Genomic DNA, 144,179 nt, shown 5'->3' with positions numbered 1-144,179 from the left:
CGTGCACAGTATACTTGTTGCCAATGTTATTTTAGTATTTTTTTTTTATATAATATTATAGTATTTAATATTTTGAATGAGTTTTTATTTTTATATTTTTGGTATTCATTTTAATTACATTTTAAGTTTTAGTAATTTCATTTTTATTAGTTTTTGTATTTTTTTAAACTTCTATTTAGCTTTAATTTATTTTTATTTTAGTTCAGTTGCCAAGGCATCCTTTCTAATTCGAACTAGTTTGTCATCTAAAATTTTATTAACGGTTAACGATAATTTTAGTGTTAGTTTAACAACACTTCTTGGTGCATACCAAAAACACAAATACTGTGAGTAGTATGGTAGTATGCCATTTTCAAACATGCCCTATATTATAGTCATATCAGCCTTTAAACTCCAGAAAAACCTTATGAATTCAGGTAATGCATTTTAAACGATGTTAAATCGGTGGTTTGTGATGAACAACATGTGGGCTGGAAGTGTGAAACTTGGGCCGCATTTACACCGCAGGTCTTTATGCCAATTCCGATTGGTTGACTTTGCGATTTTTTTGGCGACCAGCGTACATATTCTTTTAAAAGTTACCCATATCTGATATCTGCATTTACACTATACACTATTGGGCGAACATCCCAAGTGTATAGGTGTACTGAATTGAGAAATTGAGTCCCCCCAGGAATCGCTTCTCCTTTAACCCTTAAATGCATACCCCGGGTCTTTTGTGACCCGGGACGTCATTCCCTACCCTCCTCCTCGTTCATTTTTTAAAGTTGGACATCAACCTTCTTGGTATTCCTCAATCAATTCATTATAAAGAATATAACAAGAAAATCATAAAATTATAAAAGAATGCCTATTTTTGTATTCATTTTTTGTAAAAATTGTATAGGGTCGCAAACGACCCGAGGTGTGTATGAGTGTACGTATATTTTTCTGCACAACAATAATTGAATCTTAGATGACGGAATAAGTACGATTCACCTTTATTCCACAAGGTGGCAATGATACATAATGCTGAAGTGACGACTCATTCAGACAGAAAACGAAATAATAATAACAACATGAAATGGCTCAGTGATTTACTGCAGAGTAAGTACTGAATGCAATCAAATATGACTGTAACTGTTACTGGATTGATCTGGTGAAGCTGTTAGCGATCGAAATATTGATTTTGAAGATGCGGAAAATGAAATAGTTTTGAGAATACATTTGAGATCGCGAATGGGCTCATATTTGTGACCAGAAACATAAAACTAGCCCATTATTTGCTGAATTTACTGGGAAATGAGCTCTGACGAGGACTGTGATGATGGCATAAAACATTTGCTCAAACGGAGCCCTTTCAAGCTCCAAAAGGTAACAAAATACGATTTATTTTATTCTTCTGTAATTGTTACTCTAATATCAGAGGAGTTTTATATTATCGCAACAGGTAGAGATCCTTCCATGTTAGATAAAGTTCCGGGTCGATAAAGACCCGAATATGTAAGAATGATTGGCGAAACAGTCATGCATTTAAGGGTTAATGTAGTAAACATCATACAATAGTGAAATAGGTTATAAGTAGTCAAGAAAAAAAAACTTTGGATCAGGTATTACTGCCTGGGTCCTAAAAGGGGGGTTGGGTTAGGTGGTATGGACGCACTCGAAATGATAATACAAGATCTCTTGTCACCCCGAAGGCTCAAAAAACATAACATTTCAGCATGACTCCACCAGGCTGAGCCTTCATCCTCCATTGCGCCATTGAAAAGAGTCATATGATCACGGTTGGTGTTCATCTGAGTTGACGTCATGCATCGACGAGAATACCCAATCTGTCCACTTGCATGGCAGACGCAAATGCATATATCCACTTCAATTTAGATTTATTTCAACAAATGAATGAGGCCTGAAACGTCTTAGAATATCAGATCTGTGCCACGTGGGAGGAAAAGTCGTATTTGGATCACTTGAACCATGCAATGTAAATGCGGCCTTGGTGTATTTACTTTAAACTACTGAATTGCTCATTTATTTTGTTGCTGCTAGCGAGTGATTAAACCCGCTGCTAAGACAGCAATACTGTACAAGACTTTGTTTGTTCTCTAAAGGCAGCGTACACATTCGTTTCATTCTAATACCCTTCTGGATTGGCCTCTAATCTTCGCGTGACTGTGCGCGCGCAGGCAGCTGTCTTGATTAGCGCCGACAGCAGATCAGTCTCGTCTGTGTGCTCGGTGCAGTAAGCACTGCGGTCTCAGCCACAACAGGACACAGTTCGCAGTCATCAGTCAATGACGAACAACTCCGGCTTTGTTCCCAGGCAAAGATCTGGCTAATTTGGCACGCCACAAAGTGTGGCAGGCCATCCTTTCCCGGAAAGAGAGCCTTCGATCGGGCTTAATGGGAGGTCTGTGCCATGAAACGGACAACAGACTGTCTGGACGCTCGCTCGGTTGACCATTTTGGCTCACTGAGGGCCAACACAGAAGGCTGTGAAGATTCAGTGTTTGAAGGGAATATTTATTCTTGAAAGGTCAAATTGTTTGCTGACCCTGAACGCAAAGAAATGTTTGTGCTTGTGCCATTTTCTGGGCCTCTTTCAGTGATCTGTTTGTCTCGGGGGTTTTGAAGGACACGCTGTAGATGTTTAATAAGGTGGATGGAATCGTGCACACTTGCTTGTAGAGACGCTCTCAGCGCTGCTTTCGCTGAGTGCCCTTAAACAAACTGAGCGCTCTGGGGAGCAGTGATGTGGAAAAATGATTCAGACTGATTTTCTAAGCGGAGCTGGTGCTTCTGAGCTTAGCTTGCTCAATTGTTAGCAAATACTTTACTTAAATATATTTCAAAGCTGCTCTGGCAAATAATTATTTTATCAAAGAGAGGAAAAAACAAGGATTACATTTTTAAAAAATATATATATATGTAAATGCTTCTAGTCAGCAACAAAAAATTCCAGCAGATTTGTCAGTCCACAGTGAAAGCAAGAATGCTGATGTCACTCAATCACAGCCAATCAGAATGTAGTTGATATTGAGTGTACAGTTGGAATGGAATTTTGGGCCAATGAGATTTCACTATGGGTGTGGCTTTATTTTTTGTGGTAGTTGCAGCTAGTTTCAATGCTCGAATTGAAATCATTTCAACTTTTTATTTTCTCTAATCAACGTAGGTAGGTGGGTAAGTTTAGATACATAGTGTGAATTTGGTTGCTCTGTCATTGGTGGCATAGTTAAAAATGACTCTCTGCCCTTCACCATATTTCAAATATGAATTGATTTATATCTGAATATTAATGTGATTACAGAGGGTGTATCTACTTGTTTTTGAGCACGCTGATATATCTTGTACTTCAAATCACTATGTTATTTTAGTATTATTTTGTATACTATTATAGTATTTATTAATAATTTGATTTTGCAATATTTTTATATTTTCTTTTTTGCTCATTTTTTTTAGCCATTTTATGTCATTTGTTGTTTTTCTTTATACTTCTGTTTAGCTTTATTTTTATTTATGTTTTAGTAGTAACTTATTTTAATTAGTAAGTTAATTGCCAAGGCATTTCTTATTTTCTAAACTTTTTATAAGTTTGATTTCAGCTTTATTTCAACTAACACATTTTTAATAGTTTCAGTTTTAGTGTATTTTTTTAGTGTCAAAGTTCAATATGTTCAGCATAAGACCATTTTTTTTTTGGCTAAAAAACTATTTGGATAACCTTCAAATCATCTTTTAACATTGACTATCACAGTAACTATGAAGAAAGACTGCCTCCTAGTGATCATTGTATGTATGACAAAAAGGAGGAAGGCAAAATCTCTAATCTCTCTCTCAGTCTATGCATTGCTACATGTTTAGTGGACACATCAGAAAGATTGCACTGGAAATGACAATGTATTGATTATTTCTTTCTTTTCTCTTCTTTTATCCACTCACCTGTCCTAACTTGCTTGTATTTTATCCCCAGTCCATCCTTTCCTGACCTCTTGTGATTATGCTGAGGTTATAATAGCCCAGTGTCTTTGCATCATAAATATGGCCCTGCTTCTATTCCTTTATCCAAGAGAGTCATACAGTTCTTCCTTTATAAGTAAAGATAGTTATGACATTTTTTAGACTTGTTGAAATGAGAAGCAAGTAAGTAGGATTTTAATTCTATTTAGGATATATACAAATAAGAATTTAATTGACTTTATCCAACAGTCAGTTTTTGATTTTTGGTCAAACCTCCATTTCCTTTTCTGCCTCACGGCCTCAGATTGTCCTAGCATTGCCAATCATTTTTTTTGTACTGGCATGTTGACTATCAGCCTCCAAGTACTGCCCTGAGTGGTCCTACATTGCCCCCCTTTTACCCTGAGATCTGATCCTATCTAAGGTGAACGCTTCATGGCGACGATGACCCTAGAAACCAGGGGAAGCACAGGTGACCTCTGAGCCTAAATCACACTTGGAAGTAAAGCATCTCCGCAGCTAAAGCAAGCACAACACATCAGTACTGAAGAGCTTTGACAAAGGTACGAGTCTAACTGTAATTTTATAGTAAAGTCTTATAAAAAAAAAATCTGGTTGGATGGTTTCAAATAAGAGCCAGTATATGTACACTGAATAAACAAATGTATGTAAAATGTATGGAATACTAAACATGAAGCAGTTATAATCCACTAATTTAAACAAACTTATGGTAATATACAGTAATCGTGAAACATTTTAGGGTGAATCTCATGAAAACATACCCAGATCATATTTGACCCCAAAATTTTAAGTTTTTTTTTTTTTTTTTACAAAAATAAAGTATGAAAGACTATTTTAAGCCTTATTTTCAGGACTATTAAGATGTTTGCCATTTAAGCATTTTTCACCCCATTTAATTTACTTAGTAATTTAAAGGTACAGTAAGCAATTTCTGAGAAACGCTGTTGAAAGTGGATCGGACCGAGCACCAAAACACACTTGTAGCCAATCAGCAGTAAGGGGCGTGTACACTTGTGAGGTGGGAGGTGCCTGTGTTGCACAGTGTGTTTGTGAATTTGGGGGCGAAGCTATCAAGATAGGCGCATGATCCTTTAGGGTGGTGATTTCAAATATCAACGCTTCTCAGAAATCGCTTACTGCTCCTTTATTTTAGCTATATATTTTAGCCTCCATAACACAGAGCCTCCTTTACAAAACAATTTACAATCTTAAAGGGCATTTTAATGATATAGAATCCTGTCAAAAGATCAAGAAAAAACTGATTTCTGACCCCTTTAAGCAAAATATAATTATTTTAATTTGGTGTGAAATATGAAACATGACTATGAAGATTTCATGAGAGTCGCCCTTTAACTGACATGTAGTTGGGTCAGTATTAGATAATAGCTAACGTGCAAATCAGACTGTGTAGAATTAATCTCAGTAGACTTTACGTTCTATAAAGAAAATTCTCTATTCAACTAGAAAATGTGTAGCACATCTGCAAACAAAAATATTACCTTACAGTTAAATACTGTAGTTAAAATCTTCAAGCTATTGACAAGATAATTGGTGAATATTTATCACGAATAAGCTAGATATTTTATATAAGATTAGCTTTTGTATTTTTATACTAAAAAGGGAGAATGTGTTAACATTACTAAGATAACGAGAGGTACATGCCTTATCCAAATTCATATTGTATGAGTTCTTGAAAAGCAAATGATGAAGAATGAAACATGCGATCTAATACTATATGAATCAAATCAATTTTCTATATGTTTCCCCCGGTGGATTTAAAGTATGAGAGCAAAAAAAAAAATATTTTGTTATTTGACATTTGACAGCACATTACAATGTATATGCGTGAAGCACTTTGTGTCACTGGGACGTATTCGCAACGTTAACGTATGATGAATAACCAGTTGACGGTGAATAATAAATTGCTATAGACTGTTTAGATCAATATTCCGATAAATCGACATCTCATTCATATTTGATGAATGCGAAGGGTTTGTAAACAACAGCCCCACTGCCATTGTTTTTCCATTTTCTGCTAAGTAGTATATATTGCTACAGTGTGTGTGTGTATATATACATATATATATATGTACATATACATATATGTGTATGTATGTATATATATATATATAAGATGCTATAGTTTGGCTTGGTGGTCGTGTCCATCAGATGCCTGATACATACCTCATTACTTTGTTTTTCGTGTCTTAAAATGACTTCATTGAAGTAGAATAGACCCAAACTCTGATGCGACACACATCCGAGCACCATATGCTGTGTTAACACACTGATAAATGTGCAAAATACATGTACAAAACAACAGAACTGTGTAAATGTATATAAACTGTATGATCATGGATATGTTAATTTAGGGTATTTTTTGTAAACTTTTCTTTTCTACCAAAAGAGTTTGAGAGTTCTGAACTGCATGTAGATAGATATCTTCACAAAGTCAGCATGCAGAATCCTCTCTCTGTAAGTTCTGTTTACAAGTGTAAGATAGATGGACTTCTGAATTAATAAAGAGAAACTTTTTTTTTTTAAATAAATAAATATAGTTCTATGTGAGTAGACGGGTCAATCAGACCCTTTTCACTGTTGTCTAATCTGTAACAAACCATTCAAGCATTCCAAACCTCTTTGGTGATTTAACATGTGAGAAAAAATAACCCCCATTTTTCATTAATGCAACATATAGAATGTATATAAATCTATCGACAACTTCTTGTGATAAAACAATAACAAAGTGTGAATGCAATGTTGACCAATAGAAATATATCTACATGGAAATGTTATAATGCAAAAGTTGTTTTAATGTTGAAAAACCTCGTCTGGTTCTGTATGTACAAGAGACTGTTGGTTTTGAATGTTCTTGTGCTGTTTTTGTGACTATTAAAGTGGATATCTTCTACTACAGTCTTGTGCACTAATTTTTAATCCAGAAATGCTGTAACCGCCAGTTTTCTAGTATAAAATCTTTATTATGTAATACATACTGCACGTAGAAAGAAAAAGATTGATTCGTATGAAAAAAATAAATATATACATACTAGACAAAGCTAGTTTTCAGTAGTTGGTGTAAGCGTACAATCATGTAAATATCAACATAAAGTGTCTAAATGTAAAATTTAGCTGAAAATCCAGTTGTTAAAGGGTCAATCTTACAAAACCTGTCAAGAATATGCCATATTTCACCCCAAAATCATAATAAAACTAAAAAAGTCAAATTCTTTCAATGATATTATTCAAATAATTAAATAATTTTAGGCAAAATGTGAAATATAAAAGCACGTTCTTGACAGATTTCTTGAGCTAAATTGAAAATAAATAGTTTGAGAGCTTAATGTAGCTGTTTAAATATTTATGTAAACTGTTTTTGGCTTCATTAGTTGTGTCCGTTCATCTGGGAAACCTTCGAGTTGTGTGTGTTTCACAGAGAGATGTCTGACGACACGGGAAGCTGCTGAGCTGGTTTCCATTTGGCGCTTCGTCTGCCTCCGTCTGCTCTGATATACGGCTGGTTCCTCAAACCTGCGCACACACACACGCGAATGCAAATACACGCAGTCAGAAAACCTCCCTGATGAAGATGTCTTTTTGAGCTTTTCAAAAAGGGAAACATCAGATCTACAAGGAGGAACTGAGGGAGGCACTTGCAGGAAGTTCAGTGTTACCGAAGAGCAAAGCCGACACAGATAGCAGTGTCTAGATGAAGAGCAATACCTTCAGAGACAGAAGAGAGAAAAGCAGAGACGGTTATAAAGAACTCCCATCGCAGAAACCCGAATCACAGAGCAGACGAGACGAACGCTTCCCAGAACGGGCCGTAAACGGCACCGCCTGCAGAGCTGAGAAGCAGATGAGAGATGTTAGAGGAAGGCAGAAATAAGACAAATTGAACTATATACACAATATACTCTGAATATCAAAAGCAGAAAAATAGAGTGACAGAAATAACTGACAAAATGATGAGTGAAGAGAGAATTAATCTAGAAAAAGAATCCCAAGGCATACTATGAGGAACGAAGAACAAACACACTTGTGAAAATATCCATTTAAACAGATAGTTCTTGCCAAATCGAATATCAGTGTGCAGTTTGGCTAATGAACTACAAATAAATGTCAACATATTTATGGTTTATAAATATATACATATTTACATCTATAATATTACATTTTTTAATAGTATAAATGGGTCTTATACAAATGTATATATTAAAATAATTGATTATAAATATTATATTTACATATTTAACATTTATTTTTATAGTATGTGGATCTTAATCTTAATGCATGAAAATTAAATGTTTCAAAACAGTTTATAAATATATTTACATTTATAATTACATTTTAATAATATACATTATTGTTTACAAATGTATATATTAAATATATTTCAATACATTTATAGATTATAAATATTTACATTTAAATTTAAAATGTTTATTCTATGAGTATACTGATGTATTATATATATATATATATATATACTATATGAAATGTAGATTTATACACATTTAGAAACTATAAATATCTAATTTTTCTCATAATATTACATTTAAAAATGTATATATTAAAATAAACATTTCAATATATTTATACATTGTAAATATTATATTTACATGTATAAAATGTATTTCTATAGTACTGTATATAGGAGTCTATATACACATGTACATTATATAAATGTTTGAATATATTTATTGTTCATAAATATATTTACATTTTATAATACACCTTAGTCTTCACAAATGTATATATTGAATACATTTCAATATATTTATAGATTATAAATATTATTTTTACATTTATATTTAAATCATATAAAGTTTATACATTTATAGCTTATACTATAAAGGAGTCTATATAAACGTATATTATTTAAATATATTTATAGTTTATAAATAATATATTTATTATTATCTATAAATATATGTATAAATATTAAATGTACATTAATAATATTTAAAATTTTTATAGTATAAATGGGCTTTTATATAAATGTCCATAATATTTTCAGTAATTTTGTATAAATGTATGTATTGAAATATATACACTTGTATAAAGAACCATTTATACTATAAAACGTTTAATTATAATATATATATATACGGGCAATTCCACGCAAAGGTCATCTTTACCATGAAAAAAAAAAAGTTTTAACCAAAAGAACAAAACCCTTTTTAAATTGTCCATTTAGGTCTGTAATATACTGTATTAATGTGCTCTAACAGAAATTTTAAGAAAATTGCCTTGTTTATCCACAATATATGTGGTAAGCAACAATGCTTAAATTAAATTTTCAACCAACCATATTTCATGCTTTCAAAAAAGGGATCAAAGACCCCATTTTTTTAAACTTTATTTTAGCAGTAAGCATTGTGTAGAAAGATGGATACATGCCTGAGAAATAAATACACTCATTTAGTCATAACAGCACTGCCTGATGAATTTATAAGAGCTAGAATAAAGAGGTCAGGACGCTTCAGTGCTCTGTCACGTCCGTAACATTTTAAAAATTAAGTTTATGTCATATAACAATTATAAATGCAAATAACTTGAAACTTTATAAGCAGTTCTGTAAGAAGGAAAGTCATGGTCTCTAAATTGATTCTTGAACAACGCACATGCTTGTCAACATGATAAATAGGTCTAATCCATAACCTTTTGCACTACAGAGTATAATGTTACATTTGTATAAAGTTTAGTAAAAAGTTGATAAATTGTGGAGTCTTACCATACTGGTATCCCAGATTTCAGTATTTGGTGGTTTAAATGCTTGCTTGAGGTCTCTGTGAAAGTTTTAAAGCAGTTTTAAACCAGTCTTTTGTGCCGCTTTCAGACCGGTCACATCCGTAACGGAAAACTGTCACATCCGTAACGTTGTTTTTTCCTCATTAATGCGAACATGAAAAATTAAATAAAATTATTATTTTATGCTCTGTGAAGAGCCAACCCTTCTTCATTCAGTGGGCAGTATTACTTTTGGTTTGCTCAATGTAATTCACAGAATTCTTAAAAAATATGTTGTCACCCAAAACTTAGTGACTTTTTTTATCACGTCCGTAACGCTGTATATTTCCCTCATCTAAAATATAAAACAGTTGAATAGACTGACATTTTTCTAATGTCTGGACTCCTTTAGTAAGGGATTATGAATATATAAATAGACGGTTCAATATGTTACTATTAAATGCATTCTTTGAGCGTTTATATTTCAAGTTTTGACTCCAAATGTCACGTCCATAATGCTGGAATTGCCCATATATATATATATATATATATATATATATATATATATATATATATATATATTATAATTTATTCTTTTTCTGTTGAGTTGACAGTATCTTTTTCTAATCATCATTATAATACTGTACATAAATAATAAAAGTATGGCTGTCAATAGATAGAAACAAATAAATGTTCAAAGTTAATGTCATAACTTCTGACCATTCTGTAGAAAGCAGAATGAAACAGCAGAATTTCAAATTTAGTAAATTGTCATTTTATTTTTTTTTATTATTCATTTATTTATTTTTATTTTTTCCTGAACTTTACTGGGACCCCCTAATTAGAAAACACAAAGGTATGTGTCAGGTTTTATTTGCAGCACTTATAATAAAACCCCTAACCATGGTAAAATTGAAAGTTAGGGCACTGGTTTTACCCAACCACAGTAAGTTGACTGTTGACTGACCTGTGATGATGTCCTCAATGGCTCCATCTTTGCCCTCTCTCACGAGCGGCGACAACTGCCTGCGCTTCAGCTCTGCGATCAGATCCACCTGTGGTAAGTGTGGCAGTGCAGGCATCTGTTGACACGAACAGACCGGTAAGATGTCTTCATATTTCACTTCCTGTTCTGAGTTATTTCTGTCTCTGTCTATCACGCATTACCTTATTACTCACTGATGTGATGGGAGGGTCAGAGATGGATAAATATACGCTGTCCTCATTCTCAGAGCATTTCTTTCGCTGTTTGTTCTCCTCTTCGGCCAGCTACAGAGAAAAAAGTTTCATCAGTAAATCAACATGCTGGAGGAAGGAGGACAGGAAAAACATATTTGTACAAAGCAGCATGCCAAATTGCATATTATCTATACTAGATTAGGATTAGTGTGTCCTAGTATGTTGAAAATAGCATTCCAGAGGTGGATATCTACTAGGGGGATGAATGTATGGTACTAATGAATTTTAAGATAATTAATTTAACTGTCACTTCAAATGCAAACAGCTCTTGAAAAGGGAGTCAGATACTGTTTTATGACTACTTTATGTAGTCATAACCCCTATTTTTGTAAGAGTGAGGTGTCTAAGTTGCAACATCTAACTAGTGGGGTGCCTCAGGGCTCGATGCTTGGGCCAATTTTCTTCTCGTCATTCAGAAACATGGCTTTTCCTATCACTGGTATGCTGATGACACAAAACTGTATCTCTCATTCCAGCCGGATGATCCGGCGGTAGCTCCTCGCATCTCAGCCTGCCTGACAGACATTTCTTGCCTTAAGGACCATCAACTTCAACTCAACCTTGCCAAGACAGAACTGCTTGTGGTTTCAGGTCAACCCAACACTGCATCACAACTTTTAATCTCTCATAACTGGTATGATATATGCTGATGTGATATTAGCACTCAATAATAATTTCATCACCTTATATGCTTTAATGAACCTGGCGAAAACAGGGAAGAACACAGAAGGGGGTGTGGATTTGGGATTCTCTCCGAAATACTCCACCACTGAGTGATACACCTCCTGCAAGGAGACAAACAGAGCTGATTAAGCCATTATTCATTACGGTCTTCTGATTTCAAATGCACAAGACTGAATTAATCTCAACCTGTGCGGTTTTGCTGTCTTTCACCACAGTGTCCAGCAGACTGCCATTATTAGACATGAAGTTTTTGAGGACAGTGCTGTCTTTCTGTTGCTGGAACTCCTTACGGACCACTTCCATTCCCTTCTCCAGAGATTGCACGTCTGCAAGGATGCTGTCCAGAGAGACTGAGAGAAAGATACATGAAAATTCAGGTCAGCCTATATATATTTTGCACTGTTGTGTGCAAAAACAAAACAAAAATAAGGACTTTATTTAACAATATCTTCTCTTCTGTGTTATTTTCAACAGTATCATCTTTTCTGTCATTTTCATACGCTGTTTACGTCCAGCGCTTCCAGGTTCTACATCAGAATGCCGACTCAGTATTGGCAGATGCTGTTCACGTGAGCAGCATGACGCATGGTGTGATGATGATGATGCAGGAGCCGGCCAATAATATAGAAGTAAAAAAATGACACCGTAGAGAAGATATTGGCGTTATTTTTGTTTTGTTTTTGCACACAAAAAATATTCTTGTCGCTTCATAACAGTAAGGTTGAACCACTGCAGTCACGTCAACTGTTTTAACGATGTCTTTAGTAGCTTTCTGGACCTTGAAAGTGGTGATTCAATTACTGTCTATGGAGGATTCACCTCTTGGATTTCATCAAAAATATCTTAAATTGTGTTCTGAAGATGAATGAAGGTCTTACGGGTTTGGAACGACATGAGGGTGAGTAATTAATGACAGCATTTTTATTTTTGGGTGAACTAACACTTTAAAGTATATTGTGTCCTGCAAAACAGTCACACTTAGAGCTGGACTGGTGAGTTGATGTAAATGTGAGAACACTCACCCAGCGCAGCTTTGTCCAGAAAGTGTAGTTCAGTGTGAAAGTTGTGCAGTTGAGGGTATTTTTCTTGTATGATGCTGACGATGAAATGCAGGAGTGTCTGTCTTCGATCTGTGGATTTCATGTCCAGAAGCTGAAAGTGAAAATGTGAGATATGTGTGATAAATTAACAAATGTACCCGCTCGACATGAGCTGATCAAATATATACCTTGAATGCAATGTAAGTCAGTGTGTACGTGTATATAAATTTAGCTATTTATTTCAACTGAATGATCACATATATATCCAAAAAATACAATTAAACAATAGTAAATGAGATATGTATTTATTTTACACTATATAACATACAATTAACTAAAACTATATGACAGTACAATATGTGAATTATCAATTAAAAAGACTTTTGGTAGATGTCGGAAGTGACACTAATAAACTAAAACTGTTAATCTGCTTCAAAATGGCCAACTATCATCGTTTTCTCACCAAATCCAGACTTTGGAGTCGAAATCCATATGCTGATCCTCTCTTCCCACTGTTCATGTAATTCCCAAATGCAAGAATGATCTAGAAAACAGAAAAAGATCAGTTTTCGCTGAAGATATTATTTGAAATAATTTTACATGAAAGTTGATTCTCTTTACCTCTAGAATCTTCTTCAGTTTGCTGGATGATTTGATAGACATGGAAGAAGCGATGATGGCATTTAATTGCTACAAAATAAGTAAAGGTAAACATGTAAAGAAAGCAAATAGATTTTGATTTTATTTTATGATTTTATGTACACTGAAAAAAATTTGGTATAGAAACAATTTTTTTTCTCAGAAATTGCTAATCAATTTTACAACTAACTACAAAGAATCTGCAAGTAACATTGAATTAAATTACATTTTTAAGTAGAAAGACTGAAATAGTATGTTCTTGTAAAACATACTCCGATAATCTTAATTTACAACTTTGAAAAACCATTTTTACAGTGTATAGTATGCATACTCACAGGTTTTAATAGCTGGATACTATCACTGAAGTTTCCCATGAATGTTAGCGTGCTGATTCTCTGTGACAGACGTGGGATTTTGCTGAAGGCCACCATGAATCTGTCCTCCTCTGACAGCTCCAGCAGGGGGCGTCCTTCACGCTCGTAATTCTGAATCAACTTGAGCTCATAATCAGATGGGATAAAACGCTCCAGCAGCTCCAGAAAATCTGAGTTTAGCAAATCAAGATTATACCTGCATGGAGAGAGTACCAGGGTTAGTTTTATATATGCACATTTTATTTGCAACAAAACTGTGTGACAGAAAAGAAACATATCATTGTGTAAGTGATTGTGTGTGTTGACCGTACGTTTGTATTGCAGTGCAGATCTGAGCAGTGTTCATGCCTCCTTTGCGCAGTGTGATGGCGAGGTTTTTGGCCCTGTTGGGCTCCAGTAGTGAGATTTTACTAGATGCTTTATGAGCCACTTTCACCTTCAGAGTGCCAACGTCAACTGGAGCAGACTGAGCTTTAGTTTTAAACAACTCCTCAAAGATGTCCATATTCAACTCCTTTAGAGACAGCAGGACAGGAAGTGAGGTGAGTGACATTGTCTTTAGTACTTCAAATCAATTCTGATGAGAAATGTTGCGATAATTCTAACTGCTTATGAGTACTCCTAAAACGTTAATAACTTTAAAATAAAATATATAAATATTAAAAACAAGAATCATTTCACTTTTAAAAAAAATTTTATATTTCATAAAAAAGCAAAAAATAAAATGAAATATATAAACATTAAAAACAAAATTGTTTTATTTTAAAATAAATTTGATATTAAAATGTTTTTTAACACACACAAACGGGATTTTATATTAAAATAAAATTGATAAAGATTACATTTTGAAAAACATATTAAAATATTTTATAAATAATTCATTATTTTTCAAGAAGAAAAAAGGCAGCAAATATTTCTAAAAATTCTATTTTCAAGGTGGTCCTTTTTCATGCATTTCTATGAGCCGAGTTCGAAACATGCACACAAATCTGGAAGGACTACCCCTAAAAAAACATTTTTTATTAAAATATTTTTTGTATAAATAATAATAAAAAAAATTCTATTCAAATTTTAAAAAATCTGGAAGGACTACCCCTAAAAAAACTTTTTTTATTAAAATAAAAATTATAAATAATAAAAACAAAAATTATATTCAAATTTAAAAAAATCGGGAAGGACTAACCTTAAAAAAATATTTTTTATTAAAATAAAATTTATAAATAATAAAAACAAAAATTATATTCAAATTTTAAAAAATCGGGAAGGACTACCCCTAAAAAACATTTTTTATTAAAATAAAATTTATAAATAATAAAAACAAAAATTCTATTCAAATTTTAAAAAATCGGGAAGGACTACCCCTAAAAAAACATTTTTTATTAAAATAAAATTTATAAATAATAAAAACAAAACTTATATTCAAATTTAAAAAATATTTTATATTATAAATATTTAATGAGTAATTAAAAATATATATTTCAAGAAGAAAGTAGCATGTTTCTAAAGACTCTATTTTCAGGTGGCCCCATTTCATGCATTTCTATGAGGCGAGTTAGAAACACAGAACTGACCCCAAGCACACTTTCGTCATCCAGCTCTGTGAAGACGGTGCCAGCCACCTGTTCCTCCATTAGAGCCTGCCAGTTAAGCAGTGGCATACGATACTTTGTCTTGATTGGCTTCTTACCTTTTACACCTTAAACACATGCACACACACACACAGGGAAAAAAATACAAGTAAGTCTTTCAGTGCATGTGCACAGCTCCACTTTTCATTCAAAATCATTTTGAATCTCATAGTTGTTTTGTACTATACATGACTGTTATCATTTCACTCACCTGTCTTTACTGTTACTGCCCTTCCAGGTAAAGGTGAAGGGGGCGGAGCTGTGCTCATAGGGGGCGGAGGAGGAGGTGGAGGAGGGGCGGGAGCAGGAGGAGGGGGCGGAGACTGCATTGCAGGTGAGGCCTTAATTTCTGTTGTACTCTTATCTTGGGATTAAAAGAGAATTGTTTTATTTATTATTTACAAAAATATGTTACAGTACTTATCTTTACATTTATAACATGGCTGGGAGTTTTCAAAATAAATAAGATTTAATAATAATCTGTAAAACTGCCCAGAGCAGTGGCTGTTCGCCAGAATTTGCCTTACATATTATATTATATTATAGTTAATTAAGTTAACTTTTTCCTAACTACACATTATTATGTATATATCTGATCTTCACCTGTTGTGTTAGCGGCTGGTATAATGTGTAAATCCAGAGAGCCAGATTCAGATCTCTCCATGCGGATCAGACCTCGATCCACTAAAACCTGAAGCATCTTCTCCAGCTCAGAGTGCTGTCTGTCTCTTTCTCGCTCCTGCTCTTTCTCACTGTGTGTCTCTCTCTCTTTCTCCTTCTGTTGCAGCTGAGAGACCTGAGCGTGCGCCTCCTTCAGACTGCCCTGAAAACACACACATGCAACAGGAACCAAAGCTATACTGGCTGGAAACACAAGTAAAAGTGAGTGAGTGAGTGAGTGAGTGAGTGAGTGAGAAGTGTGTTACCTTCAGAACTTCCACCTCTTTCATACTCTGTATAAGTTGTTTCTCAAGTTCAGACGTCTTCTCCACAGCTTCACTCTCACACTGCTGCAGTCTAGTATTTAGCTGATATACACAACATCATGAGGGCTTAAATATGGTCTGGTGTGTATCTATTTACAATAAAATAGCACAATAATCTATCTATCTATACACACACACACACACACACACACATTATTGAGTCAAAAAACAGATATATGTGCATTTGAAAACATCTATACAGTATAAGATATATAGATCCGATTTATATCAGTAGAGGTTGAAGTAATTTTGGGTGTGTGTACCTGTGTGTTTTGTTCTTGTAGCTCCTCTAGATGTTCCATTATTGTATTTTTGGCCTCGGCGTCCTCTAGCATCGCTCCGACATCAAACACATTATCCAGGTACGCTTGAATCTGCAGCTGCAGCTTTTCACTCTCAGTGGCGTTTAACTTCTGCACATACAGACATTATAGGTAACGTTAGAAATGCCTTCACTGTCACTTTTGATCAGTTTAATGCATCCTTGCTGAATAAAAAGAAAAAAAGAAATGGAAAAAAAAGAAATGACTTTTAAATGGTAGCGTAGTTTAGTTGCTCACCTCTAGATAGCTGTCTAGTCCCAGTTGTGTAAACTCGTACTGTAAATACACTCTGAAGTTCATGTTCTCCACTGAGTGCACTACAATGTTGATAAACTGCATACAAGCCACCTAGAGGTAAAAAAGGAAACGTTAACGTATATATTGATGACATTTTGTATGTTCGTATATATATATATATATATATATATATATATATATATATATATATATATATATATATATGTTTCCTACAATATTAAACAGGAAAAACCTTAACCTATGTCTAGAAAACCAATGTATTATGTATGTAATGTATGTACTGTGAAGTTAGTATTGGGAATTTGAAATGCATATAGAAAATGGGTAACATTAAGAATTTTGTGTCCTCACCATGAAATCAATGTTGCTGTCTTCATTTCTGAAATATTCCATTAGTTTTTCGAATCTGTTTTTCTCTCCGGACACCTACACACACACACACACACACACACACACACACACACACACACACACACACACACACACACACACACACACGTTTTATGGGAAATTTCCATAGACATGATTTTTATGTTGTAAAAACTGTATATACTATCCCCTAACCTTACCAATCACAAAGAACTTTCTGCATTTTTACATTTTCAAAAAACATAATTTATTATGATTTATAAGCTGTTTTCCTCCTAGGGACTAAAAATGTCCCCACATGGACAAGGATTTCGGATACTGCCAGGATTTCTGAAACGTGGTTTGTTTGACAGCATTTCAAATTACAGGATAGTTTATCATCTGATGTTTATTGTTGGCTTATTTAGCTCTCGCTACAGAAAGGCTGTTACATTTTTATGTAAATATGTGCGTTCATTGTCACAATGAGGAAATATGGATGGGAAACCCCAAAGCAGGTATAAAATGTTCTGGTTTTTGCTCTAGTTTGCGTAATATTTTCTGGTGTCAGAGATAGGCATCTAAATCATCACCCACACAAATGTCTTTGTGACATAAAAAGTTCAAAATGATGTCCATGTGAATACGTGAGGTTGCAGGATGATCATATCTCCTATATACCTGTCTTATATTTTTCTGATGTCTCTCACTCTCAGACAGGGTGTAAGAGCTGATATCATAGTCTGAGGTTCAGCTTACTCGAGTTTTGGAGATCAGATACTTGTATCTAAATCTCATCATGTGTCTGTGTGAATAACTAAAGAGTTTGGGTCATGTTTTTGATCCTTGAAGACATTTATTGATGAAAAGTAAATGTTATTCACAATACTATAATGGTTTCACTTTATTTTAAGGTGTCTTTGTTACACTGTTATTATACATTTAAGTACTGAATAATATTAAGTCACTACATGTACTTACTGTAGGGTTAGGATTGGGGTTTGGTTTGGTTTAGGGTTAGTTGCATGTAATTATGCATAATTTATAGTTATTACTATAGTAACTACATGTAACATATGTAACAATGACACTGTAAAATAAAGTGTTACCATTATAATTTATAAAATTATTGATATATTAGATATGTACAGTGGCCCTAAAAAGTATTCAGACAGTCAAACCACACTTAAAAATGTGTGCATGTCTTTTTTTATGTTCTTTATTATATTTGATCATATTATGTTTTTGTATATTACATATGATTATATATTATTAATTCAAATGTTTTTCTTTTTATTATTTTATAATACATATTTATTATTATTTTATTATTATTATTATTTGATTATATTATGTTTTGGTATGTTTGATTATATTTTATTACAACCAACATTTTCCTTTTAAGTATTTTTATAATACATATTTAGTAATGTAATATTTATTTTTATTTATTTTTTATATATTTTCTTTTTATTATAAGATTTGATTTTGGTATATTCTATTTAATTATATTTTTTATTATTGTTATTATTTTATAATAAATATTTATTTTATATATACACATTATATATATATATATATATATATATATATATATATATATATATATATATATATATATATATATATATATATATATATATATATATATATATATATATATATTGTTATTTGATTATATATTTTTTTTTATATAGTGTTGCATTGTGCACATAAGATCAAGGAGAGACAAGATGATAAGACAAGTAAGCTGGATGAACAGAAAAAGAAGGGAAGTCTTTTCTTACCTCTTTGAAATTATTAAAGGCTGCAATAATAATTTCATGACCTCCTCGAACCAGACACACAGCAGCAAGGAGCTCCAGAACCAGTGCTTTTGTCCTAAACACACACACACACACACACACACACACACACACACACACACACACACACACACACACACACACACACACACACACACACATATGTAAGGACAGAAGTGTAGAAACAAAAACATTTAAAACCAAAACACACTGTCCTCTCACCTAGCACTCTTGTTGTTGAGACTGAGAGTGATTTCATTGACACAGCTGGGATGAACCATCACCTGATTAAACCCTAACTAACACACACACAAAGACACATTAGTCAAAAGAAGAGACGAGACGAGATGAGATGAGAGTGAGAAGTACCTGGTAGTTCATGATGGCACGAAGGCACAAGATGCAGAGATGCAGGTGGTTCTTCTGGCTGAGCAGACGCGAATATCTCAGAGCTTTCCTGAGGAGAAGATAGATCATGTGAAACCAGCTCACACATCATTACTGTCCAGACTTACAGAAACATAAATTAATTTGAAGCAGAACTATATTATTGTGTAATCTCAAAATCATTAAAAGAGATATGTGACACACAAACACTCTTTGTAACAGGAATGCAGCTGATCCTGATAGAAGCGATTGGACAGGTTTGTGTGTTTGTTTGTGTCTGATTGCATTTGCTTTGATCTCAAAATACATTGCACACATACTTTGACGTTCATGAAAATACAGTGATAGTGTTTAGCAGGTGTGCATGATGTTTTGTGTGATTGGGTTTCATTAAGTAGATCTGTGAAGCTGAAAATAGTCATATATAAGTTACTGCATGCTGAATTTTTGTTAAGAAAAACAGAACTGTGGTAAATATTGCTGAAAAGAGAAGATGACATGGAATTTTGTAGAAAATTAAGAAAAATGGATCTCATTAAATAAGCCTGCATACACACCACATTGTGTGAAATCTTCTTACAAATATTTTTATAAACAAATAATAATTCACCAATAACGTTCATACTAAAATGTATTCTAAATTAATGGGAAAAAAACTGTATGTGTGTGCGTGTGTGTGTATGTATATATATATATATATATATATATATATATATATAATATATAGTCAAACCAAAAATTATTCAGACACTAGATATTAGGGATGTCCCGATCACGTTTTTTTGCCCTCGAGTCTGAGTCCGAGTCATTTGATTTTGAGTATCTGCCGATACCGAGTCCCGATCCGATACTTAATAGCCTACATAAAAAAGAATAAAGAAGAGCGAAAAAACAGATCCAGGAACAGTGCTTTTCAGGTTTTTCAGGTATTCAGTTTTCAAATAGAAATCAAATATAAAATATCACTGCATATTATCTTTACTGTATAAAATAAATAAAGATTAATCATTATTGAAGTTACAAAAACTATTCAGTCAAGAGCAGTGAGTGATTTCTTTGTTATTTGTTGTTTGATTTAACATTAAATACAGGCAGCAAGAATAGTTGTTTTCCCTTTAAGACATGCACGATCCAGTACATATACTGTTCCACATGCGCTGTCTTTCTCGACTAATATACGTTCACTTAAGACATAACCGACTATGTTTGCTAGGATACTCGCTAGGACGGGCATGTTGACATAGTTTTTGTATGAATGTGGCCGCCGAAGCGCAAGACCTGAAAGAGAACTCAGTATTTGCGCGCTGACTGGAATAAGCGTGTGCGCGCTTCGGATGAGCGCACACAAATCTTCTCACAGCGCGTGCGAGTTCTCTTTCGCGTCTTGTTCTTTAAGGTTTAAATCAGCAAGGCTTAAACGAGTTAGTTTAAATACAGACAGCAACGTGTGCTGTTCAGGTCTCACCTGCGCTTGCACGCTATCAACACCCGGGTGATGACGACGTAAATGACTGGACATTAGAGCAGACGGCACTCGCAGTTAACAGTTTACAAAGAGTGACTGTTTTGTCCACGCTTTCTGATTATCGTTGTTGTAACGTTTTGTGCATCCATCGACTGAAACATACATTATCTGAACTCTGTCTGTTTTCCACGTTGCTATTTTAAACAAACCATATTAACCAATAGATGCGTCGTCATTCGAGATGGACCGCAGTGCAAGTGCGTAAGTGGAGAACCGTATGGTTCGATTTTTTTACCGAGAACCGTTGCACCCCTAATACATATATATCCGAGTCCTGATCGGGAGGTAATGTCCGATTCCGATCGAGTCTGAAACCACATGATCGGGCCCGATTTCCGATCATGTGATCGGATCTGGACATCCCTACTAGATATAATTTTTTATATTTTTGTACTAGTGGGTGCAGGACACTATAGCTCATTTATGTAAGTGAGGATAGCAAAATAAAGTAAACTGTGACACATTATACCCCAAAATTCTACAGTGGACTACCAGTAAAATTGATAAAAATTTGGGACCAAGAATTATTTAGACACTTTGACCTGACCATGTTATCTGACATAATTAAGATTATTTTTAGTCAGTTTAACTCTGAGATCTTGTCATATTTTATTACCATTTTTTTTTTGTTAGCTATAGTGAATAAACTGTATAAATTAATTAAATGTTCAAGGTGTCTGAATAAATTTTGGTTTGACTGTACACACATGTACATTTTCCATGAGAAGTTTCACAAAGGATTTATACATTTATTTGTGAACGTGACTATTTAGTGCTCAGAAACATAACAGCTACTTCACACACACAACATGTAAATCTGAAAAGTGCTTGAATAAGAAACAATACGTCATGTCAGAGCGGTTTATCATGCATGACTGACCTTGTGGTGAAGGACCGTCCTGAGCGTGGGGAATTGTGGGTGGGGGAGTTTGTCGCACTCGTAGTCAGATCTTCCATAGATTTCTCCTCAAAGCTTCCATTATCAGAGCTGTCCATGTCATATCTGTACAAACACAGTCTGTCTTATGAAAGCATGTTAATATCTGCTGTGCACTACAGTTATATTAGTTTGTGTTCGTTACTCAGACTAGTGAATATAACACCAGTGTTCTGCTGGCATCAGAGTTTGGTTTGAGACACTGGATGGTCTGACTCTGAGCACATTCTTTTCCCAGACACCTTGTCACATTAAGAATTTAGGTTCCTCTATTGTGTCTTTGTGTGACAGTGTGTTTGTGTGTGTGTGTACATACGTGACTGCCTGTTGAGCGAAAGAGAGGTAGTCCACTAGCACTTCTAAACCCTTGTTTTCTTCATTTAGAAACTCCTCAGCCCACCTGAACAAACAGAGAGAACTTCACAAACGAAGAACAAAAGACAATCCAGTGTTCCCAGATGAAACCTGCATTTAACAAACTTTAAGTAGTAAAAAGTTTCTATTCATTTATTGTGTAATCAGGCCAGAGACATGCATTGTCAGTAACATGCATTTTTCTGCGGTCACGTGATGGCTCTTACCCGATGTGATTGGTGCGCAACGAGATCTCCAACTCTCTCAGAACTTGTGTGGATTCTTGGACTCGCCTTTTAAACTAAAAATCAAACACAAAATCACTCGTGTATTTCAGTTTGATTATTATAGGATGAGTTCTACATCTCACACTCCGATTCAAACACACACATACACAAACTCACACACATATTAGTACCTTTCTGCCTCCTCCCTGCTCTAATACATTCTTAAGTTTCTGAATGTACACTGATGGAGGATTCTTCACCTGAAATCGCTCCTGAAGACAGAGAAACAAGAAGGAATAGTAAACTCACGTAATGTTTTTTGCATTAAAGGGTTAGTTCACCAAAAAATGAAATTTCTGTCATTAATTACTAACCCTCATGTACCGTAAATCGTTCATCTTTGGAAGTATTTTTGATGAAATCCGAGGGTTTCTGAACTAAACATTGGCAGCAACCTGCAACATTGCACCTTTTGAGGTCCGGAAAGGTATTAAAGGCATTGTAGTCAATTTGACTACAGTGGTTCAGCCCTAATGTTATGAAATGACGAGAATACTATTCGTGCCCTCAGTGCAGGCTTCAGTGTTTACTACTGTTTACTACTTTTCTGCACCTTGAATGTGGTAATTTCATTGCTTTCTATGGGAGATAAAAATCCTGGATTTCATCAAAAATATCTTAATTTGTGTCCCGAAGATGAACGAAGGTCTTACGGGTGTGGAACAACATGAGGGTGAGTAATAAATGACAGAAATTTCATTTTTGAGTGAACTAACCCTTCAATGTTTATGTCCTTTTGTTTTGAACTCACCTGGTCACAAACTAACTCCCATTTCTTCTCATTGTCATACTGACAGAGCAGCTTCACTTTATCAGGTGGAAGATTCATGGAATTCTACAATCATAGAGCAAGAGAAATCATAAACCATTGGGTAAGTCTCATGTACTTATGTTCAACAGAACCATTAGATCTGTTCCACTGAGGGAAAAAGTTTTTTCAGCACCTTTGGTTTAGTAAAGAACTTTACTGAGAACCATTATTCATTGCATAATGTTTTTCACAAATAAAAAAAGTTGTTGATGTTTTATTATACAATGGCATTTAAAATTTTCAGGTGCGATTCTTTTTTTTTTTTTTTTCTTTTTTTTTTAATGTTTTGAACGAAGTCTCTCCTGCTCACCAAGACTTCATTTATTTGATCATAAATGCAGTAAATATAGCAATATTGTGAAATATTATTACACTTTAAAAGAACTGTTTTCTATTTGAATATATTTTAAAGTGTAATTTATTCCTGTGATCAAAGCTGAATTTTCAGCATCATTACTCCAGTCTTCAGTGTCACATGATCCTTCAGAAATCATTCTAATATGCAAGAAACATTTATGATTATTATCAATGTTGAAAACATGCGGGATTCAGGATTCTTTAATGAAAGGAAATTTCAAAAGAACATAATTTATTTGAAATATAAATATTTTGCAATATGTCTTTACTGACACTTTTGATCAATTTAATGCATCCTTGCTAAATAAAAGTATTAAGTTCTTTTTTAAAAAACACTGAATTGCATTGTAATACGATTCTGAGGAAGCAACTACCTAGAATCACCTTGGCATCCACATAGCAACACCCTGCCAACCACCCACAACACCCTAGCATCTATCTTGGATGCCAAGTTTTGCACTGCTCACATTTTCTTCATATCTAATTGTATTTGCAATATGCAGTCAAAGACTAGATCTAGCTATAATATGTTCCCAGAGCACTGCAGTGTTTAAATGTTGAGTTACTATGGCACATGGTCACATATAAACTGATGAGTAAGCGATGGCGTCTTGTGAGACAGTTTACGAGCAGCGGACAGATCACATGTATAATAAGTTATGCTGACTCCAAGAATGCCCTTCTTGAACCGGCAGATTAGTGCTGCGTGAAAGTCCTGTTGCTATGACGATCTCCTAAATTATTTATGAACAGCATGAGTGTTTGCATTTGTGCTGCACACACACTGTTATGGCCCCTACAGAATTACCTCAATGACTCATCTGAGCATCGGATGATACCGAACACACATTTTGTATGCAGGCATCGTGTAAATCCCCTAAAACAGGTGGGTCGCGACCCAAAAGTGGACAGGTTTGAGTTTGTGCAGAGTGCAGTCAAAGAAACAACAACAAATGTAATTCTGTTTTACTAATGTGAGATTTTTATTTTGAAAGACGTGAGCGATAGCCGTTGGCACTTCGGTCAAATGCAGTTTAAGTAGAACTAAGGAATGCCTGATAAAGACACGTTGTCCTGATTCAGTATCTGCGGTCAGATTAGATGTTGTCAGGATATGTCAGTATCATTATTCTAACGTTATTTTCATAACTTGTTATGAAAAAAGTCTCTAACTTTCCTGTCCTGTCAGCTGTTATGTGCTCATAGCGCACACTCTTCAATTGCACTATTCAAAGTATGCGTTGTGTATTGATTATATATGTAAAGCATCAAATTTGTCAATTAGTAAATTAGTACCATACCAATAAATTATGTAACTGGTATGTCGTGTGTTAGTTGGGAAGGATTGCTATTCACTTGGGAGCATTTTGGGAAATGTCTTCTCCATAAGAATATCAAATCCCTTTGTAAATGTATTTCCACAACCCGTACTGTCAGAATGTCAAGTTTTACTTTCTGCATACAGCAGGTGAGATTGCATTATCAAGTGCAAGTGCTTGAAATTGCTTTAGGAACAGACCGTTTTGGTGTAAAGATGGTTGGAATTCACAGTATTTGTTTTGTGCCCAGTTCCTTGGCAGTATCTTTCAGCTGATATCTGAGGAATGTTATCATTTGTTTTGGGAACATTGTAAAAGATCTCAATGAACTCTATACTAACATTTAGCCTTTCTGTGGCCCGCTTATGAGCCCAAAACTGACTGAAGACTAAAGAACTGTATAGTAAATGTCAAAGCAAATATGCTAAACAGTCTAAACATCCGTCTATCCACGTCAGGCGTATGAAATCACGTTTTCTGTGAAAAGTGAAAGGAAAACTTTTGTACCTCTGAATGCTGGATGGCATCTCTTGTTTAAAAGTAATGAAGATAGTAGATGAAACAATGTGAATTGCAGTTATAAGATTATTAACTATTATTAACACTACCATTCAAAAGTTTGTGGTCAGTTTTTTTTTTTAAAGAAATTAATATTTTTATTTAGCGAGCATGCATTAAATTCATCAAAAGTGACAGTAAAGACATTTATAATTTTAAAAAAGATTTGTATTTTAAATAAATGCTGTTCTTTTAAACGTTCTATTTATCAAAGAATCCTGAAAAATATCTGTAATGGTTTCCAAATATATGAGCAGCACAACTGTTTTCAACATTAATAACAATAATAAATGTTTCTTGAGCAGCAAATCAGAATGATTTCTGAAGGATCATGTGACACTGAAGACTGGCGTAATGATGCTGAAAATTCAGCTTTGCATCACAGGAATAAATTTTACAATATTACATGTAATAACGTAAAAATTACATCCACAACATCATATTTTACTTTTGCTGTATTATTTCATTTTTGTGCATATTGAATTACACTTCTTCGCAATGCATGGCATATTAGCATGTCCTAATTTTTAAAACAGGTCAAGGGGAGGAACACCAGCAAACTGCAGAAATATGTCTTTAGGGCAAAAACACACCCACACGTGCGCACACACAGTCACAGTCTTCCTTTATGCAGTGCAGACATCTCTATTGATTATAATTGTCAATCTTAAATCTGTTGTATTGGGTCTGCTGTGTATACACCATGTTCTCTTTGCATGCTTAATTCAGACCTTATTGTTTCCTCACCTTTTCTTTCTATAAAATGAGGAAAGGCTGGAGAAATATAGAATTAATATTTCTCCATATATTTCTCCTTACATTTCTCTGCCATATGCAGCTTTCTAACAGAGTTTACTGTAAAGCATAATCTATTGTGAAAGGTCATATTTATCACGCATGCAGAGCCAAAGCACAACTAAAACAATGTTCTTCTTCAGAGTGCATGCATGCAGTTTTGTTTTTAAACTGCTATAGGGCCAAAAGTTACATTGCATATCATCGGCCTAGTTTTTATGACTCATTTCTGCAGTAATAAGTATTGAAATACATTCAGCACTGACTTTGATTCATTGTATGTCATATATTTTTGTCCTGAGTGTTTCTAAATCAGCTGAAGGGTAGACTACTGCTGAAGATGGATGGTTTGTCCTTTCAGTAAGTGGCCACATGCAAAATATCAATAACTGAACGGCCCATTTGTATAATTACAGGCCTGTAGTTTTTGCAGATGTCTTGAAACAGAAAGCATTAGCTAGTGTGTTTTAAATGCTAAAAACACATGCATGGACAAAACTATTGTGTTTATATACATATATTCTGCCTCACATAGAAAAGAATGCAGAATTCTCTATAAATTTGCATGAGTTTGCATATGTATATGGCCACTGTTATGCACGACTTATGTGATAACATGTTTCATAATTTAATACTTATTACTTTTACTAAACATGCTCACAGGTTATTGTACTGATGCTTTGTATTATGTTGTATTATTCACATTTGGCACCTGACTATGTGTCATTGCCATTTTATCATGAACACGCAGCTGGTTCTACTTGTATTATTTGCATCGTATTTCCATTATCCAAACAGTATTTCACAAACTCTCTTTCTCAGTAGGCACTGTAGATGGTGATTGGATGAAATGAAATAGTTTGAGTTTGAGCGAGCCTGCATGTGCACTTTAATACTTGTTTGTAGATTAGATGGCCTTTCACTGTTAAATGATGGGAGAGTGTAGAGTGTTTATCTGATTTAGGAACAGCATCAAGGATATTGGCAGAGTGGATTAATTAACTTGGAATAAATTACAGCTGACTTTACTAACGCACACCAGAGCCAGACCAGTTTACAGTGTATAGGTAAAGGAGTGAAAGATGGGCTAAATATCCCTTTTAAACACTTTTATTTACATGTGGACTGTTGGATTTGGTCTGTTTAGATAGGAAACTGCCATGTCTAATACTTTACTTAACAAGCATTAAGTTGATTAGTATGTTATTTCAGGTCTTAAAGGGATAGTTCGCCCAAAAATTAAAATTCTGTCATCATTTACTCACCCTCAAGTTGTTCTAAACCTGTATGAGTTTCTGTTGTACACAAAAGAAGATACTTTGATAAATGTGGGTGACCAAACAGTTGCTGGTTCCCATTGCCTTCCATAGTATGAATACAATGCAATGGAAGTCATCGGAGACAAAAACTGTTTGGTCACTGTTTGATTTGGAACAACTTGAGGGTGAGTAAATGATGACAGAATTTTTATTTTTGGGGTAACTATTCCTTTAACTACAAATCTTAACAAAGCACAAATATATAATATATATATATATATATATATATATATATATATATACAAATGTCTACTAACTTATGACCATTTTTCATTTTGACACAAAAGAAGATATTTATGACTTATAAGACATTTTAGAAAGATGCTCACAGGTTATTGTACTGATGCTTTGTATTATGTTGTATTATTCACATTTGGCACCTGACTATGTGTCATTTCCATTTTATCATGAACACGCAGCTGGTTCTACTTGCATTATTTGCATCGTATTTCCATTATATATATTCCAAATATATAATATATATATATATACACACACACAAATGTCTACTAACTTATGACCATTTTTCATTCTTCCGTTGGACACAAAAGAAGATATCTATGACTTATAAGACATTTTTAGAAACATGCTCACAGATTATTGTACTGATGCTTTGTATTAGATTTTTTATATATAAGAATGATCACAACTGTCAAAGCTATAAGCTGTAGATTTGAAATATAGTGCAGTTGGACTACTTTTATAATGCTTTAATGGTGGTTTTTGTCCTTTTTTGGAACTTGACAGACCCAAATCATGATTTACTTTCAGTTTACATAAAGAAAGAAAGAAAGAAAGAAAGTGATACAGGTTTGGAATGACGTAAAGGGTTGAGTAAATGGCAGAATTTTGGATTAACTACTACTTTAAAGAAGTAGATCAAAGTATTAAACAGCATTACATTTACATATTGTACACTCATCATATATAAGATGCAGCACGTGAATTGCACCTAATGACGCATTAAAGTCTTCCAGCTGCACAATCAGAGTCTCGCTGCTGCATAACACTCATACTCGGAGAGATCTTACAGATTTGACAAACATGCATATGAATGAAATCACCTCAGTATGTATGAGCAAAACATTCCAACAGTCGACACCCTAACCTTTGCTTTTGCATGCAAAGAGATACAAACCATTTTTACAATGCATATCAAACATATTTGTAGTTACTGCAGTGGCACATCTCAGCCCTCAACCACACACACTGAAGCCATACCTACATTTCTACTTTCAATCAGTAAAACACTTAAACAAGAAGAAAATGATGTATGATGTGAACCCCCGTTAATGGGGGTCATTTTAATTGGATATTTTGTTCGGTACGTACCAACACAATGTTGAACCTCTCCTCTAATTCCTCCTCAGGTGGTGGGGGCAGTTTAGGGGCTGGTGGCTGTTTGTGCCCGTAAGTGCTGAGGGGTCGTTTGACATCCCGCCCGGGTGTCATCTCCAGACTTCCAGCTGCATTTCCCATGGCTGTATGCGGAGTTACACACAAAGGTACACATATACAGTCCAGATAATCTGAGTCTTGCTCAGTGAACTTCTGCAACTACAACTTTTGTTCGGTCCCTGTGTAGAATTCGCTCCAATGGTGGGATACTTTGGGAACACAGTCAGATAAAATCCAGCAGTGGCTCGAATCCTATAAAATGTTGTTCTATGTCGGCTACCATGTAAAAAGTTGTGGGTTTTACATAGTTGAAGGCTTATTCAGGTATTTTGAAGTCTTCTGATGGTGTTGCATCCTACAATACTGTATGCACAGAAAGAAAATGACACTTAGTAGGCAAGACTATCTTCTGTCCGGATGTGTCTGACCTGGTTCCTCGTGTGCTGCGACATATCTTCTGCTCCATCCTGGAGTGAGTAGTTCAGGTAGGGAGGAGAGGAGCGAATGATCGAGGAGAGGAGGCAGGAACAGGGATGATTCTGGGTCCTAGTGCCAGATCTGTAGACACTCATCTGAGTGTGTGTGTGTGTCTCATATGAACACCTGATACTTACTCAGATGTCCATCTACAACCGGAGTCTCGTGTTTCCTGTTGGTGTTTGTTGCTAGGATACTAAAGACAACCTAACAACACCGGACACACAGGCTGATTCCTCTTCTATATGGCTTCTGCAAACTATTTTAACTGTGAATCTATAGTGCCATATAAAGTGTTCATGTTAAAGGTTTAGTTCATTTCAGAATTAAAATTTCCTGATAATTTACTCACCCCCATGTCATCCAAGATGTTTGTCTTTCTTTATTCAGTCAAAAATAAATTAAGGTTGAGGAAAACATTCCAGGATTTTTCTCCATATAGTGGACTTCAATAGCTACCAACGGTTTGAAGGTCCAAATTGCAGTTTCAGTGCAGCTTCAAATGGCTCTACACAATCCCAGACGAGGAATAAGGGTCTTATCTAATGAAACGATAGGTCATTTTCTAAAAAAAAAAAAAAAAAAAAAAAAATTATATACTTTTTAACCACAAATGCTCATCTTGCACTAGCTCTGTGATATGCCACGCATAACGTAATCATGTTGGAAAGGTCACGCGTGACATAGGTGAAAAATGTAATTTATTCCTGTTTTCAAAGCTGAATTTTCTGCGTCATTACTCCAGTCTTCAGTGTCACAAGATCCTTCAGAAATCATTCTAATATGCTGATTTGCTGCTCAAGAAACATTTATTATTAGTATCAATGATGAAAACAGTTGTGCTGCTTCATATGTTTGTGGAAACTGATACATTTTTTTCAAGATTCTATATATTCCAAATTAAAAATGATCTTTGACATACAAACCCGATTCCAAAAAAGTTGGGACACTGTACAAATTGTGAATAAAAACAGAATGCAATGATGTGGAAGTTTCAAATTTCAATATTTTATTTCAGAATACAACATAGATGACATATCAGATATTTAAACTGTGAAAATGTATCATTTTAAGGGGAAAATAAGTTGATTTTAAATTTCATGGCATCAACACAACTCAAAAAAGTTGGGACAAGGCCATGTTTACCACTGTGTGGCATCCCCTCTCCTTTTTATAACAGTCTGCAAACGTCTGGGGACTGAGGAGACAAGTTGCTCAAGTTTAGGAATAGGAATGTTGTCCCATTCTTGTCTAATACAGGCTTCTAGTTGCTCAACTGTCTTAGGTCTTCTTTGTCGCATCTTCCTCTTTATGATGCGCCAAATGTTTTCTATGGGTGAAAGATCTGGACTGCAGGCTGGCCATTTCAGTACCCGGATCCTTCTTCTACACAGCCATGATGTTGTAATTGATGCAGCATGTGGTCTGGCATTGTCATGTTGGAAAATGCAAGGTCTTCCCTGAAAGAGATGATGTCTGGATGGGAGCATATGTTGTTCTAGAACTTGGATATACCTTTCAGCATTGATGGTGCCTTTCCAGATGTGTAAGCTGCCCATGCCACACGCAATCATGCAACCCCATACCATCAGAGATGCAGGCTTCTGAACTGAGCGCTGATAACAACTTGGGTTGTCCTTGTCCTCTTTAGTCTGGATGACATGGCGTCCCAGTTTTCCAAAAAGAACTTCAATTTTTGATTCGTCTGACCACAGAACAGTTTTCCACTTTGCCACAGTACATTTTAAATGAGCCTTTGCCCAGAGAAAACGCCTGCGCTTCTGGATAGAGCTTAGATACTCTGCCCGAGCCCGGACTTATTATATTTCCCGCCACCGTCCTCGGGCCGGGTCGGGCCGGGCCCTTGATAAAGCACGTCACGTGTCATGCGCAGCGTCTCGTCCACTCGCACTCGCAGTCTCGCACGCGTGACGCGTCACACCTGCTGTGCGTGCTGTACTATTCAGTAGCTTAAAGCCTCGTGTGCGGCACGTTATGGCTGCGACGCGGCTACCGGAGCTGATTCGCTGCTACTCTAGTCAATGCTCGTGTTTACACCAGCCGCGTCGCGGTGAGTTTGAGAAGCGTCCCAGAAGGGGCTCACTGCGCCGCTTCGCTAAAGATAGGCGCCTCGCCTATTTTTGACGCGCAGCTCAAATACAAAATAAAGTCAAAATATTCCTGTAAACTCCTGCTGATATTTCACATCACTACAATGACAGAAACTGAAGACAAGAGATTCGAAGTTGAAAAACTTGAAATTTCTTTGTTTTTGTTGTCCATAACTGGAATTTTAAGTGTGTTAACTTCATCTGTATAGCTACAGCAAAATAAAGTATGGCATAGCAATAAACACAATCAAACCGGACAAAATAACCATTTAGCCATTAAAAACATGAAAAATTTAACGAAAACAATGTTGGCCAGGCAAATCTAGTGGTCTCGCGAATCCAGCCGCTTCGCTTCTGAAATGCTTCTGGTGTGAGTTGACAACGCTCAGAGGACAGAACAAAACCTTGTCGGAGCCATACGAACAGTGTAAATGAGGCTTAGGTACAACATGGAGCTTGAAGAAGCAAAGAAAAAAATTAAAACAGGAGAATTAACTTTGAGCATGTCTGGAGGAAAATCGGAGGTATGGAAACATTTTAAACTAGTTTTAATAAACAAACAACGCAGTTTACATGCTTCTTCCTTGTCGTATTATTCATTAAGATAATAATTAATAAATGCACGCACAATTATGAACTTGATAAATGTTACAGATATGTTTACTATGCACAAACAAATGCTTTTCAACTTACATGTGCAAAATTCAGAATTAAATGAATGTGCTGCAATTTGTACAAAAAGAGAGTCTATACGTGTTTTAGCCATTAAATAAGCACATTTAGTTTCAAGTTTAAGTTTTGTTTTGAAGAAAGATTTTCTTTAAAGTGAATTTCGTTTAGTATAAATTGTATCTTAATTTTAATACATTTTTCATCATCCAATTACCTGGATTTAATACATAAAAAGCAATATAGCAGACAATGTAATTATGACATGGAGGCGCCGGCGCGCCGCGGTCACACACCTTTTGAAACTGGTAACACACGCTGTCACTGAATTTACAAATGCACATCTTGCTTGTTGCTCACACACATATTATGTTGAAATAACAATATGTTGAAGTAACATTATTAATAATAATTAATCTTTAAGAATATTTGATTGAATGCTGAATGTTGAGCTTGTTCAATTTAATAAAATTAAAACTTTAATTATGATAACTAAAATAATTTAATATTGAGTGGCCAATTTTTGCTCATTTATTAATAGTATTTATATAATTTATATAACTGCGCAGCTCCCCCCTGTAGCCTAAATGATCTAGCACAGCAGCACCTGCGTTAAAAAAAAAAAAAATTGGCGCCGCCCCTGGTTATAACGGCCCACATATTAAAAATGGTCGGGTTTAAATCGGGCTCGGGCTCATAATTACAGTGGACGTGTTGGGCTGGGCCGGGCTCGGACACAACGGGCTCGGGCTCGGGTAGGGTCGGGCTTGATTTGTTGGGCCCGATCTAAGCTCTACTTCTGGATCATGTTTAGATATGGCTTCTTTTTTGAACTATAGAGTTTTAGCCGACAATGGCGAATGGCACGGTGGATTGTGTTCACCGACAATGTTTTCTGGAAGTATTTCTGAGCCCATGTTGTGATTTCCATTACAGTAGCATTCCTGTATGTGATGCAGTGCCGTCTAAGGGCACGAAGATCACGGGCATCCAGTATGGTTTTCCGGCCTTGACCCTTACGCACAGAGATTGTTCCAGATTCTCTGAATCTTTGGATGATATTATGCACTGTAGATGATGATAACTTCAAACTCTTTGCAATTTTTTTCTGAGAAACTCCTTTCTGATATTGCTCCACTATTTTTGGCCGCAGCATTGGGGGAATTGGTGATCCTCTGCCCATCTTGACTTCTGAGAGACACTGCCACTCTGAGAGGCTCTTTTTATACCCAATCATGTTGCCAATTGACCTAATAAGTTGCAAATTGGTCCTCCAGCTGTTCCTTATATGTACATTTACCTTTTCTGGCCTCTTATTGCTACCTGTCCCAACTTTTTTGGAATGTGTAGCTCTCATGAAATCCAAAATGAGCCAATATTTGGTATGACATTTCAAAATGTCTCGCTTTCAACATTTTATATATGTTATCTATATTCTTTTGTGAATAAAATATAAGTTTATGAGATTTGTAAATTATTGCACAAATTATACAAATTATTTGTACAATTTTTACACTGTCCCAACTTTTTTGGAATTGGGTTTGTACATTGTACTAGAGAATCCATTATTATTGTGTTCATTTGCAATGCAAATGGTAACGTAACCATAGTAGATACAATAGCCTCCGCAGACACAACAGCACAATGAAGTTCCTTAGAGGAATTCTTAGTAATATGTTCATTTAAATATATTTTTGGTGGTGTGACCTAGTGGTTAAAGATCAGGGGTGATAACTCATCACTAACATTCCCCTTAACAAAGCATCTATTCCCAGCCTCCTTCACAGCGACTGTCTCTTTATGGTACTGTAGGGTGCTCCAGATAAAAGTGTTTGCTACTTGATCTTACTAGTATGTTTTATTTTTCACCTTGTTGTTTAAAGACAAAGTAAGCATTTTATGAACTGCCAAAATGCATACAAATAGTTTTTACTTTATAAAAGTATATTGAAAGTTTAAGATTAAAAGTTTTCAAGATTGAATGAGTACTCAGTAGTCATTGCAATTAAGACATGAAAACAGAACTGAGCAATTACGCCACCTACTGGTTCTCGAGCATATTTGACTGATACTTTAACACCAGATTCAGTGACTGAAAATGCAGGATTAATGTTTTTTGTGTGTTGCAGGTATTGACATGCCCAAAGGTTTATAGTGAAGTTAACTGTGAAGGTGATATAATCTGGGGCAATTTTGCCTAAATCTCCTTTTTAAATGTACTTTGTCATTATTTTGGCACTTTGTCCTGAGGTGTTTTCTTTTCACCTTTTTGGATTTTAATCATTAAAAAAAGATTTTGGTCTACAAATGTTGATCATTTGGCATGTAAATAAATCATAAATGTGAAGGAAGTGACTTTATCGATACAGCATAAAAATGATACTAAAACATGCCAACTCTGACCAAATTAATATGTATTAAATGCCATATCAGAGCAGCCTTAAAATTCACTGAATTACAACTATAAAATTTGTTTTAAACCTCCTAAACTGTATTACCTTCTATGCTTCAGGCTAAAATGTCGATTAGTGGGCTGACAGGAAGTTCGAGAACAGCTGGCTTTCTTTCTGGCTATAGATTCTTCTGTGAATAGTGGCTTGTCTTCTGGGACCTTTGGAGGCTGGACTGCAAAGAAGTATAAAAGTGCAAAGATTGTTTGTGAGCTTAAAACTTGGAGTTGTGAAACACTGACACACAGTCAAAAATTATAATAGTGAAATTCTGTTCTTAAGAATATCTCTGTGTGAAAAGATATCAAACTGTCTTTGGACAAGGTAAGGTCAGTCTTTATACAATGGTTGATTTGTTTTCAACTTCTTTAAGTCATTATCATGCAAATGATAGATGATTGCATTGCAATTTATTTTTTAATGAATAAAACTACAAAAAAATCTAACATTTGTATTATTTTTAGACATTTCTGTATTTTTTCACTTGGATTAATAACTTCTTGTATATGGAAAAATGTGGTGATTTCTGTTTTAATTTTGAGTTATACTAACAAATTATCGAATCAGAATTTTAAAGAAGTTTCTTTGAAATGAACATTTGGATATTGTAAATTATTCAATGTAACTAAATATTGATATTTGTATTTGTGGTGCTAAATGAGCAAATGATAAAGTTGTATTTCCACTATTAAATACTGATGATATCGTAATGATAAACTTTTCATTTGTATCATAGAAAAACAGCTGCCAGACATCAGCTGAGCTCTTACACTATGATGAGTTCTGTGGGTGTTTTCTCACTGGGAGCTTCTGAGGGCAGTATTGAAAAAATAGTGATAAATGTCGGTGGGGTAAAACATGAGACCCACAAGAGCACCCTAATGACCCTTCCGGGCTCCCGCCTTTCCCAGCTTGTGGACACTAAGGAGCCTCCTTCAGAGCTGTTTTTTGATCGCCACCCTGAAGTCTTCACTCACGTGCTGCAGTATTATAGAAGCGGGAAGCTGCACTGCCCCACCAACTTGTGCGGTGTGTTGCTGGAAGAGGAGTTTGATTTCTGGGGTATCAGCAGCACAGATGTGGAGCCCTGCTGTTGGGCGGCATTTTGACAGAACAAAGATGCTGTAGAGGCTTCGGCTCAGATTGACCCTTCAGTGATGGAGAATGAACAATCCAGCCATAAAGCTTGGCAGCTGAAGATATGGGCTCTATTTGACAACCCGCTTTCATCCGTTAGAGCCAAGGTATCATAAGTGTCTTTATGTTTATGCAGTTTTCTTCTTAATGTTTCTGCTTCTCCAGGTCATTGCTGTTGTATCTCTGTTCTTCATCCTGCTCTCAATCACTGCATTCTCTCTGCAGACACATCTGGCTATAAATCCTCAGCAAATGTATGAGGTATCGGCAGACAACTCAAGTGAGAATTTTATAGAGAATGTTTCTGTACTACCTAGAGTTCTGGATGCGGTGGAGTTAGTCTGTTTGATATGGTTTGTGTTTGAGTTTGTGATACGTGCAGTCAGCTGCCCGAGCAAACCGCGCTTCTTCATGAACGTTATGAACATCATTGACTTGCTTGCCCTGTTCCCCTGGTTCCTCCGGTGGTGTACAGGGACATACTGCACCAAAGCATTGGGCTTTCTGCATGTGATGCGATGCATACGTGTCCTTCACATCTTCAGTCTGATGCAGCATGTGTTCGGTGTGAGAGTTCTCAAACACACGCTCCGCGCCAGTGCGACGGCTCTCTGCACGGTTCCTCTTATACTCTTCAGCTGCACGCTCATCTTCGGTACCATGGCTTATTACACAGAATTCAATATATCGACTCTTCGTTTACTGACATTCCCTCCAGTTGTTGGTGGGCAGTGGTCACACTGACCACTGTGTGTTATGGAGACATGTATCCCATAACAGGTCCAGGCAAGTGTGTAGCCATTCTCTGTGCAATGGTCGGGGTTCTGCTCCTCATCCTGCCTGTGCCCATAATCGTCAGCAACTTCATCAAGTTCAACTCCCTGCTCAAGACAAAGTATTCAATGGCCAGAAAGAAGGAGAAGATCAGTGTCCATACAGCCTCCTCATCTTAGAGCTGCAAAATAGAAACAGAGGTATCAAGGAAATATGCTGTGGTATATACAGTATATATCTTTAATTACATGTGTACAGTATGTGTGTGTGTCTTTTATGGTTTCTTTCTTTTACAGAATCTGTGTTGACCGGAGAAAGAGCCACCAAACTCTTAAACTGAAGGAAAAACATCAGTGTTACACATCATTCACACAGTTTTTTTGTTTAACATTTTACAGAGCATTAAGCTCATTTTGTTCAATGTGATATGAAAGCTTGTTTCTCCAACAGGATGAAAAAAAGTAAATTGTGACTTTTTATCTTACAATTCTGAGGGAGAGGGAAAAAAACAGAACTGCAAGATATAAACATAATTTGAATGAATCGAAATCAAATTGAATCACAAATTGCCTAAAGAACTCGATCCCTATTTAGTATAAGCCTACCATTATCACGAAGACGATCCGTAAAACAAGCGTAATGTTAGATAGTGAATGCAGAGACTAGGCCTACTTAGATTATATGTATATTTCACCGCTAACATAATATTTTCATTACTTTATTACTGCTAACGAGTTAACTGGGATAGCTAGGATTAATTTCCAATCGATCTCACTTTCCGGAGAACATTGAAACTGACTGAAGGGAATTATTATTACAACTTCATTTTAAAAATATATATAAAATTGAGTTTTAGGATATAGTCAACGTTTCAGTACACAATACTTAATGTTATGAGAGCTATACACATAAAAAAAGACGTAGACCTACCTTTAAAATCAGGCTGCAGCAGCTTCTTTCAGTTGACTGCCACTGGACCGTTAAAATTTGAATAGTCGTGGCGGGATTCAGCGGGCGGGAACCGTATTTAACCCAACAGCTGGTTATTACTACTAAAAATAACCAACCGAAAATGACCCAACATTTTTGGGAAATAAATAATCCAACACAGTGACCCAATATGTGTAACCCAACGGTTGGGTTAAAAAACAACCCAACGTTTTTGGCTGTGTACTACTTACTTGCTTACTTACTTACTTTACTTAGATTATCTATCTATCTATCTATCTATCTATCTATCTATCTATCTATCTATCTATCTATCTATCTATCTATCTATCTATCTATCTATCTATCTATCTATCTATCTATCTATCTATCCAATACTAAACCTAAACATAGTCAATGCCCATTACAGTGAAAATTAACGCAGATATATTATCACACTGTACAAGGAACCTTGCACAAGAGTTTCAACCCTTTGGGGTCCCAAACAAAAAAACAGTTCAACCATAACAGACAAAAATCTGTGAGCTGAGTTTTCACTTTTCCCTTAGGATTAACTGAAAGTTGTGAAAGGTTTTTCAAGATACAGATGTTTGAAGCATTCCCTATGAGGACTTTGTTCTTGTAACACTAGTCTATCTTTGTATGTGTGTTTTATTTTATTATTTTTTTTAATGGTACAACGGTCTAAAAGGCGCATTTGACTTTATCCTTTTAAAACCAGATGGCACAAAAATTCACTTTTCTTAAGATGCGCGTGGAAATTTGGCTGATCCTTGACCAAGCATGCCACACGAGTCCTGAAAGGGTTAGTTCACCCAAAAATAACATTTCTGTCATTTATTACTCACCCTCATGTCGTTCCAAACCCGTAAGACCTTTGTACATCTTTGGAACACAAATTAATATTTTTGATGAAATCCGAGTTTTTTTTTACCTCCCATAGAAAGCAACGAATTTACCACATTCAAAGTACAGAAAAGTAGTAAAGACATTGTTAAAATAGTCAACGTGACCAAAGTTGTTCAACCTTAATATTATGAAGCGACGAGAATACAACAAAACAAAAATAATGACATTATTCAACAATTTTTCCCCTTCCCTGTCAGTCTTTTACACAGTTGGCGCAGTGAACGCAGTGCAGAGCTTCCATGTTTATGTCTGAATGCTGGCTCATTATTGGCCGACACTGTTCATGTGAGCACCACGACGCATGCGTGTGATGCTTACGCAGAGTCGCCGTTCTGATGTAGAACACATGGGGCCTCCAAATGTCTAGAACCGGCCCTGCATTGTACTAAAAGAAAATAAAAATATTATGATGTACAAATATCATCAAGTGTCCACAAGTTATATAATTTAAAAAAATGTGAGATATCTGTCTATATTTTCCATATCTTTAGAATTCATTAAAACTGATCCTTCATTTCAAATAATTTTCCTTGTTGAACAATCTTTTTTCCAATAAGACGACAAATATCACATTAAAGGGTTAGTTCACCCAAAAATGAAAATAATGTCATAATTACATGTCGTTCTACACACCTTTGTTCATCTTCAGAACACAAATTAAGATATTTTTGATGAAATATCAGCAATGGTACTTCCTCTGTCAAGATCCATAAAAGTACTAAAAACATATTTAAATCAGTTCATGTGATAGTGGTTCTACCTTAATATTATAAAGCGATGAGAATATTATTTAAGCATTATTTGTGTTCCGAAGATGAACGAAGGTCTTACGGGTGTGGAACAACATTAGGGTGAGTAATTAATGACATTATTTTCATTTTTGGGTGAACTAAACATCAATTAATCAAAATGAATTAATAACGTTAAAGTTAAAACATAATATTTTTCCCAAAATTAATAATTATGGACTCTTTTGGATTATCAATGAAGGAATGTGACACCTAAATGTATAATGTAAATATAAAATGTAGTAATTGCCAACTATTAAAGTGAGACTAACTTCCTAATTGGCTTATTTAACTCACCATATGCAAATTTGACTAACTACAGACTATAACTACTATACAGTCACTATAATGACATTTGTTTAAAAGGGTTAGTTCACCCAAAAATGAAAATAATGTCATTTATTACTCACCCCCATGCAGTTCCACACCCGTAAGACCTTCATTCATCTTCGTAACGCAAATTAAGATATTTTTGTTGAAATCCGATGGCTCCGTGAGGCCTGCATAGGGAGCAATGACATTTCCTCTCTCAACATCCATTAATGTACTAAAAACATATTTAAATCAGTTCATGTGAGTACAGTGGTTCAATATTAATATTATAAATCGACGAGAATATTTTTGGTGCACCAAAAAAACAAACAAACGACTTATATAGTGATGGCCGATTTCAAAACACTGCTTCATGAAGCTTCGGAGCGTTATGAATCAGCGTGTCGAATCAGGGGTTCGGAGTACCAAAGTCACGTGATTTCAGAAGTTTGGCGGTTTGACACGCGATCCGAATCATGATTCGACACGCTGATTCATAACGCTCCGAAGCTTCCTGAAGCAGTATTTTGAAATCGGCCATCACTAAATAAGTCGTTATTTTGGGGTTTTTTTTGGTGCACCAAAAATATTCTCGTCTCTTTATAATATTAATATTGAACCACTGTACTCACATGACCTGATTTAAATATGTTTTTAGTACATTAATGGAATTGAGAGAAGAAATGTCATTGCTCTCTATGCAGGCCTCACGGAGACATCGGATTTCAACAAAAATATCTTAATTTGTTTTCCGAAGATTAACAAAGGTCTTACGGGTGTGGAATGACATGAGTGAGTAATAAATTACATTATTTTCATTTTTGAGTGAACTAACCCTTTAAATATTAGTTTAATGCTCCACATTATTCAGAAACCTTAGAATTAAACAAAGGCAGGCTCATCCTCTATATTTAGCCTTTTATCTACTATCCAAACATGTTTCCCGTCGTGAAATTAACGCATCACTCATTTCCATTGATATATAAAACATCAGGAAAACACTCTATTCAACGAGCAGCGCACTGCATTACTATTGGCAAAGAAGGACAACATCCGTTGCTTCCGTCAACCAATGATCCGAACGAAGGGAGGAGACAATTAGAAAAACAACGGCCTTTCTTTCTATCAACCAATCAGCGTAAAGTTGAAGGAACATTCGCCAATCAGCGGCGTTGGGTGGATATGTGTTTGTGCCGATGGTTCACTGAGGCGCTGGAGGGTGGGGTGCGAATCGAGAAGCGCAGCTGGTTTGGTCGGATTTACTGTTGAGTTCACGGGTGAGTCGAGCTTATATCAGGCGCTGTCTTTAAACTATTACTGTGATTTCGTTTTAGAGAGGTTTGGTTTTGCAAGGGCAGGACTAAACCTATGAGAAACCATCGATTCATGTTTAATTTTGTCATTAAGTTCAAAGATCATGCAGGCAGAGTAGCTTGTTAGCGTAGCACCAGCTGTTGAAGTGCATTGATGATGGTCCTACCTTTAACCCTAAACTGTCACTTTATATGTCGTGGTTAATAAATGCACAATATTACTTCTGACACAAATTTGTACTGTTTTATTTTGGTTTACTTTTTTTTTTCTTTTGTAATTAACATGTAGTTGTTAATTTGCTAAGCACACTTCCTGTTCTTAAAGAAATATATTTGGCGGGTTAGGTTGAAAGGTGTAACTTTTACATCGATGTTAGACGTTTAGTCCACATGTTGAACAAATTTGCACGAAAAAATAAGATTAAATTGGTTGCAAAGCCATTTTCTGCCTTGAGGGGGGAAAAGAGCCAACAAAAGACAATTGAACAGCCTGGTGCAATTGAAATGCATTAATCTGCAACACAAGCAGCTTAATGAGTGCATGTTTAACAGAAACGTATACCTGACCCACAGTCTGGTTTAAGTCTAAGATCATTAGTTTGCATTCTTTTCTATTCAAGACATTTTCCCCATCTTAAGTTATATGATCAGTATGTGAAATTCATTTAAAAATGCATAAATGCAAATATATAATGCATTTTTTTTTGGCATAAATGACAGCAGCGCTGGAGCTGACATATTCTTTATCTTCTAAAGTGCAACTTAATCTTCATTCGATAAAAAAAATCTGTGTACTTCGAGTCAGATGATTGATGTCACTAATTTACTTTTTTTTTTTTACTTTTAATTTGGTTAGTGGCCTACAGTAGTAGAGAATGTGAAATAGAGAATATTTCTTGTTCATTTTACATTAGAACATTTTATTTTGCCTTGCATCCTAAACGTCCTGCTTATTTTCAGTTTTAAATTAAGAGAAAAAGATTTAAAAAAAAAAAACAAGTTTTCAGTGTGGTCTCAGACTACAGATCTATATATGCACTTAAAGGGTTAGTTCACCCAAAAATGAAAATAATGTCATTAATTACTCACCTTCATGTCGTTCCACACCCGTAAGACCTTCGCTCATCTTCTGAACACAAATTAATATATTTTTGATGAAATCCGATGGCTCAGTGAGGCCTCTATAGACCTATATAACTCCTCAAGATCCATAAAGGTACTAAAAACATATTTAAAACAGTTCATGTGAGTACAGTGGTTCAATATTAATATTATAAAACGACAAGAATATTTTTGGTGCACCAAAAAATAAATAAAAAACGACTTTTCAAAGATATCTAGTGATGGCTGATTTCAAAGCACTGCTTCGAATCTTTTGTTTCAAATCAGTTATTCGGAGCACCAAAGTCATGTGATTTCAGCAGTTTTGCATTTTGACCTATGATTTTGACACGCGTTCCGAATCACTGATTTGAAACAAAAGATTTGAAGCAGTGTTTTGAAATCAGCCATCGCTAGATATCATTGCAAAGTCATTATTTATTTTTTTTGGCGCACAAAACGTTTTCTCGTCGCTTTATAATGTTAAGATTGAACCACTGAACTCACATGAACTGTTTTAAATATGTTTTTTTGTACCTTTATGGATCTTGAGAAGTTCAATGGCATTGCTGTCTATAGAGGCCTCACTGAGCCATCGGATTTCATCAAAAATATCTTTATTTGTTTCCCGAAGATGAATGAATGAAGGTGAGTAATTAATGGCATTTATTTATTTGCTCACAGATAGTCTTTAGTATTTTGCTATACAGTATTGACTAGTATTTTGTCTAGGCTGATTAATTGGAAAATATTTGGCCATTTTGAGATTACTGGCATCAGCCAATTATTATACCCCATTGATTATCATGTTATCAAGTTTAAAAATGATATATTTCTACACTTATATAAGTTAAACTCTTATTTTACACAATATTTCTTTAATTATTATTAGCTTATATCAGATCTATGTTCGTATTATATCAGCCGCCAGTCACTCTAAACTCCGTACAATCAGCCATTGAAAAGTCAACCACTAATGCAGTAATATAAAACTAATATTTTGTAATGTTCTTAAAGGGGTGGTTGATTTATTTCACTTTTTTTTTTTTTTTACTTTAGTTAGTGTGTAATGTTGCTGTTAGAGCATAAACGACATCTGCAAAGTTACGATTGCTCAAAGTTCAATGCAAAGGGAGATATTTTCTTTTAAAGAATTTGCTGTTTAAGGACTACAACAAACTGCTGGTAGGAACTACAACGAGCTTCTTCCCGGGTTGGTGACATCACTGACCCTAAAATTTACATAAACCCCGCCCCTGAGAACAAGTAACGAATTGTAGTAGTAGAGTGTTACCACTGCTTCACAAACGAGGGTCAATTCAACGCTGGATTTGCACAAAAGATGAACATGACGGCACATGCTAGTCGATGAGTTGAATCAACTCCACAGCAACTACATAAATTTATCCACTAACCATTCAGAAACGTCCAAATGTTGTAACTTCTTTCTGAGTCTCTTCATCAGTGTTGACTCCGGTTTGAACAATGTAAGGCTGAACACCGTTACTGACAATCCTAATTTTTGCTGCGTGAGATTCTCCAGCTTTGTTGTTGTTGTGCTGTTAAAGGGGCGGGGAGCAGCAGCTCATTTGCATTTAAAGGGACACACACAAAAAAAACAGCATGCTTTTTTTTTCCTCAAACCCAAATGGGGCAAATTTGACAAGCTATAATCAATGATCTGTGGGGTATTTTGAGCTGAAACTTCACAAACACATTCTGGAGAGACTTATATTACATCTTGAGAAAGGTGCATTATAGGTCCTCTTTGAATAGCTGTACAGCTTAAAATTCTCTGTTGGCAATTTATTTGTGATCAGATTTATGGTGGTCGAGATAGATATGTGGCCACAGCTTTGTTTTACTGTTAATATGAAGCAGCGAAGCATAAGAACTATAAATAACCTCACTAATATTTTTCCACTTGTGATGTCACTTTATTTTAAAACTATGAGAACTTCATTCATCAGATTGGCTAGACCTTTGCTCATGGCCTGGATGGATTTATCTATCCGTTTTGACTCTAAAAACCATAGATTTGATTGACTGCAGAGACTACATTGTAAAGATGCCATTCTATATACATTAACAAGAGCCTTATCTAAACATTGTGTAATGTGTGTGTATATACATGTCACACATAGTTATTTAGTATATAGTTTGGGGTCAGTCAGATTGTAATGCTTTGAAAGAAATCTCTTATATGCTCAACAAAGCTGCATTTACTTGATCAACAATACATTAAATTGTAATAATATTTCACAATATTATAGTTTTTTTAAAGTGCCTGTTTTCTATTTGAATATATTTTAAAATGTAATTTATTCCTGTGATGAAAGCTGCATTTTCAGCATCATTACTCCAGTCACATGATCCTTCAGAAATCATTCAAATATGCCGATTTGCTGCTCAAGAAACATTTCTCATTAATGTCGTCATATTATTATTTCCAGACTTTATTTGTGTGTAAAGAGCAGATTGCTAAATTTAGCAGAAAAAATAAACAGCTTTATATTAAAATATCTGTGCCAACCCATAACATGTTCACACACTTTTTACCCATTCATGAAATATGAACTAAAATGGGAAAAATGCACATCCAAATAAAACTTTGGACACATTTTGGGCAGAGATTCAGGTCTGTCTTTAGAAGGAAAAACATAGTGACCTCTAAGGTATATTCATAGATATAATACATCATATATATAATTTATAATTATGTATTTAGTTAGAGGCAAAGTTACTCCTGGCTCAAATCTGAAGCACCCCTCCCAAAGTCACATGACTGTTGTTCCCTGACTCACCTGTGAGGTCGCTGTTGAGCCGGAGAGACACTTCCATACAAATACACACAGGATTTAAACTGAGAACAAGCAGGCAGACGGCAGGGAACATCCCCGACGTCCCTTTCCTAGACCGTTCGAGTATTTCACAGAGCCAAATGCCCGGTCCGACCCAAGCTCTGTCCCCCAATGGAGAGAACAACAACGACATCATTCCGGACAACAACGGCACCAACATCATTCCCTACAGAAAGAACACAGTGCGTGGAGAGCGCGCCTACAGGTACACCACTGCCATTACCATCCGCCGGCCGCTTTACAAAGAAACCACCGCTTAAACCGAGCTACAATCAAGGAATTTAGTCGAAAATATAAATATCAGTCGTTTCAATACATATATTCCCAATGCACTCGCTATGGGAACCCCAAACTCCCATTATGGCTGCGTGATATCTGTTGGTGGGGCTTTTCCTGAGCCAGCTATGGCGTTTTCCTGATGGTGCAGTCATTAAGAAACCATGTTAAAAGCTTTTTAGTGAATGCGTTCGCGCTTTGAGGGTTTCCCCCAAACGTTATGCATATGATTTAGGATGGATGTGTGTTGGGATGGACGCTGACAGGGTGCTTTCCCAGGTTTTGACAGTGCATGGCCTGTATGTTCACTAAGCAGTCAGCCATTGCGTAATGTAATTCATTTCATCCTAGCCCCAAAATGTGTTCAGGTTGTCTGTGTCGTGCGTATCGTGCCTAATACTAGTTAATATTTCGTGCATGTGTAAAAAAAAAAAATAAGATTGTGTATGTGTTACGGGACTATAAACATGTTTTGGGTGGATTGCTTTTGTTGACACTGATTTTTCCCTCCCCCTTCATTCCAACATCTCACTAAACTGTTTATCTTTACTGCTAAATTTAGATGAATCTGCTCTTTAAGCACAAAAGCACTAATGTCTGGAAATGCAATGTGCTTTTAAGATTATTAAAGCCAGGAGAAATGAATAGATGGGTATATTTGTCATCCTGGTGGGCTATAAGAGAAATTTTAAATTGGAGATGTGGGTTTTCTTGAGGGATTCAGTTCATTATTCATATGATGGTGCACTAGGATTTCAAGGGGAATGGGATTTATGTGATGCATCTTTCTATTGGCAGTGATTGAAATTGGCTTCAGTCAGTAGATTGAATTAGGTTACTTTATTACATGCCAGTTGAGATGATCTTTGATATGTTCATATGCTTAATCGTGACCTATTAATAACTGGATGTGGACAGCATTTCTGTTTTACTTGTGCCAAAGTATTGATTTGTTATAGCTTTTATTATTATTATTATTATTATAATTAAAAATCAGTTTTGTACTAGGCATGCATTAAATGTCAGGACTATATCCATTATAATCTTATTGATTTTAAAAACCTTTTTTAAAAAAAATGATTTTATCAGTATCATCAATGCTTGTTTATGCCAATTTTTTTAGATTAGTTTTTGCTATCATCAATTTTAACAGATTTCCCACTCTACAACTTGCTAAAAATGAATAATAATCCATATTTCATACTGTGTATTATAATGTTGCCTAGTAATTTAAACATTGAAACATGGATTTTTACGTTGACAAGACTATTGACTTAAGTGTTTAGTTAGATTTTGTCTAAAAATAAATAAAAGCAATCCACTGTAACATGAAAATAATTGTCAACTTAAATCATGTTGGCAAGAATTTTAATATTGGTTCATCCCTAGTTTGTTCAGTACAGTTTATTCCCCCAATCAATCAAATTGTGCTGTGTGCCAAGCTGTGAAATGTTTCAAAATCTATCATCCCATCAGCAGCTTTTCAAGGACACTAGTTTCAGTAGAGGACACAAAAATCCTTTTAGTGTGAAGCAAATGTAATATAGGCTATCTGACACCAAAAGCTGTTCTGAGATGGACAATGACTATATTTATGCATAAAATAAAAAGCAGTTAATTTATATGCTTGAACTTTTTTCCTTAGATTTGTTTTATGTTTAGTTTTGAGTTGGAAATAAAGTGGAATATATAGAATTGGTGGGCTCACAATTGTGTATGAGAACAAATGAAGCTCAAAAGCTTCTATTTAACATCATGGAGTGCTCTGTTTATCTCTATTTACTTACCTAGTTGACATTAGGATCATGTTACAGTGTTTACAGGCAACACTTGCAATCCTAGATAGCAGGAAAAGGTCAGTAAAGAGAAAATTCAGTAACATTGGTTGTGACAGTTTCATTTCTAAGATTTTAGAAATATTAGAAACACTTAAAAATGCATTGCAATTGCACACTTTATATTTTGAGTCACAAAGCAGGCTAAAGGCCCTTTCACACAAAGGACGATATCTATAACGATAACAAAAAAGATATAGTTCTAAAATTCTCTAAATGTAAAATAATATTACGATAACGAGAATAGCACAGAGAAACAATATTGTTGGAATCACTTTCAGAATTTTTTTTTTGCTGAACGATAAAAACATTGACAGCCAATCAGAATCCATCCTGCTTTAAAGAACTTGAGCTTTTAAAGCGGGAGACGTTAATACTGCAGCGTTATTGCTGATGCTACTATAGTTATCACTCTTGGTGTGAACGGGCCTTAAAGGGTTAGTTCACCCAAAAATGAAAATTCTGTCATTAATTACTCGTCCTCATGTCGACCTTTGTTCATCTTCGGAACACGAATTAAGATATTTTTGATAAAATCCAATGGCTCAGTGAGGCCTCCATTGACAGCAAGATCATTAACCCTTTCAGATGCCCAGAAAGCCACTAAAAACATTTAAAACGGTTCATGTGACTACAGTGGTTCAACCTTAATGTTATGAAGTGACGAGAATACTCGTGTATCAAACTAGGGCTGGGCGATATATCGCATGCGATTGTCACACGCATTTTGTCAGTAAAGCCGGTTTTTTGATAGACAGAGCCGTAGATCACTGACAAGCTACGCAATATCGCGTTCATTATCGAAGGCGATTCATCTGCGATATGAACGCGATATTGCGTGGCTTGTCAGTGATCTACGGCTCTGTCTATTAAATGCGCTCCTTTTGAAAGCAGGTGATGGCGATTTAGCGGTAATCAGGGAACTGGCTTTACTGACGAAATGTGCGTGACAATCGCATGCGATATATCGCCCAGCCATATATCAAACTGCCAAAGCCACGCCCCCACTGGTGAACCATTGAAATTTCGAAACACTTATGACGTAACGAAGCTTTGTTTACTGAAATCATGTGACTTTGGCAGTTTGATACACGTTCCGAACCACTGATTCGAAACAAAAGATTCGTAAAGCTTCATGAAGCAGTGTTTTGAAATCGCCCATCACTAGATATTGTTGAATAAAGTCGTTTTTTTGGTGCACAAAAAGTATTCTCGTCGCTTCTTAACATTAAGGTTGAACCACTGTAGTCACATGAATTGTTTTAAATATGTTTTTAGTAGCTTTCTGGGCATCTGAAAGTGTTAATTATCTTGCTGTCAATGGAGGCCTCAATGAGCCATCTGATTTTATCAAAAATATCTTAATTTGTGTTCAGAAGATGAACAAAGGTCTTACGGGTGTGGAACGACTTGAGGGTGAGTAATTAATGACAGAATTTTAATTTTTGGGTGAACTAACCCTTTAAGAGAATTAAATTAGACTTCTGTAAGTAGTATGTATGGCTCTGTCTGATTCAGTCAATAGCAGAGCTGATGGTGACATTCAGACTTTGAGCTGTCCTTCACCACATCCACACATGATTCTGATTCTGATGATGTCTGTGTCTCGTCCACAGCTGGGGGATGGCGGTCAACGTGTATTCTACCTCAATAACCCAGGAGACTATGAGCAGGCATGACATCACGGCCTGGGTGAACGATCTGCTCAGTCTAAACTACACTAAAGTGGAGCAGCTGTCATCAGGTATGTGAACCTCCCAACTTAAACTACCACTGACACTCATTAGACATAAAGACCAATAATCCCAGAGGATTTACACTAAGGCATTTTGTTAGTGCCTGTCTGATTGGCCGTAGGGCTGCTGCTCCCTTTAAACTTTTGCGTTTGTCTGTCTGCACAAGTAAAGCTGTTGTAAATTCTCAGCTGCTTTAGGTAAAACAGCCATGATTTATAAACCTGGGAATAGAGTAAAATCACATTAAATACATTGGTAACACTTTACAATAAGGTTCATTTGTTAACATTTGTTAATGTATTAAGTTACATGAACTAACCATGAGCAATACATTTGTTACTGTATTTGTTAATGTGAGTTAATAAAAATCCAGCTGTTCATAGTTTAGTTAATGCACTGAAGTAACAATGTTAACAAATTCAGCTCTTGATTTTAATAATGTATTAGTAAATGTTGAAATTAACATTAACAAAGATTAATATGCTGTAGAAGTGCAGTTCATTATTAGTTCATGTTAACTAATGATGTTAATTGATGTTAACTAATGAACCTTAACTTCTTTAGGAATAGTCAAAAAAACAACAACAAAAACACGTAAAGCTTAACTGATTCTAAAACCATAAAATGTCATTACTTGAAATTACATAAAATATAAAAACTATTTTAGCTAGTTGCCAAGGCAACATTTCTTATTTGAATGTAGGGGCCATTTAGACAACACCGTTTTCAACTAAAAACGTAAAAATGTTTGTTTTTGCCATTCATTTACACAACAACGGTGTTTTGGGTGCTTGAAAACGTTTTGAAAACAGTAAAATATTTTTTTTTAAAACGAGACTGTTTGTTATTTCAGTGTAAACTACAAAAACACGAATTTGTGAAAAGGTCATGCATATGTGTATTATGTGTTCAGTCTATAGGTGTGTAGTGTTTCTTTACAAAGTGACATCGCCATCTACTGGCCTGGCAGCAGAATACAGCGTTTTTAATTTTTTCCGTGAATCCGTGTGAACGGGGATAATTTTGGCATCGTTGACGTCTGTACACGAAAAATGCAAAGGAAAAACGTTTCCGTTTTTAGTACAACTTTGTCATATAAACCCTTAAAATAACTAAAACTGTAGTTATTAAAATAACTAAAACTGTAAATATAATGATGATTTAAAGATATTAATAACTACAGTTGTTTCTCAGTGATACTAATATAACTCTGATTTATAGCATTTAATGTATTGTGTGCAATGATACATGCTATATTTCTTTTTAAACCATTTTAATTTAATTCTTGTATAATTATTATACATGCAATTTCACATATGACCCTCTAATATTTTTCATGAGACTACATGGAAATTGTTCATACCACAGGACTATTTAAATGAATCGCAAAACAACTAAAAGGTCATCTAAAATATTAAATTTTCCTTATAGATCAATTTTAGTCAAATATGTTATTTGTCAACTACTCATTTAATTCTCATCTTTCATCAAGTACTTTTGCTTTCAATCTGAAATGACTACATTACTTTGATCACCGCTATGATTAAGTGTCGTTTGCTTTTAATTAGTTGTTTGAAATTCAATCAGGTGAAATTCTCTTCCTGTCAGTCACAACCATCAGATGATCAGTTCAGTCCTTTGCGTGATTTTAGTTTGATGGGATTTTGCAAGAGAAATGGGATTTCAGAAGGAGTTTGATGAACGATAAAAAAGGTATTATGTTGATGAATGGTAAATATAGGCTAATAAACTTTAATAATAAAAAGATTTTATAAGATAATACAAATGACAATGCACACATAGCATTATTTATATTTGTAAATATAGGCTTATGTATAAGTAATTTATAGTTTAGGGAATATATCTTTACCAGGGAATTGAAAATTGTGATTTACAGACCTAGGAAAGTCATGTAAATCTTTAAAAATATGATTAAATAAAAAATGCCAATCTTCTTATATCTTAATAAATACATTTCCTAGTTAAATATTTTGCTCTGCTCTAAAATAATTTGTACATTTGTAGTTACTCATTACTAGCTAAGCATACCTGTTTGTACACTATAAAACATAAAGGCCTGGTTTCACAAACGGGGCTTAGGCCAAGCCAGGATTAGGCCTTTAGTTCAGTTAGGGTATTTAACTATATTTTATAAATGTACCCTAGAAAAAAACATTACTGGTGTGCATCTTGAGACAAAATAACGGCACTGACATATTTTAAGATTTGTCAGTGCAAGTTGCTTTTAGTTCAAACAGCTCAAACATGATTTTTAGTCCAGGACTAGCTTAAGCCTTGTCTGTGAAACCGGGGGAATGTTGTCATCTTCAAGGGCTACATTCCAAGTTGTTTACGATTTGAATTTGTAAATGCCATTGCCAAGGATTGGTATTAGCTCCACCAATTTCTATACAATTATTATAATCTTTATCCATTAATCATGCAATGGAGCCATTAAAATTCATCAGTTGAAATTTGTTGGAACCTTGACTAGTAATATCAAACAGTAAATAACACTTCTGTGCTTTAGCATGACATCACATGGACCTTAATTTAGTTAAGCACAGGTCAGGCCAGAGGTATTTAAAGATCTCATAGACACTGAATATCCTGTGGAACGAGTCCAGGTCTACCTAGAGAGGCAGAAGACATTGATTTACGTGACGTTGCACTGGCATTTTATATTACATCCTTGGAGTCAAATGGGTCCTTCCTTTTAAGTGCCCTTGTTTTAGTTCTTCTGATTGAGCAGATTAAGTTTACTTCAGAGGAAATTAGACTATTAGATGATCGTGAAACTGAATCTAAATGTGGTTTAAAGTTTTGGACAAGTAAATGCGATGCAGAATGAGTCCTACAGATTGTCTAAGGAAAATCTTGTTCACTCAGCGAATCATTTGCGCATCATGTTACAGGAGCAGCGTACTGTCAGTTCATGGACATGCTGTTTCCTGGCTGTATCAGTCTTAAGAAGGTGAAATTCCAGGCCAAGTTGGAGCATGAATACATCCACAACTTCAAACTCCTGCAGGCCTCCTTCAAGAGGATGAATGTTGATAAGGTGAGATGAGCACGAGGGAGTTTTGCTCACAGTAGTAGGGTTACAGAAATCAAATCTGCTCAAAATCACCATCACTGTTTTTTTAGCATAAAAGACTGGTTTTGTCTGATAAGAAAGTGCATGACTGAACCCCAGACTGATTCAGTTATATTTGTAACTATTTATGAGTTACTAATTAAATAATAGTTCTTATCCCATTACGCATTTATGCTATTTATATTTTCTTCATAAAGAACTTAACATTTGATGAAAGTTTAATTTTTGTGAAAATTGTATAATGAATAATAATTCTAAAATTAAAGTTTTTTAATGTTAGTTTAAATAAAAGAATATACAATTAAATAATATATATGAACATTATACATTTCAATATTATAAATGTTAAATTGTGTAATAATAAAATTATAAACATAAATTGATGTATGGAAATTGGAAAGGGCCAGTAAAAATCCTTTTTTATAAAATTTTGCATGTTTTTTTTTCCAGCTAAAAAGTGCTTTAAAAACAGCATAACGATGCCATTTTACAATGCTTAAAAGGCAATAACCAGAAGAGATTTCATCCATTTTTCAGCCAAACAAATATTCAGTTAATATTTCAATAATTTAGCAACTCATTGAAGTGCTCACAGCTCTCTGATGTCGGTTGTCACATGACCTGCAGGTAAACAAATGTTTTCTAAAATGTTTTATGTTGTTTATGTTTATGTTAAAATAGATTATTTATTTAAATTTGTATTTTTATATGGTTTCAATTATTAATTATTATTAAATCATTTCAATTAATTATTTGCACCAACCCCCTGCATTTCTCCAATTTAACCTTGAAACCCTGATTTAATGCATAAATCATCTGTATTTGTTAAGCAAAGTTATCTGTGTGATGTAATATTTTCACATATACACTCACATCCTGTTTCCTTTCCTCTTAGATTATCCCTGTAGAGAAGCTCGTCAAGGGACGATTTCAAGACAACCTGGACTTCATTCAGTGGTTCAAGAAGTTCTTCGACGCCAACTACGACGGGAAAGAATACGACCCGGTCCAGGCCAGACAGGGCCAGGATGCCATTCCCCCTCCAGATCCTGGGGAGCAGATCTTCAACCTGCCAAAGAAATCCCACCATGCCGCCAGCTCTCCCACCGCAGGTCTGTTCGGGCTGCACGTAATTTCTTAATAATGATAATTAATCAACTTGCAAATTGACATCTACTAAATTTTGAGCCTCCTGCATCATGGCATCTGTTAACTTGTGTGCAGGAGCTACTAGATCAACCACTTCAACCCCTAAATCCTCCACCTCGACCTCCCGACCCTCCTCTGCCAAAAAGATTCCTGTGATGTCATCGACACCCGCTAAGGGAGAGAAGGAGCTGGAAGCCCAAGTAACACAACTAAGCGAACAGGTGGACATCCCTAACTCTATTAACTCTATTAAAATCTTTAAATAGACTGCATGAGCAATCATAAACATAATAACTATAAGTGCTAAACGAGACCATGAGATAAAATGCTATTTTAGTAGATAATTTTGGAAGACGTTTGTCTAAATGTATTGTTGCATTGATGCATTGATTTTAGCCTTGATACTTGATACACCTGGTAAGCTTACTTAGACAGCATTTTAGGCTTCTAGTGAGCTACTGTACATAGCATTTTTGGACATGAAAGCCTAGATTCCTAGATCGCATATAGGGCACCTAGTGAGCTGTTTTCCTTCTTCCTTCATCTTTATAGATGTTCTTATGATATCATAGACATCTTTCTTGATCTTCTAACCACATCATAGGCATCTTTCTAGATCTTATGACATCATAGACATCATTATCGATGTTCTTATGACATCATGGGCATTTTCTTAGATCTTTTTACAACATCATAGGCATTTTTTACATCTTATGACATCATAGGCATTTTTCTAGATGTTCTTATGACATCATAGGCATCTTTTTAGATCTTATGACATCATGGGCATCTTTTTAGATCTTATGACATCATAGGCATCTTTCTAGATGTTCTTATGACATCATAGGCATCTTCTTAGATCTTTTTATAACATCATAGGCATCTTTCCAGATCTTATGACATCATAGACATCATTCTCGATGTTCTTATGACATCACAGGCATTTTCTTAGATCTTTTTACAACATCATAGGCATTTTTTACATCTTATGACATCATAGGCATCTTTTTAGATATTATGACATCATGGGCATCTTTCTAGAGCTTATGACATCATAGACATCTTTCTAGATGTTCTTATGACATCATAGGCATCTTTTTAGATCTTATGACACCATAGGCATCTTTCTAGAGCTTATGACATCATAGACATCTTTCTAGAGCCTATGACATCATATACATCTTTCTAAATGTTCTTATGACATCATAGGCATCTTTTTAGATGTTCTTATGACATCATAGGCATCTTTTTAGATGTTCTTATGACATCATAGGCATCTTTTTAGATGTTCTTATGACATCATAGGCATCTTTTTAGATGTTCTTATGACATCATAGGCATCTTTCTAGAGCTTATGACATCATAGGCATCTTTTCTAGAAGTTCTTATGACATCATGGGCATCTTTCTAGAGCTTATGACATCATAGGCATCTTTCTAGAAGTTCTTATGACATCATAGGCATCTTTCTAGAGCTTATGACATCATAGGCATCTTTTTAGATGTTCTTATGACATCATAGGCATCTTTTCTAGAAGTTCTTATGACATCATGGGCATCTTTCTAGAGCTTATGACATCATAGGCATCTTTCTAGAAGTTCTTATGACATCATAGGCATCTTTCTAGAGATTATGACATCACGGGCATCTTTCTAGAGCTTATGACATCATGGGCATCTTTCTAAACATTTTCATGACATCATAGATTGTTTTGGGAACCTAGTGAACTCTTGTCTGACATCATAGGCTGTCTACCTAGACATTTTGGGATTTGATTACCTAGACAGCATTTTTTTAAACATAATGGGTTGTTGATCTAGACAGCATTTTTGGCCATCAGATCCTGTATTCCTAGACAGCATGACCTGTTTTTCTTCTTCCTTGACAGCATGTTTTATGACCTCACATGCTGTCTGCCTAGACAGACAGACAGACAGACAGCATTTTAAACTTGTGGAGATTTTTTGAATATCATAGGCTGTTCAAATAGCATTTTGGGGCACCTAGTGAGCTCTCTTGTTAGACATAATTTTTGGAAATCATTTGCATAAAGCAAGGCTTTCATTAATAAAAGAGTAATACAACCAAGTAAAGGACTTTTATTGGATCATACAAAAGGCTGCTAAAACAGGAAGTAGAAGTGCATAAATTTAATGAAGAATTATATTGTTTAGAAGCATGTCTACCAATGAAAGCAACAACCAGCTTTTACTGTCCGTTTACAGCAGACACAGGCTTTTATCTCATTCTTAACTCTCATGTCTCTCCACTGCTGTAGCTCAATACATTAAAGCTAGCACTAGAAGGTGTGGAGAAGGAGCGGGATTTCTACTTCGGGAAGCTGAGAGAGGTTGAGCTGTTGTGTCAGGAGCAGGGCCAGGACAACGGGCCCTTCGTGGAGAGACTCATGGAGGTGCTGTACTCAGCAGATGACCAGGTTAGTACTTCACATCAGCAGAATTTAGTTTTTTAAAAACGCTGTGTTTTTGCTCACGCCCAAATAGGGGCATATTTGACAAGCTATAATAAATTATCTGTGGGGAATTTTGAGCTGAAACTTCAGACACATTCTGGGGACACCAGAGACTTACATTACATCTTGTGAAAGGGGCATTATAGGTCCCCTTTAAATGAAAGACTGATTTAAGATATGTTGTTAAACTACTATTCTAGGACAAACTGACATATGCCAAGATTCTTAAAAAATAACTAACAACAAACAACTGTGTGTGTGCAGGAGGCCGGCGGAGAGGAACATGAGGCTCCGGCTCAGGAGGAGGACGTCCCTGACGACACACAGGACGAATACTGAACACACATGCACTCAGTCCAGAAAACTGCTTTGGGTTCACTTTCTCAAACTCATGACGGTTTATTTCTTATTTACTCTGGTGGCGAAGGAGTGAGACAAATTGGCCAAATATTCAAATGTGTCTTTTTGTCATTTTTCTTTTCCATTTGCCCTGTTTAATTGCATCATGACTATAATGAACATGTCATCTGACCGCAGCTTTAATGGTGAATCTTGTTCGTGTAAAGCCCTTGATAACAACCGCTGCACATCAACTACATTTGGTTTTTAGTTTGTTGGCGTTTCCACCTGCTATTTTTCATCTCACCACACTGATGAAGGAAAATTGATTTCTTAAGCTGTTTATGTTTTTAGATGTGATGCATCAAATCATGAAATTTTTTAAATATTGCAATAAGAGTAGTTTAAAGAGCTACCAATACCATTTGTGAAATAAAGCCTCCTGTTAGATCCCTTACAAAGACTGACCATTGCTTACTATGGTAAATTTTGCATTGGAATGTAATGCATATACTGGTTCTGTGCATTAGAATATAAACCCGTGAGATTCATTTGGAAACGTTGCTCTGTTTTTCACTATATATATTATTGTTTTAGGGTGGACGCCAATCACAGTGTTTGATAGGAAGCATTTCATTTGAACTGTGCAATCGGTATTCTGTGTCTAAACATGTTTTACTTTATATGTACAGTAAAAAAACAGCCGTCATTCTGAAGAAAACAATGCATATTGAAGATTTTTTTTTAACTGTTGTTCTAAAGCACAGGTTTTAGCGGAAGATGTTCTGAACAGAAAACATTCTCGTGATCTCCTGATACTCGTCAATATTCTCCACAGGTCAACGCTTATGTCATTTATTATTGTGTACAATGAAAAAGGAATGTAAACATATGTACTGTTAATAATTATAAATAGACAATGTTTTTTTTTTTATTTCCCTCACAGTATCTCCCCTTATGCATTCCCCTAATGTGTTGCATGTTTGCATTTTATTTGTGAATAACTTGACCTGCTTTTTACATATTTAATAAAAAAGAAGAAAAAAAAAAGTTAAATGTTTTTTTTTTTGTATGTTTAACTTGCTGTTTAAAATCTCTGAAGATATGGATAGACTTGCCCTAATAAAACACTTTCATTTACAAAAGAAAGAAATTATTGGTTTTTATTATGAATAAGTTGACATTTATTTAGGGTAAAAGACTTGTTTTATTTAATATCTATGAGATTTTGCATACCACTGTTTAAGTAGTTAAAATCTTACATGGGACACCAACATTTCTGTAATACCAAATATCGGGCATGTGGTCATTAAAATAATAGAAATGTACAAAATATACAACTCCTGAGACTCTTAGGGGGCTTTTTAGACATTTTTAGCTTTTAAAAATTAAAAATGCTTTTTAAAAGTATCTGACATATCACATAAATTAACAAATTTTATTGAAAAAGGAACATTAGGGAAAAGGTTAGGTATATTTTTCAGTTATTAGTATATTATTGTTTTTCAAGTTTTTATTATTATTATTTGAACAAACGTCTTAAGAGAACAGAGTAGGATTTTCTTTGACAAGAAAAACTATTCGTTTGCTCTTTCATTCGTAATGATATAAAAAAAACATAAAACATAAAAAAAAAAATAAAAAAAATCCTACATGATATTACCGTCGCATTGATTTTGTACTCCTGCAGTAGCAATGCTGAGAGCTTTAAATGAATCTGCCCGCCAGGTGTCAGTAGTGCGCAGAATTAATAACTAAAAGAGCGGGAGAAAAGAACCGAAGAAGACACTGCCTGTGTCCCGCAGTTTAGTGAACTACAGTCCAAAAATGTAAACAGTTATAATAAGCCCTGTTTAAGGAAAAATAAAGTCGTAAAACCTTTGCTAAACACCATGGCCAAGGTAAGTGAGCAACAAACACTTTGTAAACACACTTTCTCAAACTTTGTATATGTTTCAGTTGTTTGGGAGAACAACTTTATACTTTAATTCACTGCAAGTGTATTTATCCACTGCACAACATGCAGAAGTAATGAAAACCGTAGAACTAGAAATATAAATCATAAAATTAACCTAGATAAATAACACTTAAAGACCAATATGTTACTATGCATATATAATAATTTTCAGTCAAAAATTTGGACACACCTAACTTACTCATTCTGTATGTTTTCACCATACCATGAAATAACATGCTTTGTAAAATGCAAAAATCAAAACTACTAACCCTTTGTTTTATTTGAGCTTTTTCAAAGTGTCTAGATTTAAATGTATGCATGTTTGTGTGTATGTGGTTTCAGCGTAAGAAAAACCTGGACATGAGGTGTGTGTTATTCCCAGATGATGTGAAGGATAATTTTAGAAAGGCGGGAAAAGCCCCTGCCAGGACATCCACACCTGCCGCAAAGTGCTGGAAGAGATGCGGGGACAGTTTCTTGGACACATCTGTCATCCAGGTGTGTTACGATACGTAGTTGTAATGGAGTTGGTGTGCTGCACACAGGGACTGAAGGTCATGTGTTTGTATTTCAGAAGCTGCAATCAGAGAAGAAGAGCAGAAACGCACATAAAGTGGCTCTGAAGTCTGTGACTGGTAACAAAACAGATTGATCAATCTATAAAGTGTAAAATTAATAATCATTCAGAGATTTAGAAGTGCAACAAAATCATCAATTAGATATTCTGTTCCATATATTTCCATATATTCATTATTATGAAGTATTATTTCAATTTAATATAGCTGTTTTCTATTTGAATATCATTTAAATGTAAATTTAAATGTAATTTATTCCTGTGATCAAAGTCTTCAGTGTCACATGATCCTTCAGAAATCATTCTAATATGATGATTTTCTGCTCAAGAAACATTTATGATTATTATTAATGTAAAAACAGTTGTTTTGCGTAATATTTTTGTGGAAACCAATTTTTTCAGGATTCTTTGATGAATAGAAAGTTCAAAACAACAGCATCTATTTGAAATATTACATTATAAATGTCTTTTCTGACACTTTTGATCAGTTTAATGCATCCTTTCTGAATAAATGTATTGATTTAAGGGAAAAGAGATGCTGGCACAGATGATCTGGTGCACATTGCCTGGAGCTCCAGTGAAGATGAAGAAGCAGACAATGATAGTCATCCTCCTCCTTCTCGACTGACTGTCACACAGGCACCGCATCGGCCCAGAGCACACACACAACATCCTGTTGACTGTTACAGGAGTCTGCGGATGTTCAGCTCTGGTGTAGGTAAGAACAGAGTTGTGTTTTGTGTTATGAAGATGAATATTTCAGGAGTTTAATCTGACCTATGTCTCAATCAGCTATTGGGCCATCCTGTATGCATATTTTTGATCATGTATGCATATTTTTGCTTTGCACAATTTAAAATGTAGTTGTGAATTCTGTTGGTCAACTAGGTTAAATTAACTGACTGGCTAACACAGATAAATTGCCATCGTTTTCTAGGTTTTTTGTGGAACTTATGGCTTTCTTGGATTTCTCTGTATAATTTCCAGCTATTTTACAATTTAAAATGATAAATCTAAATAAACAATTATAAATTATTTAAAAAAAAAAAAGTAAAAATGTGAACTGCTGTCCTCACAGTGAAAGCAAAAAAATCCTTACACTTTGAAATACATATCTTAAATTATAAAATATCAGAAGAAATATGCAGTTGCTGTACATGGCAGAATTTTTGATTTCATATATTCTATATGAAAAGAATATATAGTTAAAGAATATAAAAGTTCATATTACTCAACAAGTGTTGTGTGATTATTACTTTACAACAGTGTTGGGTAAGTTACAAATAAACAATATACAATTGCCTAAATTATTTTTGAACTGACCAAAGTATTTAAAGCGAGAATGTTAAATTAAAAAAATACATTTAAACATAAAATCCACTATTTTTTATAGAATCGTTCTATAGTCTATAAAATATTCAATGCAATTAAATCAGAAGTAACTCTAATTAAATTACAGAAAAATCCCTTTACTTTTCAAGGGAAAATTCGATTACTTAGTAATTAAAGGGTTAGTTCACCCAAAAATGAAAATAATGTCATTAATTACTCACCCTCATGCCGTTCTACACCCGTAAGACCTTCGTTCATCTTCAGAACACAAATTAAGATATTTTTGATAAAATCCGATGGCTCAGTGAGGCCTCCATTAAGAGCAATGCCATTGTAAATCTCAAGATCCATAAAGGTACTAAAAACATATTTGAATCAGTTTATGTGCATTTTTGGCATTTTTGTGTGCCAAAAAACAAACAAAATAATGACTTTTCAACAATATAGTGATGGGAGATTTCAAAACACTGCTTCAGAGCTTTATGAATTGAATAAGCATCACTGAGCCATCGGATTTAATAAAAAAATATCTTAATGTGTGTTCTGAAGGTGAACGAAGGTCTTACAGGTGTTGAATAACATGAGGGTGAGTAATTAATGACATTATTTTCATTTTTGGGTGAACTAACCCTTTAATTACTAAGTAATCTAATTTTCCCTTGAAAAGTAAAGTAACACTGCCTGACAAGTGCTATCAGGAATGTGAAAGGATGTAAAAATCCAATCAAATCCTTCTGCTCTGGCTGCAGTTCTAGAAGTTCATAACTAGTTTAATATGCACTGCCTTATGTAATCCAGATAACACATGATATTATCTGCTGCACTGCCCTCAGAGACAGATGACCTGCCCTCTATTGATTCAGACAGCGAGTTAGAGGAGGACAAATCAGCTTCAAAAGAGCACAGTGACTGTATAAATCCTGTTCTGGTAAGTATATTTTATAGTTTTACATTGCCATAATAATTTTACATGTATTAAAGTAATTTCATGTTAACCTTAAAAAAAAAATATATATATTTTAGAATAGCGGAAAAAAAAGGAAAAATGATTAAAAGACAGATTTAAATAGAAAACTTTGGATCAGGTGAGATATATACTAGACTGGACGCTAGGGGGCGCTATGATTCCTCAGACAAGACGTTTTGAGCCTTCACCAGGGTTCTCAATGTCCCTGCTCCTTTTAGGATTGACCTCTGGCCCATATATATATATTTGCAACCTTTTTTGGTATTGGTGTATTAATATTTGACATTTTGTAGAGTACATGTGTCGCTCAAGTCATCTGAATATAAGATCAAATGTGGCTCAACGTCATATTATTTTCCAAAATCACCTGACACATGAAATTAAGTAGTAAGACATTGGTGTAAAATGTAATTAATGCTTGTCTAACACAAATCTGTTGTTTTACCATTGCACACAATGCATTAGTAATTGCCACTGTGCATATTATAACGCCATATTATGTGTAATACATATTATCTGACAGTATCTCAGAATGTTTATGTTTTGAAGAATGTTACAGATGTTTTGTGCATATACAAAGAAAGTCAGTAGGGTCCAAAACATCATGCATTTGACTTTCATTGTATTTGGACAAAGCAGTTGCAACATCATTCAAAATATCGTCTTTTGTGTTCAAGTTATACCGTTTTGGATTGAAATAAGGGTGAGCGAATCATGATAGAACTTTCATTTTGGAATGAATCATTTAAAATAAATCTTGATTTGATGTTTTATTCCAGGAATGTTATTCCCAACATCTGTGTCATCAGCAATGACATCATGAAGTAGTCTAGTTGTCTTATGCTAGTGATCTTTGACCATAATTATCATAATTCAGCATGATACATTGTATTGTCATAATGGTACAATTCAGGGTTACTGGCATGAACTGCAGTTCCCTTCAGACTGTGCTGGATAGATAGTTCCTTCTTTCTAGTCAGATATGATTGTAAAGCGCTTGGGTGAACAGTAGTACATAGTAAAGTGATATATAAAAACCTCATTCATTCATTCATTCATTCATTCATTCTTTTATTCTTCTGCATTCTTAAAAAGATGTTATGCAGCACTGCATAAACACAGCTGTGAATTGACTAATTAATAGTTGTAATAGTTGGAAGGCGTCGCATCACACATTGCTTAAACATTCAAAAGTTTCATGGTAGTTTAAATAATAATTCGATAACACTGTCAAAGATACAGAAACAGATTTTTAGAGTTTCTTTGTCATCGGAAATGTTTGGGTCATCTGATTAAAAAACAAAACAAAACAAAAAAACTTAAAGACAATTCTTAAAGATTAGAAATGTTACATTGAACCTTTTAGCCTTTATTTAGGTCAAGGATTCTTTACAGTCTTGATCAGTGGTTCTCATTTAGTTTTGCCTCACCCTAAATTGGCATACTGTACAAATGTAAACAGAAACACACACGCGCATATATATATATATATATATATGTAGTCAAACCAAAAAGTATATTTTTACTAGTGGGTGCAGGACACTATAGTTCATTTATGTACGTGAGGATAGCTAAATCAAGTAAACTGTGACATATTATACCCAAAAATTCTTCATGCATTGGACTACCAGTAAAATTGATAAAAATTTGGGACCAAAAATTATTCAGACACATTGACCTGACCATGTTATCTGACATAATTAAGATAATTTTTTTCTGACACAGTTTAACTCTGAGATCTTGTCATATTTTATTAACATTTTTTAATCTATAGTGAATAAACTGTATAAATGAATGAAATGTTCAAGGTGTATATATAAATTTTGGTTTGACTGTGTGTGTGTGTGTGTGTGTATATATATATATAAGAAATAAATATAAGAAATAAATAACATTTAGAAATTAATACTTAAAGTCTTATAAGTGTCTTTATTAAAATTAAATAATAATATTAAAAATATTAAAATATTAATTTTAACTAATTAAAAAATTGAAACAGATATTCCTTTAAATGTTTTCATTATTTATATACTTATTCATTTTAATGTATTACTATACATATATTTAATATTATATTGGGTTTTATAAATATTATTAATAGAACCTCAATGTTTTACTCAATGCAAAAGAAAACAGAAAATCCCTTAAAGTAAAACATTGAGATGTAATTGAGAATGAAAAATAAAATTCATAAAATCAATATAAGAATTTATTTATTTAAAAATAAATAAAAATGAATCATTAAAATATTAATATTGTTTTTTAAATAATTAAAACATTAATAATTAAATAATTAAGCTTACTCTCAGTAAAACACATTGTAGTTGGTGCAAATCATGTTTATCTTTGTGAGTGAACCCATATTTAATGTAGTTTTTGGATCATATATTTTGTTCGTGGTATATAGGATGAGGGCATGTCACTGAATCTGTCCATGCTGGCATCTGTCAAGCATTACCAAATGACAGATGAATTTGTGCCACAATACCATAGAGTTTAATTGAATGTCTTTGACGTCAACAACAGAAGATATGGGAATAATTATATGCATTTAACATTCACATTTAGTTTTTTGCCTGATGATCAGAGAAGACCAGGGTTGAGAACCACTAATGTAAAACATATTTTTTTAATTTTCCCAAGGTGTCGCTAAGGGTTTGAATGAAGGATGCTGAAACATCTTTATCTGAAACGTCTATCAGCTTTGACTTATCCAAATCACAACTATGTTTAGCACTTACTCCCATGCCTCCTTTTAAAATTGTCCTTTAAATCAGCACTGCTTCCTGGATTCAAGATTGAAACCATTTGTTTAACAAAAACAAAAACGATTGTGTACTTGCCCGGCTTTCGCAGGAAAAACATTTTGGGTCCATTGACAGGAAGAGTGGAAAAACAGACATGCGTCTAGACAAAATGAGTTCATTGCATGTTAATTTCTCAATTAATTACACCCATGTTTTTACCCATAACCAATTTCCTTATTTCTTCCTGCAATTGCAAACTGAACTCTGGCGTCCTTGGCGATGACACACTTTATTGTGATTTGGCATCCCTCTCCGTTCGGTTCCGTGATTGTCCTGTTCCCGCTGGTTTGGGAACTGCCCCTAATATGACGCGTCTGGATTGATGGATTTGATAGAGCGAAAAGTTTGTGTACTCCTCCATTCATTTTGAGCCAGTGCAGGGTGAACACATTTTTGAGCCCAGGCCAGGAACATAGTGTACTGCGTAGAGAGAGAAAGACAGAGAGCGCGTGTAGTGCACCGTTCGCTGGCAGGCTGCCCTGCAGGGTCATGTTGATTCAAATAAAAGAGTGTGTAGGCTGTTTGGCGGGCTGGAATGCCGTTCGTGTCTCCACATGATAAGGAGGCAGGCGATTTTTTTTTTCCACGAGAAAACCAGTTTGTGACAATGCAGCCACACAAACACTCACACACACACACACACACACACACACACACACACACACACACACACACATAACCCCCTCCCATTCCCTTACGTCGGTCTTTTACGACCTGTCATAAGGTAAATGACTCATGTATCACATATCATCGGGTCCCATGAAGGCCCGGGTCATATCTTCAGGTCTATCTTTGGAATGTGTCTTTCTTTGTCTATTGTTTGTATAAGGGTGTGTGTGTTTTATCAGTGCTAGATGTCCCTCATCACATCTCAAATTGCATTGTTGATTTTTCCATAATGCATTTGGAATCAATTCTTTAATTTTCACAAAGGGCTGTAGAATTTGCATGTAACAGCACAGGGTCAGTTTACATCTGGTTTACACCTGCGTTATCTCTGATCTGATTGAGAAAAGACCAGGTGTAAATGCTTTTTGAGACGGATTTAAACCGATCACTTCAGGAGGTGGTGTGTGACTCATTCCGAAGTAAACTGGACAATTGTAAATGCATCTGGTTGTTGAAACAACATTTGTAAATTGTACTCCTCCAAAAATGAAACAAAATATATGTGTGAGAGTATGTTATAGGCTATATGTTATGGAAGCTTGTTTCTGCCACTAAATAAAAAAATAAAAAAGGTAATTGTGACTTTTTGTCTCACAATTCTGACTTTTTTCCCCTCAGAATTGTGAGATTTAAGCTCATAATTGCGAGTTATAAAGTGAGAATTGCGTGATACAAACTCGCAATTGCGAGAAAAAAATCTGAATTGTGACTTTATACTTTTTGCGCAATTCTGACTTTTCTCGTAATTGCGAGTTTGCATCACGCAATTCTGACTTAATATATAAACTCACAATTGCATCTTATAAAGTCAGAATTGTGTGATTCAAACTCTTTTTTCCGTCACAATTGGACATTGTAACTCGCAATTCTCACTTTATATCACAATTCTGACTTCATAACTTCCAATTCTGACTTTATATCACACAATTCTGACTTTATAACTTGCAATTCTCACTTTATATCACAATTCTGACTTTATATCACACATTTCTGACTTTATTACTCGCAATTCTCACTTTATAACACGATATTCTGACTTTATAACTCGTAATTCCCACTTTATATCACAATTCTGACTTTATATCACACAATTCTCACTTTATAACTTGCAGTTCCCACTTTATATCACAATTCTGACTTTATAACTTCCAATTCTGACTTTATATCACACAGTTCTGACTTTATAACACACAATACGCATCGCAGCAGATGAGTAGCTGAGTATCTTTTCAGCAAGCCGACACGAAAAACTGCCGCAAATGAAACTCAAAGTAAGTCGCAGACGCTCAAAACACAATAATTTTCTTTAAAAGTAGTAAGAATGAATAAAATGCAGCTAGTATCTGTTGGTTTTGTTGACATGAGCTCTGTTAAATTTGGATATAGCACAAGAATTGAAGATTGGATTTATATTCGTTTTACGGAGACACATTTATGTAGCCAAGTGTAAATGGAACCATTTTAACAAATCCGATTGCTATCCGATCAGTAAAAACGCATGAAGTGACCAGGTGTAAACAGGCTCACAGATGTCCCAGTGTTCAGTCCATAACAGTCCTTTTGTATATATTCTAGTCTCTAGTTCATCTTTGAATGCAAGTCTGACATTTTACTTTTTAAGCCTGTTTTGTCTCTGATTTTATTATTTATTTGAAGAAACCCTTAACCCCAAGTATGAGCAATAATAACAGTGATTCTTTCCTTAAACACCAATACTCACAAAGCCAGTGATTTTAGATTTAGTAACTAAAAGGCAAGTGTCGTACGTGGGAAGAATGGGTAGGAGTTGCGTGTGGATTCAGAGTTCAGTGGCAGTACTTAAGAAGAGTGATTTGAAACCTTTTCCAGAGGGTAGAGGTTGAAATTAATGCAGTGCTGGATAGGCAGACGCTCAGATAGTGTTTTCAAGGCCCCTTGGGAATTACGATATGTGCAGCAGGATAGATTTAATGGGAGGTCACCAAGTTCTTGTTTTTTTAGCATCCAACCTTTGCCCTTCTCACTTATTTTCTTCTCTGGCATCCATGTGATCCATCCATTTGAATGATGATTGTGTTGTACAAAGTACTGGTTCATAGATATTAAGGTTTTGGCTTTGTTTTGGTGGCCCTCAGCCATCTGTAATGACTTTTTAAAAGGTTTTGTTCATTTTTAGGCTCAGCTTGAAACTGTGTTTGCATATCCCAGTATGGCATGTTTTTGTGAGTAAGTTTAAAACACAGGCTGCCATATTCTTGTAACACCTGTTTAGTCCGTAACTTCGCTTTGACACCATGGCGGCAGCCTGTCAGGAGGCATCATTCAGGTCCCATAATTTGTGTAATTGTGAACCAAGAGTTTTGCAAGAGCTTTGTGTGTGTTTATCTTGAGAACAGAGTACCTGTTAGATTAATTGTTACATTTATTGACCTCCAGACAGCTGGACTGTGAAGACTGAACGCTAAGTTATGTAAATTGCTATGTTTCCATTCACCTGCTTTTATGTGCATTTTGGGATATTGCATAAGAAAAATGCTGGATGGAAACACCAAGATGCGCATAATTCTAAAAATATGCATAAAAATTGCATGTGCTCAATTGAGGCGGATACATTTTTCTATCCAATAAGAAGACATGCGCATGTGCTAACTAAGATGGTAACACATTTTACCAAATAAATCCCTCGATATGCATCAAAAGACTCAGGTGACTTTGCCTCAACAGGGGATGTGATTGGATAACTGAACTAACCAGCCGACCAGTTTCATTGCATATCATCTCAAATGTTGGTTTGATCATTCTGAAATGCCTGAGCCAAAGTCTGTCATCACAATTATTTGGTTTAATTTCCTCCCAGAAGTGTCTCACATGATTGCGTTCCCAAACACCAGGCATCTGAACACAAGATGACAGCCTTAATTGCATTCATCTGTGCACTCTGAGGCATTTATGATGTATGTAGAATAAAAGAGCCATAATGGTTTCCCCGATTGCACCATCGTCCATTTTTATTACACCTATTTTGTGCCAATTTCCCAGCAAGTGAGGATTTTGTTCTCTTGAACACATGGGATGGAAACACTGCTTTATTCGCTAATGTTTTATGTAATATTCCAGTTAATACTCCATTCATAAGTTAAATTTACAACTTTGGATGGAAACATTGGACTTTATCCAATATTAAAGGATTAGTTCACTTCAGAATTAAAATTTCCTGATAATTTACTCACCCCCATGTCATCCAAGATGTTTATGTCTTTCTTTCTTCAGTCGAAAAGAAATGAAGGTTTTTGAGGAAAACATTCCAGGATTTTTCTCTATAGTGGACTTCACTGGAGTTCAACGGGTTGAAGGTTCAAATGTCAGTTTCAGTGCAGCTTCAAAGAGCTCTACATGATCCCAGATGAGGAATAAGGGTCTTATCTAGCGAAACAATCGATCATTTTCTAAGAAAAATTAAAATTTAAATACTTTTTAACCACAAATGCTCATCTTGCACTGCTCTGCGATGCGCCACGCGTTATGTAATCACGTTGGAAAGGTCACGTGTGATGTAGGGCGAAAAAAAAAAAAAAAATCTAATTTTTTCCTCCAACTTCAAAATCATCCGACATTTGTTGTTTTACCTTTTTTTTTTTTTGTTGTAAAAGCCGCTTGACTTAAACTTTAGTATTTATTTATTTTATTTTTTACATGCTTTTGTTATTTTAACAGTAACTGCTGTGGATCTGTCAAATGACTAAAACTGTTCTTTCCTTTTTAGTCACCAGCTGAGATTTCAGACTACTCATCTTACGATGATAATGATGAAGATACAGAGGAAAGCCGAGCAGAATCTTCCCTCCTGGACGCAGCCGAAACCAGCAAGCAGTCGGTCAGCGAGTGGGTTCGATCCGCTCAGGCGATTCTTCAGACACCTCAGAAACAAACCACCAAGAGTGTCAAAACCCCAGAGGACTCGAGTAAGAAAAGGAGGAGATTTGAAAGGTATGATCTATGGCTCTTGGATCTTAATCTACATTTCAGTGCAACCCTGTGCAAGATGAACTTAAATTATGAGTTCATCGACTGGCTTTATGATTAGGATTTATCTTTTTAACTGACAGTAATCCTTCACACTGCTATTCATTCTTACTGGGATTTTTTTTCCCAAATGTTTGACGTCAAGCTCACAACCCGATATTTCATATCAGTGTAAACACACTGAATACAAAAGAGTTCAAAGTCTAGCACAAGCAGTTTAATAATACATCCACACCCTTACCGTAAAAACCTGGTCAGTTTGGTTTTTGATTGGCTATCGAGGAGCGGTTTCTTTGCACATGTGTATCACCTTATTTAATCTACCAGAATACTTCCTCCTATGCGCATAAGACAAAGATTCACATGGCCTTTTTTCTTATATTACTCAGCAGTCACTTTCTAGTGGCTATCAAAGATTGAGTACTGCTGATGACATTTTTACCATAAATGAGTACTTTGTCAGATTTTGTGAATGGGAGAGGAAGGACAAGTGTCCCCTCATGGGGGAGCTGTGTCTCTTTTTGGCTCTTGTTAGTCCATAAATTCTTCTGCTGACCCTCAGACCCTTCTGCAGGAAACCACAGGATAAGTTGCCCCCTGCCTGTGTGTCTGCTAATGTGGCTTTTTATGTTTTATTATTGTTTCATATGACTACACAAAAAGCATACATAAAAACTGCCACCCGCTTAGCATAAAAACTATAAAATTGAACACAAATATGCACATCATAAACATAAATACAGCAAATAACAGTTAAGTGCAAGCAGAATGGATCATATCCTTTGGTTAACAAATAGTAACAAATTTAAGCCAATAAAATTGTATAAAAGACAAAACCTTTGCTAAATATGGATCAGTTTTTGGTGTGGAGTGAATATAGATTTGATTGGTTTTTCTGATTAATTCTTATTTCAATGGCATTGGTTCTAATTGATTCTCTATATGACTCATGCTAAGTGATTGATTCTTTCAGATTCATTCTCTATGATTAATTCTATAGGAATTGTTCTCATTCATTCTGTATTAGGCCTATTAATTGTATTTGATTGATATCATGGGATTTTAGTCTATGGGATTGAATCTCTAACATTCATTCTTAGATTTATTCCATGCGATTGATTTTATATGAATGATTTTGTGGGATTGATTCCATGTGAGTGATTCTAGTGATTGAGTCTCTATGATTGATTCCATGGAATCGATTCTTTGTCTTTGATTCTGTGGAATTGATTCAAATTGAAATCAAATTGATTGATCAGATTGATTCTAGCTGGTTCTCTAATCGATTCAATCTGATTCATTATTTAATTCTCTTAGAGTGATTCCCATTTATGCCATTTGATTTTCTGTGATTGATTCCATGGGAATGAATTCACATTAATTATTCTGTGGGAACTGAATCCATAGGTTTGAATCTGTGAGACTGATTCAGTGGCTGCTTTCGAAAACCTAGGCAGCTGACTTGTTGCCTCGCTGCCTCGCTGCCTTATCAGGCAGTGACTTGTAAGGCAGTGTTTGTGCATGAAGGCAGCTCACCAAACTGATTTCAGATAGACTTCTGAGGCAGCATAACAGTTTAATGATCTACAGCAAAATAGCACAAGCTTTGGTGATAACTAATCAAATATTTAATTACTACAGTAGTAATTTCTCGCTAGAAATGACACCATAGGTGGAAAATGTTGGTCAAAAATGTACATTTACACACAAACTGACCAGCAAAGGCAACTTTCGGACGCCATCTTTATTTTTCTAGCTCAGCTGTCACAGAATGGAAAGCACAGGATTTTGGGATATTAAAGGCAGCAAAGGTTACATCTATGCTGCCTTCAAAAATTGATCAGATGAATGCATCTCAGGAAACAGGAAGCGAAGCTAACATTGGATTCCGACCTGCCTTGATTACTTCCTACCTTGAAATGTGTCCTTCAAAGGCATAATTTTCCAGTTTTCGGACGCAGACAGTGTTATTTGAATTAATCTATGTATTTGATTCTAAGTGATTGATTCTATATGAATGATTCTGTTGATTCCATGTGACTGATTTGGTGTGATTGAATCTATATGTTTGATTCTGTGGGATTGATTTTATGTGATTTGATTCTAAGTGATTAGTTCAAAATGAATACTTCTGTGGGGATTCATTGATTCGTATTCAAATGATTCTGTCTGACTAATTCTGTGTGACTAGATGATTGATTCTTTGGGACTGAATCCATGTGATCTCCCTCTATAGAGGAGGTCTTGCTGAAAGGCTCAACCGACTCCACAGCAGACAAAGATCAGCCATCAGCTTCTGGAGACATCAGTGCAACTCAACCACATCAGCTGGTAAGACACTTCCAGTCTGATTCATGTCTGTTTATGTGAAGACTCAATAACGTCTTGAATGTCGGCCAAGAACAGATCATTAGAGGTTAGTTCTCTGTTACTGACCACTAATGAGCATATTATTATAAATGCTTTCACAATTAATATGTAAGTGTTCTCTGTTTAAATACTGTCAATGTCAGATCTGGCCTAATTTTCGCCAGGAAAATATTTAACCACAAACCCGCATTTTTCATATTTCCATAATTGCTTGTCATGCTTGATGATATGTGTAGAATATTCCAGTGATGAGATCTCATAGTGTACAGTTGGAGGAGTAGGAGTCTGTAAAAACCTACAATTGTGATTCATGTGACAATAGGACTTAATTGTCTCTCAGCTAAAGCGACAGGAAACCACAGACACAAGCACATTGCAGACATAGTCACACACCTTACGTTTTCATTTTCCATGGTATAACGGATTTCTTTTTAAACAGCGCCCTACTAGGGGTCTTCAGCGTGTGCAGTTATGTTTGTGTGGAGGTTTAAAGAAGTTAATGTTCCAGCTGAAAGTGGAAATTTAAGAGAAAACTTATGAGGAAATTAAATGTGTGTGTTGCACAAGTTGTTTAATAGATATTAACCTAAATAAAAAAAAAAAATCGATTACAGTTGTTATTCATCTAAACTATTTTTTTTTTTTTATCAGAAATGAATAGTGGTTTAATAATGCAGTAATCTAGTATTTCCACATTAACTGATTCATTGCATGCTTGTGGATGCAATGTTAGCTGACTAAGATGAACTGAATTTAGTTCTCAAGCCATTTTTTTTTTTAGTTTTCATTCACATTTGCATGTGGAAAAGTGATTTAGGTTGACTGGACATAGTTTATGGACAGCTTTGCAACTGGCATAATTCCTTAGAAAATTCCACTGCCTGAAGAACGCATCTCCCACTCACTTCTTTCTTGTTGAAAGATTTATTATTATGTATTTTTTGTACACAACGTATTAGCTGATAAATCAGATATCAGTATGTGCATTTAACAACCTGTTCATTTCCTTTTTATATAGTCATGCATAGCTGTTTTGGCACAGTTTATCAAAAAAAAGAAAGAAACCCTAGAAAAATAGCCATTTATTTTTGTTTTGCTTGTGATTGTATGGAGTAAACATAGCCTGTTTCTCTTGCTGCTTTCAATTTTTCGCAAAAATTTCCATTACACATCGTTCAGAAGTTCTCCTCTGAAGTCTTGGCTGCGCTCGTCATGATTTCAGCTGAGTCAATTGTGTTCATGTGTCCAATCTTGGAGGCCAAGTATTCCTTAAACAGTCAGCATGGGAATATATCCCGTCAGAGAGCTGGATTTTGTTTCATTTCCTCAGAACTGACTGAAATGAAAAAGTTGAGACCAGGCCAGTGTGAGTTTTCACAGTATAACCCAAAATATCCTGCTGCTGTTATTAATTTACTGGGCCTGTATCGTATCTGTGTTGTTTTGCAAAACTTAATGACTTTGAGAAGGAAATGTTCTTTCAGGCGCTGGTCATTTTATAAAATGTAAATTTTACTTGACATGCTAATTGTTCATGCTGTATAGTACTTAACTATATTTAAAAAACATAATTATAGTTGTTAATCTAAAATTAGGGCTTAAATTGTAACATGGACAAATATACTGTCCATATACAGATGTACAGTTTCATACACACATTTCTTTGACCCAAGCTGACAGGCCAGGTGTCCTAATGCTGAGGATTCTGGGAGTTCGAGAAGAATGTGGCATGCAGGCTGCAGTGTGTGACAGGCTGCCAGAGGGGGAAATGTGTGTGGCTCTTTTCAACAAAGACACGGCCACCCAGCTACAGCCTGCGCCCGGAGACATTGTCCACATCTACCCACCATGGTGAGAGTCCTGTTCCTTAACATTTTACCATAAAATATCCAAAATAGAGTTTATTATCTCAGAAGATAGTCAATACTGTTTTTTTATTATTATTCAAATAATCTTAGGCAATTTATTGATTACTGACATAATACCCTTGATTTTGACATTTGTTTGTTATTTTTAAATTTTGCGTATGATTTTGCGTATGAAACAAACTTTATCCATAATTATCAAACTTGTGCTACGGACATATATGATGTTTTAACTTGTGTGGATTGTTGAAGAAAGGTGTACAATTTACTCTTATGATCGGACTTTTAATTTTCACTCAGCAATCCATAAAATGGGCACAAAATACACTTTCAAACCCTAGTAACCACACAGAACACTATATTTTTATTAAACACTTTGATTATGATAAATATAGTTGTATTAAACATTATATTTGGTTACACTTTATTTTAAGGTGATGTTCTTAAATAAGTGCTGAGTAATATTAATTATCTACATACTATAGAGTTAGGGTTTGATTTAGGGTTAGTTACTTGTAATTATGCATAATTTACTGTTATTACTATAGTAGGTACTTGTTGTAATGTGTAACTAAGTTTTACAGCTTTACAGTGATAACAGGAAAACAAATTCAATAATGCGAACAGTTAATTGTTCAGCTGAAGTCAGTTCAGTGTTGATTCAGTTCCATTGTAATCATCAATTATTTTTGTTCATTTACTCTATAAAGCAGTTCTGCAGAAAACTGATGTCATCATCCAGCTCTGTTCAGTTCTCATCGAATAGTATCAGTGCAGTCAAATCAAAAATATTTTTTAATATATTAAGTATTAAAGGGTCTTTGATTATGATTTCACTTTTTTAACTTTAGTTAGTTATAATGTTGCTGTTTGAGCATAAACAACATCTGCAAAGTTACGACGCTCAAAGTTCAATACAAAGGGAGATATTTTCTTTTATAGAAATCGCTTTTTAAGGACTACAAAAAACAGGTTGGTGACATCACAAACCCCAAAATTTACATAAACCCCGCCTTCGAGAACACACAACAAAGAGGGTGTGGCCATGTTGGGCTGCTTTAGAGAAGAGGAAGAGTTGTTGTAGTAGAGTGTTGCTGTCATGCCGTCATTTTACACCGGACTGCTTCACAAACGAGGGTCAATTCAACACTGGATTTGCACAAAAGATTAACATGACGACACATGATAGTAGATGAGTTGAATCAACTCCACAGCAACTACATACATTTATCCACTAACTGTTCAGAAACGTCTAAAAGTTGTAACTTCTTCCTGAGTCTCTCCATCAGTGTCGACTCCGGTTTGAACAATGTAAGGCTGAACACTGTTACTGACAATCCTCATTTTGGCTGCGTGAGATTCTCCAGCTTTGTTGTTGTTGAGCTGTTAAAGCTCCGCGTTCTTCTGGAAAGGGGGCGGGAGCAGCAGCTCATTTGCATTTAAAGGGACACACACAAAAATCGGCGTGTTTTTACTCACACCCAAATAGGTGCAAATTTGACAAGCTATAATAAATGATCTGTGGGGGATTTTGAGCTGAAACTTCACAGACACATTCTAGGGACACCAGAGACTTTTACATCTTGTAAAAGGGGCATAATAGGTCCCTCTTAATAGGTGACAGTATTCTATTAGATATTTTTCTAATGCAATCAACCTGGTTGTTTACATATTTTTTATTTTCTTAATATTTCATATAGCTAGTTTTATTTTTATAGTTTCCATTTTTTGGTTTTCATTTCTGATTAATTTTCTGGTTTGTTTTCATCATACTTTCATCACAGCTTAAGTCTAGATTACTTGTATTACGTAGCATTGATGCACATTTCCCTATATATTCTGTGATAGTTAGTGATGAATCACTGTTCAATGAATAAGCCGCAGGTTGGCAGAACAAGTTTTGCCGTGTGCAGCCGGGTGTTTTGCACAGAGTTGATAAGAGCGAGAAGCCTGTGGGGCTGAAGGTGAGAGAGACAGACGAGCCAGTCTCCATCTGTGTGGGAGGACCACAGATCCAAACTAAAGAGGCCAGGACTTGCCGGAAGCCAGGGTCCCGCCCCTTTCTCTCTCTCCCCCGTATCGCCCCCATGTAGCGTCGCTCCCACGTCATTCCTCAGCTCCAGGGAATGGCCTGCATACCTCTTCCTGGCAGCTCTGAGCTCATTTCCAGCAAGCTGGGAAAAAACATTGCTGGATCCTTTTCTTCCCTCGCCTTTTTTTTTTTTTTTGAGGAGCGTTAGGCAGCGGATCACAATAACTGTGACAGAGGCCAGAGAGCTGAATAGAAAACACATGCGGCACAGTGTGCTGCTGGCACAGTTTCTCCTCTTGTCTCATTTTCTCTTTTTTTCCTCTCCCCCTGCGGAGTGTTTGCTTTAAGGGCAGGCATAGTTGACCCTGGAAAGTCCAAGAGTTCATTTTACCCTGGAAAGTCCACCGGATTGACTCCAGTTCGGCCCCCATAGTTTGCAGCAGAGAAAATGGGCGGCAGATGATAACACTTTACGTATCGTCAAATATATTTAAAAACCTGTGGGTAGTTGATAAATGTAGACATGGAGTTTTTTTAATGTCAAAACACATGAATACAAGAACCATTTTTAAAGAGATTTTTCACTTTTTTTGTTTTTGTTTTTGTTGCTTTTTTCAGTTCATTTAAATAGCTGTGTAGTGTGACACAGGGTTGGGCAAAATTCCAAAAGTAAAAAAAATTGACTTGCTTTCAATTCATCAGTTGGAATTTTAATTGATTTGGCTACACCCCACAGGAAATTGAATTGTAGTTAAATGATTCAGAGTAATCCAAAAGGTACTAATGGCATTCATTTCCATAAAAATGTTATATAATATATATATAAAATTATTTACAAATTCCTAATGGTGACAACTTTAAAACTTTACAATTTCAAACAAGTTTTAATTTAAAATGACAATTAAGACCTGGTCACACCAAAAACAATAACTATGAAGATAACTATATTAGTGTCCATGTCAATGCACGATAATGTGCAAGCTGCAGTTTTGTCACTTTAAATGCTTAAAGTCTTAAAAGTGGGTGGATTCTGATTGTCTGTCAGTGTTTTATTCATCAGCTGAAAAAAAAAATGTTCTGAAAGTGATTTCAATGAGATTGTTCCTGTTTTGTAATCGTTAGTAGTTGTGGTGTGGACTTCCCTATACTCTTTTAATTAGAATGATGAAACTTTATTGTTATAGTTATCGTCCTTGGTGTGAACGGGACATTATTAATGTTAAATTCAAACTTTAAAAAAAGCAAAAAATTGCAATCCTCTTTGCTATCTTTAAATTCAGGAATTAAATCACTGATGAACCTTGAAAGATTTGTGCTTTCAGAATTCCCATCAATTTGATCATTGTTAGATGTTTGTGTCTTTTTCTGTCTATTATCTAAGTGGTTCTCAACTGGTTCTGCTTCAGGACTCTGATTTTACATTGGACATCAAGAGGAGACCCAAGTCAGTGCCAAAATTGTACAAAATAGTACAAAAGTAAACAAGAATGTCCTTAAAATCAAATGTCCTTTCTAACCTGTCCAAATGTAACGGGTGAATTTGCACCCAATGTTTATTTTGCTCCCCAAACTCTTCATATATAGTTAGTATCATTTAATTTTTTGCATTTACCACCATTTGAGAACTACTGTCTTATATTTGACATACGTTAAAGTCAAAAATTGGAAATCCAAAGCAATTTTGTACACCATAAAACCTGATTTGTCGTATTTTTGATGACCAATTCCTTTGCACACAAGAACACACACACACACACACACACACACACACACACACACACACACACACACACACACACACACACACACACACACACACACACACACACACACACACACACACACACACACACACACACACACACACACACACACACACACACACACACACACACACACACACACACACACACACACACACACACTCTGTTCCCAGCTCATTCATGGTTCAGTTATGAAGGAAATACCTGTCATCACTAGGTTATGATTACACCTGTGCCGCACCCTCACCTGTTTGTGTCAGCTCTGACGTCAGCACACTCTTTTATGTTTGTTTTCAAACTTCCTGCTCCCATCCACCGGAAATACATTCATGCGTATATCACGATCGCCATGTGACACTATGTGCAGTGAAATTAGCAAATCTCTTTTAAGACTTTGTTTCCTGTGCAGCTGATCTCTAAGACTTTGCTCTGTATTTTTATTAGTAAATCATTTCTTAAAAAAAAACAAAAGGATATTTCTACATTGTCTGTAAGAACTTTCGTTTTTTCTTTTTTGTCATTTATTAAAATGGTGAATTTATTTAATAATATTGAAAAATATGTTAATTATATGAAATATATAATTTAATATATGATCTTATAATTAATATTTATGTACATTTTAGAATAATAAAGCAATCAAGAATGAAAAGCATGAAAAGTATGTAGAAAAAAATGTCAACAAACAAATATCTATATACACACACACACACACATTGTTATTACTGCAGGTCTCAAATAACTTGAGGTGAATATACAGTATATATATATATATATATATATATATATATATATATATATATATATATATATATATATATATATATATATATATATATATATATATATATATATAATATATACTGTATACTGTATATTCACCTCAAGTTATTTGAGACCTGCAGTAATAACAATCTAAAACAAGATTTTTGTTACATTTTTTGGGTCACTTCATACTTGTAATACCTCCATTAGTTTTGATGACTTTATTATTCTAAAATATAGATAAATGATCAAAATAACATAAAATGATGATTATAAATTATAATGTTATTATTAGTTATTGCACACAGTAAAAATGATTTGTCATTTGTAGATTTAGTGACAAACATGAAAATCAGATTTTGTTTTTCTGCATTTTTTTTGACCTGTCACTCTTGGATTGTCAAAGACTGGAATTTTCTTTCCTATTCTTCTTAGTCTGACAGCATGTTGAAAAAAGTGCCTGTTTGCACTAGGGTGGAGAGGACCCCCACCTCTCCTGTGTAAACTTGCCTTTGCTGGCTGCCCTGGGGCTGTTGGCTGAGGTTCATTAGGTTCAGTGAGATTACTTGTCTCTGCTGGCACCTGTTCAATTTTCTCTCAGGGCAGAATGATTTAAATGCTGACGTACATGCTACGTCTCATGACATGAGCTCTGCAGGCCCCGGCTTGTAGTGGAGTGGAGGTCTCCGCTTATTGAAGACACGTTTGTTTGGAACAGATCTGTGACAAATTACCATACACTCAGCGCAAAGATTGATCAGGCTGTTTGTAACCTACTTCTGAGGCCCTGTGAATGCGACATTCTCATGCATCCGTAACAGTGCGTTTAATGTATGTGCTTACCAACTTGCAGATGTTTTTTAAAAGTATATATATAATTTGCAGGCTTTTGTCCCCATGTGCTTCATATCAATAACTAGTTGTAAACACTTTCCTGTACATGTCCCAGTGACTCATGCCTATTAGTGTAGATCTTTCAATAATAATGAAACTGATCAAAGGTCTTTGTAGAGCTGCATGATTAATCAAAATAAAACCGAAAAACGAACTCGAGTGTTATTGGCTTTTAAAGGGTTAGTTTACCCAAAATGAAAATTCTGTCATTAATTACTCACGGGTGTGGAACAACATGAGGGTAAGACCTTCGTTCATCTTTGGAACACAAATTAAGATATTTTTGATAAAATCCATGAGGCTTATATTGACAGCAAGATAATTAACCCTTTCAGATGTCCATAAAGCTATTAAAGTCCTATTTAAAACAGTTCAAGTGACTACAGTGTTTCAACCTTAAAATTATGAAGTGACAAGAATACTTTTTGTGCACCAAAAAAACAAAATAAAGACTTTAATCAACAATATCTAGTTATGGACGATTTCAAAACACTGCTTCCAAACTAATCAGTGGTTCAGAGCGTGTATCGAACTGCCAAAAACATGCAAAACCATTGAAATTTCGAAATACTTATGATGTAACGAAGCCTCGTTTACTGAAATCACGTGACTTTGGCGCTCCGAACCACTGATTCTAAACAAAAGATTCGTAAAGCTTCATGACGCAGTGTTTTGAAACTTTGGCCATGTTTAGCATGAGAATGCAACTCTTTAACAGTGTAAATAAGTCAGTATGCATGAAATGGCATTACACCCCCCCCCCCTTTAAATATGTTTTTAGTAGTTTTCTGGATATCTAATTATCTTGCTGGCTATGCAGGCCTCACTGAGCCATCTGATTTCATCAAAAATATCTTAATTTGTGTTCTGAAGATGAAGGTCTTACGGGTGTGGAACGACATGAGGGTGAGTATTAAACAACAGCATTTTTGGGTGAACTAACCCTTTAATATAACTCTTATTGTGTTCATCAGAAAGAAGAAAGTCATACCTAGGATGGCTTGAGGGTGAGTAAAGCTTGGGGTAATTTTCATTTTAAAGTGAACCAATCCTTTAAGCCTAAGTAGATCATAGAACCATTGGCACCAATGGTCTCTACAGTCGACTTCGCTTATGATGCTTTTGAGTAACACAGCCCAGGCACACTGAAACTAATTTCATTTAACCATCAGCATAAAGTCTGGCCCACTTTGCAGCTCAATTTTATCCTTCAAAAGTGCTTCAGAAGGAGCCATGTTTAGATGTCACTCTCTTTAAAGAAGAATCATAGCAAAGGATCAAATTCACCTCTTTTTTTTTTTTTGGCAAACGACATCTTGGCCTCTTACTATGGCACACCAAAGTGTGCAGCATTTTTCACAGTTGTTCTGTTAGATGCAAAGTACAAAGAACTAATGTTGACTTAAGATCAGCGTTTTGAGATTAACCATGTTTTCATACTGCCTATGAAATGGAAAAGTGCATCTTTGTTGATCAGTCAGTCACTCTTTATCACCAACAGTCGTTTTCCACCCAGGGAGGGAAGGGCTTGAGCTTTTGTGTGTACCTGAGGATATTTTGAGACTCTTTTATGTGTGTGAGAAGTGTGGAGGTGGTTTTGCTCAGTGAGACCGCTGTCAATCAATCAACGTAGACAAAATTCAACGTAATTGAGTTTTGTGAAAAATGTTTTAAAAGTGTCAAGCTGTATAAAGAATGGTCTGATGTTTTCGTACTACACGTATTTTTCTAAAAACAACACATTATATTCAGTAGACCTCCATTTTTGTCTCCCTTCAGGCAGAATCTGGTTGTGGAAGGGGAACGCTATCCCATAATTCTCAACACCCACTTCAGTCAGAAAGTCTGCGTGGAGACTAAGCAGGACAACGCTGCAGTCGCTGTGGAGAAATGCCGACCTCCGCCGTTAACCAGGTGCCTGTGGCGGTCAGGGACGAGCCAAGTGTCAACAGAGAAATCCATTCCCTGTAAACAGGTTCGTCAGCTGTTCCCTCTCATGTGATCATGGGAAGAAAACAGAAATTCCCAGAAAAGCGACCGTATAGATTTCGGATTCAGTGTGAAAGTACTGACGTGCTGTTGGAATGGAGACAGCTGCCGTTTCCTGTGTGACACTCATGAGTGCAGATGATTAATGAGTTATGTTTTTATGCATGAATATTTGCTTAAGTGTGAAAATAAAACCGAATTTTCCTGTTCGACAAGACCCTGGTGTAACATATTCATGATGTAGCACACTTTCCCTGTCATTCTGCTACTCAAAATAACCAAAGTGCAGTGTACAAAGCTTATGTTGGTTGTAAACACACCACAGGTTTAAAAATACAAAGTAGCTGTTGTCTCAAGTCAGTGGGCTCCAATGTTGTTTGATTCCCAATATTCTTTAAAATACATTTTTGAGTGGAGTATCCTCATTATCATATTGTCATTAACACATAAACTACTGTTCAAAAGGTTGAGGTCAGTAAGATGTTTTTAATGTTTTTGTAAAAAATCGTTTATGCTCACCAAGGTTGCATTTATTTGATTAAAAAATACATTTTTCAGTTTTATTATACTTTAAAACATAATTTATTCCCAGGCTTCAGTGTCACATGATCCTTCAGAAATCATTCTAATATGCTGATTTGCTGCTCAAGAAACATTTCTTTTTATTATCAATGTTGAAAACCGTTCTGCTGCTTAATATTTTTGTGGCAATTGTGATAATTTTTTTTTCCGGATTCTATATAGAAAGTTCAAAAGAACAGCTTTTATTTGAAATAGAAACATTTTGTAACATTGTAAATGTCTTTACTGTCATTTTTGATCGATTTAATGCATCCTTGCAGGATAAATGTATTAATTTCTTTAAAAAAAAAATCTTTTGAACAGTTGTGTAGATGTGCTTAAATTCCACTAGTTATTGCTGTGATGCAAGTTTGGTCTGGTCCTTCAAAGGCCATCAGCATTGAGAGCAAGACACTTGACCTCAGAGTGTTCATGCTTACAGCGATTTGCAGTGACAAAGAGACCGGAAATCTTTCATTTTCAGTGACAGTTGCTGGTTTGAGGTGACGGGGTGAAATTGTCCATTGTTCTGTTCTGTGGTGATATTATGAATACAATTTCGACTGGTGTGGTTTGAAAAAATATTAAGATAAATGTTTCCAATTTTCCATCCTCAGGTCGATGAGTTGAACAGAAGGGAAGTTCGGAAGTCTCTGCTGGACGCAGTGGAGCATTGTAGGTCGTCTGGCTCTCAGAGTGGTCCTGTTGAGGTGGTCGTTCAGAGGGTCTACTGCATACCCATCACCCAATCCCGTCACAGAGCTTCTCTCCAGCACAGATCACTGAGCAAACCACCAGAATCAGCACCACAGCAGCACATCGGCAGGTACTGGACCTCTGTGTTTCCTTTTCTCTAGTTTGAATGGCACTGTTACTTTGGGAGGAAGTCCTGCACACTGTTGAATCTTGCAGATTTTTATAAATGAAACTCTCATTTCAGTCAAAGACCTTCTAAAATACTTGAAGAAATGTGTGTTTACTAAATATGCTTATATAAAGATAGAGATTTTTTTAAAATGTTTCTCAAAGAAGTCTTTTATGCTCATTAAATCTGCATTTATTTGATCAAAATACTGTAAAATTGTTAAATATTATTAAAATTTAAAATGGCTGTTTTCTATATGAATATATTTTAAAATGTAATTTATTCCTGTGATCAAAGCTGAATTTTCAGCATCATTACTCCAGTCTTCAGTGTCACATGATCCTTCAGAAATCATTCTAATATGCTAACTTGCTGCTCAAGAAACATTTCTTATTATCAATATTGAAAACAGTTGCCCTGATTCATATTTTTGTGGAAACTGGATTTTTTGATAAATAGAAAGTGCAACAGCATTTGTTTGATTGGAAATAGAAACATTTTGTAACAATGTAAATGTCTTTACTGTCACTTTTGATCAAATCAAAACTTTTCATATAATTTTTATTTTTCACAATTAAAAAAAAAGTGCACTTCTACTTTGTTATTGTAAAAACAATAACAAAATATTGGTTTTTAAGCAAAGTTTGGAGCCGTTACCAGCACAGAGGCTTGATCTATGTAAGTAAATACAACGTGCAGTTATCAGCGACTCTCCTTCCTCAGTAACCAGCCAAACCAGTTTAACAAACCAGTTACATCTCAAAACATTTGCTTCTAATAAAATGTATTTTAATTGATTCGGAATGTGCTTGGAGACATAATAAAATGCATCAATAGATATTACTAGTTTAAATCACACAGCATGAATATCAGTAGATCTATTATGTGCTTCAATCAAAGACGTTCTGTGGTCATATTTGTATGTGTATATAGTGGTTTTACGAGATATCTCTTAAATGCAATACGTCGTCAGATTGTGTGTTTGTTCTGTGTGGACATGCACCCAGTGTTCCAGTGTGGTATAATTAGGCTATTGTCTGTTCTAAACTCCACTGCTGAAGCTCCAAGAGGTCAATCTCCTCATGGAGTGATAAATGGTGAGAGAGAGCAACTTTGCTCCATATTCTGTCAATGACTAACCAAACAACCCCTCCCAGTACACAAAGTACTCTCTCTCTCTCTCTCTCTCTCTCTCTCTCTCTCTCTCTCTCTCTCTCTGTATCACACAGTTCTTTGTGCCATATGGTAAAACTCTAAATACATCTCTAATTAAGCCCAGCAATGTCAGTGATCCATAGCCACGCACTCCTCAGGAAAAAAAGGACAGAAAGTTAAAATGTGCCTTGCAAGAATTTTTATTTTATTTTATATGGCGTAAACCAAACTACACCTGAAGGAAAAACATGTTCGCTGATGCAAATCTCATTGCCATGCCAGGATTGCAACCCCTTTTTTATAGTACGTTGCTGTGAAGTTGCTAAAACTGCATGATTAATCATTAAATCAATCTCAAATCAAACACGCTCAATCTTATTCCTAAATGACAATGATTCTGCTGTGTCTATTAAACCTTTACAAGTGCGATCACACTGGAACATTTAAATCTGCATTCGCTGACCCAGAGAGAGCAGTTGTCATGTATAGGTATGAAACAGCTTCACATGAACATCACAGTATGGTCACAGAAGATCACAGAAGTACTGTGATAAAAGTTTATAGTTCGAATATAAACGCTGATGTCTACAGAAGTGATCAAAATAAAGCAAATCACCTTTTGAAAGTATCTTGATGCTTCAAATAAAGATTGTATCAATTACATCATTACACCAGTAGGTGGTGACAAATGACTGTTAAAAAGTATATTTATCATTGAATCATTTATTCAGGAGATTCGTTCAAAAACACTGGCTATGCCTGAAATCGCCCCCTATACCCTTAAATAGTAGGGCTGAGACAATATATCAGTGCATTGCGAATCGAGAAATGATTCTGGATTGATTCTGAGATTTACTGAATGCATTGCGATTCTCTCGAATCGATTCTGAGCAGCAGATGGCACCGCATGCTTTAGAAACAGCCATACTCTGCTTGCTTCCAGTTCCTTACACACACTACTTGAACCTTCTATAAAATAATCATTCATAAAGTTCAAAAAGGTTAAATGCAACTACATTCTCAAACGCACAAACGCTCTTCAGCACTCTTCTTCATGAGCATTTGAGCATGTGGTTAAAAACTAGCCTGGAGCGCCATCTCTGTTAAAAACTAAGCTCAGAATCGATTCAGGAGAGAATCACGATGCATTTGGAAAGTCTCAGAATCGATCTATGAATCGCAATGCATCCATTTATTGTCCCAGCCCTATTAAATAGAGTACTATTTGAGGGGACAGCCATTTGTAGTTGTGTCCGAAACAATAGTGGACATTATCGAGTGCGCTCATTCAATCCCACAATGCACCACAATAATGAGTGTACAACCGATGTATGCTCAATGGCTAGAAAATACCCATAATGCACTGTGAGGATCGCTCCGAATGAATTCTCGTGTCTCAAGAGAAGATGGCGCCCACAGCTGAATCATCTATCCATCAATTTTCTAAACCGCTGGTCCAATGTGGCTTTTTAGTTGATTATTAAATTGTTTATTTAAGGTTTATGCATGCTAGTTTCCATAAGAGTTCAAGATAAATCTTTTTATTACTACTGGAGCTGCAAGTTTGCTAAGTTTCAAATGAATATTTACGGAAAGCACAAGCTATGCAAAAGCGACAGCACTTCTGATGCATTCAGTGTCCGAATTCAAACCATTCATTCAGATCGATTTTTAAAAAAAAATAAAAAAATGATAATTCAAATTATGTTTAAAAACAATGTTTAATTAAACATTTTTTAAATAGGCTGCAGCAATTGATATTTTGTCAGGGCCTCGCCTCTAGTAAATGACATTATTTAGTTTAGTTGTCTATTCAGAATCGTGCGAAAATCTCCATTGTGATTTTCAGTTTATCCAGAATTGTGCAGCTTTAGCAGTTGCTAAGGTACCTGAGTGATTTTAGCACATTGCTGTGCAGTTGCTACAGTTATGAGAATTTTTATTTTTTGCATGTTGCTATGCAGTTATAGTGAGTTTTTTATAGCATGTTGTCATAGTTTTTTTTTTTTTTTTTGCACATTGCTATGTAGTTGCTACAGTTATGAGAATTTTTATTTTTTGCATGTTGCTATGCAGTTGCTAAGTTGTTGGGAGTGGCTTTTTTTGCAAGTTGCTACTATGTTTCAAGTGGTTTTTAGTAGGTTCTTATGCAGATGCATAAGTAAGTCATATGATTGTTTGTAACTGAATTCATTTATTTAAAAGTAAATGCTGCGTCACGATGACAAAGAAGGAAAATGAAAGTGTTTGTGAGAGTGAGTTGAGAACATTCATTTTTTTCTGCAACTCACAGTGATGCAGGCATCTGTTGACCAGTGAGAATAACCGGCAGGTTTTGGAAATTTGATTCGCTATATCAATGCTTCATTGATTTCAAAGTGACACGGCTCTTTCAATGCCCCTTAAAAGGCTCACATCTGAGCTTTTTGTCTGTGTAGGTACCCTTAAAGTCAGAACCCAAATCTGTTCTTGTCTTTTACTGAATTTCAAAGCATCGGTGTGTGTGCAGGTTTTAATTATAGATGTGCTTCCTGAATCCAGCAAGACTGAAGTCATTTCCACAGGTTAAGCATCCACGTTCTCCTCCCTCATGCTCCCTCTGATCTCTGCCCCGCTCTGAGACACATTGTTTTGTTGTCAAAAATGCACGTGGTGCTGTGTTGATGAAGGGTGATTGGAAAAAAGAGTCATCTGACTGTCGGTAACCGGATCCCCGTCAGACGCTGCAGCATGCCATAAACACTGGAACACAGGAAGACGAGACACTGTGGTATGGAGTGTGTGTTGACCGGGGATAATGTGGTGGGGAAACCCTGACTGGACCAAACCTGGTATGAGTGAGGGTGCTGACAAATATGGAGCTTGCACATACACGCATGCACAATGCACAGAATTTTTAGCAGACCCCAGCACATGACCGTCTGCCATTCGCAATCTCACATGCTCATAAATTCTCTTCCTTCGGACAGGCCTCATGATCTCAGAGAATGAAAGGGGGATGTTTACATTCCTTTTTAAGATGGTTAGACCAAATTTGTAAGATTTGTTTTGATTTTATGTGCAAATGTCTCATATGCATAATCATTATAAATATAATAAATAAAAATTAAACTGTAAACAGAAAAAAACATACCTTTATTGTTGTTGTTGTTAAATAATAATAAATAAATATAAAATAAATAATAATAATAATTTCTATAAATATTCTTAATATTTATATTAATATATCACTAATTTTTGCCATGTTATTTATTATTATGAATTATTTATAATAATAATAATAATATTTTTCCATTTTTTGAAGAAAATACTGCTTGATTGTTTTTCTTAAATTGTTTTATGGTAATAATAGTATCATTTGTCATTATTATGTATTAATTAAATATAATAATAATAGAGGTAAATGTTTTTTCTGTTTGTAGTCTAATCATGCATATTTATTGTAGTGACAAAAAGCATTAGAATAATTATTATGTTGTTAAATTTTGCAATCTGAATGGTTGCAAGATTGGCATCATCTCTGTTTTGGGTTCTGTCTTACTTTTAAGCTTAAAATGTACTCCAGAATGAATAGCTGTTTCATAAACGGATGAGTAATTTATGTAAACAATACATAAAGTTACTTTCAACGCTGTTGTGAATATACAATGTTATACATGACACTCTTTAAGCATCAGTTCCCATTACTGCTCCCTCATGTATTGATTTGACTTTGACACAGTTTTCAGATGAAGTGAAATAACTTTTGTGTGTTTTTTGTTTTCAGATGAAACTAAATTGTCTTACTCTGCTTGTTTGGTTTGCCCCGTATGAGTCAGATTGAATCGGCTGACTGTGTTTAGTTCAACTTCTGCACTCTCACTATTTTTAATCTAAATGATTTAGTTATTGCTAAGCAAACCATTACTATTTCTAGTGATCTTTACTTGGATTTGAGCAATATCATTGAGACACAGGGGTGATTCTCTTTTGACTTGGACCTGTCAATAACCGCCCACAACACCCAGCATTGTGGTGGCAAATTGTGCATTGGCAGGTATATAGCATGTGAAAATTTCCTTTTAGATTGTTTGAAGAAAATACTGCTTGTTTGTCAATTTGCTTTACCAAAAAAATTGTTTTATGTTTTTACTGGTACTGATTTTACTGGCTTTTCTGCTCTGATATCTTAGTGTTCAGTCTTTCTCCAATTTGGAAAGTTAAACTGTGACCTTTAATATACTCATATTTATTTGTTTTCCTGGTTACACAACTCTTAAAAGTATTATTTATATACTACTATAGTATTTATTAAAGGGGTCCTTGATTATGATTTCACTTTTTTAACTTTTAGTTAGTGTGTAATAAAAATAATATTATAAAAATATAAGTTTGAGCATAAACAACATCTGCAAAGTTACAATGCTCAAAGTTCAATGCAAAGTGAGATACTACAACAAATGGCTGGTAGGGACTACAACAGGCTTCTTCCCAGGTTGGTGACATCACAAACCCCAAAATTTACGTAAACCTCGCCCCCGAGAACACACAACAAAATGGGCGAGGCCATGTTGGGCTGCTTTAGAGAAGGGGAAGAGTTGTTGTAGTAGAGTGTTGTTACCATGCCGTCATTTTACGCCGGACTGCTTCACAAACGAGGGTCAATTCAACGCTGGATTTGCACAAAAGATGAACATGACGGCACATGATAGTAGATGAGTTGAATCAACTCCACAGCAACTACACAAATTTATCCACTAACCATTCAGAAACGTCTAAAAGTTGTAACTTCTTCCTGAGTCTCTCCATCAGTGTCGACTCCGGTTTGAACAATGTAAGGCTGAACACAGTTACTGACAATCCTCATTTTGGCTGCATGAGATTCTCCAGCTTTGTTGTTGTTGAGCTGTTAAAGCTCCGCCCTCTTCTGATTTGCATTTTAAGGGACACTCACAAAAACGCTGTGTTTTTGCTCACACCCAAATAGGTGCAAATTTGACAAGCTATAATAAATGATATGTGGGGGATTTTGAGCTGAAACTTCACAGACACATTCTGGCGACACTAGAGAATTATTTTACATCTTGTGAAAAGGGGCATAATAGGTCCCTTTTTTAATATTTCAAATTACAAGGCAAAATTTCTAATTAAGTTTATGTTTCCATTTAATATTTAATATTTTATTTTATTTCTTTATTTCAATTAACAATAACTATTTTTGGTTTTAGTTAACAATAGGAACACAAAGGCAAAATGGACATATTGTTCCTCATTTTCAAGCTGTCTTGGCTCTGTTTATAATTTCACTACAAACATACTTGAAATCAGATTATAAGCATATGCTTGAAATCCATTTTCCCTGTTTATACCCACCAACATGCAGCGTAGTTGTTGACAATATCTATTTTTTCATGTGTGTGGTGTGCTTCAACAAGGCCACCCATCTCATTACAACTGTGAGTTTGCAGTTATGTTCTCTCTCTCTCTTTCTCTCCTTGAGTTTTTGTGGCCAGTTTCCAGACAATAATTAGCGTTTAACTTTTGGTCCAAGAAGATATGTTATTCCAGTAAAAACTCAGAGCAGTATAAACAGGCTGAAGAAGTTCTCTGTGCTCAGACAGGAGGGGTTGGATGTTTTCAAGAAGAAGTAGAACACAATGTGCTTTACGTGTCAGATTACAGCCCTGTTTATCAAAAGCTCTGCTCTCATTGGCCGGCGCCATGGCTGAAGGAATCCCGCCCTCTGTGCCTTAACCAATCAGCTGCCAGAGAAGTTTTTGTGCATGTGTAAAGGAAATGGAGGGGTAGTGGGGTACCTACATCGACTAGGCTTGTGTGTGAGTTTGTGTGTGTGTTTGTGCGCCGCTTGTGTGAGTGTTTGGACAAGCTCAATGGATCACAGTTCCTGGAAGCGCCTCCAAGTTGCTGCGAATTCCTGCGAATGCTCACAATAACAGATTCCTGAAAGTGGCTAGTGACTGTGGCTGACCAATGATAGAGACCCAGTGGGGGACATAAGCCCTTGTCCTGCTCCCTTAGAGGAAGCGCATGAAACAGACCAAAATGGAATAAAGAAGGGGGTTGTTTATGTCAACCTGGCCATACCACAAAGTGCTACTGCCCAGTCACCCCTCCTGTTCTCCGGTTTCGTAGATACACGGGTCTAAACAAGCCTCAGTGTTCACAGCCGCTCTCACTTAACCCCGTGTTCTTTAACAGCGCTACAACAGGGTAACAACAGTTCAGGATGATCAGTCATGGTTCATCAAAGGTCGTCTTATATCACACCTTAAATGATCTGTCTCTTTTACTTATTCAGATTATTTGCATTATACAGACTTTTAATCCATTTTGAAAGCAGATTTGCTTTTGGACATATATTTGTGCTTATAGTAGAGACATTTTATCACGACACATCATACTTTTATCCTGACCTGGCCTGAGTTGAGCTGAAAACAATGTCTTGTAAAGATAAAGTACTTTTTAAGAGTTTTTTACATAAGTATTAAATGTTTTTGAGGAAAACATTCCAGGATTTTTCTCCATATATTGGATTTCACTGAGGTTCAATGGGTTGAAGGTCCAAATGTCAGTTTCAGTGCAGCTTCAAAGGATCCCAGATGAGGAATAAGGGTCTTATCTAAAGAAACAATGTCATATTCTAAAAAAACAAAAAAATTATATTATTTAACCACAAATGCTCATCTTGCACTAGCTCTGCGATGCGCCACGCATTCCGTAATCACGTTGGAAAGGTCACGCGTGACATAGGCGGAAGTATATAATTATTTTATTTTTTTTTTTTAGAAAACATTGTTTCGCTGGATAAGACCCTTATTCCTCGTCTGGAATCGTGTAGAGCTCTTTGAAGCTGCACTGAAATGGCAATTTGGACCTTAAACTCATTGAAACCTGTTGAAGTCCACTATATGGAGAAAAATCCTGGAATGTTTTCCTTAAAAAACTTAATTTCTTTTCAATTGAAGAAAGAAAGACATAAACATCTTGGGAGTGAGTAAATTATCAGGAAATTTTAATTCTGAAGTGAACTAATCCTTTAAATGATTGTTGTGAAAGTGAACCAGTCCGAGAAGAAATTCGAACCCAACTGAATGCAAACAAAAGAAGCTTGAGAGAATCTTGTTTTCTGTTTGTTCTGTGTGTGAATCAACACATAACTGAACTTCAGTGTTGCCTTTTGCAATGTTCAGTATGCAGATTGCAGAATTTCTTCAGTTAGATTTTAAATAGATGAACGATTTTCATGGTTAATTTTTTTATGTAACATTTTATATAAACTGTAGATAGATTTAAGCCCATTCACATCAAAAACAATAACTATATTAGCGTCCACACCAGCGGATAATATCATTCTGCTTATTTTAATCACACTGCAGTTTTTTTGTCTGCTGCTTTAAATGCTCAAGCTACAGCAGGATGGATTCTGATTGGCTGTCAATGTATTATCGTTTATCAGCTGGGAAAAAAATTATTTTTTCATATTGTTTCTCTGCCTTTATTGTTATAGTTGTGGTGTGGACTCTGCTATTATTTTATATTTAGAATGATTTTTAGAACTATATCTTTAAAGGTCCTACAGAAGATGTTTTGTTCAATTTTGAACAAAACATCAAATTCATTTTTGTAATATTACTTGAAACTGTCTTTACTAACTGATAAAAGACTATTTATTAGGTGCACTGAAAGGAATAATATTAATATATATCATCTGTGCACGAGGTAGGGCCTTAAAAACATCAGTGTAAACGATTGGCCCTCTGGCTTGTCATTTTCTCATTTAAAAAACTCACTAACAGTCTTTGGTTTCTCAGTCAATGAAAAGATCCTCTTTAGCACCTTTTAAGTAACAATTTAAAAAATGAGTCAGTACATCAGTACTTCTTCCAAAACGTGTTTTTGTCTTATCGCCATTTACTGTGGCAAGCCTATTGTAAGCGTTTATATTTAGACCTGATTGAATACGTCACTTGTGCATGCTCGTCATGTCCGTAAATAGAGAAAAGTTGCTCCAGCTACTTCGATGCATGTATGGTGTGGGAATGGCACAGGTTAGTTGTCACAACAAGCGAGAGAGGTTGATATGGAGCAGCTAAATCTCCAACACCTGGGGAATCACACATTTTAAACAAACATCGAACAGAGGAGAGTCTGCTGGCAAAAAGAATGAGACAGAGCTCGTAATAAAACAAGAATCAACATTAAGCGATGTAGATATGGTAGCCTGGGTGCCAGCCCGAACCCCGCCCACAACATTTTTTGGACGGGAAGTTCGGTCTGGACTCGATCCATTTTGGAGTAATTATGCTCGGCTTCCAGAAGCCCGAGCCAATCAAATTGCCAGGGCGGGCTTTAATCGATGATGGACAGGCTATCTGCGGTTACGTAACCACTTACATCATCAAAGAGCGCTTGGGTTGAATTGGTTTTCACCAACGATGACTGCAGCTGGAGAAGTAAGATGTTTAGATTCCGCTATCACGTCTGTAATAAAAGAAATCGACAGCGCATTAATTTTAAAAGACGAACAAAGATCCGCAATCAAGGCATTTGTCGATGGGAAAGATGTGTTTGCCGTCCTTCCAACGGGATTCGGCAAAAGTTTAAGTATAAGTTCAACATACGTCACTTACTGCGTTGCTCTGATTGGTTGTAGGTCTATCCAATTGAGTGCAGAGGTTTTTTTTTACTGGTTCGGTTAAGACACGCCCCATAATTCAAGTGCAATTGAGCAGTATCAGACTCACATTCTGCCTAGAATATGAGTATGACGAAGTCAGGCTATAGATATGGTGTTTTCATTACTTAATAAGTGAGTAAGGTATTTTTTTGAACAGATACATTGCCATCTGTAGCTCTCTAACAGAGTTCATTGTAAAGTATTATCTATTGTGAAGGGTCATATTCATCCGCACAGTCACGCAGAGCCGAAACACAACCTAAACATTGTTCTTCCGCAAAATGCAGTTTTGTTTTTTAACCGCTAGAGGGCCAAAAGTTACATTGTGTACCTTTTTTAAATTATTGAAATATTAACTTAAAATCTCAGAGAATACTTCAAGTAAATATTTGAGGTCAAAGGGATTTGGCTGACAAAGCATTTGGGAATCCCTGTTCTAAACAGTCTACTAAACAATGTTTGTTGACAGTCTGCACATTAAGTTGTTTCAGCTGAATTATTTGCAGAAAATGTGGAGAAGAAAAGTAATAAAAGTAGATTGTTTGAGGAATATCAATACAGTGCTGCCTTGCAAGCAGTTTTCCAACTAAACACATCTTCGACTAAATCAGTGTGAAGAATGTACGAATCAACTGTGTTTATTTTTGTATTCCACTATAGTTATCTCTACTGTGCAATCAAATCACTGTCTCGCATGTGAAAATATATTTAAATACCAGCCTGTTTGTTTAGTCCCGTGGTTTACTGGCTCCAAAAAAAGTTGCCAGTCTCTGTGAAGTGACACAGAGACTATCTGTAGAGACTATTAATACCTGCAAAAATATCATTTTGAGTATAGAAACACCGCCATGTGACCGCTGTGAGTCAGGCCATAGATCAAGTTATTAGTTAGTGCCTGTCTGGTGCCAAAGTCAACATTTAATCTGTAGACGATATCTGTATCTATGTAAGTGTTTGTTGTTAGGATGAAGCTTCAGAGACTCTCATTTGCAGGTCTTAATTTTGTGCAGTCTATTTATGAGTACAGTTTGTCATTAAGATTTTGTCCAAATAAACTCAAATGCCTGCTGGATTTTTACCTTTTTTTTCAGTCAGAAAGGTAATCTTCAATCTTTCTCAACCACTGTCTTTCTTGCCACGTTAATTTAAATTTATCATGCTTTTTTATTGGCATAACAAAAAGACTAAACATTTGCATTGCAAAATCGCTGAGAAATTGAACATTGATGAGAAATAACAGCAGTGCATATGGAGCACGCAGATAATATCAAAAATTAAAACAAAATGGCAGTAGTGCAAAGCAAATGAGCCAGAAATAATTTACAACATGCAGTTTAATGATTGTTCTCCCTCTCTTTCTCTGTCTCAGGTTGTGTGCTCTCGTTCAGGACGGTTATGGGATGTTCGGTGAGGTTCTTCTGCAGTGTGTGTCCACAGAGTCAGAGATCCAGCAGACCTCTGAGCAGCTGGAGGGCCGTGTATGCCTCCTCCAGGCCCTGAGGGTCGTCCAGCGTCTCACACGTGACAAGTGAGTCCATGATGTAATCACATGACACTAAAAACATCCTGCTCATCTGAAAATCACCTGCTCATTTTAATTGAATGAGTATTAATTGAAGTCTGTCCAGAAAAATGCACCCAAGTTAATCTTTCTTAAAGGGATAGTTCACCCAAAAATGAAAATTATCCCACGATTTACTCGTGTATATGATTATCTTCTTTCAGACGAACACAATTGGAGATATATTTGAAAATATCCTTAGTCCTCCAAGGTTTATAATGCTTGTGAATGGTAATCCATATTCTGAAGATAAAAAAAAATGCATCCATGATCCGTCAATTAAAAAAAAAAAAAAGAATGCATACAAATCCAGGGGGTTAATAAAGGCCTTCTGAAATGAATCGATGCATTTGTGTAAGGCAAGTATCCTTATTTAAAAATTTATAAAATAAAATAATGAGCTTCCGGCACGACAGCCATACGCATTTGACGTACGTCCAAAAAGCGTTAACTTCTGTGACATAGTACACAACGCATAGTACGCCATGTCATTGTGTAGAACGTCATGGCATTGTGTACTAGAGTCTGCAATACCGGATGACATAATTAAATAACTGTACATAAATTATTGATATTTTAATATTTTATTAGCTCACCAAATGCAAAACTTAATAAAATACTTCTGGAATAAAATACTGCTTGATGGCGTGATTGACCAATCAGAATCAACTATCCCAGAGAGCCGTGTAATAAATGTATATAATGAATAAATAATATATACAGTATATATACACACACAATATAATATAATATTATATATTATATATAATTTATTATTTGTATTATATATTTTTACATATTTACAATGTATTTATTATTCATTTATATAAATAAATATTGATTTATATAATATAAAGTTATGAATAAAGGAATATTTATTTATAGAATAGTAATATGTATTTTTAGAATATAAATAAAACTATAAAAAGCAAATATGGTCAAAAATAAAAATATTTTGTCTATTTCTTTATTTTCAAACAGTAAATCCTCTTCATATTTTGTCTCATCTACACCTTGTTTTCTGGACTATTTTTAAATAATTAGTGAGCCTTACTGCACTCCACTGAGCTGAAAGTGAATATGAGCTACCGTTTTCCCCCTCTCTGGCTCAGATTAGCAGCTCACAGTGTCAGAGTGTCTGCAGCACACCGGCCTGCGAGATTTACGTCTGTGTTGAATATTTCTGGCATCTCACCACATGTGTCCGCTCACTCAAAGTTGTCTGCATGGTCACTCCTTTAACATCTATGTTGTTTAAGTTAAAGATGGCATGTGATGGGAAATTCTGGTGACGTACACGGATATGAACATGAGCCGTGTACATGAATGCTTTTCAACATGCCCAGCTTAAATGGGATCAACGCCCATATATATATGGTGAATAGAGTCTATGAGATTTTGAACACTGAAGGAAATTCTATAATCATTTACTTGCCCTTATGTATTACAAAACTCCAAAACAGTGTATTTTTTCCCCATGGAACTCAAAAAGAGATGCATAGTAGAATGTTCATTCTGCTCTTTTCCATAGAATGAAAGTGAACAGGGACTGGAAATACTAAAAACATAAAATGTCTTCTAAAGCCATATGATAGCCGTTTGTGAAAAAAGTATGTATTTTAAGTTATTATTTAATATTTCCTTCCAGCCCTGTACCTATCAAATTTTATTTAAAACCATCAAATCCAGAGTAAAGTGGAAGATTTTCAGTGTATAACATCTTAACTTCTAGTGTTTTTCTCACAGAAAGCTAGCGAACAGCTTTAGAACGCATGGAATTTAGTACATAATATACTTTCATGGTAATTTTATCATGCTTTTTCATTTTTTGAGCTTAACAGCCCCTGTCCCCATCCACATTCATTAAATATGAAAAAGAGCAGCCTAGATCTCCTTTTGTCTTCCATAGAAGAAACATGTTTGGAACCTGTGCATTATTTACATACTATTATAGTTTTCATTAATATTTATAATTTAATAAATTTATTATTTAATTTGGTGACCTTGAGTTTGTAGAAAGGCGCAATATAAAATAAACGTATTATTATTATTATTAATTAGATTTTTATAAATCTTTTATATATTAATTTTTATATTTAAATTTTTATTATTATTTAGGTTTCATTTATTTTTATTTCTGTTTTTTTTTTTTTTTTCAGTTTTAGATATTATTTATTTCAAGTTTTCCATCTAATATTTTTATTTTTGCTTCAGCTTTATTTGTTAACAAAAATGTTTTTAATAGTTTTTGTTGTAGTTAACGGTAATAACCCTGTTTGGAATGACATGAGAGTGAGTAAATGATACATTTTATTTTTTTTTGGTGAACAACACCTTAAATAAATTATTTTGTACATGTTTGGATCAGTTAAACATGTCTCTGCATAGCACATTCTGACAGTGATCTTGCTCATCTTAACTTTGTTTCATCTTGTTTTTAATTCTGGATGCTATTTTAAGAAAAACTAAATTCTATGGTCAAAAGCATGTGTTTTTTTTTTGGAATTAATGCTCAGGAATAGACAACTTTCTCCAGAAAGTAGCAGTACGATTGTCTGTACTGCAAGACGTAAAATTTATAGCTCCATTTCAGTCTTATTCTGTATTCAGTGTTTTCGGCGAGAGCTTGGCCGTGTTTTTCGTCCCGCTGGACTGGATAGGGCGGTTGAGCGGGTCACAGGAAGAGGAGAGCTAGACTGTGATTAAGACAGCTGTGGAACTGGTTGTGAACGATCAGATCATACTGCACTGAGGCACACACAGGGTTCAAGAATGGTTTTTAAGCTCCACAAAGAACTTTTCATTATCTCGTTCTAGAAATCCATCCATGCATAGGAGCTTTTAAGAATCGAGAATAATTATGCTGAACTAAAAAACCTGTAATGAAACATCAAAAAATTCTGATATAGTGACTCAAGAACCCTACAGCAAGAATGTTCTTATGTTGCTAAAATGAACCTGAAGCGAAACCTGACCCTTTATTTGAACACATTTTAGCCCTGTTTTAGGTTACACTTTATTTCAATGGTCCACTTTAGACATTCTACTAACTAACTATGAGTAACTTGTCAACTAACTCTCATTAGAGTATTAGTAGTCTGCTAGGTTAGGGTTTGGGTTCAGGTTAGTAGAATAATTTGACATGGACTTGTAACTTATAGTTAGTAGAATGTCTAAAGTGGACCATTGAAGTAAAGTTTTAACCAATTTTATTCTTAACTAAATTTCTAGGACCTTTGAAGCCCAAATGCGCTTAAGCATAGCTAAATGAGCTTGGTACCTGCCAGTGTTATTTTAATACTGTTTATATACTATTATAGATTTTATTAATATTTTGAATTGGTTTTTTTTTCCCTTCCGTTTTTCAGTTTTCATTTAAGTTTAATTTTTAGTTGTGCTTTTCACATTTATATTAAAGGGGACCTATTATGCCCCTTTTTACAAGTCTCTGGTGTCCCCAGAATGTGTCTGTGAAGTTTCAGCTCAAAATCCCCCACAGATCATTCATTATAGCTTGTCAAATTTGCCTCTATTTGGCTGTGAGCAAAAACATGCCGTTTTTGTGTGTGTCCCTTTAAATGCAAATGAGCTGCTGCTCCCGGCCCCCTTTCCAGAAGAGGGTGGAGCTTTAACAGCTTGCGCTTCGGTTGCTCAACAACAACAAGGCTGGAGAATCTCACGCAGCCAAAATGAGGATTTTCAGTAACGGTGTTCAGCCTTACATTGTTCAAACTGGAGTCGACACTGATGGAGAGACTCAGGAAGAAGTTACAACTTTTAGAATAAAACTGGACGTTTCTGAACGGTTAGTGGATAAATTTATGTAGTTGCTGTGGAGTTGATTCAACTCATCTACTATCATGTGCCGTCATGTTAATCTTTTGTGCAAATCCAGCGCTGAATTGATCCTCGTTTGTGAAGCAGTCCGGCGTAAAATGACGGCATGTCAACAACACTCTACTACAACAACTCTTCCTCTTCTCTAAAGCAGCCCAACATGGCCTCACCCCCTTTGTTGTGTGTTCCCAGGGGCGTGGTTTATGTAAATTTTAAGGTTAGTGATGTCACCTACCCGGGTAGAAGCTCACTGTAGTCCCTACCAGCTGTTTGTTGTAGTCCTTAAAAATTCTGTAAAATAAATTATCTCCCTTTGCATTGAACATTGAGTGTCGTAACTTTGCAGATGTTGTTTATACAGCAACATTACACACTAACTAAAGTTAAAAAAGTGAAATCATAATCAGTTCAATTCACACTTATTTGTATAGCGCTTTTCACAATACATATCGTTTCAAAGCAGCTTTACAGAGAATGCATGTCAACATTACAATTTAAAGAATGCAGTTAGCAAATAATGTAATAATTTATGCAGTTAATTACAATCACTGTTAGCAGTTTAACTGAAGGTAGAAGCAATGAGCTCCTGGAAAAATGAATTACATATTAACAATAATTAGGATATATAGAAATTTGTGAATGTGCATGTTGATCCAGATAATTACTTCTGAAGTAATCAAGGACCCCTAAAACAGACTAAAACAAAAATAAACCTTAATAGTAATATAAATAAAGCCTTTATTTATATTACTATTAAGGTTTATTTTTGTTTTAGTCTGCTTTTGTTTGCAGTTAGTAATTTAACTTTTAACTTTTGCTTTTTCAATTGCCAAGCAAAATTTAATTTAGCTTTTCCATCTAATGTTAATATTTTATTTCTGCTTTATTTCAATGAACAAAAATGTTTTTATTAGTTTTAGTTAACGATAATAACGGCATATCCGTTATAATTGTGGGAGCCAATCTTTTGAATCGAACACAGACTTCTGATCTCTGTCCTTTTGTCTGTATGTCAGTCTGTCTGAGATGTTATTTTAGCAGCATAAACTCGTTATTGTAGTGTTAACGTAACAGTTTGCCTGCCAAATATTAAATTATCACCATTTTCAATAGAAATAATTTAATTCTTGAATGTTTTAATGACCTCTGTGTGAGTGCGTGCGTGCGTGCGTGTGTGTGTGTGTGTGTGAGAGAGTGTGTATGTGAACAAGCCTCGGCCTGCTAGTGAAACTGATCTCGTACTTGTCAGCAGACACTGTTCATATGCAATAGAAGCTCATCTTGGCAGCATGTCAGTCTAACCGAAGCTAATGAGACTGACATTGTAAACACTCCACCTTTGGCTCCCGTGTTTCTAGAAGGATCCCTGAATTTGAACGTTCAGAGATTAAAACCTGGCCCCCCCCCCCCCCCCCCCCCTCTTCTTCTTTTTGCAGATGTTCTCTGCTCTTCAGCATGATTGACAGTTTGTGGCCACCTCTGGTTGATCCAAAATCTCCTGACGATCTGCCACAGTCTCCCTGCGTAGGTCTTCAGATCACATCGTAAATCACAGCCATGTTTACTTCACATTTATCACTCATACCTTCTGCTTCTGGAAGATTCCGCTTGGATAGTGGCTGATAATGTCAAAACAAACACAGCGCTGCGTACTTAACCAAAGTACATATAAATAAGCCTTCAGAGCTCAAAGATACAAAATTACTTATTAGCAGTGTTGCTAAGACAAACATTACTGCAGTTTCTCGTACTATCAGTCAGTAACTCATCCCGTACTGTTTGAGCTACAAACAGGAATGATATCTCAAATCAAGCAGCTGTTGTGCTGTTACTTTTATACTCCAGATTTTCACTTAGCAGGTGATAACATGGGCAACAAATCCCATAGACGTTTACACTGAAGGAAAGAATATCATGAATGTCAACTGCTGCTTCTATTTTTCGTCATATGATCTGCTGGTTTTGTACATTGTGTTGCTCCTGACAGATCTTTTATAAGGCCTAAAACTGGTTGTTTTTTACCTTTGGCTTAAAAATCAGAACTTTAAGCAGTTTTAAAGGGACCATTTTTTAGTATTTTATATCTTGTAAGACACTTTCACTGTTAGTGATGTTTGTTTGCACTGTTTTTATTAATCAGAGCGGGTCGAGTAATGCAGTCATATGTTAATAATTTTATGGAGGTCTTTTACTAATTATTTTTTTTAAATAAATCTGATAACTACGTTGATGTTATCTACTTTGATTTTTAAATAATCAGGGCAATCTATGCATTCCAGGATCGAGTCCCACCTCCCTGTTTCTGCTATAGGCTGAGCATCCAGCAGGATCACATGGTTCCGTTATCAAGACAGACCGAATCTCCGCTGTACCGACCACCTGTATTTCAGACGCTAAGAGAGATCCTTCAGGTACAGCACTCAAAATTGGCAGAAAACTCTTTTACCACACATGCTTAAAAAAATAAAGAACAAAATAAAGGAAAATCTGGAAATATCAAGGAATTTTAAAGCAGACCTATTATGCTTTTTTACATTTTCAACTTTCTTTAGTGTGTAATGTTGCTGTTTGAGCGTGAAAAAGGTCTGCAAATTTACAAAGCACAAAGTCACTCCAAAGGGTGTTATTCTTTATATCAGTAGGCACTGTAGTTTTGAATTTTCTTCCAGGAACGTACACATCACAAGACATATGGTTGAGTTGCATTAAGGCCCTATATACATAAGCGAAAGTGAAGAACAAACTGGTGTAACGTAATTTCGAAAGAAATCAGCCCAAAACGAAGATCATTTCGTGTTTGTTTCGGGAGATCGAAACAGCTTGCCAAAGCAAACTTTTCGGAAAGTTCACTCTGGCTAGTAAAAAACTCGGTCCTGGAGGGCCACTGTCCTGCAGAGTCTGGCGCCAACTTGCTTCAACACACCTGCCTGGAAGTTTCTAGCCTATAGTAAGACATTGATTAGCTGGTTCAGGTGTGTTTATTTGGGGACGGAGCTAAACTCTGCAGGACAGTGGTCCTCCAGGAGCAGGATTGGACACCCTTGCCTTAGAAGTACCATTGGTCAATGGTGATTATGTAATAGGAAGGTGTGGCTTTGAGGCTCCGCCTTCTTTCAGGGGAAAATCTTCTCTGGATCATTTCTTCTGTTCAGTCCCTCAAGGTCGGACGTCGGCAAGTAAAAACATGAACACACTGGAAAGTCGCATTATAGTAGAAACTAAAGTTGTAATTCTAATTGAAAGAGAAGCTGACATTGTTTTTTCTTGTTTAATACTGTAAAGCTTCTTGCTTTTAAACAATCTATTGTAAAAAGTGCTGTATAAATAAACAGTTGATGCAAACATCCACATCACTATGATCAGGATGCTTTATCAACTGCGGTTTTCTCACCGCTGTCATTTTTGTTGTGTGTATATTGTTGTTGGCTGGAAATTAGACATTATGTGCAGTCTTTTAAATTTTTTTCTTTTTTTTTTTTTTTTTCTTTAAATCCTTATCCAGTAATGTTAAATCAAATGTTTTTAATTGGAATTGGTCAAAAGATGTGGAACACTTTTGTTTTTATTTAACAGGACTGGTGTGCAGACCATGAAATAATATTATTTTAATCTAAGTTGATTTACTAATGCTTTTCCCTGTCTTTATTTTTTAGGATGTATCATTGAGGTGTTGTTGCAGCTTCCGGGCCACTGTGGTCCATAAACAACTTCTGGTAATGTTTTCTTAAACTATTTTTAGCAATAAATGCATCAGATAATTATTTTCATCATAGCTATATCTTTGTGGACCACCTTGACATGCCTGGTTTAAAGAGTGTGAGAAATAGTCCTTGGCTTTGCCTTTAGATTGTCTTCTTAAGAAACTACCATAGCTGTTTTCCCAGCACATTTGCCAAGTCTTCCCCCCTCAGGGACTGTACACCTTTGGAAAAGCTTTTGGAAAGCTTTACGCGCTGTTTAACGTAAGCTTACCTTAAGTGACATCATCCTGTGACAATCTACATGACTGATCTAGCAAACCCTTAGTCTCTGGACTTTGATAACCTGGCATTTTTATTTGTATCAGGTTAAGGGTCATGCTTACATGCTAGTGTGGATAGTAGATTAACGTGTTTTGTTTAGATTTGCTCAGTTTTTTTTTATCGGCATTGCACTTCTGCGTAGGTGTATGAATGAACAATCTGTCTGGGAAACTACCCCTAAAGCATTTTTCCTGTAATAATGACAGATATATGTGTTTATAAATGATGCAAACAGTTGAAGTTTTTTTTAACTTTGTGAATTCAGACCACTGTTTGATAAAGACCCAAAGCTTCTCCCAAATTTTAAATAATGTAGTAAGAAGTCTAATTAATATAATGTAATGTAATGTAATATAATATAATATAATATAATATAATATAATGTAATGTAATGTAATGTAATGTAATGTAATGTAATGTAATGTAATGTAATGTAATGTAATGTAATGTAATGTAATATAATATAATATAATATAATATAATATAATATAATATAATATAATATAATATAATATAATATAATATAATATAATATAATATAATATAATATAATATAATATAATATAATATAATATAATATAATATAATATAATATAATATAATATAATGTGCATATTCCAGTGCTAATCTCAAACTCTCCAGTAGGTCCATATTGATTAATTCAATAAAATGCACTGATTGACACATGCATCTTGGTCTTGCAGAGCTCAAATGCAGGCAATAGGGAGATGCTGCTGTTTGTGACAGATCCCAGTCTCCAAACGGAGCCGAAAGCAGAAGGAAACAGGAGAACCGTAGTTGTGTGTCTGAACCCGTCCTGCCTGATCTGGAGCTCAGTAACACAGGCCCTGGACACCCTGCAGCAACAACCCGTTCTGAAGTTCAGAGACGCCGTGAAGGAGCATGGTATTTCACCAGATAGACATACATGAATGCATCACCTGTCTGAATATAATGTCCCATGCACAGCTTTTATACAGTGTCAAAGTGCGTTTAAAAAGACTTGATGGTTCATTCAATTTCAGTCGCAATGATCAATCATTTCGCAATCATTTCTGAAGTATTTTAATTAACAATGCCTCTTTGAATTTCATAATTGCAAAGGCAGTTTATATATATATATATATATATATATATATATATATATATATATATATATATATATATATATATATATATATATATATATATATGTATGTATGTGTGTGTGTGTGTGTGTGTGTGTGTGTGTGTGTGTGTGTGTGTGTATATATATATATATATATATATATATATATATATATATATATATATATATATATATATATATATATATGTATATACATATATATATATATATATATATATATATATATATATATATATATATATATATATATATATATATATATATATATATATATATATATATATATATATATATATATATATATATATATATATATATATATATATATATATAATATTATATATATATAATATTATATATATTGTATCATATTATATATATTGTAGTCTACAATTATTTATGAAAACATACGTATTATAAGGCATTTTGAGTAAAGAATCTCGAAAACTGTAAAGAATGTCCAGGTCATATTTCACCCCAAAATGAAAAGAGGGAAATGTATATTATATTAATTATATTAATTTTATATTTTTGGGCTGTTACGATATTTTTGCATTGTGACACACATTTTCATGAAAATTCTTATTACTGTAATGTCAAAATATAATTTTATTAAGCATAATAAATTCTTATATATTTGTATATAATGGTAGTATGTATTTATTTTGTACATCATGGTAGTATTTATTTTAAATAATTAATAGCTAATTATAAAACATGGTTATGGCAAAATTTGGTTTATGCAATGTTTTTTCCCCTTTTTGATTTTTTTTTTTTTTTTTTTTTTTTTTTTTGGGTGAAATATGACCTGGATATGTTTTCATGAAATTCAGCCATGAATGCTTTATCATGCATAAAAAGTTCCGTTTGTCAGTGTAAAAAAAAAAGAAGAAAAAAGTTCAGCACTATTGAATGGAAGCCATTCAAGCAGAAAATCTCTCTGGTTCTGCTTCTTCATGTCTGAACTATTTTGAGATTTAGAGGTTTCCTGCATAAATCTTCATGCTGTCTTTCCTCAAAACCATGACTAGAACATTCTGTAACATTATGCTATTGCTCCTTTCACTAAACCAGGTCAAATATTCTGCTTGGATCAGACGGTGATCCAACTGGAACCAGAGGACCCGTCTTTCTCCATACCACGGCCCATAATACTGGACCGCCTGGGTCCAGAAACCCTCCCATACTCTCTCTGCACTGTCACAGGTTGGTATATTCCACCAGAGCCTCCCTTGTTTTTGAGGAGTTGGTACAGTCCAGCCTGACAGAACCAGATCTCAGGGGGGTACAGCATGTTTGTCCATTTTAAACAAAACCAGTTGTTTGTTGGCTCAGGCTTTGTTCTTGATGCTTTGTTAGGGACCTTCTTGTGGTTTGTCATGTGCTTTTCCTTTTTAAAGATCTTTCTCTCCTACGTTGAAAGAAAGTTGTCTTTTTGCCCTGTTTAAAAGTCTCATTTTGTTATAAAGTGCTTTGTTCAGTCTCTTATTATATTGTTTTAACTCATGCAAAATGATGCAATCTCACTGTATTGTTTCATTTAGTAAATGATCCCCAAATATGGATCTTGTTTTTACCAATAATAATTTTGAAAGTTATTTCACCAGATGCAGATTAAGCATCAATTTTATTTTATTATTTATGTCATTATTTTTATTATGTGATATGTGATGTGTTAGATGTGATGTGATGGTTGTTCCATGTTATGTTGAAGAACAGAAAAGTGATATTTGACACTCCATGTTAGACTTTGAATGTCTTTGGCTGTTTCACCCCGTAGATAAGACAAATCATCTGACCCAAAAGTGTAACAAGCACAAATTATCTTCTGCTGTGGTCAGCAATTTCAGCTTCTGGCTGCATGCCGGAGGATTCTCCAGAGAGCAGAGGTTCATGCAGGGGTCTTATCACTCTGCATGTTGTGTGTTATGTAACATAGATGTGTGTTTGTGCTGCGTGTTACTGCTTGTATGCAGTTATTTGTCAGAAAATGTCCTAACTTCAAAAGTTCTCAGCAGACGTTTGAACAAACAAACTATTTGATTGTGTTGATGTGCCATAATTCATTTGGATCAGAAGTCAGAAGTATAAAAAAAAATAGCAGTAATTAGCTAATTTACTCAGTAAGTAGTAAAAATAACAGTAATGGGCTTATTCATAAGTAGTACATGGAAACTAGTAAACTACTAAGATTGCATATAACTTTGTTAGATACTAACACAATGCATGGTTTATCCTGCAATCATCCAGCAAAGTGATTTTAGTTAATGAAATAATTTGAATAAATGTGTGATTTGCATATGTTTATGTACAGGTGTGATTGTTGCAGTGGACGAAAGCACAGCGTTCTCCTGGCCCACCTGCAGCCAGTGTGAGAGTTGCCGTTTAGAGACTCGAGGAAAACTGTAAGTCCAAAGTTCTGTGCTAGAACGGTCCAAACCGGTGAACTTTAAAGACAAGAAATAATCCTAAGTGAATGTCAACCTCCTGCATATTCTGTGGTAGGGATGGGCGGACAGGTTGAAGTTCATTCTACACTAAAAAAAAAACGGTTCTTTATTGGCATCTATGGTTCCATAAAGAACATGTAACATCCATAGAACCTTTCCATTGCACAGAATGTTCTTTATGGTTCTTTAGATTAGTGAAATATTGTTCACACTAAGAAAAAAAAAGGTTCTTTTAAGAACTATTCACTAAATGGTTCTTTTGGGGAACAAAAATGGTTCATCTACACTTAAAAAGGAAGGTTATTTTCTTAAAAGAAAAAGTGAACAACATTTAACTAATCTAAAGAACCTTTTTCCACTATAAAGAACATTTTGTGCAGTGGAAAGGTTCTATGGATGTTAAAGGTTCTTCATGGAATCATCAATGCCAATAAAGAACCTTTATGTTTAAAAGTGTATGGCATGTCTTCTTAAACCCCCTATTGGAACCTTTAAAAGTGTTAAGGACTAAAGCACTGTAAGGAAGAACTTCAGTACCAATGTTGTGTAGAAATGCCTACAGACATTACTACAGCTGCAAATTCCTTCTTATGTCATCTAATAAAATGAAGTGTTTATTGAGTCCCAAATGCTTTCTTTATTAAGAAGTCAGAAAATTGAGTTTTCCTAAAGTGCATTATAGTGGACACATTTGTGGCATTTTATTTGGTTCCCAAAGCCACAAAAAAACACTGATGTAGTTTGACATGACCATTTTTCACCTCTGTCTTTGACCCTTAAGATCAAAGTTGTGATAGTCTTTTCGTCCACATATGGAGCAGGACCTGATTTTGCCCTCGGGGAAATGATTGGAGTGTTGTAGTCTGCTATTGGTTGATCTCATATGAGTGACAGATTGTCCCGCCCTCTCGCAGTAAACATCAGATAAGTCGCTGCAACAGGGAGAGGAAGTTATTTTGATTAAAGATTAAGAGGCACATGAATTAAACAAAAAAAACGATGTTCACAGATAAAAAAAAAAAAAAGTATAATAAATACTGCAATATTCCATTAAAAAAATAAGAAACACGTTTGTTGTAGTGTGTCATTACAACTTCTGTATTTAAATGAGCTCTATTATGATTGGTTGTAATTGGCTAATCTATGTGCATGTGAAATATCTCTTTCAACTCTTCACGTCCCATACATTAAATGTCTCGTTTCAATTTGAAACATCTCAGATTATGGAAGTAAAATGCTGTTGCATGTCGACTTCATGGAATGCCAGATGTGTGTGTTCGTATACGGTCCATAAGTTTGTTGACCTGTGTCTGTTCAGAGTTAATGTGTAAGATTACTTAAGTTTAATCACAGCCCACCCCTTAGCTAAATTGTTTTCACATTCCAGTGTAAGAGTAAAGCCGAAGTGATGAATCATGGTGCCTTTGAGCCCTCAAAACTGAAAAAGAGTCAACAAAACAACAATAAAAGTTGCATTTGTGTTGGTTTGCTCATTTCTAGGAAAGGATTCCTCTGTTTAGAATGTGGAGCAGTGATGGATGAAGCGACCACAAAGATGCAGCTGGAGGTGTTTCTGAGCTGCTCCTCACTGAGCCACTGTAATGTTAAAGTCAAGGTGAGATGCTTTCTGCTGCTTTATGTAGAAAACATTCATTCACACTGTGGATGTCACAAAAAATGAAATGAAGCTTATCTTGTTACAGAAAACAGGGGCTTTCGCACCGGGTAGTTCTAGGAATCTAGTTCTATGAACTAACCACCTGGGTGGTTCCCCAAGAATTATAGTTCCCCTAGGGCCGTTTTCCTGGTTGCATTCGCACCGCCAGAAGGATCTCTGAAGTGACGTAAGCCGCGCTTTTTGTTGTGACTTTTATTTGACAGTGCTGCAGAATTTTATTTTTGACAGCGATTTTGAGAACTCCAGAGCCTGAGCACACAGCGCTCATATTATCCATTAGTTTATGATCTGTTTAACAGTCCTGTCTAATGCGTTATTAGATAGAACTGTTATGCAAAGAAAGTAGACAGTAAAAAGTATTTGTGTTTCCCGTGTGGTTGATGCACGATGTTGCTAGCTGAGCAGAAGTACATAATCATGTTTTGCTTGGTCGAAAGTTGAGTTGGATTTTCTTCTTAGTGTTGAGAGGTCCATCTATCACTATTTTCCATGTCTGTAGAGTTTGTTTGTGGAGTAAATCTATAGGCTATTATCTGTGTGTGCACACTGCTTTTTTTTTTTTTTTAATGGCGAGTGCTGGTGTTTTGCACACGTTTGGCCAGTCAGCATACACTTACGTCACTGGTTTTTATTGTGCTGGGTTAGACCCTACTCTGAAGTAGAAGCTAATTTAGTTCCCCCAAAAGGAGTTCCTAGAACTAAAATCATTCCTAGTTCCTGCGGTGCGAACACGGCAAAATCCAGGTACTTCCGCCAATAGTTCTAGGAACTATGAAAAGCTCCTAATATTTTACACTTTATTTAAAGGTCCTGTTTTTCGTGGTTTTTTTTTAAGCTTTGATTGTGTTTATAGTGTGCAATATAACATGTTCATGTTTCGCGTGTAAAAAAACACAGTATTTTTCACATAATTTACTTATCTGTATACCGCTGTTTCCACTGTCATTAAAACGGGCTGATGACTTCCTTGTTCTATGAAGTCCCTCCTTCAGAAATACGTAACGAGTTCTAATTGTGCCAGCGGTTCGTTCCTGTGTTGTGATTCGACAGCTCTGAGCGCACTGTGCCCGGAAAAGTCACGCCTCTTACCATAACGTGGAGATCACAGTCTATGGTGGAGATGCATGCGCTCAGTGTTATTGTAAACATGTCTTTAATTTTACCCTATCAATTTGAGCCGGAATCAGACCCGGTGATTGGACTGCGGGTTGAAAATAACAGCGCTTCGACGACATGGCGACAAACACACTCTACAAACGCACCTCTTGTGTATTCCTGTGGGCGGAGGTTAGTCAAAAAACTGTTTTAGTGACGTCATTAAAGAAGGAAGTAGAGGGATGTAGTCCAAACTGGCCGTTCGATATAGGCGACTTCTGTTAAATAAAATATCTCGCTTGGCATTGAACTTTGAGCTTTAAAATATTTTTAGATTTTATTTATACTCTAACAACAACATTACACACTAACTAAAGTTTGAAACATGGGATCACGAAGAACGGGACCTTTAAATACTCAATTTTCATTACTGTTTCCATAAAAAATAAACATTTTTTTTAATAACAAATTAAAGGCAGTACAGCAAACACTATTATCATATACACTCACCGGTCACTTTTTTGGGTACACATTGCTAGATCCCTTTTTGCCTTAAGAACTGCCTTAATTCTTCGTGGCATAGATTCAACAAAGTGCTGTAAACATTTTTCAGAGATTTGGGTCCATATTATATCATCATGCATTGCTGCAGATTTGTCGGCTGCTTATCCATGATGTGAATGTCCTGTTCCACCACATCCCAAAGCTGCTCTTTTGGATTGAGATCTGGTGACAGGATTTGAGTATAGTGAACTCACTCTCATGTTCAAGAAACCAGTTTGAGAAGATTTGAGCTTTGTCGTGTTATCCTGCTGGAAGTATCCATCAGAAGATGTGTACACTGTGATCATAAAGGGATGGACATGGTCAGTAACAATACTCAGGTAGGCTGTGGTGTTTAAATGATGCTCAAGGGGCACAAAGTGTGCCAAGAAAACATCCCTCACACCATTACACCAGCAGCAGCCTGAACCGTTGATACAAGGCAAGATGGATCCATGCTTTCATGTTGCTTACACCAAATCCTGACCCTACCATCTGAATGACGCAGCAGAAATCAGACTCATCAGACCAGGCAACATTTTTCCAATCTTCTATTGTCCATTAGTGAGTCCATGCAAATTGCAGCCTCAGTTTCCTGTTCTTAGCTGACAGGTTGTCCGTTCAGAGATGCTCTTCTGCAGACCTCAGATCGGTTGTAACGAGTGCTTATTTTGAGTTACTGTTGCCTTTCCATTAGCTCGAACCAAGTTTCAGCCTCAGACGTCATGCCCACAAAACGTTGACGTTCTGTCGTCAGTCTGAAGATATGGCTACTAAAGACTAGCTCAAACCAGTCTGGCCATTCTCCTCTGAACTCTGGCATCAACAAGGCATTTTCACCCACAAAACTGCCGCTCACTGGATATTTTCTCTTTTTCGGACCATTCTCTGTAAACCCTACAGATGGTTAAGTGTGAAAATCCCAGATCAGCAGTTTCTGAAACACTCAGACCACCCCGTCTGGCACCAACAACCAGACCACATTCAAAGTCACTTAATCACCTTCCTCCTTCATTCTGATGCTCAGTTTGAACTTCAGCAGATCATCTTGACCGTGTCTACATGCTTAAATGCATTGAGTTTCTGCCATGTGATGGGCTGATTAGATATTTGTGTTAACAAGCAGATAAATACTTTACAATTTAAAACTTTAACTGTATATATTTTGCACATTATGTATTAGGAATGGGGTGTTTATCTTGAAATTTATGTTTATGTATTTTTGTGGAGGAGGGGGGGATTTTAATTTTACTTTCCTTAAAAACAAACTCTAAGACATCTGTATCTACATCTCAAATTACGTTAGAAGGATGAACATAAACACTCAAGAAAGTGAAGCTAGCATGATTTAATCACTCGTGCAGAAACGAGTGTGTCATCTAGAGTTTATCTTCATTTGTTTTATTTCCTGGAAATTTCAGAGATAGCGGAGGGCCGCATATTATGGAACAGATTTAGCGAGATATCTCTCATACGTTATCAGAAATGTGTTTCACACACCCACAGAACTGGAATAAAGTTATGAAGCAAACTACTATTTTGGACCACTGAGTAACTGATGAATGAAAGGGAGAATATATATATATTCTGCTCTTAAATGTCAGATAACCTTTTATTGTTATTTTCACTTGTCTTTTTCAAGAAGAACAAAGTATGATTGTCTTAGTCTAAATTAATACTAATTTACTTAATACTAAGCCATTTTTAGAATGCATTTGATTGATACAACTATCCTCATGTAAAAGATTTGGATTATTTTGTCTAATGCTGTCAAACAAGGGCTGTCAAGTGCTTATGTCTCAAAATGCTTGATTAGACGAGGTCAGGATTTCCTGAGGCCTTCAGAGTCTAAATGATTTCCGTCAGTGTCTGCAGGTTAACAGAAAATATTAATGTTTCATACAGTTTTTTTTTTTTCATTCCTGACACATTTTGTGAATCAAATTATGATATTCATTCATGTGCATGTTTCAGTTGCAGCAAAAGACCATTAAGTCTCTCTTGAACTCGACAAGGTGTCCGGAGGTAAGGTTCTGGACTAGACAGAAGTAGAGTGAAAGTGTCTCTCTGTTTATGTTTTTAATTGACAGTTAACTGTTTGTTTGTTTGTTTGTTTTGTGATGTGTTTATTTGAAAGGGTCACAGTGTGGAAAATGTTCTTGGGTCGGAGATCGGTCCTCTCAGCGCCTTCATCCATGTGGTGAACAGAAGTCACACAGTTTGGATGGGTTTGGAGGAGTTATCCTTTGACTGCGCTGACTAAGACACTTAACTGTTATTATTGTGTCTTGCCTTATTTCCAAATGTATGTAAATATACCATAAAAAAAGGCATAGTGCCAGAATAACTCTACGTCTCTAATTACTTTTTGAATGATCATTTAGTTATGTTGAAATGAGAACCAAACTGAGAAGATGCTCATGTGATGTCCAGTATAAGTTGATAAAAGACATTTTTTGTTGTCAATCAGTTGCCAAAAGTTGCTTCAAGCCACATTTATGGTGGTTTACATTAAATTATTTGAACAAAAAAAAGAAATGTTCTGCCTTATTATTGATTTATCACTCTCTATGAGAGCTGAATACCTACATATAAAGACTTATGCCTCCGAATATCTGGTCGTTTTCATTAAAGATCCACTAATATTAATTTTTCACAATTTCGATTGATAGATCACGTTTTAAATGTCTGACAACTGATGTGCAAAGTTGATTTTGCAGTTTTATTCCTACTTTTTGACTCAACACTTACAAACTATGAATCATAATAGGCTCTATATATATTAGTATTATGTTTAATGATTATTATTAATTATTTATGCCAGTAAATTGATTCTAAATTGTTGTTTTTTATCTAAGTGGTCACATTTATGTCATGTCTAAATGTAAACTAGTATTAAATTCTACACCTTGTCAACAAATGATTTTAAAGTAAAGATTTTAATCAATTAATACATTAAAAATCGTACTTCACCTGTGAATACCATTGTAATACCTTTTTTTTTTTTTTAAATGTAAGCTGCTGTTCAATTTTTCAAGCACTTAAACGTTCACCTAGTTATAGTGGTTATTTACCAACTAATATTTAATAGAAAAAACAGCAGCTTCTAAATGTGCATTTGATGTATTTGTATATGTTGTAGCACAACATGTGTCTCTGCAAATATTATTTTACCCATAAATCCAAAATTGCTAAAACCCATATTACTTTTCTTGGTTGGACTGAGTGACAGCTGCAATTTCAAAAGACCACGCCCCCTCAGACACACCCCCGTGCACACATGCGCGTTCACATGGATCTCTTTGAAATTTTACTTCGTTTTATTATACATTTGTACACACTGTACAATTTCAAACATGCTCTGGCATTAATACGAAGTTTTCTGGGAATTATAAAACAAGTACCATAAAAACATATATGAAGCTTTTTTCTGTAATAATTTAGAATACAAAAACATTCACAAAAAAATAATCACGACACCGTGCGGTGCCAAAGTCCATCATCATCCAATGTGTAACTTAATGCACGTCTGCTACAGAAGAACATAGTAATTCAAGTTCACTGAGGTATGTTTTTGGCAGGTTTTTTTGGGGAGGTGAAGCGCGCTCACTCTAACGCGCGTCACCGACTGTCAACAGCCGAGCGCGCCGCCGTCCCCGTCCCAAACGAAGGTTCGGACCTCTGTTTGAAGAAGTTTCTGAGGCTGCCGAGTTCTCGCGTCAGCTGATCGATCGTTTTGTGCAGGCGCTCGTTCTCCGCGCTCAGCTCGATCATCTTTTGCTGCATCTCCAGGTTGCGCTGCTTCGCCTTGTCCCTGCTTTTACGCACGGCGATGTTGTTCCTTTCGCGCCGCTGCCGATACTCCTGGCTGTGCCTGTCGACTGACTTTTTGCCCTTTTCCTTTCCCAGCCTCCTGTGGGTAACGGGCTCTGGCTCAGGTGTGGAGGGAGGTGTCGGTTGTCCCGTGTGCATGAGGCTCACGGACGTCTGCGCGCACGTCTCGATCTGAGATGGAAGGGACGAGGACTGGTCGCTGTCGCTCCAGTCCGCCTCCCTCTTGATCGGTGCGTAAAACGCGCCCTTGCCAAAACCCCCATCCTGCTGCTGCAGCCTCTCCGAGCTCTTTTGCACAAAGCCTCCGGCGCTTGGCATGTAAAAGTCAGGCTTTTCTTGCTTCATGGTGTTGTTGAACAAGTCTGCAAAGAGCTCGTCGTTGCAGATCTCCAACGGGACTGTGGACATGGACTCGATGTAGGTGCTGAAGTCGATTGCGCTCTCATCGTCGTAGATGGCAGGGGCATTGCTGAGCTCCATCATGCTGCTGTTGTTGTTGTTATTATTGTCCTCGACCATGCCATGCTCGCCCCCGGGTTTTGCATCCCCTGGCATCACTTTATTATCATAGAAATTGGCAGGCTCCATGGCCCAGCTCATGTTGCATGGTGGCGTTACGCACTGCGAGTCCAGGTTGTATATGTCAGACATGGACGTAGCGAAACTCACTCAGATGGTACCAAAATCAGCAGGTGCCTTCCGAGTGCCCTGGCAGTCCAAGAAACCCGAAAACGTCTCGTGTAATCACACCCTGTTTCGCGCACCAGCGCGTATCTCCAAAAGTCTTGCTGTCTCTTGAACAGGTGTTAAAGTCCTCGTAGCTCTCTATCGAAACTCTCCCGTCCTCGTGCATAAGTACGAGCGCTCGGCTTGCGTCACAGCATCACCGCCCCCTTCTAGAAGCCAGTCAATGTCCAGTGTCAGTCACGTGTTCCGCCCGTGCTCCTATTTGAGGAGAGTCGGGTGTGTATGAACGCCTACTAGCACATGAGTTGAAGAACTGTCAGAACTTAATGTTTCAGGACATGTTTGAATGCGTGTGTGGAGGGACTTAGCAGTGAGAGAAAGTTAATTTAGTGCGCCACGACCAACAGAAATAAATAAATAAATTCGATTAATAAACAAAATGAATCGAAAATGGATGAAAAAAAACTTGAGGACATGTTTGAATACGTATGTATGTGTACGAAGAAGGATCAGCGAGAGAGAAATGTATTTAATGCGACATTACCAACATACATAAATTAATAAATACAACAAAAAAAAAGTTTTTTTTTTTTTTTTTTTTTTGGTCGTTCATATTTTTTTTATTAGCTGTAGTAGTAGTGTTATCTAGGTCAAAATAAATACACACACACACACACACACATATATATATATATATATATATATATATATATATATATATATGTCTATATATATATACGTATGTGTGTGTGTGTGTGTGTGTATATACATATGTATCTATATATGTGTGTGTGTGTGTGTGTGTGTACCCATGCATATACACAAACACATTATATATATATATATATATATATATGTATGTATGTGTGTGTGTATATGCATGTATATATATATATATATATATGTGTGTGTGTGTGTGTGTGTGATTTGTTGTTAATATTGCGTTCAATTTAATGAAAATAATCTGCAAGCAAATATATTTAAAAAAATTGTTGTTGTTTTTCTACCTTTTTTCTTATTAATAGAAATCGTCATTAATGTGTCCAGAAAGTCATTCATCATTTTCTAAGCAAGGGATATACAGTTGTTTTTCCACATAAAACGTCACATACTATTATATGCCAATTGTGGCACTTCATCTTGTCAACCACTTGGACATCTAGTGTTCGTCAGAGGAATTGCCTCTATTTATTCTGCGTTGATGTTCTTTCCCGCGAAAATGTCGGACTATACCAACAGTTGATGGGTTTCGATTATGTCACTCATCCTATAATCGTCAGTCTGCAATTAAGAACGTTTAAAAAATAGTTTATTTTCTTTTTAAAACCATGTAATAGCAGTTTTATTGTGTAATCTAAAAAAATAACAATTTATATATATATATTTTTCCATGAATCGCACGTCTCCCCCTCTCGACTGATAGTGAGGAGCGTATTCTTGGTTGGTCAAAATTTCCCCGCGAAATTTACGTCACAGGCAGTTTCGCGCCACCATTCACTTCTGAAGGGAAACAGAGCGGACGGTAAGTGTTGTTTCTGTATAAACTTACCGTTTTAAACGACAGCAAACGTATTCACGATGACCTAAAAAAAAAAGATATTGATCATCCGCACGTTAACCCAGTGCGCTATAGTTTAAAATAATGGTTATTTTGTGTTCTAGTTAAAAGTCTCAGTTGTGTCATTGTTATGGCTGATGCAGCCATGCTGCTGCTGCTCTCGTTCACTGATCCTGTATAAATCTAGTTACTATACATCCTCCATACCTTCTTAATAAACCCCACATATTCTTCTTTCAAATGTGTTTATATATTTAATCTTAGTAAGGTTCCTTTGTGCTGATTTTCCTTTGTGTTTATTAAGTTTTTGTTCTTTTTATTCCCTGTGAATCTAATGCGAGTATTAGAACTATTTTAGTCAAAATGAGTTGATATTTTGTTTCTATTATTTTTTTTGTGATGCATTGATATTTTCTTAAATGTTATAGTGATGTTATGATCTAATTTTTTTCCTTTTGGGAGAAGTCATAGGCTTGCTATCATAATATAAAATAGTATTTATAGTTTAAAATGACTTTCAGTCATGTCATTAACACATATGATCAATAAAATGTATATAATATTTGCTAAAGTAGTCTGTGTATGAATAATAAACATGCCAACTATTAGAATTTACTTCATGTGGAATAAAGTTTAAATCTAATTGCCTATATTAATGAATCCTTTTAATGAATTTTGGTTCCAGTTCACTAATTTTGAGATTTAACCTTTCAGTTTTGAGTCAAGATGTCTTCACCATCATCTCAGAGCCGTAAGAGAGACCCTCCGACCCGTGAGTTACATTCATGTGGTATTAAATTTTTCTCATCAGGTTTGTCTTTGACAGTTGCATGTAAACGGTTTCTGTGTTTGCAGCTGCGAGCGAGGACCCCCTCTCCCCGCCGTCACAGCGGTCCAGAGCCCATGACACATCCACAGAGCTTCAGCCCATGCCCACATCTCCAGCCATGGACACAGCCGCGCACGACACATCACTGTTCTCCAGCCCTATGGCTCCGCGATCTGGTACGACTCAAATTCGCCATCTTATTTGCGTTGAAATTAATTGCTTATGTATCTGAATTGGGTGAAGGTTTCTAAACATCAGGATTTGTTCCATCCAGTCTTGCAGAGTGAGATCGACGCCAGTTCTCCGCTGATGTATGGCACTCCCAGCTCCAGGGTGGAAGGGACGCCCCGCAGCGGCATACGCGGGACCCCGGCACGTCAGCGGGCTGACCTGGGATCTGTGCGGAAAGCTCCGCAGGTCGACATGCACTCGGAGCCGGTGAGTGAAAGTCCTTGATATTTGCCATTTGAATTTAAAAAGTATTTTGTTTTAGAGTTCAATCTTTTCATTTTTGACTCCCTGGGTGCGTTTTTAATAAATGTAAATTTGAAACCCATAACCTCAATAGTTATTTTGGTCTATTAAGACTTAATATTTTACCATCTTATGAGTATGGACTTTTTTTTGTGGTTTCAATCAGACATGTGATCAAAGATGAGAATTTTTTTTTTTTTTTTCTCTGTTCATTATGACTATAATACTAAAATTACTAATCCATATGAATACAGATAAATTACATCCTTGATTAGTATGTATAATGTTATGTGTGTATCCGGTCATTTTCAGCCGTCTGGAGACGCAGCAGCTCCTGGCAGTGAGCAGGGGGCGGGACAGAGACTGGTGATCTGGGGGACTGATGTCAATGTGGGAACCTGCAAAGAGAAGTTTCAGGTGTGGCTGAAGTCTGTAACTACACCTATGAACAGCTGACTGACAAAAAAAGCTTGTCTTGGCCATGGCTAAATTATTATTTTTTCTTTTCTTGCAGCGTTTCCTTCAGCATTTCACAGACCCCAACTCCAGAGAGGATGAGAATGCTGGTCTGGATCTGAATGAGCCTCTCTATATGCAGAAACTGGATGAGGTGAGAAGTGCAGTACTGATTAGAAAGGCACAAGGATCTGAAGTAGTTCATGTTTGGTCATGCGAAATCCGTAATATCCAGTTCTTGTGTAATAATGTTTTTTGTGTGTGTTCTCAGATCAGTGTTGTTGGAGAGCCGGTGTTGAATGTGAACTGCAGTCATATTCAGACTTTTGATGCTGATCTCTACCGCCAGCTGATCTGTTATCCACAGGTATGTCCAACCGCAGCTTTAGGTGAAATCTGAAAGTAAATCAGCCCAAAATATAAAAATTGACACTACCACTCAAAAGATTTGGGCCAGGAAGGGCGTTTTCACACCTGGCTCATTTGGAGCATTTGATTTGAGACCTGGTGCATTTTCTCTTTTAGTTCGGTTCATTTAGGCACGTCACTTTCAGATCCACACCAAAACAATTGGTCCGAGATCGCCTGAACAATGTGGTCTCGGCCCATTTGAAAATGAACTATAGAGCGGTTCGCTTGTGGTTAGAAAACAATCCAACCCAATGTACCAACGAACCTGGTTTTTGTTCCCTATAGAAATGTAACTGAACATTTCTGTTTCAGAAAACGCAATAATAAAATGCATTTTTTTCTTTTAAGAAATAATACTTCTACTCAGCAAGAATTCATTAAATTGATCAAAAATGACCATAAAGATATTTATAATACTACAAAAGATTTGTTTCAAATAAATGTTGTTCTTTTGAACTTTCTATTCATCAAAGAATCCTGAAAAAATGGTTTCCACTAAAATATGAAGCAGCACAACTGTTTTCAACATTGATGATAAGAAATGTTTCTTGAGCAGCAAATCAGCATATTAGAATGAGTTCTGAAGGATCATGTGACACTGAAGACTGGAGTAATGATGCTGAAAATTCAGTTTTGATCACAGAAATAAATGACATTTTAAAGTGTATTATAATAAAAATGTTTTTTACAATATTACTTTTTACTGAATTTTTGATCAGATAAATAGTCTTGGTGAGCAGAAGAGACTTCTTAAAAAACATAACCTCTAGTTCATTATATCATCGCTTTGACTAATGACCAGATACTCAAAGTCTGTCACTCTTATCCCTACAGGAAGTCATCCCCACTTTTGATATGGCCGTCAATGAGCTCTTCTTTGATCGTTTCCCTGACTCTGTGTTGGAGCATCAGATTCAAGTGCGTCCCTACAGCGCCCTGAAAACCAGAAACATGCGCGCACTCAACCCTGAAGGTAAGAAACCCAGCAAGTAACGGTCACATGATGTTCATTGATGAATGACTACACCTGTCACATCATCGTCTCGTTTCCTTTCAGATATTGACCAGCTCATCACTATCAGTGGGATGGTGATCCGCACCTCTCAGCTGATCCCTGAGATGCAGGAGGCGTTTTTCCGCTGTCAGGTGTGTGCGTTTAACACGCGTGTGGAGGTGGACCGCGGACGCATCGCTGAACCTGCTGTCTGCCGCAACTGCAACACCACCCACAGCATGGCGCTGATGCACAACCGCTCTGCCTTTTCTGACAAACAAATGGTGAGGAGTTTGTGTTTTTTCATACAAGTGGTCTGCACAGGCATTATATTATAAATGAGACCATGTGATTCAACCTGACTAGTACTGACCATCATACCTGTGCTGAGGATGGAGATATCCATGAATCCTGGCCTTTTTTTTTTTTTTTCAGATATCAACTAAATAGTGTTTTGTTTTTTTGCATTATATCATATCATATATTCTGGTTAAGAAAGGTTTTCTTTTGCAGTGGCATTTGTTTACTAGTTAACCAAAATAACAATTGAGACAAATTGTGAAGGCAAACATTAATGGGCACTTTTGTTTTTTATCTGATAGATCAAACTACAAGAATCTCCAGAGGACATGCCAGCGGGTCAGACGCCCCACACCACAGTCGTCTACGCTCACAATGACTTAGTGGACAAAGTGCAACCTGGAGACAGAATAAACATCACTGGTACAACCTGTTGTCATTTATGTTTTGTTATGTGATCTTAGAGAACAGAAGTGTTGATCAAAATGTGTACAGGATGGCAGGTCTGCAAAAACGAGAGCTTTTGGTACTTTTTAAACTACATTTTTAGTACATTTTTCGCTATAGATTGCAACTAAATTAACACTATATAACTGCAATTCGTATTTGATCTTTCCTCTTTCTTGACTTTATAAACAGTGCCCATATATCTGTAGCTTCCACAAGGCTATGGAACAGAATTAAAAGCTAAACTTTCAGAACCATTAAGTATGTTTCAAATTTTTTGTGCTTGTGTGTAATTTGTGAAAAGACTAACAATCATATGTTATTCTCCTCAGGCATTTACAGAGCCGCCCCCATGCGTCTGAATCCACGACAGAGCCAGGTGAAGTCTGTGTACAAGACCCACATTGACGCCATTCACTTCCGCAAGACGGATGAGAAGCGTCTTCATGGACTGGATGAGGACGGTGAGCAGAAACTCTTCACCAAAGAACGAGTCGCCACGCTTAAAGAACTAGCCGCAAAACCAGACGTCTATGAACGCCTGTCCTCCGCCCTGGCGCCCAGCATCTATGAACATGAGGACATCAAGAAAGTGAGTTTAACTGTTACTGGTTAAGACTGCTTTGTCTATTTTTCCTTACAACAGATATAATTCAAATGTTTCTCAGGATGCGAGTTGATGGTAGCCTTTTTTTTTTTTTTTTTTTCAGGGCATCCTGTTGCAATTATTTGGCGGGACCCGTAAGGATTTCACTCAGACGGGCCGCGGGAACTTCCGTGCAGAGATCAACATCCTGCTTTGCGGCGATCCGGGTACCAGTAAATCCCAGCTGCTACAGTACGTGTATAACCTTGTTCCTCGCGGGCAGTACACATCTGGGAAAGGATCCAGTGCTGTTGGCCTCACAGCCTACGTGATGAAGGACCCGGAAACCCGGCAGCTGGTTCTGCAGACAGGAGCGCTCGTGCTCAGTGACAACGGCATCTGCTGCATCGACGAGTTTGATAAGATGAGCGACAGCACGCGATCTGTGCTGCATGAGGTCATGGAGCAGCAAACACTCTCTATTGCCAAGGTGAGGGCGACGCGTGAACAATAACTCATGATTGAGTGAATGATTTTGTCTGGACAGATAATTAAGTTTTTATGTGTCTTAGGCTGGGATCATCTGCCAACTTAATGCTCGGACCTCTGTCCTCGCCGCAGCCAATCCGGTGGAGTCTCAGTGGAACCCCAAAAAGACGACTATAGAAAACATCCAGCTGCCTCACACACTTCTGTCCAGGTAAAAACTAATCATGACAGCATTTAAAACAGTTAATGTAGAGACATTTATTCAAAACATTCATTAATGGATTAGTCCACTTTTAAATCAAAATTTCCTGATAATTTAGTCACCCCCATGTCATCCAAGATGTTCATGTCTGTCTGTCTTCAGTCGAAAAGAAATGAAGGTTTTTGATGAAAAGATTCCAGGATTATTCTCCTTATAGTGGACTTCAATGGACTCCAAACGGTTGAAGGTCAAAATTACAGTTTCAGTGCAGCTTCAAAGAGCTTTAAACGATACCAGACGAGGAATAAGAGTCTTATCTAGCGAATTGATTGGTCATTTTCTAAAAAAATACAACTGTATATGCTTTATAAACACAAAGGATTACCTTGTAGGTGCTTCTGCTTTCCGCATTCTTCAAAAGCTTACGCCGTATGTCCTACGCCTTCCCTATTCTACTTACGGAATGAACGCGGCGCCAGTTTCGTTTTTTTTTTTTTTTTAGTTTTTTTAGTAGAATAGGGAAGGCGATCATCTGTTTAAAGCATATACAGTTGTATTTTTTATTTTTCGAAAATGACCGATTGTTTCTCTAGATAAGACCCTTATTTCTCGTCTGGTATCGTTTAAAGCCCTTTAAACCTGCACTGAAACTGTAATTTTGACCTTCAGCCATTTGGGGCTTCATTGAAGTCCACTATAAGGAGAATAATCCTGGAATGTTTTCATCCAAAAACTTAAATTTCTTTTTGACTGAAGAAAGAAAGACATGAACATCTTGGATGACATGGGGATGAGTAAATTCAGGAAAATTTGATTTAAAAGTGGACTAATACTTTAAATTTAGATTTTTTTTTTTTTGTTGACCGTAATCATCTTAAAGTTCCCCTGTAGTCAATAGATTTGTCAAAAGTACAGACTTCGGTACCTATCGGTACTGAAATTTTAAAAATGTGATGCTTTGAGCGCTGTTGAGTGGATTCATAAACACCTCTGATTGGCCATTGTGTTGACGCGCTCATTGGATATGCCTGTGATTGGCTACAATGATCAAAGCATGGGAGCATTTGAAAGCACACGGAAGTGTTTGAATTTGAAAGCGTTTTGAAAGTGGGAGTGCGAGCAGGTGTCTAACATTGGACCGATCCGTGATAGACGCCTGCTTTCAAACGCTCCCGTGTGTATCTGTGTAAGCGCTTAGTGAAGAGATTTATTGATGACTATTTACAACGTTTTTACAGCGTTGATCATTGAAGAAAATCACAGACACATCCGATGAGCCGTGAAAACAACGGCCAATAAGAGATGTTTACGAATCCACTCAACAGCGCTCAAAGCGTCACATTTTTTAAATTTCAGTACCGACTAGGTACCGAAGTTGGTACTTTTGACAACTCTAGTAGTCAATAATTTTATCCCTTAAAAGTCATCTTTGATCATCAAAATGACATCCTGTGGAAAAAAAATAAAATTCTTTGTGCCTTAAAATAGCTTGAATGTAACTACACCCTTGCTTCATTTAGTATATGCGGATCTCTTAATATGCTAATTAGCCCCGCCTCCACTCACTCACACAAGCTCAGAGATCCACTCGCTCAACTTACTGAGGTAAACGCTGCACAACAGTATCGCTTTTTACAACGTCGGACACAACGGTAATTAATGATTTGCCTTTTGCTTGACTACGTTATCGAACATGAGTTAAGAGGTAGTTTGTGACATCACAAAGACCAGTGATTTCAAACCTCATATCACACCTGCGTAATATCATTGCGCCTGCTGCAGCCATGGAACGGCAGCAAAGTTCCTTGATTATTATGCCTGAATGAGAGTATAGTTCCTAGCCATATCAGCCTAGAAAATCACAACTTTTTATTTTCCGCTGGTCTTAGTACACGATTTAACTACAGAAGAGTCAAGTTTTAAATAGGAAAAATATCAAAACTCTTTGGTCATTTTTAAGCGCGATGCTAACGGTCTAATCAGATTCAATGAACTATGCTAAGCTATGCTAAAAGTGGTACCGCCAGAACCGGAGATCGGCTGAATGGATTCAAAAATGGTAAAACTCAACTGTTTAACTCTAGGGGAGTTGGAAAATTAGCCTATTTTCAAAAAAAGTGGAGTGTTACTTTAAAACCCCACATAAACATAAAAAAATACATTAACTTGATTTTCACCACAGGGGGACTTTAAATCATCTGAAATTAAAATACTGCTTCATTTATTATGTTTTTTTGTCACCTCATCTAAGTGTTTCTCTGAAAAAATTCCTGTTCTTAGGTTTGATTTGATCTTCCTAATGCTGGACCCTCAGGACGAGGCATATGACAGACGTCTGGCGCATCACCTCGTGGCTCTGTATTATCAGAGTGAAGAGCAGGTTGAAGAGGAGTATCTGGACATGGCCGTGCTGAAGGACTACATCGCCTTTGCTCGTACAACTGTGCATCCCAGACTCAACGAAGAAGCTAGTCAGGCCCTTATTGAGGTATATAAACGCACTATAGATCAAGGCACCTGTAGTAGTATAGTATTATATGTAATATTTAATGTTTGCAATATCAAATTTTGACCCTTGCAGGCCTATGTAGACATGCGCAAGATCGGCAGCGGTAGAGGTATGGTGTCCGCGTACCCCCGTCAGCTGGAGTCTCTGATCAGACTGGCTGAAGCACACGCTAAAGTACGTTTCTCAAACAAAGTCGAAACCATTGATGTGGAGGAAGCCAAGAGACTGCACAGAGAGGCCCTGAAACAGTCCGCCACTGATCCCAGGACAGGATTCGTGGATATCTCCATCCTCACCACAGGTATGAATAAGACAACTATCAGTACTGTTTCAAGGTTAAACATTTTGATTAAATATTAAGGGGGCATATGAATTAAAAAAAAAAAAAAAAAAACACTGTACAATATCAGTTATAAATCCGTTATAATAAACACTGCAACATTCTGCAGTCAATTTTGATTTCATGGCGACTTTAATTTAGAAAATGATCTCATAATCATCGCTATTCCTCAATTTAATTTGACCAATTATCCCTTAACTAGTACCTGTGAATATTGTATGCAAATTACAGAGAGTTTGATGGTTTTGATTGGTTGTTTCTGTACGGGTATGCATGCTTGTGCAGACGACCATTATGATTCAATGGGGAAAATTATATTATAATTAAAATATTAATAATAAATTGACAATATAGTTACTTCCGGTCTGGAATGGCGTTCCTTCTCTGACGTCAGTTTGACGGCTTGGGTTGAAAACACTTAAACCACTCCCATCCAACCGTTAGTCTGCTATGAGCGAGAGATGGAGAGGAGGAGCGCTAAAGTAAAACCCTTGGAAATACGTCACAACACTGGAGAAAAGTCACTTGCAACTTCCGGTTCACAGGGACTTTAAACATTTATTTATTTATTTTCGTGATCAGTGCTCTTACTTGACCAATTATCCCTTAACTAGTACCTGTTGATGTCATATGCAAATTATAGAGAGTCTGATAGTTTTGATTGGTGGTTTCTGTACAGGCATAAACTCTTGTGCAGGCCACTAACAAAGTCCCTTTTAAGACAAGTCATTTCACTTGCCGGCCATCTTTGAAATGCCTCTCGGGCATTCAAGTGCAGCTCCTATCTCTTTGAATGGGGAAACAAAACATTCTCCAAAGCTGTTTGCTGAGCTTTCGATTAAATTTCATATTTATATCAAAAGATTGTAAGATTATATGGCTTATATGGCTGTATGTGCTAAGAGATACCAGTACCACTGTGTTATTGTAAAGTAAAATAATAAAAATATATTTCATATTTGAAATCACCAGTGAAATCTGACAACTGTCTCATAAATGTTGTTTCTGAATGCTCGAATCATGACAAAAAAACAGTATTTTTCTGGCTGGATCAAGCTAATGTGCAGTCCTTGTTTTGCATTTCGGACGTGCGTGTCTGACTGTTTCTATAGAAACCGGAGCTTCTAACGGCCGCTGCAGTGACACGATGACTTTACCAATCTGCGATTGGCTCTTATTTAAGAGGCGGGACTTTATTTCGCCACATTACGCGTTGCACTTTCTCCCATTCAAAACAGTACGAGTGACACGTCTTGTTGTTCTATAGTCTTTGCCACTAATTTGACTCAATGGGAAATATTTAAACGTAATTTAAATTAACAAAATGGTAATACATTGATAATTAGGGGCCAAGCACCGAAGGTGCTTAGGCACCTATTGTTATTGTTGGCGTTCCGTACGCTTATTATTATTCTTCCGCTTCTTCTTCCGCTCTTGAAGTCTATGGCAGCCCATAGAACCGCTTGCGGGAAAGTTGTGAAATTTGGCACACAGTTAGAGGACAGTCTGACCTTTTGTCCATAGCAAATTTGGAGTCTCTAACTCAATCCCTCTAGCGCCATCAGCTGTCCAAAGTTGCACTTATGTTTATGTTAATAACTTTTGAACCATAAGGGCTAGAAACAAAATTCTTTTTTCCTCTGATTCCTTGGGTCAAGACGAATCGATTGCACCATATGACGTCATTTTTCCGCCATTTTGAATTTTCTGAAAAACTTACTTTTTCGAACTCCTCCTAGGCCGTTACTCCAATTTTCACGAAAATTGAACCAGATCATCTTCAGACCATGCCGACAAAATGTTATGGAATTCAAGTTGATTTCTCAAACCGTTTTCGAAAAACACGCAAACGAATTGTACGTAGTGCTTGCGAAAATAGACATAAGGCTGTATCTCCGCAACGCTTTATCGTATTCAGACCAAACTTGGTAACTGTCATCACAAGCATGACCTGAGGCAACATGCAGCGTTTCGGCGCAGCGCCACCTAGTGGTGCGGAGATATGAAAAATGGCTATTTTTACTTATAACTTCTGATGGGTTTGGCCAAAAATCATGAATTTGGTCTCGTTGGATTCGGGGAATCATGCCGAGTCGAATGATATCCAATTTTCCCATATTGGACATTTTGGCTGTCGGCCATTTTAAATTTGGTGCTAAAATGCTGTATTTTACGAACGCATTAGCGTATCGTTATGAAACTCGGTATGGGTCATCAGCACAATGCCCTGAAGGAGCATACCAAGTTTAGGACCAGCGCCACCTTGTGGTCAAAAGTTATAACAAAATTTACAAAAATGCTAATAACTTTTGACTATATTAACCGATTGTAATGAAACTGTTTTCAGTAGACCGTTGCTCCGATTTTCACCAAAATCGAACCGTATCATCTTCAGACCATGCTGACAAAAAGTTATGGATTTCAAGTCGATAAGTCAAACCGTTTTCGTATACCAGAGCAACGAATTTGAGGCATGATGCAAAAATGACTCTTGAAGCTGTATCTCTGCAATGCTTTATCATATTCAGACCAAATTTGGTATGTGTCATCACAAGCATGACCTGAGGCATCATACAATGTTTCAGCACAGCGCCACCTACTGGAGTGGAGATATGAAAAATGGCTGTTTTTGCTTATAACTTCTGATGGGTTTGACCAAAATTCATAAATTTGGTATGGTTCATCAGGACAATGCCCTGAAGGAGCCTGAGAAGTTTCGGACCAGCACCACCTTGTGGTCAAAAGTTATAACAAAATTGACAAATGCTAATAACTTTTGATAATATCTACCGATTGTAATGAAACTGGTCTCAATAGATTCCTTGGGTCATGCTGAGAACATAGATATCAAATTTGCCATATTCAGCTGAACTTCCTGTCCGCCATATTGTTTTTCTTTAAAAACCTACTTTTTCAAACTCCTCCTAGACCTTTGCTCCGATTTTCACCAAAATTGAACCGTATCATCTTCAGACCATGCCGACAAAAAGTTATGGATTTCAAGTTGATAAGTCAAACCGTTTTCGTATACCGGAGCAAAGAATTTGAGAGATGATGCAAAAATTACTCTTGAAGCTGTATCTCTACAATGCTTTGACATATTCAGACCAAACTTGGTACGTGTCATCACAAGCATGACCTGAGGCATCATACAGTGTTTCGGCGCAGCGCCACCTACTGGAGTGGAGATATGAAAAATGGCTATTTTTGCTTATAACTTCTGATGGGTTTGACCAAAATTCAGTAATTTGGTATGGGTCATCAGGACAATGCCCTGAAGCAGCCTGAGAAGTTTCGGACCAGCGCCACCTCGTGCTCAAAAGTTATAACAAACTTGACAAAAATGCTAATAACTTTTTTTTCTAATTGCTCACTGCTGCTGTTGGTCTGATGCTCACGGCCATGTTGGCTTGCTTCTTGTGCCGTTTTTGTGCTTGGCCCCGTAATTGCTGCTTGCAGCTATATTTATTCTTCTTCTTCTTCTTCCGCTCTTGAAGTCTATGGCAGCCCATAGAACCGCTTGCGGGAAAGTTGTGAAATTTGGCACACAGTCAGAGGACAGTCTGACCTTTGTCCATAGCAAATTTGGAGTCTCTAACTCAATCCCTCTAGCGCCACCAGCTGTCCAAATTTGCACTTATATTTGTTAATAACTTTTGAACCATAAGGGCTAGAAACACAATTCTTTTTTCCTCTTATTCCTTGCCTCAAGACGAATCGAACGCACCATATGACGTCATTTTCCGTCATGAAAATTTTTCCGCCATTTTGAATTTTCTGAAAAACTTACTTTTTCGAACTCCTCCTAGGCTGTTACTCCGATTTTCATGAAAATTGAATCAGATCATCTTCAGACCATGCTGACAAAAAGTTATGGAATTCAAGTTGATTCCTCAAACCGTTTTCGAAAAACTAACGAACGAATTGTACGTAGTGCTTGCGAAAACAGAAGTAAGGCTGTATCTCCGCAACGCTTTATTGTATTCAGACCAAACTTGGTACATGTCATCACAAGCATGACCTGAGGTACCATGCAGTGTTTCGGCGCAGCGCCACCTACTGGTGCGGAGATATGAAAAATGGGTATTTTTGCTTATAACTTCTGATGGGTTTGTCCAAAAATCATAAATTTGGTCTCGTTGGATTCGGGGAATCATGCCGAGTCGAATTATATCCAATTTTCCCAATTCGGCCATTTTGGCCGTCGGCCATTTTGAATTTTGTGCTAAAATGCTGTATTTTACGAACGTATTAACGTATCTTTACAAAACTTGGTATGGGTCATCAGCACAATGCCCTGAAGGAGCCTGAGAAGTTTCGGCACAGCGCCGCCTTGTGGTCAAAAGTTATAACAAAATTTACAAAAATGCTAATAACTTTTGACTGTATTCACCAATTGTAATGAAACTGGTCTCAGTAGATTCCTTGGGTCATGCTGAGAACAAAGATATCAAATTTGCCATAGTCAGCTAAACTTCCTGTCCGCCATATTGTTTTTCTTTAAAAACCTACTTTTTCGAATTCCTCCTAGACCGTTGCTCCGATTTTCACCAAAATTGAACCGTGGGATTTTTTAATTTCATAATCAATGCTCTTACTCAATTTCATTTCACCAATTATCCCTTAACTAGTGCCTGTGAATGCCATATGCAAATTAGAGAGTCTGATGGTTTTGATTGGTCGTTTCTGTACAGGTATGAGTGCGACAGCACGCAAGCGTAAGGAGGAAGTGGCTCAGGCATTAAAGAAACTCATCCAATCAAAGGGCAAAACACCAGCTATGAAGTACCAACAGTTGTTTGATGATCTTCGTGGCCAGTCAGAAGCGGTATGCTTGTTATTTTAATACTAATAATGTTTAAAATACTACAGCTATAAATCTTTACTTGATGTTTTCCTCCAATTTCAGGCCATTACTAAGGACATGTTTGATGAGGCCCTCAGAGCACTTGCTGATGAAGATTATCTGACGGTCACAGGAAAGACTGTTCGGCTTCTGTGAATGCTTAATATGCCTGACTGCTGCTTCCTCTTTTGTTACTTTATCCTTTTTTTTTTCTTTCTATAGAGCAATTATTGTTAATAGTGATATGTATGGAGCCTTTCTGGTTGCAATAAATGAGTTTTGTTGTTAAAGAAAAGATTTTGTAAATTGTGTGGTTTATGGCTGTTATTTACATAAATATGCAAAGCATCAATTCACTGACCTGAATCAGTCGCATTCACTTTCCTCTAGTGTTGGGAAAGTTAAAACCTCAACGAATGGAATTGAAACAAGGTGCAGAAACGGGACAAAATGGCTTGCAGTGCGTAGTGGGACAAATAGACATCGTGAAAACACTTTAGTCAAAAGTCTCACACAGAAAGTCAAGCATTGAATAGTTTTGGTGTTAATTATAACTGGATTATTTACACAATGGCAATCAAATTAACAGGATGCCCAAAAGGATGGGGGGAAAACAACTAAAGTTAGCTTCTGAGGGTGTCAATTTGGTTAATTTAAAGAACTTTTAGGAGATAAACCAACAATTTGCCACAAAACCAAATCCATTGCTAATGCTTCTTGATGCGCGTGCTGTTTTTCTTAGTAAAGGGCCTCTTAATGAAGGATAATGTCATGAAGGACCAGGATTTGGTTGGTTAAAAGTGTACTAGAGAAGGCTAACTGGATGGAAAATGAAATGAGGAAAAAGAAAAATGTGTACTTTTTTTTTTTTTTCATCTAAAACATGACAACATGCAAAAGACGTAATAGTGAAATGATTTAAACAACTCAAATGACCTCAAATGTTATTGTGATATAATGCTCTGTCATATGAAATATATATTTTAAAAAAAAAATCTTTGCAGTGGAGCCACACCCCTCCCTCTCTTCCTACAGCACTGCGCGCATTAGTCACATGACCCCCGACGTCACGGTTTCGTACGCTTTTGGATTCGGGCAGAAGAAGATGGCGGCCTCCTCAGGTTAGTCTCACAATCTCTTCAGTCCTCGCGGTCTCCCGCAACTGTATTTTAACAACTGAAGCGCCAAGCACACACCTCACAATCTCATTTACATTATCTTAGAGGTTTGCCGTGCTCAAATGTTTTTATTTCCTTCACTTAACAGTTCAGTGTGCAGTTTGAACTGTGTGTGTGTGTTAGCATCGAGCTAACGGCCCAAAAACAGACCTGTAGTTTAAAAATAACTGCAGGTTTATTTTATTTTAGCAGCTAATGAATAATATAGGCGCACATCGAAAATAATTATGCTCTTATATGGTACAGAGGTATTGATACAATGTTGTATGTTGCAGTTGGGCGGGTGTATCGGTGCAAAAAATGTGAGGCGAGGCGGAGCGTTGACGCGCGTGCTGCTGCTGGTTCCGTCCAGTGCCTTGATAAAACGGGCCTTTAACTGATGTTTGTTTTGATTTTTACCTGAGCAGGTTAATACAGGTTCATTTAAACCTTTTAAAGACAATAAGGTAATGGATAAGTGCGTTGATTGTGTAATAAATATATATATATATATATATATATATATATAAATATATATGAGAGAGAGAGAAATTCATTATTTTTATTGTATGTAGATGCAAATTACAGCAGTGTTAGATCTCATAAGATCAAATGACACTTAGAGTTCGTATGTAAAGGACAACATATCTTGAACACTTATTTTAAAACATGCTAAAACTAAGATCATTAGAGAAGATTATATTTTCACAAGCTAATTTGCACACAGTTGCACTTGACAGAATCAGATATATGTAAATGAAATTTAAAATGTGTATGTTTACACATTTTAGGCTCAGATGCATCAACTGATCTTTTATCAAAAATATATTGAGTTATTCAGTCTTGCGCCTGTCGTCTTGGCCTCCAGATTTTGAGGAAGTGAGAAACTGTGATAGAGCGGCATATGTGTCATTTCCTGAATCATTCACAGATGAGTGATTAGTCTTTCCTTTAGACACTCACCTGAACTTGCAAATCTTGTCCCTCCACTTTGTCAACAGTAAAAACACTAGATAGCTACTCTGTGTTGAAATGCACAGTTTGCTAACATTTCATATTTGAAACGGCACAGATTTTGTCATGCACTTAAATGTGCTTACTTTATTATATTTTGTCTCTGGTTGATCAGACTGTTCTGTTGTTTTTGAAGGTTGAAGATGACAATGAGATCCCTCATACAGCCATTATATATTAATGTTTTGTTCGAAAAATGATTTAAACCAATTGTTTCCTAGCCATTGCATCAAATACACATCAAATGTACCTCAAATAAGAGGTTTTGCACATCCACAAAAACAGAAAGCAGATGTTGGTTTCATAATAAATGAAATATGCTCCTGTCTGAAATGTCTTACTATCCTTCCCAGTTCAATTCTTTTTACAATTTTAACATTTTAGATAATTTTATAACCAAGATATCCAGGAAAGAGTCAAGGAAATAAATAAAAACTGAAATCTTTCTACAGTGAATATAATTTTTTTTGTTTTGTTATTAACCTCAGCTCTTAAATATTTAATAGTGGCAATTCATCAATAAAATGGTTTTGAAACCCTAAATAAAATTGAATGAACTAATTCATTATATAATCAACTTTTGCAGTGCACTTATGTAGTCTTGCGGTGTGACAAATGGATTTTTCAGAGTATAAATATTCAGTGTAGTCTTTTGATTAATAAGAGCTATTAAAAACTGTATGTGTAATTATTATTGGAAAAAAAATATACTTCTGTTCAACTAAAATATTTTGTGAATTACCCAGCTACTCAGTCCGAGAGGCACTTGTTCATGAATTGTCTTTGTGTTCTTGCAGGAGTTAAAGTCCCTCGCAATTTTCGTTTGTTGGAAGAGCTTGAGGAAGGACAGAAGGGTGTCGGTGATGGGACAGTGAGCTGGGGTCTGGAGGATGATGAGGATATGACTCTCACACGGTGGACGGGCATGATCATTGGACCTGCACGAGTATGTTTGCTGGTTAACCACATTTGATGTAGCAGTTAAATGACAATAATGATGACTCGTTTGACTTCTTCAAGTGTTGTGTTAAGAAATCAGGTGCTTTTTTTTTTTTGTTGCATTTCAGCTATTTTATAGCGTGACTGGAACGTGGGCATTAGTAAACAGCATGCCTTCATACTATCCAGCCTGACACATGACAGCCGGTGGTGTAGATTAAAGATAAAGATTTATGCTATGAAAACAGTACCGCTGCAGAAACCTACCTCAGTGGTTTATATATTTGTTCAAACTGGCAACATTATTTATTGGGCTGGAAAATGACCCATCCAGAGGTGTTCTGGCTATGTGGTATACTGAGATTTTGTTTCATTTGCTTAATGGATGAATTGAAACCTGCCATGAAACCTGTCTAGGTCATATTTCACCCTGAAATTATATTTGGCATAAAGATAATGAATCCTATTTTAGAATGAGATTACTTTCAGGACATTTAAGCACTTCCATTATAAATTTAATGCATGCTGATTTAAAAAAAATCACAATGCAATAATGAGAATTATGGGTGCAAAAAATGCTGAATTGTTATGACAATAATGTCACTGTGCAAATAATCTTAATGGCCCTAAAACTGGCTTCATTTTTCATGTAATTAATATAATTAAATCTAATTACAGTGTTGATTTTGGGGTGGATTTTGACCTACACATTTCTTTATCTGATTCTCCGTAATAATAGTGCTATTGTACAGACAATGTAAGATAATTGTGTCTTTTAGTTTGCAGTTGTTTGTTTTTTTCAGGGAGCTTTTAGCCTGGTAGTTTCTTGTGCATTCAGCTAGCATGAAAAGACAAGGTCGTTTTAAGTGGATAAAATTGGTAAATTCCTTTCTGTTTGAAGCTGAAAGTTAAGTGAAATGTGTTGCCGTCTGTAGTCCATCATCATGTGCTGTTATCGTATATATAAAAATACTGAAAAACAGATTACGTCAGCGTGTGAAGTGTGATGTTTTTTTTCGAGTTGTGTAGGTCTGTTCTCTTTGATGAGATGATGTGCTTGTTATCCTCTCACTTTCATGTTCCACTCGGTATTTCGGCTTTAACCTTTGACTTTTTCCTCCTTTCTCAGACTAATTATGAAAACAGGATATACAGCCTGAAAGTGGAGTGCGGACCTAAATATCCTGAAGTACCACCGACTGTTAGATTTGTAACAAAAATTAGCATGAATGGAATAAATAATTCCAATGGGATGGTAAGTTGAAACATTTTATTTTATATCATCATTATTTTAACAGCTTATTGTCTTAGATTTTAGATCATTTTGCTGCAAACTAGAGAAATGTGATGTTGCAGTTACTTTCATACCGATGCAGAAAAGAGTCACATCAGTACTGCAGAGGAGGGACGTTTTTCAGTCTGCCTGCCTAAGCAGAAACAATAATGAATCTCAAACATGTCTAATGAGATACAGAATAAAAAAAGGAGCTGCAGAAACGGTTTATTACACTACAGAGGATTGTTATATTTTCGAATCCTTTAATGATCGGTCAAAATATGTGGTAGTCTGTTGGATAGAGAATCAAGATTTTTGTGCTGTTTGCCTAGTGGAAGTATATTGGTTTAAGATTAACTAAATCCCAGACTAAAATACTGTCATTTTGCAAGCTAATTTGTTGAAACAAATTGGGGGGAGCCTCTAGGCAAGTAAAAATAAAAGTAAAACAAACACATACAGCTAATTATAAAAGGATGCCTGCTTTCAACTAAAACAAGAAGGAAGCATTTGTAAAATGACTTCTCTAAAATCTTTTCAAACGGAAGATTGTTTGTCACCCTTTGCACAAATTTTCTTGTTTTCTGTTGTTAGTTTAAGGGGACGTCCAGTGAGGCATCTTACGCCAAGCATCTGGCACATCAGGAGATTTAGGCCTATTTGAGCTTTTTTTTTTTTTTTTTTTTTTTCGGGCAGTTTGATTAGTTTTGCCCCACTAGATATGAAGCAGTCATACTGATACTACAGGACTTTTTTGTTACACATTTTCGCTTTGATCCCGAAAGTGGAAAAGTGTTACACACGGTTTCCAATGCAGTTTCAAAAAGTATGGAATTTGATTTGAGTAATTTCCAGGTCTGGTTAAGTATGGAAAAGCAAAACAAATGTTTCCAGACTATTAGCCCTATTCAGGTTTCTAAAATAAATTTATCATAAAATCATCAATTTATCAAAAAAATCTAAGTGTTTTCAAGGCGAGTCATTTAGTGGTTGTCAAACAGGATTATAAAACATAAAATTTGTTAAATATGATCTGAATTATTTATTTATTTTTGTTGGGAAATTTAAGTATCCCTGGTTACAGGAAGAGTTTTTTTTCCCCATGTCAATGCAATGACTTCAAACTTTGCTTTTCTACTTTAAGCCGTTACTGCTTTATTTTTCCTTTTTAGCTAGTTGGATCGTTTTGCTTACAAGAAAATCTTTGAAGTTTAAGTTGAAGTTTAGCTGTGTCGACTACATTTGTGGCATAATTTGATTAGCACAGAAAATAGTTTTGTCCCATCCTTCAGTTTTTTTTATGCAAATATGACACTTACAGTAACCCTACCAAAAGTTAACCAGTCTCACCTGAAAACAGAAATGTGAAACTGGTGTTTTTTTTAGTTCATGTTTTTTTTCTAGCCAAATGAACTTTTGATTACGTGTTATGAATATAATAATGAGTTTCCTACCAACAAGTATAATGTTTAAATCTTGTGGCTTTTAAAACTGTATATTTTAATGCTTACCGTCCAACTCTGTGTATTTCTATTGTGGGTTACTATAACCACAATTCTGTCTTTTTTATAACTGAGAAATGAATTAAAATGATGCCACAAATGCTGCTGACTGGGTTTTAAACCCCAAATATTTCTTTAATAAATCAGGGATATTCTTCAGTTAATGTTGTGACATGATTAGTGCAGTGCAGATTTGTTTAGTTGCATCTTAAATCATGTAACTCATTTCCACGTCTCCTTACTTTCTTTCTGTCTGTTTTTGTTTCAGGTGGATGCACGTAGCATACCAATTCTAGCAAAATGGCAAAACTCATATAGCATTAAAGTCGTTCTTCAAGAGCTAAGGCGTCTTATGATGTCCAAAGAGAATATGAAGCTTCCTCAACCACCGGAAGGACAGACGTACAGCAATTAATTGTAAATGATTGTTATGACCCTCTGTCTTAAACCTTACTCTCTTAGAAATGTCTTGTAAATCATCAGAAAAAGAAAAAAACACAAATATTGCTCACTCCACGCTCAAACAGTCTCCGCTGCAGGAGCGCAATTGGACATTTCTAATAGTTTAGCTTGAGAAACAAAGAAAGGAAAACGCCTATATTGTGTGGCACCATGTTCAATTCTGTTTTAAAATTAAGAGTGCACAAATCTCTCTCTTCCAGTTACATTTACATCGACCACGAGCTTTATGTTGATGAACTGAATCCTGTCAGCATAGACGCAGAACGAAGGCATGCTAGGTGAGGTTTATACAGATCTGTTCATTTTAAGTTAAAATAACGGGACACCAAAACTAAAAATTTAGGATGCATATACAATGGCATGCTTATTAAAAAAAAAAATGAGGAAAAAAAGAAAAGAAGTAAAAAATAAATTGTAAGTTAACGTTTAAAGAATTTTTTTTTTGTGTGTGTGTATCTGAACCCCTCACTGACAATAACGTTAAGGGTCCTAAAAGTGTGCCTGTAGTCTACTAGTAGTATCGCAGAGGGGTGGGAGCGGTTCTGAACTTTCTCTTCTGTTTGGTTTTTATTTTCAATGTCTGTATTTGACACAGTCGCAGTTTGTTTCAGCGTGTTGTAAACGGATGCTCTGTTCTGTTCTGAAATCAAACCGTGCGCAAGGATCTGTCGGGTGCATTAAAATGTGACTCTCCAACCCGCTGTCAGACTCTGTTTGTATACGAGTCCGTCACACGCCGCAGAAATACGCTGAGATGTTACTGTACGTATAAAGCAGCAAACCCTTGCCATTCAGGGACGGGATACGGAGAGTGTCCGACTCGCTGTTTTGCATCACGGCCTTATTTTTACAGTGATAGATTCATTTTCTACATCAGACCTAGCAGTAAACGCTCACGTTGATCTCATATCACTGCAAGGTAACTAAACATAAGTGTGTGTTGTGATACATGACATTTGAATCGCTCATCACAAGTTTATCTGATGCGTTTGCACACACTTCGTAAGGTGACGTACTGTGAAAATCATTTACAAGGTAGGGTGTTTTCATTAGGAATCACTGATTGTGTCAATGGTAAGGATTTGCTGTATACTTGCCCTTGCTTAACCACAGTGCTTTACGACTCCACTTGTAACTGCAACGGCATGCTGTCATGTAGCTTTCATTACAACACGAACTAGTACTTCAGTAATTATAACATTAGAAACACTGTTATAATCCTTAGGTACTCTAACAAAGTTAATCTTTGAATTAAATTGTAATTCCAGTGAATGGTGGGGGTTTGTTGTGCTGTTCTTCATTTATGCTTCGGTTGGCTATGACCTTTTTATTGAAGTCTTCATTAGCGAAAACTAATAGGCAGTTATTGTGCAAATTAATATATGTAGTGGCAGTTTTCTTACAGTCTAGACATTTTCAGAGCCACAAATGAATCACCCTGTAATGCATCTAAGAAACATTTTTTTTCCTCCCTGTTCATTTTTTTTTTTTCTTTCTTTTTTTTTTTTAAAGACGTATAATCAAATTAAGTTGAATATGTGACACCGGGGCTATGTTCAGAATAATAAAAAAAACATTGTGGAACACACTCTGTTCTTACTCTGGTCATTTTTTGCAGGGTGTCTTGTTGAATTATTTATGGAATTTATATTAAAAACATGGGTTGAAATAATTGTTTAATCAGCTACACCACCTCAGGTTTCAAAAGTTTTATTTTTACAGTGATGCCAATGAAGATCAGTTCAGTGAACAGTTCTTTAATGAAACATTTTGTGTGTGTGTGTGTGTGTGTGTGTGTGTGTGTGTGTGTAGAACATTTAAATAAATCTAAAGAACCTTTTGTGGAATGGAAAGGTTCCGTGGAGGTTAAAGGTTCTTCATGGAACCTTCAATGCCAATAAAGAACCTTGTGGCAGTACCCTCAAAAGTACTCTTTATCTACCCCTACCAGTAAATACTTTTAAGGTACAAATATAAAGCCTTTAGAGGTAGATAAAATACAAAGGTGTGTCTTTGAGGATATTGTTTTTGCACATTTTTCTTTTAGTTTTTATAAATGTACTTTTTTTTGTTTGTTTGTTAGATGTAGTTGACTATGTGTGGCACTTATTCATGATGGACTGACATTATAATGAAAATGTCTTGTTTGAAGTGAATATTAAGAAAGACAACAAAATTGAACCCTTTCTCTTTCTTAATGCATGTTCTTTGTGTTTTTGTGAATAATTTGTCAGTGCATTTTATTCCAGAAGAATATTTTAAAGAAATTTCTTTCAGTCTAGTCTGACATTCCTTTTGGTATGTCAGCAAGCCCTCTTGTTTTTCATCCACCTTTTTATGATCTAATCAAGTCTGGCAGAAATTTAAGTCCTGTGCTACATATTTTTGTGTCACATTACATAAGTAATGTGTAAGTAAAATGTGTTGAATATCTCAGCTGGAGCGACATTGCAGTCATTGTCTTAAATATGAGAGATTGACAAGTGATTGGTTATGATTTATTATTTTTATGTCCTGTCATCTGAATAAGTTTTGTCCTTTTGATTTGTAAGCCTTAGGTGGTCCATCATTAGACAAGACAAAAGAGAGCTGTCCATCAGTTTAAACCTCTCTCTCATCCGTTTTATCTTTGATGTACTTTGATTCTCTTTCTATTAAGGGGTCTTGCTAGTGCCGAAATACTCTCCTCTTCAGATTTAACTGGGTAATGGTGGAATCCAAGTGATTTTAAATACACATTTTTTCTCTTTGTCAAAATGCTCCCAGAAAAGGGAAATTAGTTATTCTGAGCAAATCTGCTGCATTTGAGTGCAAATGCCACTTGGTTTGATATGTTTGCTATTCATTGCAGTGACATTTTTTCCCCCTAGTAACTTTTAAATGTGACTTAAGCGTCCAAATAGTTTTTGGGGTTGCTGATGAATGTCTGAAGAAGGCTATATAGATCTGTGAGTGTGACCCCAGGACAGAATAACATCTAGAGAGACCATAAAGCAATGAGCGTTCTTTTTCCTATGGCAAGTTTCGCTTGTATTCGAGTTGTATTGATCTGTCTTTCAAGATCAGAGAAATACATTGTGTTCTTTGATCTGTTCCTGCATGGACCAAGGTTGACAGAAACTGTCACATCACAAGCTTGCTCAATGCTAAACCCTGCAGGAATGATAAAGATCAAACCTGAGTTTTGCTTGACATTTTAAGTATGCCACTAGGAGGCGCTATATGCTCAGCCATGAGATTCATTCATCCCTTTCAAATTCACAGAAGATTCTCTGTGCTTGCAATACTGGCTGTAATCACTAGAGTGCACTGAATTGACTTTGCATCCATAAACCAGTGCTGCAGCAATGCATTATTTTTATGTTTCCAAAAAAGACATGCTTTATTGACCTTGCCAAAGGGAAAGCCGTTGACAGAGCGGGAACAAGAGCAGTCGTCTCTTGGCCATGTTATGGTGTCTTTGTGTCTCATGCTGTGTATAATTGGAGCATTATCCACGACACTTGTAAGCGGTTTGTCTCTGTCCAAGGGGACCTTTCATCCTGAATTAACCGCTACTGAGAGAGGAAAAGTCCCTTATTAAAGAAAGAACCTTATGTGTGTCAGATGTTAACTGAATTGCTCTGTCATTAAGCTTGTAAGGCAAGTGTGGCCAAGAAGTCATATGTCTGTATAATTCATTTATATTGGTGCAAGCAATCTTGTCAGTCAGTGTGAAAGACTCTTTTAAATATAAATAGGCAATGCTTTGTAATAACTTTCAATGGTATTTACATTGCACTTCAAAGATTACCATGCATGTCCAAAAACATGGTAATATCAGGATACAGTGGGAGCATGTGCCGTTGAACAATTTTGTTGTAATCATTGCCAGAACAATACATGTTTGACAAATAGTCTCCATTGGTACTAGGGCCCAAATATCTCAGACCACTATAGCTTCAGACCACTTTTTTTTTTGTTGTTATTTAATTTACATTTTTTTATTACAATTGATTATCGACATATTAAGTTTTCTGTGTTTAAAAAAAGATATTACAATTCTGTCAAAAAAATATTTTTTTTATGTTTTCAAAGAGTGAGTTCTCAAAAATGAAATTTCTGTCATTGAGTACTCACCCTAATGCTGTTCCAAACCCATAAGACGCTAATCTTCGTTACACAAATTAAGACATTTTTAATGAAATGCGAGAGGTCCAACCCCCAACCCCCACCCCATCGAAAGCAACATAATTACCAGTTTCAAGGTCCAGAAAGGTACTAAAGACATTGTTAAAATAGTCCACATGATAACAGTGGTTCAACCATAATGTTATGAAGCGACGAGAATACTTTTTGTGCGCCAAAACAAAACAATTTTATTCAACGATTTCGTCTCTCCCCTGTCAGTCTCCTACGCTGTTTACGTTGTATAGACAGTACAGCACTTCCATGTACTACAACAGAACGCCAGCTCTTTATTTGCTGATGCTGTTCACATGATCATCGTTATTTTTACTTGTTTTTTGTGCGCAAAAAACATTCTCGTCGCTTCTTAAAGGTACAGGTTGTAGGACCTGCCACTAGAGGGCGCACTACCAAAACAATTACAATCGTGTGGTTTGATGACGCTAAGAAGGTGCGTGGAATGATGGGATTTGTTGTCTTCTACCTCGCGTGGGTCTAGAGACGCGATGCCCCGCGTTTGGCGTGTATGCACCATAATACTAATCGTGTTGATCGTTATAATGGCATACGTTTTCTGTAAAGCCTGTTGAGTAAAACACAAGTGAGATCGGCATCTCTTTCTTGGTGAAGTTTGTCGCGAAGCTCTCTCCATCTAGAAAAGGCAACACCGATATTGATCCTCGTTCTTTCTCTCCTTTTGTCCCAAACTCTTCTTGGGTCGTTTGGTTGGCCCGTACGCTTACGTTTATGGGAGCTGTCCTTGTCGACAGAACCAGCGGCAGATGGTAAACCGTAATTATGTTCCATAAGTAACACAATCCAACATTAAACGTGCAAGAAGTAAATAAGGAACTGCTTAAAGCAAGCTAGTGGTTTGCTGGACGCTAGACACTACTTACGCATTTGTCCACGACACTGTTGTCAGGTGGTTTCTACGTCAGTAAAGGCGGTAACAAAGGTAACTGACGTCATTGACGGGCGACTGCACTGCCCCGTGTCATTGTTGAGAAAGGGAATTTTCTCATGATTTACAAGTTGTTGAAAACATTAGAGATATTGTTAGTAATCAGCTGGACAAAATATATAACACTAGCCTAGTGGTTTTTGGATATTTTACTGCGAATATCTTACAGATTGTACCTTTAACATTAAGGTTGAACCACTGTAGTCACATGGACGATTTTAACAATGTCTTTACTACCTTTCTGGACCTTGAATGTGGTAATTTTGTTGCTTTCTATGGGGATAAAAAACCTCAGATTTTATCAAAAATATCTTAATTTGTGTTACGAAGATGAACGCAGGTCTTACGGATGTGGAACGACATGAGGGTGAGTAATTAATTAATTTTACTTAAAATTGAGTAATTAATTTTTGGGTGCACTTTAATAGAAAAGTTGTTCAGTGCCAAACCGACAGCAAGAGAACTTCCACAGTATTAAAAGTTTGCACAGACTAATATGCATGAGGTCTTTCCTGAGTGTGAGAACCTCTGGCAGATTGAAATCATGTGTGGCTTTTCTAATCTCCCCCTGTCGCCTGTTCTCACTCTCGACTGATGAGATGCAATTGTAAATATCTGCTGGAGACAGTCTGATGGTGTGTTTACTCAATGCTCTGCCGAGCTGCAAAGTAAACCATGACATCAAATCTGTGACATCACGTTGTAATCAATATGATGCTGCAGGCGTAATGCATATATAAGAACAATAAAGCACCATGCCGTAAAGTTAGTAGCATTATAAGATTGATTGACTAACAAATAATCAGTCCTAAAGAAGCCGAAATGTGTTGATCAACACTTTTATCCCCGGTTTCACAAACAAGGCTTAAGCTTTGTTCGAGCTGTTTTGATTTTGATTTCCAATGGCATATTTTAAAATCTGTACCATCGTTTTATCTCAAGATGCACACCAGTAATGTTTTTATCTAAGGCACATTTATAAAAGATACTTAATTCCCCCAGTTGAACTAAGGCCTAATCCTGGCTTAATCTAAGGCCTGTCTGTGAAACCGGGCCTTTATGTTTTAAAGCCTGTTCATTAAAGGCTTTTTAGGCTTAACCAAGTGAGTGCCTTGCATATTTTGTTAATATATATATATATATATATATATATATATATAAACATATATGTATATGTATATATATATATATATATATATATATATATATATATATATATATATATATATATATATAATATATATATATATATAATTTATATATATATATATTTATTTATATAAAATGCTAAAAATTATATATTTTTACACATTGGGTTTGTAAGTTCAATGCATATATATATATATATATATATATATATATATATATATATATATATATAATTTAAAATATACAATATAGCCTAATAAAATATAATTTATATAATTTTTAAAAAATATACATTTTTTACAGAGTAGGTTTATAAGTTTAACAAGTTGAATGCATATATGTGTGTGTGTGTGTGTGTGTGTGTGTATATATATATATATATAATGTATAAAATTACACATGCATTATATATGTATTTATGTAACAAATGTATACTAAATATGCTTATACTAATATATACTTCTATTTTCATATGCATTTAATGTGTAATTCATACTTTCTTGACTTTGACTTTTTCTCGACTTTATTATTTGAATTAATTGTTTGTTAAGCCATGCATGATGTCTTAATAGTAAAGTTTGTCTTTGTCGGGAAAGGCAACAACGCAAAGAAAATATATATTCACTATGAGGAGAAAGGAGAAGAACAAATAAGCTGTATACGGATCCCATTCCAAGTTATTTATTCAGAGGGCAAAGCCAGCAGACTTTGTGTCTCTGGCTTGTGAGCGCTATTAAATTACCGCTGGATGTTTTTAATTACCGCCCATAAATGGAGCAACACAGCGCGCTCAGAGCGCTTCAGCCCCCCGTCTTCAGTTCTGCAGGGGAGGGCGGCCTTGGTCCCTCCTCGTCCCGGTGGTCTTCCTGTGTGTTTGTGTATGTGTGTTTATGTAATGTAAGCGTTAGAAAGTGTGCTCTTTTTTAGGGAAAAGTGAGCGTTCACGCCGCTGGTGGAAGGGAGGAAATAGCTAATAAAACAAGGGTGAAAACGGAGTGAGGGAGAGAAAGGGAAGCAAGGAAAATGGGACGGGGTGGGAACGGGGCTCTGATCCACTTAATTGCTCTTAAATTAAAAGAGTTTTGGCTTCTTGCATACTGTTTAAGGAGACTTAAACGCAATCCCAGATGTACGGCCGCAAAGCGTCACTCTCACTGGCCCTGCAGGCTGTAATCCGTCTCCTGCATTGGTGCCATCAGTAATAGCACTTGTCGCCAGTAGAATTGCTGTTAATGTCTCTTTTAAAACCTCAAATCTGGTGCCATATATTTTCTGGAGCTGTATATGTCGAATCAAACAGAGCAACTCGGCTACTTAAAGTTTGTTTGACCTTATTTTACACACAGGGCCTTTTAAAGCAAAGAGAGTCAGTAAATCGCTTGTTCACTATTAGGATATGAAACATTTTTGGTGTCGATATCAGCAGTTTGTCTTTTGTGAGGCGTGACAGGCAAATGGACCAGCACCTCAATTCAACTCCAAATGCTTTTGATAAAAATCAAGGCAATAGCGAGCCATCAAATGACGTTGTCCTGTGCTTTTGTCAAAAGTGAGATTGCAGAAACGTGCTGTCGCAAGTCATAAAAGTCACCATGCTCACTGTATAGTGTGCATGCCCAGAAACATACTTGTACATACTTAACGTGTGCTCTTGCATTACAGTGATGGTAACAAATATCTCCAGAGGATGGTGCAGTTAAAGGATAGTTCACCCAAAAATGAAAATGGGGTTGTATGGATTACCGTCATGATTGCTGTGTGTGTGTTTTTTTTTTTTTTTTTTTAAGTATCAAACGACTGGCACCCATTCGCTTGCGTTATTTCACAGAGATGGGTTATTTTCCTATAAATAAGAAAGTCATATACATTGGGGATGGCATGAGGGTGAGTAAATTATGACAGAATTTTTATTTTTGGGTGAATATTTTAACTAACGTTAAAGGAATAGTTCACCTAAAAATGAAGTATCATATACTCACCCTCATGTCATTCCAAACCTGTATGACTTTCTTGTGGTGAAACACAAAAGAGGATATTTTGAAAAACATTTGCGAACCAAACACCATTGGACCCCACTGACTTTTATATGGATGAAAAAAAGGACACATTTTTCACATTTTATCTTTTTTTATAACTTGAGGGAGACTTAAAGGGGACCTATTATGCCCCTTTTCACAAAATGTAATATAAGTCTCTGGTGTCCCCAGAATGTGTCGGTGAAGTTTCAGCTCAAAATCCCCCACAGATCATTTAATATAGCTTGTCAAATTTGCCCCTATTTGGGTGTGAGCAAAAACACGCCGTTTTTGTGTGTGTCCCTTTAAATGCAAATGAGCTGCTGCTCCCGGCCCCCTTTCCAGAAGAGGGCGGAGCTTTAACAGCTCAACAACAACAAAGCTGGAGAATCTCACGCAGCCAAAATGAGGATTGTCAGTAACTGTGTTCAGCCTTACATTGTTCAAACCGGAGTCGACACTGATGGAGAGACTCAGGAAGAAGTTACAACTTTTAGAATGAAACTGGACGTTTCTGAACGGTTAGTGGATAAATTTATGTAGTTGATGTGGAGTTGATTCAACTCATCCACTAGCATGTGCCGTCATGTTAATCTTTTGTGCAAATCCAGTGTTGAATTGACCCTCGTTTGTGAAGCAGTCCGGCGTAAAATGACGGCATGACAACAACACTCTACTACAACAACTCTTCCTCTTCTCTAAAGCAGCTCAACATGGCCTCACCCCCTTTGTTGTGTGTTTTCAGGGCAGGTTTTATGTCAATTTTAGGGTTAGTAATGTCACCAACCCAGTTAGAAGCTTGTTGTAGTCCTTAAAAATTGATTTCTATAAAAGAAAATATCTCCCTTTGTATTAAACTTTGAGCATCTTAACCCTTGTGGTAACTTACGTTGCATTATGGACGATGTTTTGACAATATTTTAGCACACTTGAAACCTAAATTTACATGGTTGTAGTTTCTAATTAAAATTAAATAGTATGCCTGAATGATGTTGAATCAACCACACTGGAGTCCAAAATGGGACTTCCTCAACAACAGGCCGTTCCCCAAATTCTCCAGTGGACCCAGCCATAAACCTGCAGAGGTCGAACTAGCAGACAAATGTTGTGGTGACAGAGCGGTTGTAAAGACAGTTGGTCCCTGTTGGTGCTGTTGTGGCACAGGCTGCAGAAGTAGTCCACAGGATGTAGGACAATACTGGGAAGGAAAGAGGAGGCAGTGAGAATAAGGGACATGAACCTGCCAACCTGTGAAACTCCGATATGGCCAATTTCCCCTTGGATGACTTGAGCATTAGAGCTTCATTGAATGCATTCCACTTCTTTTAAGAAGCAAGCACCTTCTTAACTTAAGTTGTCTTGTATTATTTGCCTGAAAAGCCCCAAAAGTCAAATTTTTGTGCTCTGTTGCATTCTGAAATGTGTAAAAACAACAAGTATGAAATTTTGTAAGTGTTGCAATAAAGGCCGCCATATAGTGGAAAATAGCATTACCATCTCCTTCAGCCATTATTGGGAAGCAACAGTTTCTTGCGAAAGTTGACATATTTATAGCTACATGAAGAGATATCCAGTTTAATAACATTTTATACATTTATGCATTTAGCAGATGCTTATATCCGAAGCTTACATTGCATTCAAGGTATTTGATTAGTTCATGCATTCCCTGGGAATCAAAACTGTGACCTTGGTGTTGGCGGTGCCACGCTCTACAGTGGAATTTACTAAATTACAGTTCAAAGAAATTTAACAGATATTGGCATTCCACCTTGGTGGTATGAATATACACAAATATAAAGAAGTATGTTCATTATGTACACATTTCTATAGGTGATATTTTATCTGTATGTTCAACCTTTTGGTCTATAAAACCTTCAGATTTTTTTATACTTGTGTATGCTTTCAGGCATGCCATAATTTAAAGTGTCTTTATGAGCCATCTTTTTCTAGTTAACATTTACACCTATCTGTTCATTTTAATCCAATCTACATTCAAATTCAAATTGCATTCCATTTGCAACCTCATTTGAATTGGAATTTCAAAAGCAGTGTCATTGGTGCACAACCCTACCTTTTGAGTAAGCCCTTGAGTACTGCAGGTTTATTACGATGCAGAAGCACATATTATGTATGTCAAGTACTCGCACATTTATTAGTGGTATAGAGTACTGTAGTGAGGACATATTTTTGTAGGCCAAAACCCAGAAATGCATTAGCATTTTAGCACTTGACTCCATCCTTCCAAAGTCATTGGGTTTTTGAATGGGTTTTGGGTTAAATGCCTGAAATTAGGTCTGTGGTTAACACACTTAAAGGGATAGTTCACCCAAAAATGAAAATTTGATGTTTATCTGCTTACCCCCAGGGCATCCAAGCTGTAGATGACTTTTTTTCTTCAGTCGAACGCAAATTATGATTTTTAACTGCAACCGCTGCTGTCTGTCAGTCAAATAATAGCAGTGATTGGGAACTTAAACAATAAGAGTCGAAAAAACTTCCATAGACAAATCAAAATTAAAACCTGCGGCTCGTGACGACACATTGATGTCCTAAGAGACGAAACGATCGGTTTGTGTGAGAAACCGAACAGTATTTATATCATTTTTTACCTCTAATACACCACTATGTCCAACTCCGTTCAGCTTCCGGCTAGTGAGGTCTGATCGCGCTCTGACAACGGAAGTGATGTCTCGCGCTCATTGAAGTATATGGGCGAGACATCACTTCCGTCACCAGAACGCGTTTTTTGACCTCACTAACAGGAAGCTGAACGAAGTTGGACATAGTGGTGTATTAGAGGTAAAAATTATATAAATAATGTTCGGTTTCTCGCACAAACCGATCGTTTCGTCTCTTAGGACATTAATGTGTCGTCACGAGCCGCAGGTTTTAATTTTGATTTGTCTAAGCAAGTTTTATTTACTGTTATAGTTGAAGTTCCCATCCACTGCTATTATTTGACTGACAGACGGCAGCGGTTGCAGTTAAAAATCATAATTTGCGTTCGACTGAAGAAAAAAAGTCACCTACATCTTGGATGCACTGGGGGTAAGCAGATAAACATCAAATTTTCATTTTTGGGTGAACTATCCCTTTAAGTTTTATTTTTATTTTTCACGTTTTATTCTGCAACAAAATACATCATAATACCCCACTCGTGTTGTGTCTTGAAACGGTGATTGCTAACAATTGGC

General features: G+C 35.9%; 6 protein-coding genes, 1 long non-coding RNA gene and 1 pseudogene across 15 annotated transcripts; 6 read left to right on the top strand and 2 right to left on the bottom strand.

The window, feature by feature from the left end:
• Positions 1 to 6,948: 6,948 nt before the first annotated feature.
• On the bottom strand, positions 6,949 to 22,512 carry fmnl1b (formin-like 1b). 4 transcript variants are annotated; one of them, XM_067377283.1, is made up of 24 exons: positions 22,448 to 22,512; positions 22,183 to 22,266; positions 21,810 to 21,932; positions 19,387 to 19,474; positions 19,240 to 19,316; positions 19,000 to 19,093; positions 17,216 to 17,290; positions 16,844 to 16,954; positions 16,547 to 16,696; positions 16,224 to 16,325; positions 15,901 to 16,120; positions 15,509 to 15,661; positions 15,241 to 15,365; positions 13,981 to 14,183; positions 13,631 to 13,865; positions 13,278 to 13,346; positions 13,120 to 13,200; positions 12,639 to 12,768; positions 11,803 to 11,966; positions 11,616 to 11,717; positions 10,861 to 10,962; positions 10,661 to 10,775; positions 7,684 to 7,808; positions 7,359 to 7,491 (listed from the first exon to the last, which is right to left on the bottom strand). In XM_067377283.1, exons 3-23 carry the CDS (start codon positions 21,923 to 21,925, stop codon positions 7,717 to 7,719), a joined length of 2,604 nt encoding a protein of 867 aa, XP_067233384.1. In that variant the 5' UTR covers positions 21,926 to 21,932; positions 22,183 to 22,266; positions 22,448 to 22,512; the 3' UTR covers positions 7,359 to 7,491; positions 7,684 to 7,716. The 4 variants fall into 4 exon arrangements, with proteins under 4 accessions (XP_067233382.1, XP_067233385.1, XP_067233384.1 ...); XM_067377281.1 differs by lacking the exon at positions 7,684 to 7,808 and having other exon boundaries at positions 6,949 to 7,491; XM_067377284.1 differs by lacking the exon at positions 7,684 to 7,808 and having other exon boundaries at positions 6,949 to 7,491; positions 10,873 to 10,962.
• Positions 15,608 to 16,624, top strand: LOC137013500 (uncharacterized). Its single transcript, XR_010893737.1, has 3 exons — positions 15,608 to 15,631; positions 16,085 to 16,179; positions 16,568 to 16,624. It is a non-coding gene; the product is annotated as an uncharacterized lncRNA (long non-coding RNA).
• A 12,440-nt stretch (positions 22,513 to 34,952) lies between the features above and the next one.
• Positions 34,953 to 39,283, top strand: LOC137013979 (voltage-gated potassium channel KCNC1-like; annotated as a pseudogene).
• A 1,565-nt stretch (positions 39,284 to 40,848) lies between these two features.
• On the top strand, positions 40,849 to 56,942 carry mapre2 (microtubule-associated protein, RP/EB family, member 2). Of its 2 annotated transcripts, none has more exons than XM_067378365.1 (7): positions 40,849 to 40,916; positions 48,642 to 48,769; positions 51,677 to 51,822; positions 52,754 to 52,970; positions 53,083 to 53,228; positions 55,286 to 55,444; positions 55,745 to 56,942. In XM_067378365.1, the coding sequence occupies exons 2-7, from the start codon at positions 48,649 to 48,651 to the stop codon at positions 55,817 to 55,819; spliced, it is 864 nt and encodes a 287-aa protein (XP_067234466.1). In that variant the 5' UTR covers positions 40,849 to 40,916; positions 48,642 to 48,648; the 3' UTR covers positions 55,820 to 56,942. The 2 variants fall into 2 exon arrangements, with proteins under 2 accessions (XP_067234466.1, XP_067234465.1); XM_067378364.1 differs by lacking the exon at positions 40,849 to 40,916 and adding an exon at positions 44,873 to 45,119.
• Positions 56,943 to 57,128: 186 nt separating this feature from the next.
• spidr (scaffold protein involved in DNA repair) lies at positions 57,129 to 110,542 on the top strand. 4 transcript variants are annotated; one of them, XM_067378489.1, is made up of 20 exons: positions 57,129 to 57,720; positions 58,119 to 58,274; positions 58,351 to 58,411; positions 58,877 to 59,068; positions 60,516 to 60,610; positions 67,868 to 68,091; positions 70,364 to 70,458; positions 72,171 to 72,348; positions 79,596 to 79,791; positions 80,984 to 81,192; positions 92,433 to 92,591; positions 97,898 to 97,985; positions 98,741 to 98,872; positions 100,115 to 100,174; positions 101,188 to 101,389; positions 102,687 to 102,818; positions 103,927 to 104,017; positions 105,563 to 105,677; positions 109,353 to 109,403; positions 109,516 to 110,542. In XM_067378489.1, the coding sequence occupies exons 1-20, from the start codon at positions 57,712 to 57,714 to the stop codon at positions 109,639 to 109,641; spliced, it is 2,571 nt and encodes an 856-aa protein (XP_067234590.1). In that variant the 5' UTR covers positions 57,129 to 57,711; the 3' UTR covers positions 109,642 to 110,542. The 4 variants fall into 4 exon arrangements, with proteins under 4 accessions (XP_067234590.1, XP_067234592.1, XP_067234589.1 ...); XM_067378491.1 differs by lacking the exon at positions 58,351 to 58,411 and having other exon boundaries at positions 57,130 to 57,720; XM_067378488.1 differs by lacking the exon at positions 57,129 to 57,720 and having other exon boundaries at positions 58,092 to 58,274.
• Positions 110,543 to 110,679: 137 nt separating this feature from the next.
• cebpd (CCAAT enhancer binding protein delta) lies at positions 110,680 to 112,059 on the bottom strand. Its single transcript, XM_067378494.1, has one exon. It carries the CDS (start codon positions 111,861 to 111,863, stop codon positions 111,000 to 111,002), a length of 864 nt encoding a protein of 287 aa, XP_067234595.1. The 5' UTR covers positions 111,864 to 112,059; the 3' UTR covers positions 110,680 to 110,999.
• Positions 112,060 to 112,782: 723 nt separating this feature from the next.
• Positions 112,783 to 126,604, top strand: mcm4 (minichromosome maintenance complex component 4). Of its 2 annotated transcripts, XM_067378492.1 has the most exons (17): positions 112,783 to 113,421; positions 114,172 to 114,229; positions 114,313 to 114,462; positions 114,561 to 114,724; positions 115,073 to 115,177; positions 115,275 to 115,370; positions 115,488 to 115,583; positions 116,462 to 116,600; positions 116,685 to 116,905; positions 117,224 to 117,344; positions 117,701 to 117,960; positions 118,079 to 118,444; positions 118,527 to 118,654; positions 120,926 to 121,133; positions 121,227 to 121,455; positions 126,189 to 126,322; positions 126,404 to 126,604. In XM_067378492.1, the coding sequence occupies exons 2-17, from the start codon at positions 114,184 to 114,186 to the stop codon at positions 126,494 to 126,496; spliced, it is 2,556 nt and encodes an 851-aa protein (XP_067234593.1). In that variant the 5' UTR covers positions 112,783 to 113,421; positions 114,172 to 114,183; the 3' UTR covers positions 126,497 to 126,604. The 2 variants fall into 2 exon arrangements, with proteins under 2 accessions (XP_067234593.1, XP_067234594.1); XM_067378493.1 differs by lacking the exon at positions 112,783 to 113,421 and having other exon boundaries at positions 113,441 to 114,229.
• Positions 126,605 to 127,435: 831 nt separating this feature from the next.
• ube2v2 (ubiquitin-conjugating enzyme E2 variant 2) lies at positions 127,436 to 134,306 on the top strand. Its single transcript, XM_067378369.1, has 4 exons — positions 127,436 to 127,461; positions 129,309 to 129,457; positions 130,580 to 130,705; positions 132,497 to 134,306. The coding sequence occupies exons 1-4, from the start codon at positions 127,446 to 127,448 to the stop codon at positions 132,641 to 132,643; spliced, it is 438 nt and encodes a 145-aa protein (XP_067234470.1). The 5' UTR covers positions 127,436 to 127,445; the 3' UTR covers positions 132,644 to 134,306.
• The last annotated feature ends 9,873 nt before the right edge of the window (positions 134,307 to 144,179 follow it).

The sequence above is a fragment of the Chanodichthys erythropterus genome, chromosome 23 (genome assembly GCF_024489055.1).
Source record: "Chanodichthys erythropterus isolate Z2021 chromosome 23, ASM2448905v1, whole genome shotgun sequence".
Lineage (NCBI taxonomy): Eukaryota > Metazoa > Chordata > Actinopteri > Cypriniformes > Xenocyprididae > Chanodichthys > Chanodichthys erythropterus.
Note: the sequence above shows the minus strand (reverse complement) of the source record. Positions and strands in the feature narration are given on the sequence as shown.

What these genes read in the sequence shown, in the direction of transcription:
- cebpd (XM_067378494.1), bottom strand. Translation starts at nt 111,863, where the DNA reads ATGTCTGACATATACAACCTGGACTCGCAGTGCGTAACGCCACCATGC.
- mcm4 (XM_067378492.1), top strand. Translation starts at nt 114,184, where the DNA reads ATGTCTTCACCATCATCTCAGAGCCGTAAGAGAGACCCTCCGACCC. An exon ending in CCCTATGGCTCCGCGATCTG is followed by an intron (nt 114,463 to 114,560) that starts GTACGACTCAAA and finishes TGTTCCATCCAG; the next exon opens with TCTTGCAGAGTGAGATCGAC. An exon ending in GCGCGCACTCAACCCTGAAG is followed by an intron (nt 116,601 to 116,684) that starts GTAAGAAACCCA and finishes GTTTCCTTTCAG; the next exon opens with ATATTGACCAGCTCATCACT.
- mapre2 (XM_067378364.1), top strand. Translation starts at nt 44,995, where the DNA reads ATGCCCGGTCCGACCCAAGCTCTGTCCCCCAATGGAGAGAACAACAAC. An exon ending in AGTGGAGCAGCTGTCATCAG is followed by an intron (nt 48,770 to 51,676) that starts GTATGTGAACCT and finishes ATCATGTTACAG; the next exon opens with GAGCAGCGTACTGTCAGTTC. An exon ending in TAACACAACTAAGCGAACAG is followed by an intron (nt 53,229 to 55,285) that starts GTGGACATCCCT and finishes CCACTGCTGTAG; the next exon opens with CTCAATACATTAAAGCTAGC.
- fmnl1b (XM_067377281.1), bottom strand. Translation starts at nt 21,925, where the DNA reads ATGGACAGCTCTGATAATGGAAGCTTTGAGGAGAAATCTATGGAAGAT. An exon ending in ATGACGAAAGTGTGCTTGGG is followed by an intron (nt 14,184 to 15,240) that starts GTCAGTTCTGTG and finishes CTGTCTCTAAAG; the next exon opens with GAGTTGAATATGGACATCTT. An exon ending in ATCTGCACTGCAATACAAAC is followed by an intron (nt 13,866 to 13,980) that starts GTACGGTCAACA and finishes CTCTCCATGCAG; the next exon opens with GTATAATCTTGATTTGCTAA.
- ube2v2 (XM_067378369.1), top strand. An exon ending in TGATCATTGGACCTGCACGA is followed by an intron (nt 129,458 to 130,579) that starts GTATGTTTGCTG and finishes CTCCTTTCTCAG; the next exon opens with ACTAATTATGAAAACAGGAT. An exon ending in TAAATAATTCCAATGGGATG is followed by an intron (nt 130,706 to 132,496) that starts GTAAGTTGAAAC and finishes TTTTTGTTTCAG; the next exon opens with GTGGATGCACGTAGCATACC.
- spidr (XM_067378488.1), top strand. Translation starts at nt 58,095, where the DNA reads ATGTTTGTGTGTATGTGGTTTCAGCGTAAGAAAAACCTGGACATGAGG. An exon ending in GATGTTCAGCTCTGGTGTAG is followed by an intron (nt 59,069 to 60,515) that starts GTAAGAACAGAG and finishes CACTGCCCTCAG; the next exon opens with AGACAGATGACCTGCCCTCT. An exon ending in CGCTAAGAGAGATCCTTCAG is followed by an intron (nt 98,873 to 100,114) that starts GTACAGCACTCA and finishes TTTATTTTTTAG; the next exon opens with GATGTATCATTGAGGTGTTG.